This window comes from Garra rufa, chromosome 24, assembly GCF_049309525.1.
Source record: "Garra rufa chromosome 24, GarRuf1.0, whole genome shotgun sequence".
In the NCBI taxonomy this organism is placed as follows: Eukaryota; Metazoa; Chordata; class Actinopteri; order Cypriniformes; family Cyprinidae; genus Garra; species Garra rufa.
The window spans coordinates 10,619,426-10,763,604 of record NC_133384.1 but is presented as its reverse complement, the minus strand read 5'-3'; the positions used below and the strand labels follow the sequence as shown (position 1 = coordinate 10,763,604).

General features: G+C 35.7%; 1 protein-coding gene across 1 annotated transcript; it reads left to right on the top strand.

Moving 5' to 3' along the window:
* The first annotated feature begins 55,853 nt into the window (after positions 1-55,853).
* Positions 55,854-134,920, top strand: tgfbr1b (transforming growth factor, beta receptor 1 b). The gene is made up of 9 exons (XM_073830351.1): positions 55,854-55,987; positions 87,659-87,904; positions 92,514-92,750; positions 103,259-103,489; positions 105,063-105,230; positions 111,730-111,886; positions 115,688-115,812; positions 116,037-116,167; positions 128,340-134,920. Exons 1-9 carry the CDS (start codon positions 55,888-55,890, stop codon positions 128,463-128,465), a joined length of 1,521 nt encoding a protein of 506 aa, XP_073686452.1. The 5' UTR covers positions 55,854-55,887; the 3' UTR covers positions 128,466-134,920.
* The last annotated feature ends 9,259 nt before the right edge of the window (positions 134,921-144,179 follow it).

Below are 144,179 nucleotides of genomic sequence, written 5' to 3'. Positions count from 1 at the left end.
TATTTCTCTATTTGTTTCTCTGTCTCTGCCACGGGATTTCCATCCCGTGGTAACTAGGATTTACACAAGATTCAGTCTGGATTCAGAAGAAGAGATGATGCCAACCCCTCAGAGGACCGCAGATGATGCCAGCCTTGAAACAACATTCAGCACTACACAATTTTCCTACAAGTTTGATTACAGCACATAATCATTGCAATTAGTGTTCATCATCTGTTTGATTACACAGTTACTGATTTTAACATTTATATCATATGTACATCGACTTAACATACAGTATTCACCACTAATAAGCTACTAAATATATTGTAGTAGCCTAAACTTTTGTACAGCTGCTTTGCAACGATTTGTATTGTAAAAAGCGCTATACAAATAAACTTGAATTGAATTGATTTGATATTATGTCTAGCAGGTAAGTTAAACAATATTTTGTTTATTGAACTGTTGTTTTAAAGCAGTGGCGTCTTTAGTGGTTTAAAAGTCTGAAGTACAGCTCATTACTTTTGGTTAATAACATAGGACTGTTCAGCTGACAAAACGTCTTTCTGAAAAACACTTTCAGTACACAAAAAAGCCATAAAACTGTTTTGAATGTTATGAGTTGTGAAAATTATGTGATTAAGTCTATCCCTCAGTTTTTTGTCTGTGTTGTTAAATTCAATATGGCGTCTAAGTTAACCCAGGGCTGCCAACTTTTGAGTTCAGCTTGGAGTGAGAATTCCCAGAGCAGTCTCTGTTGGGGTCCGGGGGCATGACCCCCATGAGAATATTTAGTACATTTTACAGTTAAAATCTGGTTCACTTCAAGAGTTCACAATTAAGAGCTCCAATACAGTTTCAGTGTGCAAACTAAACAAAGAAAAAAGCTGGTCAATTGACTTGATCTTGAGATTTTAAGGGGACTCAATCCTCTTTTTAGTTGTGATATGGTGTCTCGAGTCTAAATTACTCTCACACTGGTATATTCAGAAACCAGACAAATTAGAATATAATGATAATAATAATTTTATATTATTATCCTTACAACAGTAATATTGAAAAACAATTCTGTAAAATAAATGAAAATGAGAATTTCACAGGTATGTAATTTTACCTTATTTTACAGTAGGGAAATTACAATACTTTTGTTTAATTCCTACATTTGCAAGCAGAACCTAAAACTGTCATTTTAATCTTGATACAAACTAAATTGACATTAACATGAAACTGTTTTTGCAGTTGCTGCTATTACAACAACTAAACATTTTTAATTAAAAAAAGAAATAATAATAAATTGAAAATTACACTAAACACTGCATTTTAATCATGGTACAAACACATGTTTTTTTATTTGATTTTATCATTTAAACATTTGAAGCAAAAACAGAATGGTTGTCTGACTTCAGCATTGTGAAATTTAGTTATATACGGTATGATATAATGTCTTACTGTGTTAAGTAACTGTTGCAGTGCTGCAAAACTATTATCTTTTTACCACAACAAGAATAGCAATGTAAAGTGAAAGAATTGCAAGATTTAGTCATTATTCTTTTATAAATAATTGCAACCGCATTAAAAAATATTTTTCTGTTAATCTATTAGTCTGCTGTTCTGAGAAATTATATTTTTCTCCCATTCAATAATGAATCCTTCATTCATGAGGAATTTATCACTCCCTGCTTCTTGTAAAGGGTGTATGGCCGTTAGCAAGACGAAAAACAAAACTATTATTCAAATTCTGAATGATTATATGTGGCCTAGGAGTGCGCAATAGCACTTCCTTGATAATCACTAAAAGCGTGTCGCTTCAGTTAATCGCAAAAGTCCCTTAATAATCAATGAACCGCTTATTTGCAGTGAGAGGACTGGCAAGTGTACAGAGAAACAATCTGGCGTTTAGAGGTGAGTGAATTGAGAATGCAATGGCCAATCACAGGCGTTCAAGATCAACAGAAATGTCTGTGATTGGCTACATTGCTCAGCGCTACGAAAACGCGTTGTCTTTTGGCGATTTCCAGAGCACAACCACAAATACGCCCTGGAGCCTTTACCAAATCTGTTTAGCCAATATCTTATTATTACAGTTTTAACTAAGGGGGCTGTTTTTTTCAGCAGGGCAACAGGGTCCTTAAGAGTTTCCATTAAAACCAGAACAATTCCCATTATAATCACATCATTCTGTGATCATTTCTATTGTTTTTTTAGCCACACTAGGTCCTGGCCACTTTTGAGTAAGACTGTCCTTGGTCTGAAAAATAGCAAAGCTTGTTTGTTTGTTTGTTTGTTTTTTAACTGTACACTAAATTCTCACTCATACAGTAAAAGCTTTCCGCCAGATTAAACTTAAAAATCAAAGTTCAGCAGCTGCCTTAAAATTTTAAGTAAAATCCGCTAAAACTACAAGTCATTTTAACTTATTGCAATCAAAATTAGTTGATTTAACTTGTGAGTTGAAATGACTTAATTTGATTTAACTTGACATTTTAAGGCAGCTGCTTAACTTAAGTTTTTAAGTTGAAACTGGTAAAAACTTTTTACAGTGCAAGGGTCTGTCCAAATACCCACACTTGATCATCTACTTGTCATGATCTGGGCTGTGGGGTTCCCCTCAGCCACCTGAGAGCGCTGTTCCCTTCCCTTGCACTGCACTTCCCTAATCGTTCACTCATTAGCAGCTCATCATCTCACACCTGTTCACAATTACTCAGACTATAAGAAACTCTCATTTCCCACAATCATCGTGTCTGCATTGTCTCCTGTACTGTCGGCGTATTTCTGTCTCTGTGTTCCTGAACCCGTGCTCTAGATCGTGTTTCTTGTTTTGTTCAGTTTTTGTGTTTAAGTCGTGTTGTGCCGTCTTGGCCTTTGGTTTTGGTTTTGTTTGTGTTATTGTTTATAGTTCATTAAAAACCACTCACCTGGGGTCCGTTCTTCGTACCTCGCTAACTAAGTTAGCTGGATTTGATTGTTGACGATTTGGCATGATCTTGGATTGTTTGGTTCTTCGAAGCTCATCCTGGACTTGCTGTCATAGCAACAGCTCTGCAAGCTTAAACCTCTGGAGCAGGTTTATTTCATGTAAACAGGATTTAGGCTGCGCTCCTGGCGGGTTATGATTGGTTGAAATGGCGAGGTCACATCTGATTGGTTAAAGAGCACGACTGACGCGGACTGACTCACGTGGGAAAAGAAAAGTATCTTGCAAGAAAGTGTATATATATGATAGGTTCCAAAAAATATTTGGTTGATATTATGATAATCCAACATTGATCATTCTAATAATAAATCAGCATATTAGAATGATTCCTGAAGGATCGTGTGACACTTAAGACTGGAGTAACAGCTGATAAAAATTCAGCTTTTCATCACAGGAATAAATTCTATTTCAAAGTATGTTAAAATATATTAAAAAAACAAAAACATTGTTTTATTTTGTAAAAACATTTTGCAATATTACTGTTTTTTCTGTATTTTTAATCAAATAAATGCAGTCTTGATGAGCATAAGAGACTTCTTTAAAGACTATTACAAGTCTTACTGACCCCAAACTTTTGAACGGTAGTGTATAAAAAAATAAAAATATGAATAAAATAACATATCAAGGAAAAAACATGTAACATGGGCAGCATTAACGCATTTAATTTGTTCACTACTTTTTGCCAGCCCACTCTCTTTGCTTTTGCAGCCTTTGCAGTGTTCCCTTGCCGTGACACTACTTGCATGATGTATTACCTGTATTTCCTTTACAAACAGTACACATGTTTTTTGGCGTATTGGTTACCATTTGTATTTGTTTTACTACAAATACCATGGTTAAACTATGGTTAGTATAGCAAAGTCATGGTTAATTTGTGGTTGCCATGGGGTAACTGTAGTAATCATGTTTTTGTTTTTGTTTTTTGGGATTTATTTGTAGTAAAATCATGGTATATCTTCATAAGGGTTTGCCCAAAGGAGCATGAAAGCCACAAGGATATGTAAAATATTTCATTACCTGATGGGACACACTTATAGTGTTGTATTTTGATTTTCAATAGCCTACTTTGTATTTTAAAATGCCCTAATATTTTAGGGTAAGTGCATCCCATCATTCATCAGATTCAATTTAATTTAGCGAATCCTGCATATAATATAGTGTTGAGCTCAGAGATTAGTATGTGTAATTTGTAAATGTTTATCACCCAACTAAAAGCATCACAATTAAATTATTATTCATATAAACAACTGAACAAAAAGCTTAGAAGTTTATTTTAAGGTGCATAATTATAGAATTCTGCATTAGTAAAACTGGCAAAATGTGTAAATAAAGCTCTGTGAAAACTTTACTTGCATTTTGACAGCGCTGTGTCATGTATAATCAAAAGTCACACACATTTGTGGTCTTCATGTCCACTTGAGCCAAATACAAGAAATACGTCACGCAAGTGAACTAGCGGTTAAGACCACAAGTGTGAGAACTGGGACGTCACCACATGCTGACAGATTTAGACCAGTTGGCTCTATCAGATCTGGAAAGGAAGTTTTGAGTTGTCGCCTTGTCTAGCCTTTTTAAAAATATAGCAGTAATTCTGTGATCATACAAGAAACAAATGAAATTTCTGTTTTCCCAAAGTCACTGAAAGTCCCCCAGAAGTTGGATAGGTTTATCAGGGTCTGAACCCAGTGATAGCTCTCTTTAGATTGTTCTGACGCACAGAATGAGGAGACCATCGCTTTTAGTAACTGACCTAGAACACAGTGATCGCTCATCAAAGCCTGTGTCTTCTAGAGAACCCATAATTCCACAGCTGCACAAAGACTTTAATGAGATCAGATGAATCTGTCAGATCACTTCCTCTCTCTCTCTCTCTCTCTCTCTCTCTCTCTCTCTCTCTCTCTCTCTCTCTCTCTCTCTCTCTCTCTCTCTCTCAGTGCAACTTTCTCAGTTTTATTACTAAAGGATGCGTAAAGAATGCCTGTAACCCCAAAGAACAAAACAATGACATTCCTAGTAGCACGATTTCAGAATATCTTCTTTTATGTTCCACAGAAGAAAGAAAGCCATACAGGTTTGGATTGATATGAGGGTGAATAATGATGACACAATTTACTGTATGTTTTTAGATTCATTATTTAGTTGTTCTCCTCTTCTTTTGTCACATTGACATTGAACTACTTTTAAATAGTTCTGCTATTTTCTTTTATTGCAGTATGTGATACAACATGGGCTTGCTTGCGCCACCTTGACCAAAACAGGAAGTGTCAATGTCAATTCTTAAGAAAAAGCCAGTTTCCCAGAGCTATCTTAAAAATCTCTTAAGAATCTATATTTTTCTCAATATGTTATTTTCAAAACAAATATCTAAATGTCCTTAAAGGAGAAGTTCACTCCCAGAACAAAAATTTACAGATATTTTACTCACCCTCTTGTCATCCTAGATGTTCATGTCTTTCTTTCTTCAGTCGATAAGAAATTGTTTCTTGAGGAAAACATTTCAGGATTTCTCTCCATATAGTGGACTTCTATGGTGCCCTGAGATTGAACTTCCAAAATGCAGTTGGATTGCAGCTTCAAAGGACTCTAAACGATCCCAGCTGAGGAAGAAGAGTCTTATCTACCAAAATGATCTGTCATTTTCTAAACTAATTCACAATTTATATACTTTTTCATGCAAAGCTATTCATGATGAGTATTTGAGGTTAAATAGTATATAAATTGTCAGTTTGTTTCGAAAATGACAGATCATTTAGCAAATTAAGACCCTTCTTCCTCAGCTGGGATCATTTAGAGTCCTTTGAAGCTGCATTTAAGCTGCATTTTGGAAGTTCAAACTCAGGGCACCATAGAAGTCCACTATATGGAGAACAATCCTGAAATGTTTTCCTCAAGAAACATAATTTCTTTATGACTGAAAAAAGAGAGACATGAACATCTTGGATGACAAGGGGGTGAGTAAATTATCTAATTTTTTTTGTTCTGGAAGTGAACTTCTCCTTTAAAATCGAGATGAATTTACAAACAGATAAATATCTGTCAGTGGGAAATGAAAACCTCAGTTTCCCTTTGAATCAAGCTTTTTAAAGGTATAGTTCACCCAGAAATGAAGATTAGATGATTATCTGCTTACCCCAGCTTCACATGAATGCGCTCCATACAGCTGAACATTCTGATGGATCAAAGGTAAATAATTATATAAATACTCTTCAGTTTTTTGCATAGACCGATCGTTTTGTGTCTTAAGACCTCAATGTATCGTCACAAGCCATAGAGTTTAATTTTGTTTTGTCTGTGTGTGTTTTTTTTTTTACTCTTAAAAGATTTGGTAACCATTGACTGCCATTAAATTCAATTCAATTCAATTCAATTCAAGTTTATTTGTATAGCGCTTTTCACAATACGAATCGTTGCAAAGCGCTGTACAAAAGTTTAGGCTACTACAATATATTTAGTAATTTTAGTATTTAGTGGTGAATACTGTATGTCAAGTCGATGTACATATGATATAAATGTTAAAATCAGTAACTGTGTAATCAAACAGATGATGAACACTAATTGCAATGGTTATGTGCTGTAATCAAACTTGTAAGAAAATTATGTAGTGCTGAATGTTGTTTCAAGGCTGGCATCATCTGCGGTCCTCTGAGGGGTTGGCATCATCTCTTCTTCTGAATCCAGACTGAATCTTGTGTAAATCCTAGTTACCACGGGATGGAAATCCCGTGGCAGAAACAGAGAAACAAATAGAGAAATAATTAGCGTAGCTGCTGTTCCAACTTCCAACCAAACAAAAATGATGTGTTTAGCCCAAGCTGAAGAATATTAATGTGCATTTGATCAGATGTAACTGAAGTATAACGTTATGAGATACATTATGTGAATGCTTGGCTAAAGAGATGAGTCTTTAATCTAGATTTAAACATAGAGAGTGTGTCTGAACCCCGAACGTTATCAGGAAGGCTATTCCAGAGTTTGGGAGCCAAATGTGAAAAGGCTCTCCCTCCTTTAGTGGACTTTGCTATCCTAGGTACTACTAAAAGTCCAGAGTTTTGAGACCTTAGGGAGCGTGAGGGATTGTAGCGTAGTAGGAGACTAGTTAGGTATGCAGGAGCTAAACCATTAAGGGCCTTATAGGTAAGAAGTATTATTTTGTAAGTGATACGGAACCTAATAGGTAGCCAGTGTAGAGACTGTAAAACTGGGGTAATATGATCATATTTTCTTGATCTGGTAAGGACTCTAGCAGCTGCATTTTGGACTACCTGTAGCTTGTTAATTGAAGAAGCAGGACAACCACCTAGTAGTGCATTACAATAGTCCAGTCTAGACGTCATAAATGCATGAACTAACTTTTCTGCATCAGAAACAGGTAACATGTTCCGTAGCTTAGCAATGTTTCTAAGATGGAAGAATGCTGTTTTAGTAACATAGGAAATATGATTTTCAAAAGACAGGTTGCTGTCTAATATAACACCCAGATTTTTGACTGTAGAGGAAACAACAGTACATCCATCTAGTTGCAAGTTGTAGTTTAAGAGATTCTGTGTACTCTTTTTTGGTCCAATAAGTAATATTTCAGTCTTATCTGAATTTAACAGTAGAAAATTATTGGTCATCCAGTCTTTCACATTTTTAACACACTCTGTTAACTTTGCTAAGTTAGAGGTTTCATCTGGTCTTGTTGAAATATATAGTTGAGTATCATCAGCATAACAATGGAAACTAATCCCATATTTCCTAATAATATTACCAAGGGGTAACATGTAAATTGAAAATAGTAGAGGACCTAGGACAGATCCTTGTGGCACTCCATACTTTACTGGTGATAGCTGCGATGACTCCCCGTTTAAATAAACAAAGTGATAGCGATCGGACAGGTATGATCTGAACCATCTTAATGCCTGCCCTTGAATACCTGTATAGTTTTGTAATCGATCTATGAGTATTTCATGATCTATAGTGTCGAACGCAGCACTAAGATCAAGTAAAACTAGCAATGAGACGCAGCCTTGATCTGCCGCAAGTAGCAAGTCGTTTGTGATTTTTACAAGTGCAGTTTCTGTGCTATGATGGGGCCTGAAACCTGACTGAAATTCTTCAAAGAGATTATTATTTTGCAAGAAGGAGCACAATTGAGCAGACACAACTTTTTCTAGAATTTTAGACATAAATGGAAGATTAGAAATAGGTCTGTAATTTGCCAGTTCACTAGGGTCTAGCTGTGGTTTCTTAATAAGAGGTTTAATAACTGCTAGTTTGAATGGTTTTGGGACATGACCTAAAGATAACGATGAGTTAACAATATTAAGAAGCGGTACTTCTGCTACAGGTAACAACTCTTTTAGTAATTTAGTGGGTACAGGATCTAATAGGCATGTTGTTGGTTTAGATGTGGTGATAAGTTTATTTAATTCTTTCTGTTCTATAGTTGTAAAGCACTGCAGTTTTTCTTCCGGTGTAATGACTAATGTTGAAGTATCAGTTGCAGTAGTAACTATATTTGTTATTGTATTTCTGATGTTGTCTATTTTATCAGTAAAGAAATTCATAAAGACATTACTATTAAACTGTGCAGGAATATTCAGGTCAGGAGGTGTTTGGTTATTTGTTAATCTAGCCACTGTGCTAAATAAGAACCTTGGATTGTTTTGGTTTTTTTCTATGAGTTGGTGGATGTACTCGGCTCTAGCAGCTTTTAAAGCCCGTCTATAGCTGGACATACTGTTTTTCCATGCAATTTTAAAAACTTCTAAGTTAGTTTTTCTCCATTTACGCTCAAGATTACGAGTTTCTTTTTTTAGAGAATGGGTATTACTGTTGTACCATGGCGCAGTACGTTTTTCTCTAACCTTTTTTAGCTTGATTGGGGCAACAGCTTCTAATGTATTAGAGAAGATAGTGCCTATGTTACTAGTCATTTTGTCTAGTTCATGTTTATTTATGGGTGCACAGAGCAGTTGAGATAAATCAGGCAGGTTATTTGCGAATCTATCTTTGGTAGCAGGAACAATAGTTCTGCCCAGACGATAGCGCGGAGCTATATAGTTAACATCAGTGATACGCAGCATGCACGATACGAGGAAATGATCGGTAACATCATCGCTTTGAGGTACGATATCTATATCAGTAAGATCAAGTCCGTGCGATATAATTAGATCTAGTGTATGATTAAAACGATGAGTGGGCCCAGTGACGTTTTGTTTGACTCCAAAAGAGTTTAACAGGTCAGTAAACGCAAGTCCTAACGCATCATTTGTATTATCAACATGAATGTTAAAATCTCCAACAATTAATGCTTTATCAAAATTAACCAATAGGTCAGAAAGGAAATCTGCAAATTCTTTTAGGAAATCTGTATACGTCCCTGGAGGTCTATACACAGTAGCCAGAGCAAGTGATAGGAGAGATTTATTTTGCATATCTGACAGAGTAACATTGAGTAGAAGTACTTCAAATGAATTAAACCTGTACCCTGTTTTCTGGGTAACATTGAAAATACCACTATAAATTGTTGCTACACCACCGCCACGACCGATCTGACGAGGCTCATGCTTATAACAGTAGTTTGGTGGAGTAGACTCATTCAGACCAATAAAATCGTTTGGTTTTAGCCAAGTTTCAGTCAAGCAGAGTACATCAAAACTATTATCTGTGATTATTTCATTTACAATAAGTGCTTTGGGTGCGAGTGATCTAATATTTAGGAGCCCAAGCTTTAAAAATTGTTTTTGTTCATTTATTGTGCATTTTTCTGGTTTAATCACGATTAGAATTTTTCTAGATCCTGCATTAAATTTTTGTTTTGACCTCACTATTCGAGGAACAGACACAGTCTTTATAGATTGGACAGCACCAGTACTATCGTTTAAATGTGCATAACAAAAGCCATCATCGCAACTATTTGAAGAATTGCTTACTAGTCAAATGGAGCGCAGCGTCCTGGAGATGTTGTCCGACAGCAGTTCTGACCCCTTTAAATGACTGACAGACTGCAACAGTTTGAGTTAAAAATCTTAGTTTTTGTTCTACTGAAGAAACAAAGTCACCTACATCTTGGATGCCCTGGGGGTAAGCAGATAAACATCACATTTTCATTTTTGGGTGAACTATCTATTTTGAGTTTCTCATAAAACAAGACTTCTTAAATTGACATTTTGCTTCTCATGTAAATTTATCTTGATTTAGGAATCTTAATGCATTAATACTAGAAAACAAGGAACAATGGTAGATTTTGCAGGTACAGTAAAAGTTGTGGTTATTTCCAAATTCTAGTGGTTGGAAGCCCAGTGTTCAATCCTTGAGCTGTGGAGATTTGATGCTAGTTGTATTTTTAGCATTTGAAGTGTTGGTTATACGACTCAATTTATTCCTTAAATTGTCTTTACTCATTCTTAAAAGGTTTTTAAAGGGGTCATTGGATGCGAGACTCATTTTTACATGTTGTTTGAGCATTAATGTGTGTTGGCAGTTTGTGAACCCAACCACCCTACAATGATACAAATACACCCAGTGGTATGTTTTTAATCTTTAAAAGTAATATCCCCTTTTTAAAATCAGCTCATTCTCAGCTTCTTGTGGGTGTGACGACACACAGACAGAGGCCCCTCCCACGATAGTTGATTGACATAAGCGCCTTACCTTAGCCCTGCCCTCACCGAGCTGAAACAGTCCGACTCTGATCGCCATTGTGTGACTCAGGAGCAGAGGAAGACTCTAATTGAGCGATTGAGGTGTTCTGTTGTTGGATGTAATAATGAACATAGCAGTCATTTACTCCCGACATCTGAGACGCTGAAGGTGTAGAGGATAACGTTACTTTCGTTTTTAAAAGGAAATCGCTGATCCTGATCTACATATGTGTCTATGTTCGTGTGAATCATTCCTGATGTAGCTTCATCCACAGCAGAAGTGAGTATAAGAGTTTTTTAAGCATCTTTGCAAACGGCCTTTTTAATACTGTGCTTGTTGGCAAGTTTCACCACTAAATGCGGCTAAAGTAAACATTACGGCTCATCATCCCAGGCAGAGAGGGGCGGGGCAAGCAGAGCTCATTTGCATTTAAAGGGACCATGCAATAAAATGCTGATTTTGACAAGGTAAAAGGGTGTTTTTTACACTACTATTGAGAATTTTTAACCAAAGTATATTATAGACTTTTCATTAAGACCCTAAAGAATCATATAAACTTGTGGAAAATGTGCATCCCATAACCCCTTTAAAAAGTCTGAAGTTTACCTTCCTAAAACCCACAGAAGCCCTGATCTGAGTATTGTCATTTTATGTTTGCCACAGGCCTTGTTTTAGTCATGAATTGAAAAACCCCTATTATTAAAACACATAGGAAATTCTCGAGGGAAGCATTGGTGAATTAGTCTTTGTGTTTTGACATCAGGCTGCAGTGCTCCACACATCAGGAAGAAAGACGGGTCTCTAAAACGAAACAAAAATGTGTGAGGTCTTATTGAGTCTGCAGCTCTGTGTTTCCTTTACTCAGGACTGAATTTCCATCCTTTGCCTGAACACCCGAGATCTTTCATCATCCGCCTGCAGACCTCTCTGGGGAATGTGCACAGGTGCCGAAACACTGGAGGACACGCTGTATGTCTTTAATAAGATGCTGCTCAGTTTCTCTGTGGGTGATTGCTGAAGCTACTGTTCTTTAGAAAAATGTGTTCACATAAGCTTGGCTGCAAATGTGCAATTGAAAATGAGCTAAAATTCTAACATAGTTCTGTCTTTTGGTATCTCAGCATGTTTTGGTAATCCACGTATGATGTGAATCTTATTACTGTGGCCTACACACCACCCACAGCGCCTGAAATGACCCATCTACAGCCCTCAACAGCCTGATATGATTTTCTCTATTAACCTTGACAGGATGAGACAGACTTACATCCTAATGAAATGCATTGAAATTTGAGGATTGCAGAGGAGCGTGCATCATTATCACAATGCATACAACGGTGCATTTGTGTAAAACACATTGTGAAGGAAGCTCAGTGACCACAAGCATTAAGTGGTGAGCTGTGGTAATGTAAACAGTCTATCTGAACGTTCTCACGCTCACACCATGATGACGCCAACTATTACTGATTCGACACCTCACAGACTGTTTACTTCACATCAAAAACTCATATTCACTCTTTATGTCAAGTGTTATTGTTCCCCTTTTGACTAATTTCCTTGTAGATGAATGTGTAGTAATCATGGGAACCACAAATGTCATGTGTCATACCATCAGACATCTATGACACATTCATTTGTTCATAGTTAAAGTGTATGGGTCTAAAGTTGGTGTATTGATTTATATAAGATGCTAGTACATTTTCAATGGTTTAGAGAAAAATTTCAAACCTCCAAAAGGGAAAATGCCGTTATTATTTGCTCTCGTTTGGTTTCAGACCTAACCAGGATTTTCTGGAGACTGTCATCCAAGATGTTCATGTCTTTCTTTCTTCAGTCATAAAGAAATAGTTTTTTGAGGAAAACATTTCAGGAGTGTTCTCCATATAGTGGACTTCTATGGTGCCCTGAGTTTGAACTTCCAAAATGTAGTTTAAATGCAGCTTCAAAGGACTCTAAACGACCCCAGCCGAGGAAGAAGGGTCTTATCTAGCAAAACAATCGGTTATTTTCAAAACAAATTTACAATTGATATACATTTTAACCTTAAATGCTCGTCTTGTTTAGCTCTGCGATGCACATGTGTAGTCTGTATTCTGGGTCAAGACAGTTAGGGAATGTCAACAAACTCCCATCTCGTTTTCATCTTTTCATTCACTCGTTTTCATCACCACTTCAAAGTCGCCCTTTTCCTCAAACAAACAATTTCTCTACGACTGAAGATTGAAAGACATGAACATCTTGGATGACAAGGGGGTGAGTAAATTATCTCTACATTGTTGTTCTGAAAGTGAACTTCTTTAAACTAAAAAATAAAAATATAAATGTATTATAAAAATAGCAATATGTAAAATAGCTCTAAAATAATCAGAAAAATCTTTACATGTGGTTTGAAAATAATTCAGGCTTCCTTCGTCAGAAACGGTGGTGACATTTTCTTTTGTGTCGAAGGAAATGCTAGTGGTAAAACTCGTTTCAGCCTTTGACCTCGTTATATTCGCTCGTCAACAACAATGATTCTTTATGTCTTTGTTTTCATGCTTTTCAACATTTTAGGTGAGTTGATTATGTTTTTCTTTATCTCATTGAATACGAATGGTGTTTGAACCTAAATAACTATGAAATGTAACTTTATCTTTAGTTTTTACAGCTTGAATGATCTGTGTCATATTTATCTCTTAACTTTAGGTGCACAAGATGTCCGCACAATCAGTAAAGTGTCTGTCCAAGAAAGAAAATCTATCATAATCCCTTGTTGGTATAATAATGTTTATGTAAATAGTGTTAAATATCTGAGTTTTGGAGATTACTGGACGACTAGTAAATATGTTGAGTACTCAGATAGAAGAAAGAAACATGAGACAGTTTCTGTTTTAGATAACAAAACAACTAATGTTTTTACTATTGAAATGAGGAATATTCAGCAGAGCCAAAGTGGAAAATACTGGTGTGGGATTAATCGACCTAAATCCCATATTGGAATTGGATTTGACTTAGAGGTCACATCAGGTGAAATTGACCAGATATAATAAATCTTTTTAATAATTGTCAATTGCTTTTTTTTTAAACACAAAATAATATAGTTTTGTTTGTTCTTTCTCTTATCTAGGTATTGCTGGTCTCTATGTTCAAGATCAGATGTTGGCTGGTTTTGAGGCCAGTAGTGTTACCATATCCTGCAATTATCATTTGCCCAAGAAAACTGGTATACAATGGTGTAAACTTGTGGGGGGCTGTGTGTTAGGGTCAGGCGGGCTCTTAGATGGGGCGTTAGTTGAGATTAGTAACAATAATGGAGTGGTGAGTGTGACAATGAGCAGATTGAAGAAGGAGAACACAGGATGGTACTGGTGCTCAGTGAAGGATCTACAAATGCCTGTTTATATCACTGTATCTACAAAAGAACAAACCACCAGCGTCACCAGCACACCTACGACAATCTCCAGCCAGTCCACGTAAGATTACTTCACATTTGCAATGAAATTATAGTCGTTGTTGGCTTTATTTCATCTCTGATTAATCCCTCAGGTCAATTAGCTCTATGAAAACCACAGGAAGCTTTACTTCTGCTCAAACGCCTCGGTAAGAATCTGTTCATTTACTTTTGGAGTCATGAAAGGAGTAGTTCACTTCCAGAACAAAAATGTACAGGTAATGTACTCACCCTCTTGTCATCCAAGATGTTCATGTCTTTCTTTCTTCAGTCATAAAGAAATAGTTTTTTTGAGGAAACATTTCAGGATTTCTCTTCATATAGTGGATTTCTATGGTGCCCCATTGGTTTGAACTTCCAAAATGCAGTTTAAATGCAGCTTCAAATGATCCGAGCCGTCAAAAACTCCCATCTCATTTCCGTCCTACATCGCCGTTTTACATTTTTTGTAAAGAGTGTTTGTTCTTCTTTGTATGTTTACTTTGTATACACTGGGTTGGTACTTCTGCAGCGATGTAGAGGGAAGAAAAGTTGGGGAAGAAAACGAGATGGGAGTTGTTGTTTTTTTAACATACCCTAACTGTCTTGAACTGGATTACACAGAGTATGCATGCGCATCGCAGAGACAAGACAAGCATTTGAGGTTAAAAAGTATATAAATTGTCAATTTGTTTAGAAAATAACTGATCGTTTCTCTAGATAAGACCCTTCTTCCTCAGCTGGGATCGTTAAGAGACCTTTGAAGCTGCATTTAAACTGCATTTTGGAAGTTCAGACTCATGGGCACCATTGAAGTCCACTATATGGAGAGAAATCCTGAAAGTGTTTTCCTCAAAAAACACAATTTCTTTTACGACTCAAGAAAGAAAGACATGAACGTTTTGGGTGACAAGGGGGTGAGTACATTATCTGTGCGTTTTTGTTCTGGAAGTGAACTACTCCTTGAATGCATTTGAAAAGACTTACGATATAGTTTGCCCAGTAAAATAGTTTCTGACCATCAACCAACAACTCAAATGCTGAAGTTAAGCTACTGTTGAACTTTGAATGGTTGTTTTTCAAACTCCTAAATCAAGATCAAAAAATTCTGTTGACCTAGTTTTAATCTACATCAGTCAAAATCTATATATCTGTCTCGCTCTATAACCCTCAAATTATACAGTTTAAGCATTTAAAAAAAAAGTATAATATAAATATTATAATTCATTGTATTTTAACACATTAATGTGCAATATTAATAATTTGTAGTATAGTACAATACATACAGAAATAACTGTATGAGAAATATAAATTAAAACTACATTTGTATGATTTCTCATTGGTGTTTGTAGCCGTTCCAGTGAGAGACAGCCGTTATTGTGGTTAATCATTCTGGTGATTGTGTTAACTGTGATATTGAGCTGTGGAGCAGTGATTGTGATCAGGCTGTGCAAAATCAGTGAGTCATTCAGTCAATTAACAAGTATACAGTACTTAATACAATTCAACTGTGAAATTATTATTTCATAATCTTGCTTTTTTCATTTTTATTAACAACAACAAATAAACAGAGCGAGTGCTGCCAAGAAGTACCAGCCTAAGGAATCTCCAAGTAAATTAATTTTTATTATCTCTCACCATTACTTATTTAAATAATTTATTGCCTTTTATTTGTCCTAAAGAGTGACACCTGGCTTATATCAGTACTGATTAAGGATTCCTGCATAATATTGAATATATTGCATCTTTATTATGAGATATTGTTGTTCAGTGTGTCTGACCGGGGTTGTGTTTAATGTTTGCTAAAGGCAGCGTCCAGAGATGATGAAGTGATCTACTCCACAGTCTCAGTGGGAAACCTTTATCAGGTAAACACACTATTTGCTCTTGCAACTTTAAAATCAATAACCTTTAGTCAGGTTTGAGACTGTATTGAATCTTATATAGATGAAAGTGAGGCTGTGAGAGACAGACTGCAGTACAGTGAGGAAAAAAAATTATTTGATCCCCTGCTGATTTTGTATGTTTGCCCTCTGACAAAGAAATGATCAGTCTATAATTTTAATGGTAGGTTTATTTGAACAGTGAGAGACAGAATAACAACAAAGAAATCCAGAAAAATGCATTTCAAAAAAGTTATAAATTAATTTGCATTTTAATGAGTGAAATAAGTATTAGAAGTATCGCAAAACATGACTTAGTACTTGGTGGCAAAACCCTTGTTGGCAATCACAGAGGTCAGACGTTTCTTGTAGTTATCCACCAGGTTCGCACACATCTCAGGAGGGATTTTGCTGATTTTTTTGCAGATCCTCTTAAAGTCATTAAGGTTTCGGGGATGACATTTGGCAATTCGAACCTTCAGCTCCCTCCACAGATTTTCTATGTGATTAAGGTCTGGAGACTGGCTAGACCACTCCAGGACCTTCATGTGCTTCTTCTTGAGTCACTCCTTTGTTGCCTTGGCCGTGTGTTTTGGCTCATTGTCATGCTGGAATACCCATCCACAACCCATTATCAGTGAGGGAAGGAGGTTCTCACCTAAGATTTGATGGTACATGGCCCTGTCCATCGTCCCTTTGATGCGGTGCAGTTGTTCTGTCCCCTTAGCAGAAAGACACCCCCAAAGCATAATGTTTCCAGCTCCATGTTTGCCGGTGGGGATGGTGTTCTTGGGGTCATAGGCAGCATTCCTCCTCCTCCAAACACGGCGAGTTGAGTTGATGCCAAAGAGCTGGATTTTAGCCTCATCTGACCACAACACTTTCACCCAGTTCTCCTCTGAATCATTCAGATGTTGATTGACAAACTTCAGACGGCTGTACATGTGATTTCTGGAGCAGGATTTCAGTCATTCACGGTGTAGAGTGTTACCAATTGTTTTCTTGGTGACTATGGTCCCAGCTGCCTTGAGATCATTGACGAGATCCTCTCGTGTAGTTCTGGGCTGATTCCTCACTGTTCTCCTGATCATTGAAACTCCACGAGGTGAGATCTTACATGGAGCCCCAGACCGAGGGAGATCGACAGTTATTTAGTGTTTCTTCCATTTGTGAATAATCACACCAACTGTTGTCTCCTTCTCACCAAGCTGCTTGATGATGGTCTTGTAGCCCATTCCAGTCTTGTGTAGGTCTACAATCTTGTCCCTGACATCCTTGGACAGCTCTGTGGTCTTGGCCATGGTGGAGAGTTTGGAATCTGATTGATTGATTCTTTTATACACCTATCCTTTAGGACAGTGCTCCTAATCTCAGCTTGTTAACTGTATAAAAGACACCTGGGAGCCAAAATCTTGCTGATTGATGGGGGATAAAATACTTATTTTATTTCACTCAATAAAATGCAAATCAGTTTATAACTTTTTTGGATATGTGTTTTCTGGATTTTTGTTGTTGTTGTTATTCTGTCTCTCACTGTTAAAATAAAACTACCATTAAAATTATAGACTGATCATTTCTTTGTGAGTAGGCAAATGTAAAAATTCCCTCTCTGTATTTACACTAGTCTATAATGCATAATTCTCCTAACAGCCTTGTTTTTATTCCTGTTAAACATTAAATATAGTGTTACCCTGATTTAAGTCTGTATCATGCAACCACCACCGACATATCACTATTTTGTCTCTCCTTTTCTAGATTGACTCGTCATTGGACTCATCGTTGAACTGAAATAATAATGAGATGAAGAGAAATTAAAGTGTTCACTAAACATTCACAAACACCACAGCCTTTATTTTACACCATTATAAAATCTCACAGATAAAAAAGTGTGTGTTTGATTGTAGAATTATAAATGTACAGGTCTGTCTGAAACATATATGTCTTAAAAAAACACTATGAGATTAATAAATTGATACAAAAATATTCTAATTGTGGTGTCTGTTAAATATGGCATTTTAAATGTTGATAAACAAAAATCTTTCTTTCATGTAACTGTGCTGTTTAAGGTGGTTATTTCTCTTGTTCGGTCTAAATATAGTGAACTTATGAGTGAGTTAGGAAAAAAGAAAATGTGGGAATAAGAGTTTAGATGAATGGTGTGTGAAACATGTTAAAGATTTTTTAAATGTTAAAAGTGTTGTGGCTAATCGTTTCAACTAGGGCTGCTCGATTATGGCAAAAATCATAATCGCGATTATTTTGGTCAATATTGTAATCACAATTATTTTACATGATTATGAGTGGGTCCAGAAATGTATATATGATTGATTAATGTAAAGGTAGAAATACAATTTAAAAAAAGAAACTGTTTTTTTTTTTTTTTTTTTTTTTTTTTTACTGTTACACACGGATTTTCATTCTCAAATGTTTATGTTCATTTGAGACATAACTGAGGAAGGTTTACATGAATAATCAACAAATGCTGCATTTTGACATATATTTGCATGTATTTGATGTTCAGGTACGCATCTTAAGCTAAACGTTCACTTGTCTGCGTTCTGTTCCGTCTCTGAGCGCATACACAGAACAGCGCAAAATCTATTTTATGCTTTTACAAACACTACATCAAACATTAATAAGTCAAGCACGTCTCATTTTATGCAAGTTAAGTCAAGGAGTGAAAGCGCACAAAGGGGGTGGAATCGGGAGCGATGAAAGCCGGGGCTCTTCTACGGCGAGTAGCAGGCTTCCAACTTCTTGCTTCTGCACCGTTTTTCCTGGAAGTTTATGATGAATGCCAGGATGTGGAGTGCCCCCTATTCGGCACACGTTCATTCCTCCACTTCTGCCACCCTCACCTTCATTGACTCCTCTGGAAGAGGTGGTCACAACTATCTCTGCTGTCCACTGGCCCTGGGATTGAAGGCCCATGCGGTTCATCCATCCAAGCCCTGCAAGACCACCTTTGTTCTATTGGGCAGGGCTTATTCAGTGGCTGGCCAGGCTGGCTCAGCACCTCATTCAATGGTGGTGCTCCAGGTTTTTCAGGCCAGACTTCTTTGTACAATGGTCGACTTCTGATGCCTTTTAGGAGCACACGGTGACTGTCCTGGCTCTGCACTCTACGAAGGCCACTGTGTAGGCAATCAGCAAAGCCATGGCTAACTTGGTGGTGCTGGAGTGCCAACTCTGGTTGAACTTATCCGTTCAGTGTGCATTGAAGTGCATTACCACTGTGATAGCGGACCCACATACTCAAAGAAAGCACTTCTGTAATTTTCAGTGCGAGACAGAATAACAACAAAAAAAATCCAGAAAAACACATTTAAAAAAAGTTGAGCCCCAGAGACAGATCGTCAGTGAAGACCTCATCACCTACACAGCCATCGACGCAAGACCACGAGAACCAGATGAGTCCTCTCCAATAGGACTTTATGGCAACATGGAACTTTTGCATCTACATTAATATTAGTGTGGGTTTTTTTTCTTCGATACCATGTCAACTAGATGAGCCCCAGAGACAGATCATCAGTAAAGAACTCCTAACCTAGACAGCCGCTGCTGCAAGGCCATGGGAACCAGATAGTCCTCTGCAACTTGACTTTGATGCAACATGGAATTTTTGCATTATTGACACACTATTGTGCTATTTTAATACTGTAAGGTTCCTTTGACACAACTATTGTAAAAAGTGCTGTATAAATAATCTTGACTTGACTTGACTTAAGTGAAATAAGTATTTGCAGTATTGTACCTTGAATGTTGGTATCATTGGCATTGAGATATGAAAAATAATGTAAAGCAGTTTAACATTAGGCAGCAACAAAAAATGTGAATCTATTTATTCTTCTACTCGGCTGTTTCAGAAATGTTTATATCACGTAAATGTTCTGTTTAAAGTGGTTAGTTTTCTCATCTGGTCTAAAGCACTGATTAATAGTCATCTTCCTGTTTGGTTGACAGTATTTCATTTTTAGATCTGTTTCTCCGATCGCTTCGTGAACACACCGTAAGTGGGTTAACTGTAGTGAGATGTCATAGCCAAAACAGGAAGTGAACATTAGTTCTCAAGAAACGTTGGCCACCACAGGCGGCAATAGAGCAACCAGTAGAGAGGCTAGTCGAGCTTTGGGCCTTAGAGGTGAAACCAATTAATACAGTCCAGAAAATACCAAGACTTAATTGTAAACTCCATTGAGTATGAGGTAAAGGGCCAGTTTTGAAGATTTTGAGTTAGTTATAAAATTACACTGCAAAAAATGCTGTTCTTACTTAGATGTTTTGTCTCATTTCCAGCCAAAATATCGAAAAATTCTTAAATCAAGTAGGATTTTCTAGACGAGTAAAAATTATTTTCTTGTTTTCAGAAAAAACAAGTCAAAATTAGGTGCATTTTTGATGGAAACAAGCTAAATAATTGGCCAATGGGGTAAGCAAAATAATCTTGTTTTCTGTTTGAAATAAGATTTTTTTTTTCTTACCCCATTGGCAGATTATTTTGCTTGTTTTAAGCAAAAATTCACTTCGTTTTGGCTTGTTTTTTTCTGAAAACAAGACAATTTTTACTCGTCTAGAAAATTCTTCTTGATTTAAGAATTGTTAGATATTTTGGCTGGAAACAAGACAAAACATCTAAGTAAGAAAAGCATTTTTTTTGCAGGGTATGAGTTCGTTATGAAAGAGTTCAGATGAATGGTGTGCAAAACTAAAAAGAGCAGCTTTAGGTCATTTTATGGCTGAAACCTGATGCGGGATTGAAAGTTGCATGAGGAACAATAACGGGATGGGAAACTGCATTTGTGCCAGAGTTTATGGCTATACATCATTAAAGGCTTTCAGTAACTGGAATGAATTTAAAAATATATTTCCCCCTCTAGCTAATTGTTTCAAGCTCATGGAAAGGCAGTTTCACCTTCAGATGTGCTTGATCTATATTCAGTATGCTGTGAACTTTGGTCAGGTCTGCAGGAGGTCTCACCATGTTTCCATTCTTACAGACGCAGCTTTATCAGCAGCATCTTCACTGTGACACAGCAGGAAAGAGGTACAGAGACAGCAGCACATGCAAATCTCACATACAACAATATAGTCTTGAATTATAGATTTGTTTTCTATCATTCTAACATTCAGCATTAAAATTTGAACTATTATAATGTGCATTGTAGAGATAATGTGAAGTGCATGATATAGTTAATGCTGTGTCCTCAAATGTGGTGAAATATATATAGTCATACTACGGTCAGCTCATTCTCACTCTGCCACAATGATGATGGAGACTCTACTGCTGCTGTTCCTTTTCACACACGCTTCAGGTATGAAAAACACTAAATTCTGCTGTTTTTTCACATTTTGAGTAAATTTAAGAACATGCAAGTACTGATATTTCAAAAATATTGAACAGATTGTTCTATAATTAAGCTGTTGTGCAACTGAAATACAAATAAATATTCATCAACTTTGCATAGAACTAGCAGTGTTAATATTTAATGGTCACCGTATCTCTTTATCTACTGTAATTGAGTTTTCAGCTGAAACCGAACAGGTGCATCTTAACTATGATGTCAAGGCACATGAGGTTCTATTTTGGTTATTTCATCTCTGTATGATTCATCAGCATGTATATATTCTGTTCAATGATGTGTGTGATAGACCACAGATGTGTATTTCTTTGGAAACATTTCAGCAATATGGTTGCTTAAAATGGCATAATGCCAGTTTGTTCATGAGTGGATTTTCAGTAAAACAGCATCTGGATGTTTTCACAAGGGGAAAAACAGCACAGGATCTGTAGTTAATTTAAATTATATTTAGTCATGTAATGCTTCAGCACAGATGACATTTCCATATTATGGGGATCATTATGGATGGCAATGCTCTTGTAAATGGTTTGGGGATCATGTTCAGCAGACTGGGATTTTTGCATTTTTAAGTAGATTGTCAAAAGACAAGGTTAGCTATCCGAAACACTTTCAAAACCGATTCAAAATGGATCACTTAAACGTCACTATCCACCTTTTTTCCAGGTAAGAGTGGACATGGTCATTTGTAAATATAATGTTTGAGTCTTCCGGACCACTTCCAGCTAATTCATCTGTACAAAATAGCTTGTTTTGCTGCTTGATATTGCAAACTGGTGTCCTACACTCTTAAAAAATAAAGGTGCTTCACAATGCCATTTTGTCTAAATGCTTCCATAAAGAACCTTAAACATCTGAAGAACCTTTCTGTTTCACAAAAGGTTCTTTGTGGCAAATAAGGTTCTTCAGATTATAAAAAGGTGAGCAAGAGATGGTTCTTTGACTGAATGGTTCTTTATGGAACCAAAAATGGTTCTTCTGTGGCATCACACCTTTATTTTTAAGAGTGTGCCATATTATTTTAATGTTATTAGCCTGATTATGAACACAGTGGTTTATAGTGCAAACAGTTTTACTTGTTATTCTTTTCACTGTTTCCCTTCAGCGGTTAATGAACTTTACAGAAAATGGCTTACTTCCACCTTGAAAAATAAGGTGGATAGCATGTGGTCTGGGATGCATTTCAGACAAAACTAGACTACAGTGTAAATGCAAACAAAATGCTAAAGAAATAAATGTGTGAGAGTGTCTTTTAGGCCAACACATTTCAAACTCCAACTTTCAAAACTCCCACAATCTCTTGAGACTCAATCAAACCCCTGCTGAAAAAAACAGCATATGCTGGTTAGGAATGTTTTGGTGCTGGGATGCTGGTCCTTAGCTGGTTAATGCTGCCAGTATAAACCAGCAAAGGCCCAGCATAAACCAGCGAAGGACCAGCATAAACCAGCAAAGGACTAGCATAAACCAGCGAAGGGCCAGCATAAACCAGCGAAGGACCAGCATAAACCAGCGAAGGACTAGCATAAACCAGCGAAGGGCCAGCATAAACCAGCGAAGGACTAGCATAAACCAGCGAAGGACCAGCATAAACCAGCGAAGGGCCAGCATAAACCAGCGAAGGACCAGCATAAACCAGCTAAGGACCAGCATAAACCAGCAAAGGCCCAGCATAAACCAGCGAAGGACCAGCAAAAACCAGCTAAGGACCAGCATAAACCAGCAAAGGCCCAGCATAAACCAGCGAAGGACCAGCATAAACCAGCAAAGGCCCAGCATAAACCAGCAAAGGACCAGCATAAACCAGCAAAGGCCCAGCATAAACCAGCGAAGGACCAGCAAAAACCAGCTAAGGACCAGCATAAACCAGCAAAGGCCCAGTATAAACCAGCGAAGGACCAGCATAAACCAGCAAAGGCCCAGCATAAACCAGCGAAGGGCCAGAATAAACCAGCAAAGGGCCAGATTAAACCAGCGAAGGGCCAGAATAAACCAGCGAAGGGCCAACATAAACCAGCGAAGGGCCAGAATAAACCAGCGAAGGACCAGCAAAAACCAGCTAAGGACCAGCATAAACCAGCAAAGGCCCAGTATAAACCAGCGAAGGACCAGCATAAACCAGCAAAGGCCCAGCATAAACCAGCAAAGGACCAGCATAAACCAGCAAAGGCCCAGCATAAACCAGCGAAGGACCAGCATAAACCAGCAAAGGACTAGCATAAACCAGCGAAGGGCCAGCATAAACCAGCGAAGGACCAGCATAAACCAGCGAAGGACTAGCATAAACCAGCGAAGGGCCAGCATAAACCAGCGAAGGACTAGCATAAACCAGCGAAGGACTAGCATAAACCAGCGAAGGACCAGCATAAACCAGCGAAGGGCCAGCATAAACCAGCGAAGGACCAGCATAAACCAGCTAAGGACCAGTATAAACCAGCGAAGGACCAGCATAAACCAGCAAAGGCCCAGCATAAACCAGCAAAGGACCAGTATAAACCAGCAAAGGCCCAGCATAAACCAGCGAAGGACCAGCATAAACCAGCAAAGGACTAGCATAAACCAGCGAAGGGCCAGCATAAACCAGCGAAGGACCAGCATAAACCAGCGAAGGACTAGCATAAACCAGCGAAGGGCCAGCATAAACCAGCGAAGGACTAGCATAAACCAGCGAAGGACTAGCATAAACCAGCGAAGGACCAGCATAAACCAGCGAAGGGCCAGCATAAACCAGCTAAGGACCAGCATAAACCAGCAAAGGCCCAGCATAAACCAGCGAAGGACCAGCAAAAACCAGCTAAGGACCAGCATAAACCAGCAAAGGCCCAGCATAAACCAGCAAAGGCCCAGCATAAACCAGCAAAGGCCCAGCATAAACCAGCGAAGGACCAGCAAAAACCAGCTAAGGACCAGCATAAACCAGCGAAGGACCAGCATAAACCAGCTAAGGACCAGCATAAACCAGCGAAGGCCCAGCATAAACCAGCGAAGGACCAGCATAAACCAGCAAAGGCCCAGCATAAACCAGCAAAGGCCCAGCATAAACCAGCAAAGGCCCAGCATAAACCAGCAAAGGCCCAGCATAAACCAGCTAAGGACCAGCATAAACCAGCAAAGGCCCAGCATAAACCAGCGAAGGACCAGCAAAAACCAGCTAAGGACCAGCATAAACCAGCAAAGGCCCAGCATAAACCAGCGAAGGACCAGCATAAACCAGCAAAGGCCCAGTATAAACCAGCGAAGGACCAGCATAAACCAGCAAAGGCCCAGCATAAACCAGCGAAGGGCCAGAATAAACCAGCAAAGGGCCAGATTAAACCAGCGAAGGGCCAGAATAAACCAGCGAAGGGCCAACATAAACCAGCGAAGGGCCAGAATAAACCAGCGAAGGACCAGCAAAAACCAGCTAAGGACCAGCATAAACCAGCAAAGGCCCAGCATAAACCAGCAAAGGCCCAGCATAAACCAGCAAAGGCCCAGCATAAACCAGCAAAGGCCCAGCATAAACCAGCTAAGGACCAGCATAAACCAGCAAAGGCCCAGCATAAACCAGCGAAGGACCAGCAAAAACCAGCTAAGGACCAGCATAAACCAGCAAAGGCCCAGCATAAACCAGCGAAGGACCAGCATAAACCAGCAAAGGCCCAGTATAAACCAGCGAAGGACCAGCATAAACCAGCAAAGGCCCAGCATAAACCAGCGAAGGGCCAGAATAAACCAGCAAAGGGCCAGATTAAACCAGCGAAGGGCCAGAATAAACCAGTGAAGGGCCAACATAAACCAGCGAAGGGCCAGAATAAACCAGCGAAGGACCAGCAAAAACCAGCTAAGGACCAGCATAAACCAGCAAAGGCCCAGTATAAACCAGCGAAGGACCAGCATAAACCAGCAAAGGCCCAGCATAAACCAGCAAAGGACCAGCATAAACCAGCGAAGGCCCAGCATAAACCAGCGAAGGGCCAGAATAAACCAGCGAAGGGCCAGATTAAACCAGCGAAGGGCCAGAATAAACCAGCGAAGGGCCAACATAAACCAGCGAAGGGCCAACATAAACCAGCAAAGGCCCAGCATAAACCAGCGAAGGACCAGCATAAACCAGCAAAGGACCAGCATAAACCAGCAAAGGCCCAGCATAAACCAGCGAAGGGCCAGAATAAACCAGCGAAGGGCCAGATTAAACCAGCGAAGGGCCAGAATAAACCAGCGAAGGGCCAACATAAACCAGCGAAGGGCCAACATAAACCAGCGAAGGACCAGCATAAACCAGCTAAGGACCAGCATAAACCAGCAAAGGCCCAGCATAAACCAGCGAAGGACCAGCAAAAACCAGCTAAGGACCAGCATAAACCAGCAAAGGCCCAGCATAAACCAGCGAAGGCCCAGCATAAACCAGCAAAGGACCAGCATAAACCAGCAAAGGACCAGCATAAACCAGCAAAGGCCCAGCATAAACCAGCAAAGGCCCAGCATAAACCAGCGAAGGGCCAACATAAACCAGCAAAGGGCCAGCATAAACCAGCAAAGGCCCAGCATAAACCAGCAAAGGACCAGCATAAACCAGCAAAGGCCCAGCATAAACCAGCGAAGGACCAGCATAAACCAGCGAAGGGCCAGCATAAACCAGCAAAGGGCCAGCATAAACCAGCAAAGGCCCAGCATAAACCAGCAAAGGCCCAGCATAAACCAGCGAAGGACCAGCATAAACCAGCGAAGGACCAGCATAAACCAGCGAAGGGCCAACATAAACCAGCAAAGGGCCAACATAAACCAGCAAAGGACCAGCATAAACCAGCAAAGGCCCAGCATAAACCAGCGAAGGACCAGCATAAACCAGCGAAGGGCCAACATAAACCAGCAAAGGGCCAGCATAAACCAGCAAAGGCCCAGCATAAACCAGCAAAGGACCAGCATAAACCAGCGAAGGGCCAGTATAAACCAGCGAAGGACCAGTATAAACCAGCAAAGGCCCAGCATAAACCAGCGAAGGACCAGCATAAACCAGCGAAGGGCCAACATAAACCAGCAAAGGGCCAACATAAACCAGCGAAGGGCCAACATAAACCAGCAAAGGGCCAGCATAAACCAGCGAAGGGCCAGCATAAACCAGCTAAAACCAGCATCCCAGCACCAAAAAATACCTTACCAGCATATGCTGCTTTTTCAGCAGGGACTGCCCTTCTATTAACTATATTTATAATCCATTCCAACTCATTTAATCAGTCTATCACTAGCCAAGCTTAGCAACTAGAATCATGCTAGTAGTTTGCTAATCATGCTAGAAACATGCTAACAACATGCTAGTAACATGTAAAACGATAACATGCTAATAACATGCTAATCCTGATAAAATCATGTTAACAACATGTTGATAATGTGACAATCATGCTAACAACATGCTAGTAACATGTTAACATGCTAGTGACATGATTATCATGATAAAATCAGGTTAACAACATGTTGATAATGTGACAATCATGCTAACAACATGCTAGTAACATGTTAACATGCTAGTGACATGATTATCATGATAAAATCAGGTTAACAACATGTTGATAATGTGACAATCATGCTAGAATCATACTAACAACATGCTAGTGACATGCTAATAAAATGCTAGTAACTGGCTAATCATGCTAGAAACATGCTAATAACTTTCTAATCATTATAACAAAATGCTAGTTACTAGTTAATCATGTTAGTAACATGCTGTATAATCTTTAAACCCTACTTAAAACTTCAAACTACTTCAAACTGAAAACCTTCAAAGTTCTAGCTTTTAAAATGTTTGAAACTTCCTGTTTTAGCTTTCTCAAGCCAACCTCAAAGTTTATCTTGATGGACGTTTTTATCTAGGGATTTAACTTCTCTTTCACAGGAACTGATGACATCCACACAGTCAGTAAAATATCTGTCCAAAAACAATAGATGATCACAATCCCATGTTTATATGATCAGAAATACATCAATTACCCAAAGTACATGGCTTCTGGAGCTGTTTTGCTGTTCAGTCGTTACGTGTCACACAGCAGACTGTCTGTTGTGGATAATCAGGAAGAACATTATTTCACGGCGACACTCAGAGAAGCTAAAGTGAGTGACTCTGGCACATACTGGTGTGCTGTTACCTTGCCAGGATATGATGAGGGCACACACCTTTACCTGCAGGTCACCGAAGGTATCATTTATTCTGTACAACATTTCCTCTTTATATTCCAGAATGTGCAAATGACTTTGTCTCTGACCTTTTCTCTCCAATGTCTAGCTGAAGCAGGTCTCCGTGTCTCCAGTCAGAATGTGTCCGGTTATGAGGGTGGGAACGTCACCATCCGCTGTTATGGAGCGTCACGCTGGTGTAAGATCAGGGGATCTTGTGTTGGGAGAGATGGAATATCTCTAGAGAGAGCGGGAGAAAAGGAGGAACTCCAAAACAGAACTGCAGTGAGTGATGATGGTGATGTTCTGATTGTGACGCTGTGGCAGCTCCAGAAAGTGGACAGTGGATGGTATTACTGCTCTAATGAGGATTCACAGATGCCTGTTTACGTTACTATAATGGAAGCCCATGATTACACACAGTTTACAACTACAAGCTCTGAAAGCATCGTACTACAGCATGCAGACAGGTCAGATAATGCTCTCATTTAAAGGCAAGACACTGCAGGTGAATAGGGTAAAATAAATAACTAATAGTTATAATCTTACTTACTCAGTCGATTGATTACATTGATAATTGCAAACATTTTTTGTATTACAAGTTTTCTAAAATATTAGGTTCAAATATGCAAATGATCATTATTTGATGAAATATGCGGTAATTTGCATACATTTCTAGTACAAAATTCTAAACACTGGATTCGTTTAAATTTGTTGAGATATTTGAGTCAAAAGGGAATTTTGGGTATCTCACTTCGTCACAACGTAATTCAGAAAAAACTTAGAACAGGCAGGAAACACATTTTTTTTTATTTACCATTTTTTGGGGGAATCAAATGTTGTATAAAATCAAGCAAATTATATATGAACAGATCCCTCTGTTAAAACCTTCAGGATATAGACAGGAATATCCAAATGCTCAGTGTGGTGTGTGTAAGTGCTGCTGAAGAGGAGATTTATGGCTCAGTGTAGGAGAAAAAACTCTTGGCCTTTAAAAATATGGATTGTAATTGAAATCTATTGACACAAATAGATAAAGTGCTATAAAAGAAAGACTTGACAGTGTCTTTTGGGTGTTTTCTTTCCACTAGTCTGAAAAAAAAAAAAAAAAAACACTTTATGAAACACCACAAAGCCCAAAATCTCAATCTTGATAGGTGCATGACAAAACAGTGTCTTGCCTGCAGTGTCTCTTAATCAAAGCACTCATCAGCGCTGGACTGACCTGGTCTGATCAAGCTTTCATTGGTTCTTGATTTCAGCTGGTTCCTGTGGTTGCTCATTGCGGGTGCGATGCTGCCCATTATAGTCTGCGGAGCTGTGACGCTGATCAAAGCAAAGAACAAAAGAAGTGAGTGATTTAATTATTTGATTAGTAAGACAAAGCAATGACAGAGTTTGTACAGTATTACATGTGTGTGTGTGTGTGTGTGTGTGTGTGTGTGTGTGTGTGTGTGTGTGTGTGTGTGTGTGTGTGTGTGTGTGTGTGTGTGTGTGTGTGTGCAGAACAAAGAGCTGAAAGCTCCAATCTTTATGAAGGCATGAACAAACAGCAACTGCCCAAAGTAGGTGAAACACAGCTTTTATGTGCGAACATGAACCACAAAACCAGTCATAAGGTTTTTTTTATCCATCTAAAATAAGCTTTTCCATAAATAAGCTTTCCATTGATGTATGGTTTGTTAGGATAGAATATTTGGCTGAGATACAACTATTTAAATATTTGCAATCAGATGGTGCAAAAGAAACAAAATACTGAGAAAATCGCCTAAGGTTGTCCAAATTACGTTTTTAGCAATGCATATTACTAATCAAAAATTAAGTATTGATATACAGTGCCTTGCGAAATTACTCATACCCCTTCATTTTTTTCACGTTTTGTTATGTTGCTGCCTTATGTTAAACTACTTTAAATGACTTATTTCCCACATCAATCTACACTCCCTACTCCATAATGGCAAAGCAAAAAATAGGTTTTTAACATTTGTAAAAATTTATTAAAAATTAAAAAACTGAAAAGATCCCGTTGCATAAGTACTGAGTTAAGGGTATGAATACTTATGCAATGTACTTATTTCAGTGTTTTATTTTTAATAAATTTGTAAAATTTGCAAATCTGGTTTTTGCTTTGTCAATGTTATGGTGTATGGAGTGTAAATGTTACCAATTTATTAAAAATAAAAGACTGAAATAAGTAGATTGCATAAGTATTCATACCCTTAACTCAGTCCATAGTTGAAGCAGCTTTACAGCCTCAAGTGTTTTTGGGTCTGATGTGAGCATCTTTGCACATCTGCATTTGGCAATTATCTGCCATTCTTTGCCTCACCTTTTCACCTCTCCATCTCTGTCAGCTTGGACATTTTCTAGAGTCCTAGTTGTTCCAATGGTCTTCCATTATGGAGAATGCTTCTGTCAACCTTCAATGCAGCAGATTTGTTTCTGAACTCTTCTCTAGATCATCGCCTTAACGCAAGTCTGTCACTGAGCTCTACAGGCAGTTATCTTGGTTTTTGCTCTGATCTGCATTTTCAGCTGTTAGACCTTTTCTGAGAGGTGTGTGTCTTTCTAAATCAGACTCATTCAAATGAATTTGCCACAGTTTAACTCCACTCCAAGTGTAGGAACATCTAGAAGCAATATGATGCTCCTGAGATACATTTACAGTGTCCCAGAAAAGGGTGTGAATACTTATGCAACGGGATCTTTTCAGTTTTTTATTTTTAATAAATTTGCACAAATGTTAAAAACCTATTTTTTGCTTTGCCATTATGGAGTAGGGAGTGTAGATTGATGTGGGAAAAAAGTAATTTAAAGTAGTTTAACATAAGGCAGCAACATAACAAAATGTGAAAAAAATGAAGGGGTATGAATAATTTCGCAAGACACTGTATTTATGATAGGACATTTACAAAATGTCTTCATGGAAGATGATCTTAATATCCTAATGATTTTTGGCATAAAGGAAAAATCGATAATTGTGACTCATATGCATTTTTGGCTGTTGCTACAAATAGTGCTACTTAAGACTGGTTTTGTGCTCCAGGGTCACATACTTACAACACTGTTAGCTTGTGATCACTATTATTATTACTACTAATATTATAAATTGTATTTTAGGGAACTGAGAAAAACAATGAGGTTACGTGTGAGAATCTCTATGAGCTCATGAGTGGAAGTAATAAACAAAACACTCAGGTGCTTTTTGTTACACTTGTAGCATTCACAAACTTGCACAATAAACTGTTGTTGTTATTATTCATTTACTCTTATATTCATTTAATTTTTATTTGTTTTTTAGGAAAATGTTAAAAATGTTGAGGTTGCATGTGAAGATCTTTATGAATCCATGACTGCAAATAGGCAAAACACTCAGGTACTTTAACTTATGCATTTATTTTTATATAAGTTTTATATCTCTCTAAATGTGTTAATATGGCTTCATGTCAGTCTAACTGTATTTTTATGTTTTGTTTTGTCTGTGTTCTTGTGTTAGCTGACTGCAACAGATGATAAAAGCATGTATGCAGCTATGGTCAGAAAAGTGAAAACGTAAACAGACAAACAGGATCAGGCTTTTTCTAATGTTTATGCTCTATGTTAATGCAATTTTATCAAATCAGGGGTCCGTTCTTCTTACGTCTCTAACTCAGTGAGCTGGATTTGATTGTTGTGGGTTTGTCCTGATCTTGGATTGTTTTGTTCTTCGATGTGCATCTCGGACTTGGTGTCATAGCAACAGGCTGCGCTCCTGGCGGGTTATGATTGGTTGAAATGGCGAGGTCACATCTGATTGGTTAAAGAGCACGACTGACACAGACTGACTCACGTGGGAAAAGAAAAGTATCTATCTATCTATCTATCTATATACACACTACCGTTCAAAAGTTTGGGGTCAGTACATTTTTATTGTTTTTTTTTTTTTAAAGAAGTTCATACTTTTATTCACCAAGGATGGATTAAGTTAAAGTTAATAATAAAAAATGTATTAAAAGTTAATAATAAATAATTTACATTGTTATGAAAAAAATATATATTTTGAATAAACACTGTAAACACTGTTATTCATGAAAGAATCCTGGGAGAAAAAAATCACAGGTTCCCAAAAATATTTGTCAGCACAACTGTTGATATTCTCCAACATTGATCATTCTAATAATAAATCAGTATATTAGAATGATTTCTGGAGGATCATGTGACACTTAAGACTGCAGTAACAGCTGATGAAAATTCAGCGTTTCATCACAGGAATAAATTCTATTTTAAAGTAGGTTAAAATAAAAAACAGTATTTTATATTGTAAAAACATTTTGCAATATTACTGTTTTTTTCTGTATTTTTAATCAAATAAATGCAGCCTTGATGAGCAGAAGAGACTTCTTTAAAGACTGTTACAAGTCTTACTGACCCCAAACTTTTGAACGGTAGTGTATAAAAAAATAAAAATATAAATAAAATAACATATCAAGGAAAAAACATGTAACATGGGCAGCATTAACGCATTTAATTTGTTCACTACTTTTTGCCAGCCCTCTCTCCTTGTTTTGCAGCCTTTGCAGTTTTCCCTTGCGTTTTAATTAAACTCTGAAACTCCTGAAATCCCTCAATCAAGAGTTCTTGCTCTGCTGCAGAAAAATACTGAGTGCGCTCCTTCGACATGTTCGCCCACCAATCACAGAGTTGCCGATCAATGTTTCTACTATCGATACGTAGCCCCTTTTAAGCCACCCAGTGATCTCAAATAACTTCATCCAGCTAAACTAATCATCAACAACAGGTGCGTTCGGAGAACCGGAATAGCCAGCTCATAGTTAGCGCGATGATTTGATCTTGGATGTAGTAAGCCAGGTACGAAGAACGGACCCCAGATGTGTATAAAGTAAACCAGTTGCATTATTTACACTTTATTTGAAGTAGTGTGCAAAGTAATGTGAGGAATCTTATTTTTTTAACCTTTTTTACATAAGTCAGTTTGACCCGAATGCATTAGCTGAGTCATGGTTAACCTCGAATGTTTTATTTGACTGTTTCTCATTTACGGCCATGAACAAAGTTTCAGCCCTCTGAAGTGTGTGTACAAACTAGATATTACTGTTGTGATGTTCATTTCATTGCATTTTTTGTCACTTTAAAGAACCTTTTTTGGAATGGAAAGTTTTCATGGATGTTACAGTTTCTTCATGGAAACATTGATGCCAATAAAGAAGCTTTTTTTTTTTTTTTTTTTTTTTAAGAAGCATTTTTTAAAAGTGTTGTGTTGCTAGTGCCATGCTCAGTTATTTGAGCTTCTGGAAAGCACACAACTACAAAAAAAAAAAATATATATATATAATTTTTTTAAGTATCTAAAATAAAAGAAAGAGACATATTTTGTGAAAACAAAAGTTCTAGTGTTAAAAAATACTTTTTTTGTAATATATGAGAAGTTATGTTGAAACACTGCAAAAAATGTGTTTCTTACTTAGGTTTTTTATCTTGTTTCCAGTCAAAATATCAAAAAAAATTTCAAGAAGGATTTTCTAGACAAGTAAAAATGGTCTTGTTTTCAGAAAAAACAAGTCGAAAATTAAGTGAGTTTTTGCTTAGAACAAAAATAATAATAATCTGCCAATGGGGTAAGCAAAAAAATCTTATTTCAAACAAAAAACAAGATTATTTCTCTGACTCCATTGGCAGATTATTTAGCTTGTTTCAAGCAAAAACACTTAATTTTGACTTGTTTTGTCGAAAACAAGAAAATAATTTGTACTTGTCTAGAAAATCCTTTTTGATTTAAGAATGTTCATATATTTTGGCTGGAATCAAGACAAAAAAAGTAAGAAAAGCTTTTTTGCAATGAAGGTTTTGTTTTGTTTTAATTGTATCAAATCTAATTAGGGATCTGTGAAATAATGATTTCATCTAGAATTTTAACATGAAGGTATTGTGTTGTACATGCAAATATGATAGCACACATACAGGCATGAGTAATAATGGCAGAAGATTTATTTTTGGGTGAGTGATCGCTTCTTTGAACTGTACCCCAGTCTGTCTGTCTGTGTTGATTTGTCGGTCTCATGATGAGAGTCGTCCATTGCTGGAGATCTGAACGTTTGTTTTCACGAAGTGGAAAACTGTGGGTGTAAACATAGTGCTTATTTCTTGTTCTTTTTTTAATTCCTGGAAAGGCTTTGTGGGGAAAAAGCCACTGGTCTGTTTGTCTCTGTCAGAGTTAATGCTGTTTTCATGATTGTTTCGGACGGAATCTGTCATGTTGGTTTCACCTGACTTGAATATCTGTTATAAATAAATGAGCCGTTTTGTCACACTATGCACAAATACTCTTGCAAAATCGCGGTGCTTCGTGCGGGAGGGTGAGTCAGGCCGGAGCTGCTAAAAAACAGGAACTAGAGATGAGAAAAAGCAGATTTCACATGCACTCCCGTCAGACGTCTTCACAATGACACAGACATGGATCTGAACTGTCTTCTCTTTATCTTCAGCTTCATCAGAATCTCAGGTGAGACAAACTACACAAGCATCTGTTTACAATTACACTTGCTTTATTATCCTGAATCATTTCCATGTTTATGCAAAGATGTAAAACTGCTACATTTATGAAGCCAACAATATTATGATATTGACTTCCACTCTTAAAAATAAAGGTGCTTCAAACGTTTATAGAAGAACCATTTTTGGTTCCACAAAGAACCATTCAGTCAAAAGTTTTTTAAAGAACCATGTCTTTCTTACCTTTTTATAATCCGAAGAATCTTCTTTCACCACAAAGAACCTTTTGTGAAACAAAAAGATTCTCCAGATGTTAAAGGTTCCTTATGGAAGCATTTAGACAAAAGAGGTTCTTCTATGGCATCGTGAAGCACCTTTATTTTTAAGAGTGTACAGAGTAAACAGGGTACGAAAGTCTGAGAATTTAGAGAAAATCTGGGATTTAAAAAAAAAGTTTTTGTATTTTACAAAAGTAACATATTTATAAAATATTTGACACTATTTTTGGTAAAATTGTTATTTTAATATGTTTGTATTAATATTTTTATATAAACATTAAGTTCAATATTTGAGTATAAAAGCATAAAAAGCAGATATTTGGATTAATTTAGTATTTTAATACACAGTATTTTTTCTGCAGGTGCTCAGGACGTCACTACGGTCAGGCAGATATCTGTTCGGAGAGGGCAGTCTGTTATAATTCCTTGTTTATATCATCAGAAATATGCATTTTCATGCAAATACTTGAGTGCTGGATATTTTTGGCTGTTGAGTGATAATGTGGAGGTCTCTGACCAGAGATGTCACGGCAAAACAGTATTGATCTCAGACGACACGTCGCGTCACATCTTCAGCGTCCGCATGGATAACGTCCAGAAGTCTGGCTATTACTGGTGTGCCATTCATGTTCCTTCGGCTTTTGATAAACGGGCACAGTTTTTCTTGAACGTCACAGCAGGTGAGACCATCTTACAGTTCTAATAAAGGAATAGTTCATCCAAAAATGAAAATTTGCTAAATTTGCTTAGGCCACCTGAGATGTAGATGAGTTTGTTTCCTCATCAGATTTGTCATTCCATCACTGTCTCACCAATGGATCCTCTGGAGTGAATGGGTGCCGTCAGAATGAGAGTTCAAACAGCTGATAAAAACATCACAATAATACACACCAATCCAGTCCCTCAGTTAACATCTTGAGAAGACAAAAGCTCAAACAAATCCATTGTGTTTAACTAAAATACAAGTCCTCCTCCCAGTGAAAAAAGTGGTCTGGTCTGAATCAGGAGAGAAATCTGCACAGATTAAGCATTGTTTAAAAGCCAAATCAGCTGGATTTTGATGTGAGAGAAAACAGGAGATGGACTTTTTCCACTTCAGGGTGCGTTATTTTGGATTATAGACTCATATTTTAGAGAAAATCCTCTTATTGATGGATTTGTTTGAGCTTTTGTCTTCTCCAGATGTGAACTGATGGACTGGAGTGGTGAGGATTATTGTGATGTTTTTATCAGCTGTTTGGACTCTCATTCTGACGGCACCCATTCACTGCATTGGTGATCCATTGGTGAGCATGTGATTAAATAAACAAATCAAATCAAAGTATTTTGGCTTAAATTTGTCTGTTACTTGATAGAATGTTGATGAAATTCTCAAAACAATGACTCAAAGGAATAGTTTGCCCAAAAATGAACATTAGCTGAAAATGTGCTTATCCAAGATTAGGATGAGTTTGTTTCTTTATCAGATTTGTATAAATGTGTGATTCCATCACTGTCTCACCAATGGATCCTCTGGAGCGAATGGGTGCCGTCAGAATGAGAGTCCAAACAGCTGATAAAAACATCACAATAATCCACACCACTCCAGTCCATCAGTTCACATCTGGAGAAAAGCTGAAACAAATCCATCACAGATGTTTTTAATGAAAATACTAGTGAAAAGGTGGTCTTGTCTGAAAAAGGAGAGAAATCTGCACAGATCAAGCATGTTTACAAGCCAAAACAGCTCTGAACTTGAACACTTTTGTCTTCTCAAGATGTTAACTGATGAATTGGAGTGGTGTGGATTACTTGTGGAATATTGTGACTCTTATTCTGACGGCACCCATTCACTCCAGAGGAACTGTTGGTGAGATAGTGATGGAATCACACATTTATACAAATCTGATCAACAAACAAACTTATCCTAATCTTGGATGACCTGAGGGTGAGGATATATTTAGAAAATTTTCTTTTTTTTCTGAACTATTTCTTTAACACACTGCTAACCGAGTGTCAACTCATTTTTCCGTGCAATTTCTAGAGTCTCCTAGACTTCACGTGAGCTCTCAGAATGTGACGGGATCTGAGAACGGCGTTACCATCATCTGCTACCATCAGGGCCAAAGTGATGTAAAATGGTGTAGGTTTGGAGGTCAGTGCGTTACAGGAGCGTCTGGGATGTTAGACGGCGCCTCGGTGGAGATCAGATATGGTCTGAGGAGCATGACTGTGAGGATGAGCGGACTGAAGAAGGAGAACACGGGCTGGTACTGGTGCTCCACAGAAGATCTGCAGATGCCTGTTTACATCACTGTAGATGAGAATAAGACCAATGAGAGTCTGGTTATGGCAGAGTCTGTTCAGATCTCAACCAGCCCTCGCAAAAGGTGATGATGTTTTAATATTACGACTTGTTTATTCACAATCATGCAACTATCCTTCCTCAGAGCAAAAACAAAAAAATCAGCCTAAAATGCTTACTTAAAGTCCCTCTGAGATGGTTCTCTATTTTTTTTCTAGTGAATGTTTTATTTGGTTTTTATTTGTTTTGATTATGCATTATATAATTTAGCTTTTAATCAACTTGCAAACCATGGTTAAAAATGTGTCAAACACAAAAGCAGGTATAGTTATTTTAGATATTGCTGATAATGTCCAGGCTGCTCTTTTCCAAATGTGCACTGCAAAAAATGCTTTTCTTACTTAGATTTTTTTTGCTTTGTTTCCAGCCAAAATATCTAAAAATTCTTAAATCAAGAAGGATTTTCTAAACGAGTAAAAGTTGTTTGTTGTTTGCTTAGAACAAGCTAAATAATTTACCAGTGGGGTGAGAAAAATAATCTTATTTCAAACAGAAAACAAGATTATTTTTCTTACCCCGTTGGCAGATTATTTTGCTTGTTTCAATCAAAAATGCACTTAATTTGGACTTGTTTTTCTGAAAACAAGACAATCATTTTTACTCATCTAGAAAATGCTTCTTGATTTAAGAATCTTTTGATACTTTGGCTGGAAACAAGACAACAAACCTAAGTAAGAAAAGCATGTTTTGCAGTGAATGTGCTGTGCTGCTTTTATGATTTCTTTTTTGATGCTTCTTTCCTTTAATGCCTTTTTAAAGGAAATGAGCAGCTTGAACATTTGTGAAAATATCTGCTTTTGTGTTCTTCAGAAGAAATGGCATCATGCATGTTCAGAACGACAAGAGAGAGAGTAAATGATGACAGAATGATCATTTTATGTCCATTTGAATTTGATGACTTGTAGCTTTTTTCTGTTTTGCAAAACTTTGACATGACACTGTGTTTGAAATATTAGGCAGTTATTTGACAGTTAAACTCTTTTGTTGTTCTTTTGTATTTTAGGACGGCTATTTTATTTCTGTTGCCTGTGATTTTGGAAATTCTCCTGATCATAGTCATTTACTCAGCACTGAGACTGTTTAAGTTTTGCAAAAAAAGTAAGTTGTTTTCTTGCATTCCATTTTAAAGCCACAGTATTATTTAGACAGTATGATGATGGTTTACATGAACCTGTTCTTTAGGATTGGTCCAGTCAGTGAATGAAGCTGAGGAGGGTCAGTATGTGACGATGCACAGGAAGCAGTCATCGCGTGTGAGTTCAGCAGCACAGCATCATCAGTGATTCAGCAATAGTGCTGTAATAGTTCAGTGGAAAACCTCTGCTCGATTACATTCAGAGAAACCACAGATTGAACTTATTCAAAGAAACTCTCTGTGTTTTGTGTGTTTTCTGTCAGTCATACGGCTGTGCCGCTGGAGAAGGAGTGTATGAAAATATGGCTCGACTCAAAACAAACAGCGAGGTCTGGATATTACCATTTCCCTTTATCCTTTACCTTTCATACCATAGTAAAACACTGCTAAAAGGAAACAATCTCTGTGTGTTTGTGTGTGTGACAGATACCTGCTTCCAGTCAGAAATCCGGACCGGCTTTGTTCAAAAAAAGTGATTTAACAAATGCGGTGAATACTTACATTTTCTTCATGTTTGTTTGGTTAATAGTTATTATTGTAGTGCAGAGAAAATACCATGCTTTTTTTTTTTTTTTTTTTTTTTTGCCGATCTACAGTGTAATAATTTTGTCTTGTTTTTCTCTTCTAGTCACTGAGAGAACCGGAATATGTGAACATTCTGAAGATGTGATTGTGAGTCTGAATGTTTTGTCAAATATTGTCCATTAGTTATAAATCTAATTGTTACAACACAGAAAATCATCCTATAATTAATACGAGATTATTCAAAGCTGTATTCATGAAACATCCTAAATATCCTGCTCTGGTGAATTATTAGGAAGCTGATGAACTTCCATATTTAACTTTCTCAAGTTTAGGGTCAGTAGGATTTGTTAATGTTTTTGAAAGAAGTCTCTTTTATTTGATCAAATTACTATAAAATCGTGAAATATTTTTACAGTTTAAAACAGCAGTTTTCTATGTGAATATCTGTTAAACTGTAATTTATTCCTGTGATGCGCAGCTGAATTTTCAACATCATTACTGCAGTCTTCAGTGTCACATGATCCTTCAGAAATCATTCTAATATGCTGATTTGTTGCTCAACCAACATTTCGCATTATTAGCAATGTTGAAAACAGTTGTTTTGCCCAATATTTTTGTAGAGACAAATTGTATTTTTTCCAGATTTTTTAAAAATCCTCAAGGAAAGCATCCTAAATTGGTCATATAGGCAGTAGTGCACACAGTATGAATGATCAGCACTGATCTACAGTATGAGGATGATTTGACAGTTGATTGGAGTTGGTTACTATGTTCAGATTGTGTTTGATTTGTGTTTTGATTTTGACTCTCATCAGGAATGAAGGAGTGAATCCGTTCACTGGAGTTTCTCCAATCTCAACCAAACCTGAGCGCTGTGTTAAAGAGACTGTATGACGCACACAGGGGCATTTTATTTATATTTATTACTGTTTAAAGGAGTAGTTCACGCTCAGAACAAACATTTTTTTCTTCAATCATAAAGAAATTCTGTTTTTTGAGGAAAACATTTAAGGAGTGTTCTCCATATAGTGGACTTGAACTTCCAAAATGCAGTTTAAATGCAGCTTCAAAGGACTCCGAGAAATAAGGGTCTTATCTAGCCAAATTATCAGTTATTTTCTAAAAACGTTTGAAATTTTTATACTTTTTAACCTCAAATGCTCGTCTTGTCTAGCTCTGTGTGAACAGACAGTTAGGGTATGTCAACAAACGCCCACTTAATTTTCTCCTCCAACTTCAAAATCGTCCTACATCGCTGAAATAAATTCTAGGAAATAAAAAATTAGGAAAATTTTGAAGTTGAAGGAGACAATTAAATGGGAGTTTTTTTGACACACACAACTGTCTTGAACTGGAATACACAGAGTTCACACAGAGCTAGACAAGACGAGCATTTGAGGTTAAAAAGTGTACACATTTTTTTTTAATAGCCGATTGTTTCACATGGTAAGACCCTTCTTCCTCGGCTTGGATTGTTTAGAGTCCTTTAAAGCCGCATTTAAACTGCATTTTGGACGCTCAAACTTGGGGCACCATAGAAGTCCACAGAATGTTTGTCTCTAAAAAACATAATTTCTGTACAACTGAAGAAAGAAAGACATGTATCTTGGATGACAAGGGGGTGAGTACATTATCTGTAAATTTTTGTTCAAGATGTGAACTACTCCCTGTTTTAATGTGCCCTATTCAGGGTTTTCGAAGCCACTTGTAACTCAAGGTCATTGGTTTAAACCCCAGGGAATGCATGAACTGAAAAACTGTGAACATGCACCTTGAATGCATTGTAAGTCATATTCCATAAATGTATCTGCCAAATGCAAATGTGAATGTGAATGCAGTGTGAGAATCAGAGGTTTCACTCATCCAGTGTTTACTTCAATTCCAGCATCAGTGAAATACACTCATGAAAACTAGAATATCATAGTCTGCAGTCATAATCTTCATGTTCTGTTTGGTCTGAGAGACACTGAGACTCTAAAGATCAGAGCCGTATTCACGAAACATCTTAAGGCTAAAAGTAGCTCATAACATGCCGATTTAGGAGAAAATCTTAAAAATTATAGGCATGTCAATCCTAAATTTAGGACTCAGACTTAGTATTTCACAAAGCATTTTAGCGCTAAAACGATCTCCTAAATCTGTGAAACATTAGGAGTAGTGAAGAGGACTCTTAAGTCACTAAGACCAAATCACAAACTAGGCCTGTCCTCTCTGCTGAAAAAAAAAAAACAATCACAGGAATTCTAATTGTTTCCACTATTACAAATATTACAAACCATAAACTTTTAACCATTAAAATCATTAATAAACAGTTTCCTGTACTATTTTTTGGACATATTCCATTAGGATTTAGTGTTTTTAACGAGCCACCAATAGAAGGTGACCAATTATCAGTAGAGATTAACAGAAACCATTACAGTTACCATTAAAACCAATACTATTTCTATTTTAACCTCTAAAAACATTTTTAAAAAATTCGTAATGGTTTCCAATTATTTTTTTAGCAGGGCTAAAATGTAATGTAAACATTTTAGGAACACGATGCATTTATTGGCACACATATGTTTTCCCACGCATCTTTTTTGGTTTTAGAGGTTATCCATACTCCAAATTTTCCTTTGATTATATCCTAGTTTTCATTAAAAGTTTGGGTAAGAAGCTGTTCTTGAGTCCAGTTCGGTTTTATTTTTAAAATGTTGTTTATATGCATATCTTCTAATTGTTTATGAGACGCCCACATGTAAGAGGCTGACAATTAGATAATTGAACATTTACTTGTTTAATTAGTGAGACTAATTGACATTAATGGCAACATCTTTATTTTTAAACCTCTATTTGAATATGGCAACATAATATCACCCTCTACAATATTTTATGAATAAATCTCTGACAGAGACTCCTCCCCTATCAGCCAATCACTGTGTGCATAGTTAATGAGCATGCTGACATCATCCATAACAATGAGCTAAACCCCGCCCTCACTCTTAGCTTAAGACTTCTCTATTTCTTAGTAAAAGTTTGTCTCAGCAGCTTTGTGAATAGGTTTTAAGAGAAAACTCTACACTTTTACTGCTATTTAGGAGAACTCTTAGTGCTAAGATCAAATGTTTTGTAAATAGCCCAGGTTGATACTTCACAATTTTTCCTAGTATTATGAAAACTGATAATGGACAAAATTAACATTTAATAACATGCATCAAACGTCCAAATGTTACAATAAATATGAGCTCATAGAGTTATTACGAAACAGGATTAAATGTTAATTTTTCAATTGCGGTTGACATCACTGTGATGTGTTTCATGTGAAACAGACCCAAACAGAAGCAACTTTATTATATAGTCATATTTCTGCATTGAAACTTTAATAATATCTGTCTTTTAGGCCAGAATAAAATATTTATAGAAGAAGAAGTAAAAAATACTAAGTTTAAAATTCATGTCATTAATTTTACAGATACTACCCCAAAACTAGCCATTGCATCAGTCTGTGCCGAACATGACGGTAAACAGAAATGTAATGTAATGTAAACACAAATAAGACTCTGAAATCATGTGTTATTAATGAAACTCAAAATAGCTGAAAATATCTGCATGTTTACTGAAACCTGGGCCCGTATTCACAAAACATTTGATCTTAGCGCCAAGAGTTCTCCTAAACAGCAGTAAAAGTTTTTAGCTAAAAGTTTTCTCTTAAAACCTATTCACAAAGATGCTGAGACAAACTTTTACTAAGAAATAGAGAGAAGTCTTAAGCTGAGAGTAAGGGGCGGGGTTGAGCTCATTGCTATGGATGATGTCAGCATGCTCATTAACTATGCACTCAGTGATTGGCTGATAGGGAAATTGAAATATTGTAGAGGGTGATATAATGTTGCCATATTCACATAAAGTTTTAAAAATAAAGATGTTGCCACTAATGTCAATTAGTGTCGCTAATTAAACAAGTATATGTTCAGTTAATCGTCAGCCTCTTACATGTGTGCTTCTCATAAACAATTAGCAGATACGCATATAAACAACGTTTTAATTGATGGACTAGAATAATCATGGCTGATAGGCAGACATGCAAACATAAAAAAAAAAAAAAACTGGACTCAAGAACAGCTGTTAACCCAAACTGTTAATGAAAACAAGGATATAATCAAAGGAAAATTTGGAGTATGGATAACCTCCAAAGCCAATAAAGATGTGTGGGAAAACATAAGCGTGCCAATAAATGCATCATGTTCCTAAAACTCTTAAGTTCCGAGGCAGATTGCTGACAACAGCAAAAAAAAAAAAAGGAAACCATTACAAAAAAATTGTTTTTACAGGTTATAATAGAAATTGTATTGGTTTTAATGTTAACTGTAATTGTGCCTGTTAATCTCTACTGATAATTGGTCACCTTCTATTGGTGGCTCGTTAAAAACACTACATCTTAATGGAATATGTCCCAAAAAACAGTAGAGGAAACCATTTATTAATGATTTTAATGGTTAAAAGTAGATGGTTTGTAATATTTGTAATAGTGGAAACAATTATAATTTCTGTGATGATTGTTTTTTTTTGTTTTCTTTTCTTTTTTTTTTCTCAGCAGAGAGGATAGACCTAGTTTGTGATTTGGTCTTACTCTTCACTACTCCTAATGTTTCACAGATTTAGGAGATCAAAATGCTTTGTAAATAAGTTCTAAAGTCCTAAATTTAGGACTGACACCCTTCTATTTTTAAGATTTTCTTCTGTTTATGAGCTACTTTTAGCCTTAAGATGTTTTGTGAATACGGGAGTAAATATGAATGTCAAACAACACTGAAAAAAGGAAGTACGTTTAACAAATAATTGCAAAAAAATTTCAAGTGACACATTCTGCTACAAAGTGGAAAACCCAAATTAGTATTTTCTTGTAAAATGTACTCTTTGTTTGATCCACAATGTCAAAAATCCTGTTGTTCATGTGTTTGTGTGTGTAATGACAGACTGATTCCTCAAGGGGGCCTCAGAGACATTCATCACCAGAGACACAATGACGCTGTCTGCATTCATCAATACATGTGTGTGTGCTTCAACATGACTCTGTTTATAGATATTGTACAATAATGTAATTAAACACAAGACAAAGACTCTCAGTTATCTGTGTTCTGCTGTGGAGCAATTTATAGATCTGTCCTCCTGATGGATTTAATTTTTGCTTCAGTCTGGTTCAAGAGGGTTTTGTGCTGGACCAGAGATCTCCATAAGACCAGCGAACCAGCTTTAGTTGATTTAAGAGGCTCTTTGTTTGTTTGTCAGAAGCTTATGATTAAGTCATGACCGCTGTGATAAATAATGAAGAGTTTAATGTCATTGACAGTCATGCTAATCCATGGGTGATTAAGCGTGTTTCACAGCCAGATCTCTCCTTCATGTGATAATCCTGCATACAGCACTGAATGATCTAGAATGAGTTTGACTGAACTTAACACTGGAGAAAGTGTGGCTGACGATTATGATTTTCCCATTGTTGTGAAAAAGAAGTGTGCTTAATTGTACTGAATGTGCACTTGTAGTGTACTTTAGATCTTAAAGGGATAGTTCTTCAAAAAAGGACAATTCTTTCAGTTACTCAGCCTCATGTCGTTCCAAACCTGTAAGACCTTCGTTCATCTTCAGAACACAAATTAAGATATTTTTGGTGAAATCCGTGAGCTTTCTGACCCTTCATAGACAGCAAGGGTACTTAGTTCACCCAAAAATGAGAATTCTGTCATTATCTCTTTAAAAACATAAAAAGTATATAACCTTAATGAAAAAACAAACACTTTATGACCTAAAGAGAGACACTTTCATGACTGTTTCTTAACACACTTAAGTACACTTTTAAATCCTTATATTTGACTCATCTTTTGTCATGCTATCATAGACTTCTTTTGATGTGTTGCTAACATGCTAAACCACATGTAGAGTACTTCATCATTTTAACTGTATTGTGTTATTTGATATCACTTGCAGATTTTCAAATAGTTGTATCTTGGACAGATATTGACATTATTTCCAAATATTACTGTCATTTATTTATGGAAAAAATTATTTTAGATGATGGATAAATCAAACAATTGACCCTAAAAACATGCTAGTAACATGCTAATAACTTGCTAATCATGCTTGAAACATGTTAGCAACATGCTAATCATGCTAATAACATGCTAATTATGCTAGAAACAGACTAGCAACATGTTACACGTTAATCATGTTAACATGCTAATCATGTTAGAAACATGCTAGTGACTTTCAAGCTATGCTAGAAACATACTAACATGCTAGTAACTTTGCTAATTATGCTAGAAACAGGTTAGCAACATGCTAATAATGCTATAAACATACTAGCAACATACTACTAACATGCTAATTATGTTAGAAACAGACTAACAAATGCTAGTCATGTTAGAAACATACTAACAACATTCTAGTAACTTTGCTAATTATGCTAGAAACAGACTAGCAACATGTTAGTAACTTGCTAATCATGCTAGAAACAGGTTAGTAACCTGCTAATAATATGTTAATCATGTTATATACATGCTAATCATGCTAGAAACAGGTTAGCAACCTGCTAATAATATGTTAATCATGTTATATACATGCTAATCATGCTAGAAACAGGTTAGTAACCTGCTAATAATATGTTAATCATGTTATATACATGCTAATCATGCTAGAAACAGGTTAGCAACCTGCTAATAATATGTTAATCATGTTATATACATGCTAATCATGCTAGAAACAGGTAGCAACCTGCTAATAATATGTTAATCATGTTATATACATGCTAATCATGCTTGAAACATGCTAATAAATTGTCAATCATACTAGAAATGTTAACATGTTAATGCTAGTAACATGCTATTGACTTGCAAATCATGCTAGAAACAGACTAACAACATGCTAATAACTTGTTAGTCATGTTAAAAACATACTAGAAACATGTTAATCATGTTAGAAACATACTAACAACATGCTAATAACTAGTTAATCATGCTAGTAACATGCTAATCATGCTAGAAACATGCTAGTGACTTGCAAGCCATGCTAGAAACATACTAGTAACTTTGCTAATTAAGCTAGAAACAGACTAGCAACATGCAAATAATATGTTAATCATGTTACATACATGCTAATTATGTTGGAAACATGCTAATAACTTGTTAATCATACTAGAAACATGTTGACATGTTAATAATGCTAGTAACATGCTAATAATGCTAGCAACATGCTATTGACTTGCAAATCATGCTATAAACATGCTAGCAACATGCTACTAAAATGCTAATTATGCTAGAAACAGATTAGCAACATGTTAATAACTTGCTAATCATGCTAGTAACACGTTAATCATGCTAGAAGCATTCTAGTAACTTGCTAGTAACATGCTAATCCTGCTAGAAACGGGTTAGCAACATGCTAGTAACTTGCTAATCATGCTAGTAACACATTAATCATGCTAATCATGCTAGTAACACATTAATCATGCTAGAAGCATGCTAGTAACTTGCTAGTAACATGCTGATCCTGCTAGAAACAGACTAGCAACATGCTAGTAACTTGCTAATCATGCTAATTCTAGGTGATTGCTAGGGCATCACTAGAGTGTTCTAGGTGGTTGCTAGGGCATCACTAGAGTATTCTAGGTGGTTGCTAGGGCATCACTAGAGTGTTCTAGGTGGTTGCTAGGGCGTCACTAGAGTATTATAGGTGGTTGCTAGGGCATCACTAGAGTGTTCTATGTGGGCATCACTAGAGTGTTCTAGGTGGTTGCTAGGGCATCACTAGAGTATTCTAGGTGGTTGCTAGGGCATCACTAGAGTGTTCTAGGTGGTTGCTAGGGCATCACTAGAGTATTCTAGGTGGTTGCTAGGGCATCACTAGAGTATTCTAGGTGGTTGCTAGGGCATCACTAGAGTGTTCTATGTGGGCATCACTAGAGTGTTCTAGGTGGTTGCTAGGGCATCACTAGAGTGTTCTAAATTGTTGCTAGGGCATCACTAGAGTGTTCTATGTGGGCATCACTAGAGTGTTCTAGGTGGTTGCTAGGGCATCACTAGAGTGTTCTAGGTGGTTGCTAGGGCATCACTAGAGTGTTCTATGTGGGCATCACTAGAGTGTTCTAGGTGGTTGCTAGGGCATCACTAGAGTGTTCTATGTGGGCGTCACTAGAGTATTCTAGGTGGTTGCTAGGGCATCACTAGAGTATTCTAGGTGGTTGCTAGGGCATCACTAGAGTATTCTAGGTGGTTGCTAGGGCGTCACTAGAGTATTCTAGGTGGTTGCTAGGGCGTCACTAGAGTATTCTAGGTGGTTGCTAGGGCATCACTAGAGTATTCTAGGTGGTTGCTAGGGCGTCACTGGAGTATTCTAGGTGATTGCTAGGGTGTCACTAGAGTGTTCTAAATGGTTGCTAGGGCATCACTAGAGTGTTCTAGGTGGTTGCTAGGGTGTAACTAAGTGATTACTCAGGTGTTTTGTGTGGTAGCAGCTTTTCATGATTTGTAAATGCACCATAAAATTATAATTCAAATCTGTAGTCATCTCATCAAGAGTACAGCAGTTCAGTTATAAAAACTGATCCTGGTTCAGTCTATGAATGAGACGTGTGTTGCGTCACATGATTGAGCGCTGAGAGGCCGCTCCAGTGTGTTGGGTGAGTGTGGGAATCGGGTCCAGGTGGCCGGTGGGGTTTGTGAGTGACAGCTGGCCGTATTCCTCCGGGAGATCCCAGCGCTTCTCATTATCCCGCTCTCTGTTCAATCCCTCCTTCCGCTCGTGTCTTCTGAGCTCTGGCCACCACTATCTCTCTCTCTCTCTGTTCTGTGTTCAGAGGCGGTAATGATGGAGGATGCACAGATGGTTCGGGGCAGGGCTCTGGATCTACCTGTGCGGACAGCTGGTGACGTCCCATTAACACTTAAAGAGAGGTCTGCTACTGTCACCTGAGCACCGGGAGGGCCCTGGCAGCCCGCATCAAAACAACAATCAGGAAAACGAGAGCCAGAGAAAAGAATGTGCGACACGCTCTGTTTGCACACAGTGACTGGACCGCAGGAGCAACACAGATCTTTTCTTCAGTATAGAGACAGAGCGACACGCGTCACAATCTGAAAACCACGCCCACCGGGGGGGAAACAATACAACTCTCTATTGCATTTGTATTGCAGGGAGCTGCCTCCTTGTCATTTCTGACTTATAACAAAAAACACAACAATGTCTAAAAGCTGCTATGAGACAAGGTGTACAGTAAACAAGCTAACACTATGTTTTTATAAGCTGTCGACCCAAAAAACTAGCGTTTAAGGACACAAAAGTAAAGTGCAATGTGTCTTATTACTCTGAGAAAAAACAGCATATGCTGGATAGGTAGGTTTTGATGCTGGTTTAAGCTGGTCCTATGCTGCTTTAAGATGGAAACTTAATCAGTGACAGGAAACATTAATAATTTTTTAACCATGTTAAAGGATGTTATTTCACCACCCTACGTGAACCAGAGAGGAGATATATTGAAAAACTAAATTTTATTGGTCTGTGTCAGTGCTCCTTTTCGTTACCTTCCTTTTGTTGGAGAAATGATCCAAATGAATGGCCCAAAGGTCTGTTTTTTGTATTTAATCAGAAAAGACAAGGAGGCAGCTTCCCGCAATACAAAGTCAATGGAAAGCGTTAGATGTTGAGGTGTGGGCGTGGCACTCAGTGCTTGAAGGGGCGGGGTTTAAGATGATTGGAGAAGTCCTGCACACATCACCAGAGAGAAGACTGACGCATCACTGGAAGATCTAGTTACCTAAAACAATCAAGTGCTTAAAGTACTTGAATTTGACTTTTTGAAATTTAAGGCCTGGAAAGTCCTTGAAAATAGCAATATTTCTGAAGAGGTACTTGAAAAGTGCTTGAGTTATTAAAAGACAATGTAGGCCTATCTATGAAATAAGTGTTTAACTTTGTCAATAAGTGCATCTTTTCTTGCAAAATTCACACAATTCAAAAATCATTTTTCACTTATTTCAGCTAATGTAGTACTGACAAGGTGGTGTAAACATGGCTGAAGACACCAAAAGAGGAACAGGTGAACCGAATCAATTGAGTCACTTTTTAAACTCATTGACTGATTGAATCAAACTAGTGACTTCTGAGTCTTTTCATGTGATTTACTAGCAGAAGCCAGATTGAATTAAAAGAACCATTCATTTTCGAATTTCAGCATCACTTGTAGTGATTTTAAAAAGCACATAGTGATAGATTAAACTGAGCTCTGAAACTCTGAATCAGTTATAACACTGACTCGCAAAATGATTCACTTTTTCGAAGCATTCCAATCAGATCTTGTATCACAAAACATTTGTTTTAGATCGGCACTTCAAATCACGTATCACAAATCATCTCAGATTGGGACTTCTGAGCGTGTATCAGCAGATTGGAATGAATTTGTGAATCGTTTTGCAAATTGAATGATTCAAATCAAATGAATTTCCGATACGCAAAGTTAAAATCTAAGTCAAATGGTTTGTGATCCGTGCTCCAAGTCCTGATCTAAAATGATGGTTCGCAAATATTTAGTGTGGATCGTGAATCATTTAATTTAGATTGGAACCTTGGAGCGTGTTTGCAAATCTTTTATTTTAGATTTGGATCACAAATCATTTGATTCAGATCAGCATTTCGGAGCGATTTTGTGAATCAGTCTTTTTTTTAGTAAAATAATAAACAGTAGAAAACATCAAACCATTAGGGCAGTACAGTTATAAAAACAAAACAAAGAGAAAATAAAGAAAGTATACACAAATACAAATCCCTAAGAAAATTAACTGTGGCTTTATTATAGTAAAAGTGTACTATACTTTGTAATACTTAAGTAGTAATACTTTGCATGTGCTTCACTTTATTTTTGCCATTTTGTATTAGTATATTTTTATCTGTTTCTCTTTTGTTTAGAATTTGAAATAGAAGATATTGTTCGATAAGTGAGATCTCTAATTGAATTCCCTGAAAAAAAAAGTCCTTGAAAGCCCTGAAATTTCATTTTACAGTATTTGTACGAACCATGAAACATTTCCATGTTGAAACTTTTTTTTTTATGACACATACATGGATGAATTGTTCAATAGATTACTTAAAGAAATAGTTAACCTGAAAGTGAAAATGGTCTGAAATATGCTCACCCTCAGGCCATGCAAGATTAGGATGAGTTTGTTTCTTCATCAGGTTTGTATAAATGTGTGATTCCATCACTGTCTCACCAATGGATCCTCTGCAGTGAATGGGTGCCGTCAGAATGAGAGTCCAAACAGCTGATAAAAACATCACAATAATCCACACCACTCCAGTCCATCAGTTCACATCTTGAGAAGACAAAAGCTCAAACAAATCCATCCACAATTTTAACTAAATACATTAAGTCTGTAATCCATAATAACTCTTCCTCCAGTGAAAAAGTCAGATCAAAATCCAGCCACATATTTGTTCAGAGCTGTTTTGGCTTGTAAACGGTGCTTGATCTGTGCAGATTTCTCTTCTGATTCAGACTATACCAGGAAGTGCTATTATGGATAATGGATGGATTTGATCTTATTCACGACTGTAGCATGATTAGTGCTGAAAGTGCTACACGTAACAGTTTGATACTTTCATCCTTGGCAAACTGTAAAAATAATTAAAAGTCTAAGTCTACCCAGGAGCGGTGTGAATGTGTTCATCTCTCTCGTCTCAACGCTGCTCTCCTCCCTTCCAGACACGAATGCCCCGATGAGAGCGTGATTTAGAAAGTCTTAAATAACACTAATTAAGGATAAATGGTGTGTGACCCTCAGCAACCCGTGAGACGCGAGGGAGCGTGAGTGTGTTTGCCAGCAGACGGGCGAGACGTGTGTGACGACAGTCCTGATTCATTTGCCAGTCTAGCTGGAGTCAAACTGTCCTCATTTACACGTCTCCAACGAAATCACAAGCTCCTCCGCTGAGGATAAAGAGACCACAAGAGACTGAATGTGAGGTTTCTCTGTAACTCATCTGACCGCTGTGTCTCATATCTGTGAGGAAGTGTTCTGTCTGGTCGCTGGTGTGTGAGTGAAGTCATCCAGACGTTTCCTCAGGACTGCTCATTAACCACAAGCTAGATATCCCATAATAAGCAGAGCGAACGCCATTGGAGACACTTAGGAAACAGGAAATATGTTTTCAGCATCTGCACGGCTAAATCGGGAAAGAACCGGTGCTTCTGCCGTGATCAAAACAACAAGTGTTTCTCCTGAACTCTTCAAGGAAGTTTGGTTATCAAGATTTGACCAGACACTTTTTCAAGTTTAATGCAGCACATGTCTGTTTTATGAACTAAATAACATGGGAATTCAGATCACAGGTGAATAAAGTTAAGACTTTAATCTCATAATTAGAGACTTTTCACTTTTCAAAGTGATTACACTATTTTTTTTTTTAATTTTTTTTTTTTTTTTAAAAACTGTCAGAATTCTAAGATAAAAAGTCATGGTTACCTTTTTGTTTTTTTATTGTGTGGTGGGTGAGAACTACAAAACTGGACAAAAATTGCAAGTTGTAAAGTCAGAATTGCAAGGTATAAATGCGAAATTGTAAGAAATAAAGTCAGAATTGTGAGATAAAAATTTACAATTAAAGAGTTGTAAAGTCACAATTGTGAGATATAAACAATTCTGTGAACATATCAGTCTTTTTTTCTTCTTAGAGCTGCAATTGTAAGTTTATATCATACAATTCTGAGGAAAAATAGTCAGAATTACGAGTTAGAATTGTGAGAAACAAAGTTGCAATTGCGAGAAAAAAGTCAGAATTATGAGAAAAAGTCAGAATTGCGAGAAAAAATCTGAATTGTGAGAAAAAAAGTCAGAATTGTGAGATAAAAAGTTGCAATTGTGAGAGAGAAAAAATCTGAATTGTGAGATACAGTTGCAATTGTGAGAAAAAAGTTAGAATTGTGAGATAAAAATTCGCAATTGCAAGTTATAAAGTCAGAATAGTGAGATATAAACAATTCTGTGAACATATCAGTCTTTTTTTCTTCTCAGAACTGGACTTTATAACTTGCACCTGCAAGTTTATATCTCACAATTCTGAGGAAAAAAGTCTGACTTACAAGATAAAAACTGAATTGCGAGAAACAAAGTTGCAATTGTGAGAAAAAGTAAGAATTGCGAGATAAAAAGTCAGAACTGCAAGATACAAAGATGCAATTGCGAGTTAAAAGTCAGAATTACATTTGCTATGTTTTATTCAGTGGCCGAAACAGGCTTCCGTGGAGAACAGAACTATACGATTTCAGAATTCACGCATGTCTGCAATCACTTAGAAACCACACAGGAGCACCCTAGCAACCACAGATACATTGTGGCAGAGTTTCACAAGCAGCACTCACATTTCCTTCAGATTTTAAGGTTGTATATCGATGAAAATCCAATTTTTTTGATCTGTGTAGATTAAAAAGGCTGTGTTTTGACACATATATGAATTATGTATTAGATGCTACAGCTGCCACTTCTTAAAGTCTCTGGCTCTACTTAAACCCAACAGAGCTCAATCTCAGCACTGCTGTTCATAATGTCACACGTTGTACCTCTCTTATTTGGCCAATTAGCACAAAAGTGGCGTTATCTTCTTTTGAACATGTACTTTGTTGAAGAATTACTCTGTGGACCAAAATACTCCCTTAAGTGAAGAGATTTTTTGTTTGCCCTACTTATGGTTAACCCCATTACTGCTTAATAGCGTACAAAGTTTTTTTTTAGCAGAACACTGTTGCGGCGTGAATTAATGAGTGTTTCTGCGTTTTGGGCTCTAAATGAGGTGTGCGCCAGACGGGCCGCTTCTAACACGTCTCAAGGTTAAACACCACACCCATCCTTTGCCAAAACCAGGTCAGGTTAATACATATCTGATGCAAATCACTTCTTATGCTTTAGAATTCATGTATGTCTGTAATTGCTGCCGTATTGCATATTTTAACACTGCAAAAAGAAAATTGACATTTTTTTTTCGTTTAAGAGTCACACTTAGCTCCTTTACGGCCAAAAGTAACCGAAGCCTTTTTTTTTTCAGGAAAACCAATTAAATACATGTTTGTTCAATAATATTTTGTGATTATTATTTAGAATTTTGAGGAGTTTTTAAGATACTATGCAATATTTACACAGTTTTAATGAACACTTTTTCCCCATTAGAATTAATATTTTGTATTTAATTATTTATTTATTATTTTTCAATAAATGCAAGATTTTACATTCAAACACTTTTTTTTTCAGCACAGTGGCTGATTTGTAGCTTGGACCACCAAAAGTTTCTCTGAATTATTGTAGTTTTTCGTATTTCCTATTCATTTCCTATGTCGGTCATTTTTGATCGTGAAGGAGCCAAGTGTGACTTTTTTTTTTTTTTTGACCCTTTAACATATCCAAATCATGTCAGTGATTTTTTGTGTGCTCACATAGCTAATGCAACAAAAGTCACCAAGTGTCATTTCCTCATTTCGATGAAGCTACAATTTTTAAAATTTCAAAACATGCCATTTTTTGAAGGGGAATGACCCATTCAGCAGCCCTTCTGTGATGGAGGAGGATGACTTGCACAGGGTTAAATCACATTAGTTTCTGAGGAATCGGACCCTCAGAAAGAGGGCCGCAGGGGGAAGGGCCCTTAAATCTGGACCTACAAACACTGATTCAACAATGGACCCTCATCAATCTCTGGCTCTGGGGGGATGGAGGATTGAGGAGGTCAGATGTTTTGTCTCCTCAGATGAATATATGCATAAGGGACAGCAGAGGAGACACAAAGGCGATCTGGACAGAGAGATATGCGCTGTATTTAGTATATTTAGATGCTGTCCTTTAGATGAAAAGTGATTGTGAAGTCGATTGTTGCTCTTCTGTAACTTGCTAAACAATGATGATTCAGAGTTGAAGATCAAGCATGTTTGTGTTATCAGACTGGATTTTATTCACTGTTAAAACACTTCAAATAAAAATCCTTGTAAATCTTATTTTTATTTATAGGAAATAGTGCATTTGATCCACCCATAATCCTATAATAATAATCCTTAAACCCATCTACAGTGCCTTGCGAAATTATTCATACCCCTTCATTTTTTTTCCACATTTTGTTATGTTGCTGCCTTATGTTAAACTACTTTAAATTACTTTTTTCCACATCAATCTACACTCCCTACTCCATAATGGCGAAGCAAAAAATTGTTTTTTAACATTTGTGCAAATTTATTAAAAATAAAAAATGAAAAGATCCCGTTGCATAAGTATTCATACCCTTTTCTTTTTAAAGTGAAGTTAAAATATATGTATTTATTTTATATTTTCATTGTAAATTATGTATGTGTGCCCAGCATTTTTATTTCACTACCGAAAATGTTTAAGTCCATTGGCTAAGACTGATTTTAACTACAGCCCTACATTTATGATCAGGAAATATTCCTGTGTGCTGAGTAGACAGGCCCCATCATATTGAGGTAAATGTGTTCAAACATGAAAATCGTGAACTTTAAACTTTAAAGAATGTCACTACCAAACACCATTTTTCTATAATTAAACACATTTTTGGGAGTTATTTCATAATATTTAGTTTTTATATGTGTACAACTGTTCAAAACTGTACTAGTATCTAAAATTGACATCTTTGTTGTTTTGGGTGTTCTTTCATAAAATTGTCACTTTACCGTAACAGTCACAACCCAAACATGTCATCATTGTTTCGGTAGTGACAAAAGGGAACGCATAATCGTCATATTTGAGGGAAGCTAACTAAATTTTAGTACAGTTATGTAAATTTTTTGTGTGTTTTAGTATGTGGTTAAAATTCTGCAATGTGGTCGCTATATCAAAACATTACTGTCTTTACCAAAACATGAGATGTTTTGTCAAAAAAAAAAAAAGTATACTGAATTATCAACTAAGATGTTATGATAGTGTTTGGTACAATGTAGATTAAAACTAATAAATCCTTAACCTTAACGTTTAACCTTTTACAAAGTAAAATTAGATTCAAAATACAACAAATCTCATAAATCAAATTTGAAATAGTGTTAAAATTGTAATTGTTATGGATTTACCTCTGAAAACTTTTTTATTAAAATAGAAAAAAAATAAAAATAAAATCAATATTTACAAGGAAGATGTAAGCAAAATCTTAATAGGTCAATATAACCCTTCTAATTAAATTATATATTTTAATTAGCCCCCAAATCCCCAAAATCACCTATAAAGTTGTTAGCGATACATATTACTAAGCAAAAATTAAGTTTTGATATATTTAAAGTAGGAAATATACAAAATGTGTTTATGGAACATGATTTTAATTTCTTAATAATTTTTGGCATAAAAGAAAGATTTCGATAATTTGGACCCATACAATGTATTTTTGGCTATTGCTACAAATATACACGTGCTACTTAAGACTTTAGGGCCATATTTGCTAATAACACAATAAGGCTAGTTAACTGGTAATGAATGTCAATATATATATTATATATATATATATATATATATATATATATATATATATATATATATATATATCAATATATAAGTTATAATATAACTCTTCTAATTAAATGATATTTTACTGTGTTTAGTAAGAAATTTGGGGAGAGAACAAATATTTCAAAACTTTCTGAAAATACAATATGAAAATTAGCTGCGCAATTACTAGAAATACTATATTATATGATTTGTGGAAAATTTGTCCCCAGTGTTGGGGGAAGTTACTTTTACAATATTGAGTTACTTCCTAAAAAAGTAACAAATTACGTTACATAGTTACTTTTTATGGAAAGTAATGCGTTACGTTACTTTTGTGTTACTTTTTAAAATCTGAGCAGGGGTTTCTTCTTTGTTTTTAATATAAAAAGTTCTATTTTTGGCAAAAATAAAAGCCCTTTCACATCAAATCGCATCTGTACAGTAGACCGCAGAAGAAAAAGTTAAACAAAGAAAAACAAATGTTAATTTTTATTTATTTTTGCTTATTAATATGGATGCATTGGATCATAAAGGTCAGAAGCAAAAGCACTGATTAATAAAATTGAAGATATTTGTATTATTTAACATATTTAATTATTGCAGGAGTTCCATTTCGCAGTTTTTATTAATTTTAATGAATTCTGTATCTGTTTTTTTTTTTTTTGTGTGTGTGAGTGAGAAGAATTAACACGTTCGCATTTATTCTAGAACTAAAGTAACATCTTGCTCCCGATTTCTTTCAACATGGGGACATGAGAGCTTTTAATCAATAAATGGGGAAAACAGTAACTGGCGTTACTTTACTAGTTACTAGTTACTTGAAAAGTAATCCGAATACGTAACTTGTAAGGCGTTACCCCCAACACATTATGAAGTTTAGTCAGTGATTATTACTCCAGCCAGGAGTTTTGGTGAATGTCCAGCTGCCATAACCAGACATGTTTACACTATTGGAAAGAGCAAAGAGAAGCGGGCACGGCCAAAAGCAGTCAGACAGAAGAGGATAGGAATGTGTTCTTATGCAATGAGCGCGTGTTGTTCTCCAGCTGAGCTCCAGACAGGCGGAGAGAGCGAGGGTTTTACTCCGCTGGGCGGGGATCGCTGTCGCTGCGTCCAGCCAATGATCGAGCCGCTCCTCTTCCCTTTTCTCTCAGTGTGTTGCTCTCAGTCCTCCGGCGCTCGGTCCGCCTCACACTCAACTACTGGAGTCTCGCACAAGAAGCGTGAGCGAGGAGGATGAGGATGATGATGATAATGATGAGAATGATGGATGCAATACCGTGTCGTCTCGTGTTTTTAGCCCTGTTCTTTGGAGCCAGGATCCAACACACAGAAGGTACGAACAGCGGCGCGTGCGTTTTTGTGCAGAGAATGCCGTTCGTCCGGGGGCCATCGGAGGGTTGCTCTTTGTTTGCAAGCGACTGCAGCCCCAAAGAGAGAGTCTTTCTGCAAAGATGGCGCAGGTCAGAGCGCGACAGACAGACAGCCAGAGAGAAAGATAGATAGAGAGATGCTGCGGGATCATTCATTTATTTAATCTATGAGGAGAAAGCGCTGAAAAGTCCTTTATATCACACCTGATTGCGTTAGGAAGCGAAGCGGAGTCGATCCGTTCACATGTGTTTGTGTGTGTTTAACGTGTGGTTAATGCTGGAGGTGTTTACACTCTGATTGTTTGCTTATCAGATTTTATGATCATAAGCTTGTCTGACAGGACACACACACACACACACACACACACACACACACACACACACACACTCTCTCTCTCATCCTGCCTCGAGGCGTTGTATTTTCAGTCGAAACTGGCTTATCTACCTGTTAAACTCATTTCGTGTATATCTATAAAGTATTCGTAAATCAGTTTGTTCTGAACGCTAACGTTACTCTCTCCTGAAACGCTAACTTTATTTCTTTATCAAGTCTTGAATAACAATCGTCAGTTTGACAAACCGCGTATATAAGCCTTTTTATTTATTGTTAAATAAATTAAGCAGTTGTTTTACTAATTTAGTCTGTTTTGATTTAATAAACAGTCGTAAAGTACGACATATAGGGAGTTTTTCTTTGTGTTTAGCTAGCTGGATTTGGCTAACGAACTAACGTAAGTTACTAACGTTAGTAAACTGCGGTTTAACTCTTGCTAGCGCTTTAGAAGGTATACCAAAGTCGATTTTTGTTATGAGAATGTAATTGTGTTGGATTCTGTTTCACGTTTGTTCTGTTTAAAAGCTATTTCGTCACCTCGATTGACTTTTGTATAACAGTTACGCTATTAGCTGTTAGCTGTTTGGCTAACTTGTTTCCACTTAGTTCTGCTTAGTTTGAAAACCGAATTAATGTGATCCGAAACTACAAAACCAGTCGTAATGGTTAGTTTTTTACTAAAAAGATTTGCGATTTATACATCATCCGAGATGAATGAATAAATACGCTTTTCAGTGATGTATTGTTTGTTATTGGATGTGAGATACAACTATTTGGAAATCTCCAATCTGAGGGAGGAAAAATCTCAATATTGGGGCAGTCGCCTTTAAAGATGTCTAAATTAAGTTTTTAGCGATGCATGTTACTAATCTAAAATACGTTTGGTATATTTACGGTAGGAAATGTACAAAATATCTTCATAAAACACTATTTTAATATCTATATCGATCATTTTGACCCTAACAATGTATTTTTGGCTATTGCTATAAACATACAACTGGTTTTGTGGTCCAGGGTCACATATTCTAATAACACAATAAGGCTAGTTAACTGATAATGACTGTTGGATGTCTCTCCATTTGTGTTTATTATATTGCATATAAACATACTTTTATGGAATAGTGATTTATGTTGCTGTTTATTAACCATACAAACATGTTTAGTGTGTGAGAAATTGATTAATTGCAGTAGTATTAATGATAATAATAGTAATGTGACGTTAAACACACAGAATTACGTCAGATGTGTTTGTGTATATAAACTGAAGAATGTCTCAAATCCTTGTGTGCTGACTATCTAGACAGCATGAGTAGGTATCACACTACATTTTGCCATTTGCACAGTTTTGTACAAGTATTTTTAGATAAATGTACCTGTGATGCCCTGTGGCTTTGTTCTGCTTAATCTGTTTTGTCACATGCACTTTGCAGACTTGAGCATGTCACATTGGCTTGAATAATTCTGCGTTGTCTGAGGCACAGTTATTGTCACATGCTTTTATGACCAGGTGACTTGCATTTGTGTCACCTTCATTAAATCAGGGAGTGCTGCCTTATTGGCACCGTATGAATCATGAATGTCAGGAGAGCAGTGCTGCTTAAAGTCGACATGAAATGGTGTTGGCAGTCCATTTTGTGGTTAGTAGATGCATATTAACTGTATGTTCACAGTAAATGCATGAATTGCAAAGCACCTTAAATCATTCAGTAGAATCAAACTCTTAACATCAGTGGCAAAATGTCACTAAAGTGGCAAAAATGGAGGTGGTGAAGGCCTGTCCTCTCTAAGGATGTTAACTAAAGATAGCGATAATTGCTGTATTCAAGTTCTCCTGAGAAGTTAGTATTTATGAGTTGGAAGTTGTAATTACGACTTCATGTGTGTTCATGTCACTTTGGTTGGTGTAAGATGCTGACGCACCTTTTTGGACAAAAAAATCAGTAACACTTTCCAATAAGGTGTCATTTGTTAACATTAATGTATTAAATAACATTTATTAATGTTGTTAGTTAATAAAAACGTAGTTTGTTGATGTTAGTTCACAGTGCATTGAACTAATGTTAACAAACAACTTGTGATTTTAATCATGCATTAGTAAATGCACAATAAATGCTGTGGAAGTGTAGTTGATGTTAACTAAAATAGTTAACTAATGAACCTTATTTTAAAGTGTTACTAAATATAAAATGATGTGTAAACTGTGCGTCCATCTGCTTTTTATGGATTGATTAAATTTCATTATACTACTGAAATTGTACAAAATTATTATTTTTATTGCATCTTTATTCATTTTGTTGTATGCCGCTTTAAATGCTCAAACTCTTTAAAGCAGGATGGATTCCGATCAGCTGTAAATGTTTTATTGCTCTTAAGCCGGAAAAAAAAATATTCTGAAAAGTGACTCTTATCATTATAATTGTGGTTTGAACTTCACTGTCCGTAATAGAATTAGAACAATTCTTACTTTATAGTTATTAAAATAGTTCCTGTCCTTTTTATGCATGGATAAAATTTTATTTGCATCTTTATTCTTCATTTTGTCGTATGCCGCTTTAAATGTTCAAGCTCTTTAAAGCAGGATGGATCTTATTATTAAAGTTGTGGTTTGAACTTCAATTCTTACATTATAGTTATTAATATAGTTCCTGTCCTTGGTATTTTGTATCTGTGACCCTGGACCACAAAATCAGTCACAATATTTCTAAATTGAATTATATACATTATCTGAAAGCTGAGTAAATAAGCTTTCCATTGATGTTTGCTTTGTTAGGACAGGGCAATATTTGGCTCTTTGAAAATCTGGAATCTGAGGGTGCAAAAATATTGAGAAAATCACCTTTAAAGTTGTTCAATGTACTTCTTATCAATGTGTATTACTAATCAAAAATTAGGTTTTGATATATTTACGGCAGGAAATTTACAAAATATCTTCATGGAACATGACCTTTACTTAATATCCTAATGATTTTTGACATTAGAAGAAAAATCGATCATTTTGACCCATGCAATGTATCGTTGGTTATTGCTACAAATATACTAGTGCTACTTAAGACTGGTTTTGTGCTCCAGGGTCACATTTGAGCTGTAAAAGTTGTTCTCGTAATTTTTACAGTAGGGTTTTGGGATTATAATGAATATTGCATATTGTTGACATCTTGTGTATTTACTTTTAAAAAAGTATTTTTAAATTTAAAGTGCTTTAAAGTGCTTCATTGTAACTCAGGTTTGTGGGGTTTTTTTTGCCACTAGTGCGAATGTTTGAACTTGTGTTGAACCCAAATCGTATAAAATGGATGGGATTGTATCCTACTAATGTACAGTGGAGTAAAAGCATTGTTTAAAAGCACATCACCTGAGCGTCTCTCAGCGGTTTGTCTGGCAGATGCATGACTAATACATAATGAGGCCTCATCTAGAGACGCTGATTTAAAGCCCAGCTCAGAGAGTGAGCGTCTGATGCATGCTTTCTGTAATAATTTTGCCTTTGGGATGGGAATCTAAAGTATTTTTGTGACCCTGAACCGCCTGTTGTCCCGGTTTAAAGAACCAAAACTAATTTGAGAAGTTGCATTAGTGCCAGCTGTGAGCAAATGGAGAGGTAGCGATGCGTTCAGAAGGCCTTGCCTTTGGCAAAACCGGTATTTTGCAGCGACGCTGGCTTTTAGAGGTATAGCTGGCTCAGGGAAATAAATAAAGCTCTGCGAGGCTTCGGTATATCTAGAGCGTTTTATGTTAGACTTGACTTTCGGCTCTTAAAGTCTCAAAGTAATAGAGTTTTCAGGCTTTCATTTTAAAGTAATAGACTAGAGTTACGGGTGACGATTTATTTTTAAGCAGCGCTGCTTTTGTCTGTCTCTGAGAGGTGAATTTGCCATTATTCACATTTTGCTCTTAATAACGGCCACATTTGCATCTTGTGAATAGCTCGTCTCAATCTGGTTTTATTAAAGCGCTGCTCTACTGACACCCTAAGAGCGGCTCTCATGCCGTCCATTTGTTGTCTGTGTTTACTGAAGTAATTTGGGTTAAGTGTCCTCCATGGGTTCCCGTGTTTCAGCCATCTCAAGTCGTTTATCTCAAAGTCAGCTATGACTGTTCAAAACCAGCTTCCTCTGGGATGAAACGGAGGCCTTGTGGAGCTCTTCCCCGCAGACCGCAGCGCTCTCAGCTTCCCGGGTTCGATCGGCCAGCCGTACCTGTCGGAGGAATCCCGTATCGCTTTACAGCGTGTTATGATACGGACGTTCAGACTGTGGGATTTGTGGTTTGGATGCAATTGGAGATAGTGGCATGATTAATGGCCTCTGTCAAAGCACATAAATCAAGCATTTCTGCAACTTGCACTGTCAACATATCAACATCGCATGAAGAAAATCATGCATACGCAACACTTTACGCACAATTCATCCAAAAAACAACATTTAATCATTCTCATGTCATTCCAAATCTCTTTAATTTCTGCAAATGCTGAAATTAGGCAAATACGCTGCCTTTTTGTTTAAGCATGCATTGATCAAAGATGACAATAAAGACATAATGCTTTGTATTTCAAATGTTCTTTTGAACTTTCTGGAATCTGTAAATCCCTAAAAATTTAATAAATGACAGTTTCCACAAAAATATTGGCCGGCACAACTGTTAAACATTGCTAATAATCAGAAATGTTTCTTGAAAATTATCCGTTTGTCTATTATGCCAAAAATCATTAGGATATTAAGTAAAGATCATGATCCATGAAGATATTTTGCACATTTCCTATTCCTACCACAAAACTTAATTTGTGATTAGTAATATGCATTGCTAAAAACTTCATTTGGACAACTTTAAAGGTGATTTTCTCAATATTTAGATTTGTTTGCACCCTCAGGTTTTAGATCTTCAAATAGTTGTATCTCAGCCAGATATTGTCCAATCCTAACAAACCTTACATCAGTGGAAAGCTTATTTATTTAGATGATAAATCTCTTTTTCAAAAAATGTACCCTTATGACTGGTTTTGTGGTCCAGGGTCACATAGAATGATTTCTGAAGGATCATGTGACACTGAAGACTGCAGTAATTCAGCTGCGCATCACAGAAATAAATTAGAGTTTATCATAGATTCACATAGAAAACAGCTGTTTTAAATTATAAAAATATTTCATTATTTTTACACTAGTTTTCATCAAATAAATGCTGCCTTGTTAAACATAAAAGACTTCTTTTTAAAACATTAAATTCTTTTATCAACCACAAACTTTTGAACAAAGTGTATTGGACCAGATGCTGTTGTTGTTTATAAATCACCAGGCAGAGTAACTATTATAAAAGTGGTTCATGTGACTCATGGAATAAATATTCAGCCTTTCCCCGAAGTCATACAGTGGCTTTATGTGAGGAAAAGACCAAAATTAAAGTCATTGTTCCACTAAAAAGCTTCACAAATCACACGATTGGTCAAGAGACACGCCACAACCAGTTGCATTTGGAGTTATTAACATCAAAACTGGTAAATAAAGACTTGAATTATTGTGTGTTCCCAATGCAAGCCCAAAGATGACAATCATTCACAAATCTGCTGCCGTCAGCAAAGAGTAGTACTGAGGTCTTCTTTCGGGTTTACCACAAAATAAAAGTCAAAATTCAGAAATGTTAGTATTGTCATTTTACTGTTGTTCTGTAAAATACAATAAAAAAGTAAGACAAAAATAATAACAATCATTCCAACAGCTCTATTAATACATTTATTCTAACATTCTCCTTTGCTCAGCTTGTAGGTTAAAAACACATGCCTGATTCAAGAAGGGGCTCTTAAAAATGGCCAAAGAATATTATTTTACTAACTTATTCATTTTAAGTTAATTGTGGTTTGTTGGTAGGCTATAATGTCTACTAGAATGTTAAAAATGTTCAGTGTTAAGTAAATATATTTAAATTGTTGTTTTGTAAATGATTTTTTAATTTTTTTTTTGAAAAGCAAGACAAAACTGTAAAAAGCACATGGGGAAAAAACACCTTCGGCCCAGTGTTTAATTTTGTTCGGCTTTGGCTTCAGCCAAGAATGATCATTTCAGTGCATCCCTAATTTATACATAATCTGAAAGCTGAATAAATGTGACCCTGGACCACAAAACCAGTCATAAGGTTAAATTTTACAAAACTGAGATATATACATCATATGAAAGCTCAATAAATAAGCTTTCTATTGATGTATGGTTTGTTAGGATAGGACAATATTTGGCCGAGATACATCTATTTGAAAATCTGGAATCTGAGGGTGCAAAAAAATCAAAATAACTGAGAAAATCACCTTTAAAGTTGTTCAAATTATGTTCTTAACAATGCATATTACTAATCAAAAATTACATTTTGATACATTTACAGTAGGAATTGTACAAAAAATCTTCATGGAACATGATCTTTACTTAATTTCCTAATGATTTTTGGCATAAAAGAAAAATCAATAATTTTGACCCATGCAATGTATTTTTGGCTATTGCTACAAACATACCCCAGCGACTTAAGACTGGTTTTGTGCTCCAGGGTCACAAATAAGATTTCCATTGATGTATTGTTTCTTAGGTTTGTTAATATTTGGCCGAGATACAACTATTTGAAAATCTGCAATCTGACGATGCAAAAAAAGTCTAAATATTGAGAAAAGTTGTCCAAAATGAAGTTGTTAGCAGTGCATATTACTAATCAAAAATTAAGTTTTGACACATTTACAGTTGGAAATGTACAAAATATCTTCATGGAACACGATCTTAATATCCTAATGATTTTTGGCGCAAAAGAAAAATGTATAATTTTGCCCCACACAGTGTATTTTTGGCTATTTAACTGCTGCTCGAGACCGGTTTTGTGCTCCAGGGTCACAAATGAATCTGTATCTGTGAAACTGAACAAGTGTCTGTCCAGTGAGTTACAGAATCTGACGTTCCTCTCCGGATGCTTTTGGACACCAGTCCTGTCCTCGATTCCACTCATTAGTTTTACTGTCTGATCTGAAAGGGAGTTCTGCCGGTTTTACAGCGTTCTCCTCCTTCCTCTTACAGCTCGTTTCCCCGAACGGAGACGCCGCCTGTCCAGCGGCAGGTTTATGATCCCCGTGTTCCTCCGAGGAGCCTGGAGCGCCGGGTATTTCTAAAGAACGGTCCGTCCTGTGCTCTGACACGCCAGCAATTAGCAGAGCCTCGGGCACAGAGAAAGCCTGCCTGAAAAGTTGGTGTTTAAGCGTCGTCTTTGACGGTTTACTGGCCTTTCTCTCTGAAGGCTTATTAGCACGTCAGCCTCAGTCAGGTTCTGGAGTGTCCTAGAAAACCGTCTCCAGCGAACTCTTACTCCGGAGCGATACGCCCACAGACGTCCCCGGAAAATTCAGACGTTCCTCTGTGATCGCCAGATGCTCACAACTGGGTCACTGTCAGTGAAACACCAGTTTGGTCCGTCTTCCAAACCTCTCTTGGCAGGCTCACGCTCAAGTCATTGTAATCTTTCTATTCATGTAATATCCACCTTTTCACATGCACTTTGCTCAAATTATAGGAGTAACTTCTGTTCAACTTTAAAGATCTTCGCTCTGGGAGCACAATAATGACATTTTTGAAACAACGAGGTCTTATTATTGACTCGCTCTTCGAACATCCAACATTAAAAGGACATTTAACAGCAGTATTAAAAATTACTAAACACAAAAGCTCAATTATTTCCGCAGCAATACGTGTTAAACATCACTTTATGAGGCATATGTTGCCTTAATCAAAAAAGCTTATTAGTGATTATATTTTAATGATCTCCATCATTTTGACAGATAAGACATATTACATTTTCCTGCTTTAGAAATATTCCAGTAAACACTGCTAATGAGGAGCAGAAGTGATAAGATAATTACTTTTTAAGACAAACCTGAAAAGAGACGTGAGGATTTGAGAGTAAAAAAAACACTGATTGCACTGCAAAAAATGCTTTTCTTATTTAGATTTTTTTGTTTTGTTTCCAGCCAAAATATCCAAAAAAATTGTAGTTTTGTAGCGACTGAAAAGAGTAAATAGTAACGTTACATTAATAAATAGTAGCGTTAAGTTATTGTCCTCACGTCTGAAATAAATCATGAAGAAACGTTTACAACTCATTCAGTCAAACTGACAGATGAGGATTATTTGTGAACAACCTCTTGATCTGAAATGATTAGTTTTAGGGTTTTTTTAAATGGAAGGTCTCCAATCATAGTCTAAAACACAGTAGACTTGTTAGGAAAACGGTGGACACTTTGCTAATGATCTGTCAGTTAATTATATATTTACAGCAGCATCTGTCGGAGCCGTGTGTTTCTTCACAAGATGCATCTTTTAAATAAACCTGATAATGTATTCATACAGAGGACTTGTTTATCCATCTCGCTGCTGCTCATTTGGGAGGGTTTCTTTGTTTAGCTGTGCAAGTTAAGCTGCTTCACAGTGAGTTTGCTCCAACTTTCTGCAGCCTGTGTCAAATATACAGTTGGAGTCAAAAGTTTACATACACCTTGCAGAATCTACAAAATGTTAATTAGCCTTTTTAACCAAAATAAGAGGGATCATACAAAATGCATGTTATTTTTTATTTACTACTGACCTGGATAAGATATTTCACTTAAAATATGGTTACATATAGTCCACATGAGAAAATAATAGTTGAATTTATAAAAATTACCCTGTTCAAAAGTTTACATCCCCTTGATTCTTTATGCTGAGTTGTTACCTGAATGATCCACAGCTGTGTGTTTTTTTTGTTTACTGATAGTTGTTCATGAGTCCCTTGTTTGTCCTCAACAGTTAAACTGCCTGCTGTTCTTCAGAAAAATCAATTCTTTGGTTTTCCAGCATTTTTGTGTATTTGAACCCTTTCCAACAATGACTGTGATTTTGAGATCCATCTTTTCACACTGAGGACAACTGAGGAAAACATGCATCAAGAGCTGGGGGTGAAAACTTTTGAACAGAATGAAGATGTGTACATTTCTTATTTTGCCTAAATAACATTTTTTTTTTCCATTTAGTACTGCCCTTCAGAGGCTATAGAAGATACTTACATGTTTCCCAGAAGACGAAATAAGTTAAAGGTGCCATAGAATGCATTGAGAGAAATTTTTTAAATGTTCTCTGATATCTACATAGAAGGTATATGGCATAGGAAAGGACAAAAAATGTCCAGAAATGGTTTTACAAGTCCATTTACAACCCTAGGATTTGACCCTAGAATGAAATGCTCTGTTATTGCCTTATTTGGAAGCTTCGTGAAAATTAATGAGCTCTGCTCTGATTGGCTGTTTCACAGAGCTGCTCATCTCTATAGCTGGCACATGGATAAAAATATATTTAATTACTGAGCTCTCGCCGCTTTTAATATGCGGTTTGTTGAATCTGTAAAGTTATAATGCAGAGGGAGTGCTTACTTACCACACAAGTTCAGCTGTTTGTCAGTGATTCTCAAGATCTGTAAATCATTCACCATCATCAGTGCAGTCATCTCTCTGTTTATGTGGGAAGTAAAATCTTATGTACTGCAATGTAACAGGCTAGCGCTAGCATTAAGCTAACCGTGTCCCTTCAGTGGCTCGCTTCATTGTACTGATGTACAGACGTTAGTGATGATTGGGCGATGCAGATGTTGAAGGCGTAACTATTAACGATCTCAGGGATGTTGCGTAACAGTCGGTGTTGTGTTGGAATTGACCTATTTTTCGGTGGTCTTTTGCAAACACTAGATTTATATAAGAAGGAGGAAACAATGGTGTTTGAGACTCATGGTATGTCATGTCCATGTACTGAACTGATATTATTCAACTATGCCAAGGTAAACACAGTTTTCCATTCTATGGCACCTTTAAAGTTACCTGATCTTCAAATTCCAAAAGTTTTCACCCCCGGCTCTTAACGCATGTTCTTTCCTTCTGGAGCATCAGTGAGTGTTTGAACCTTCTGTAATAGTTGCATATGAGTCCCTCAGTTGTCCTCAGTGTGAAAAGATGCATCTCAAAATCATACAGTCATTGTTGGAAAGGGTTCAAAAATGCTGGAAAAACAAAAAAACTGATATTTCTGAAGAACAGCAGGCAGTTTAACTGTTCAGAACAAACAAGAGACTCATGAACAACTATCACTAAACAAAAAAACAGCTGTGGATCATTCAGGAAACAACACAGTATTAAGAATCAAGGGCATGTAAACTTTTAAACAGTCATTTTTATAAATTCAACTATTTTCTCTTGTGGACTATATGTAAATCTTTTAAGTGAAATATCTTATTCAGGTCAGTACTTCATAAAAATAACATGCATTTTGTATGATCCCTCTTATTTTGCTAAAATAATTAACTATTGCAGATTCTGTGAGGTGTATGTAAACGTTTGACTTCAACTGTACATGCCCTAAATAGTGCGCTTACGTTTATAGAGAGCATTCATGCATGTTTTTAAAGGAGCAGTTCACCCAAAATTGAACAATTTGTCTTCATTTACTCAACCACATGTGATTTCAAACTTGTATGAGTTTCTTTCTTCTGTCAAGCACAAAAGAAGATATTTTAAAGAATGTTTGGAGCCAAATAGCTCATAAAAGCATGATCGGACAACAAAAACGGAGTTGTATTTTTTCTCTCACTAATTTAGATCAACAGAAATGTTTATGATTAATGATTAGAGTAACTCAAACAGATTGCAGTTCCATTTGGCACTGCTAATGGTTCAGAAATTATGAATTGCACAGCTTTAAATATGTCTGCTAGTTAACGCTTTGTGCTAATAATATTCTAGCATTTTCAGCTCGGTTTAACATACTCGCTTCCATCCTCCATGTGAACCTACTATAAAATGCAAGCGTTTTTTGTATTTGGGTGTGAATGAACACATATATGGGATTGCAGTCAGATCTGTCCCGACTAAGAGTGCGATTCTTCATCGTGTGCAGACAAAGACGCGTATAGCAGAAGGCATTGTGGGGGAGGTGGAGGTTGACGGGGTCCATCTGAGATCCTCACACCCAAACCCCAATCTGTTGGGGACAAAAGCCTGGCAATAATGGGTGGATAGGGGTCAGGGGCCGAGCGCTGACCTATGGAAATGACTCTGGGATCCCGTGTGCGCTGAGAAAAGCGTGCGCTCCTGGACTGGAGTGAAGTGAAGGGGGAAGGGTGCGTCTGGATGCTAGCATGCTCTCAGTGTGTGTGTGTGTGTGTGTGTGTGTGTGTGTGTGACGCTCACGCTCCTCCCCGCGAGCCGCCGGCTGCAGGATTGCGTTGCCAGGAAACGCGGCGTAATTAATTCCGCTGCACGCGGAAGGTGAGCGCGAGGAGCCTTTCTTTGATGAGGAACCCACATGATGCACAGCTCACCTTCCGCCTCTTTCCTGTGTTAAATCACTCCGGACGGCTCTGGAGCGCTTCCCTTGTGCTGTTTGGAGTCTGGGCACACACTGTTAGCTTTGGATAGACTCAGCATTTTCAACCTTCACTTTAAAGGCAGATTTATGAGCTGTCTGTCTGTTTACTCCTAGATGCTGACAAAAGTCATCTTAAATGGTTTTTAACATTTCAGTCGTTCTCTTCCAGCAGAAATATTGATAAGGCCTCCTACACGACATTGTTTTTTTATATATATATATTTTTTTGTCTAATTAGATGTTTTCTACACTGGAAACGTCCCGCCCACATATTTTGTTGTCCAATCAGGTGCTTTCTACTAGGGCTGGGCGATTAATCGAAAAGTAATCGAAATCGACATTCAGAACCTATAATCGATCAAATTTTTCCAGGTCAATTATTTCAATTACTTTCCCTTTAAAAACACTACTGCGTGTGGAGTCACATGACCCTGCTCCGTTACGTTACGTTATTCCTCCGACATGTCGATGGACAGCTTAAGCAGTATTTATACAGTAAAAAGTATTTACAGGATATACAAGAGTAATTTTAGAAGAGATACTGCTTATTTTCTACTTTTAATATTTATTATTAATTTACTAAATAATTTATTTTGTTTCCAAACGTGCAAGTTATTTATTTTCGCTAGTTTAAGAAAAATGTGACTTTTCGTTTTAAGCAATGTGTGCTTTTATTTCAGTTGTTCAACACTGATGTTCAATAAATAATCATAGATAGTAGATAGTGTGTGCACCCTTCATTCAAAAATCTCTCACTTGTAATATGTGAGCATATTTACTGTACAAAACGTGTCAGTGAACTATGAGGGCAAAAAAAAAAAATTATTTAAATATAATTAAATATAAGTTTATTAATGAATAAAATAATTGTTCATTAATCGTAATCGGGTTAATATGTTCAATTAATCGAGATTTTGATTTTAGGCCAAATCGCCCAGCCCTACTTTCTACACTAAAATGTCCATCTCTCTTATTTTGTTGTCCAGTCAGATGCTTTCTACGCTGGAAATGTCCCGTTGTGTATGTTTAGCATTTGAAACACGACTGTATACTGCTGTGAATGAGTCACTAGCTCCAAACTCTGGTGTTTTCTACAGCTGTGATTTGAGTCTGCAGCTTCATTGTGTGTTTATTTGCACACAGTCTGATCTGGTGTTTAACCTACAACAGTCTGTCTTCATGATAGGCTTTGAAATATTAAGATGGATTATGGGCTTTGCAGAAACAGCTGTGCCTAGTACCTGCATGAGTGTTTCACCATCACTTAGAACTAAATATTAGCAAGAGAAATCAGTCTGAACTTGCACCACAAAATTAATGAGACCAATGTCTCCATGTTTTTTTGGATTTGTAGCAGGTAAATATGGTTTGTAGAGTTGTACCACAGTAATGCTGTAGTATTCTTTCTGTTCTTTGGACTGTCTGTAATACATGGGGTGATAATCAATCACTCATTACTGTGGCGAATATCAAAGTAGAACAGATGACAGTTTCATGTTTGTTTATTGGTGACTTTAATAGGGGATTAGTCCATTTAAATACAGCATACAATTTAATCAATGGGGAAATTTAATCTTCATATTGTGCATGATTAAGAAATTGTTCCCAAGGTTCCAATATTTTTTTTTTTTTTGATTTGGTTAAAACAGATTCTTAATTTGTCACCATAAACTGATTTTATTTCTTATGTGACCCAGGGCCCGTATTCATAAAGAATCTTAGTGCAAAGAGTTGCTCCTAGTGACAAAATTCTAAGAGAATTCTTAGAAAAGTGGGCGTTTTCCCTTAAAATTAAAGAAAAGATCCTAGTAAAGAAAAAAGTAATTCAGAAAGAATCTTAACCCTTAAAAGAGGTCTTAAGGTCCAAATTGTTAGGAGTAGGGAAGAGGACTTTTAAGAGGCTTAAGAGTTTCTTTAGCAGTGGATAACACTGACAAAACATGAGGAGGGCAATGCAATATTTGCACACAATGCATGACAGTGATTTCACTGATGCTACACATGAGATTGTGCAGAGATAATGTTTGAGACTTATTTTGTTAGAGACATGCTAACATCTCTGACAGTGCAGAAATGGAAGAAATCACTACATTTATTACATAAACTTATTTGGCAACTGGAAACAATGCAACTATGCAGCAGTAATAATTTGGGTATGTTCTATAAGCAAAGAGATCACAGAAACAATTACAGCACTTTCACAACCTTAATGTGCTGCTGTTCATTACCTATCAAATACATTAAATACAACATTAACAGCGTGGTAAACAAAAATATATATAAACATATAAAATATATAAACTTACATAATATGTGTGTTGCGGTAAAACAGGAAAAATGATGCCTATAATTTCAAAGTGAAGGCTTAAACTAGACCCTACACTTAAAAGTACTCTTTTATTTCCTTCTTGGACAACCAACCAATCACAGTCTTTAAAATGCTGTGTCATCGCTAGCAACGGGGTTAACCCCGCCTCCACACTAAGATAAAAGTTTTTGTCTTTTCTTTGCTCAGAGTTGCTCTTAGATTGATCCTGAATCACTCTTAAGCTAAAACTCCTACGTAGGAGTTTTTAAGCTAAAATAAAAGCTTTCTGAGAGGATTCTTAGAATCTTTATGAATACGGACCCTGGACTACAAAACTAGTCTTAAGTAGCACAGGTATTTTTGTAGCAATGGCCAAAAATGCATTGTATGGGTCAAAATGATTGATTTTATGCCAAAAATCATTAGGATATTAAGTAAAGATCATGTTTCATGAAGATATTTAGTAAATTTTCTACCATAAATATATCAAAACTTAATTTTTGATTAGTAATATGCATTGCTAAGAACTTCATTTGGACAACTTTAAAGACGATTTTTTGGAGGTTTTTTTGGGCGCCCTCAGATTTCAGATATTTTTCTAATGTATAAATCTAAATTTGAAAAAATCTACCTTTATAACTGGTTTTGTGCAGTGTTGTTTTTGACAATCATCTTAGATTTAGTCTTAGTCTTAGTCTTTTGGACTAAAATGCTTCTTAGTTTTAGTCACTTCTATATGTGATATTTTTAGTCCAATTTTAGTCGACAAAAAGTCAAAAAGGTTTTAGTCTAGTTTTAGTCAAAAAAAGGAAAAAAAGAAGCCTTTTAACAAATTAATGTAGGTCAGTAAGTATTTTGCTGTTGGGTAGTGTCACTTATAAGTTGTGAAAATAGCAGATCTATAGTTTAACACAATGTGAGCCTCCGGATCGACTATTTTCACCAATAATTACAATAATGAAGGAATGTTTTAGAACATAAAAGACAAACAAGGATGGAATGCTAAAACGGCTTGCAATACTAGTATAGCAAAGAGTATTTAATGCTAAAACGGCTTTCCATAGCGGCAGATACTTTTTAAGTTTTAATTGGCATGCACAATAAGCGGAAATGTCATGCATTTTAAACGTCTGACAGACCACCCGCTAACACTTTCGTCTATTCTTGTCTCGTCAACGAAAACTCACACACGTCTCGTCATGTTTTAGTCAACGAGCCATTTCTATCTCGTCATCGTCTCGTTATCGTCATGAAAAAAAGTGGAGTCAACGAAATGATTTTGTCATCGTCATCGTTGACGAAAACAACACTGGTTTTGTGGTCCAGGCTCACATATAATGTGTGAGGCTTAGTGTGAGTATTTTGGCAAAAACATCCAATCTAACTCCAGTTTAATGATTGTGCCAAATTACGGATGTAAAATGGATGCTGTTTGATTCTGACATTCATATTCAGTCTTTTTTTCCCCGTTTGGTAGAGTCTTGGCTCAGATTCTGTGTTTCAAGCTTAATCGAGTGAGATTTGTTGTCAGGAATGCTAACCAACCCACCCAACCACTTTACCAATTTACATCCAGATGAAGATTAATTATCTTGGCTCTGAAAACTCGACACGCTCTTCAATCGATCCCCTGTCTGCCGTTGAGAGAACTAAAGGGACGGTGAACAAACAGCACACCGATTCATTGAACTCTCGGCTGCGTGCTTGGATTACACCAATGAATTGCCTTGGCGGCCGAGAACACGCGGGCGCTTTCTCTGGCTTTCTCCCTCTCTGCCGAAGAGACATTGAATAGCACTTGGCTTTCAATGCCGGATCATTCAATTACTGCATTAGAGCTTTAAGCCAAAGGCTCCAAAGATGCGAAATCCAATTGCCATTGATTCTCAAAATCACTAGTCATTGTCTTGAGTTTTTTTTCTTCTTCCTTGCTTTGTGTTTGGCATTAGATGAAACCGCTTCCATCCTTTTGATTTCTGAGACTGAAATCCTGCAGACATTTGAGTCGGCCCCGTTCCCGTCCATTTATAAATGGCTTAGATGCTCCTAATCAGATAGAATTGGGTTAATTGAAAGCATTATTGAGTTGAGTGACTCAAAATTGCGTGCTTTTCATGAATGGCAAAGTAATGAAATGATCTGTTTTATTCCGTAACATAATTAAAGTATTCCTCTCAGGCTGTTTCAGCGGGCGCTCTTAAAGGGCTCGAGAAATGGAGATTCAAAATGTTCTTGATATTTAGACATATGAGAGGTTACTCCACAATAACTGAAAACATACTGCAAGTTTCTGAACTCACGACTATCTTCCCAGTTTAAAATATGAATTGTTGTTTTCTACTTTTCTGAAACGCTAGGGTTTGCAACTCGGTGCACTCTTAACAGCCAATCACATCAGTGGGCGTTTCCACTGAGTCTGACAGCGGATATGCCCATTCAAACTCAGCTTTGAAATCGGAGACTAAAATCAGGCGAGAAAATTACCCTTCATATATAAATTATGATCATTTGCAATGGAAAAATAAAGGCTTATAAGTGCACCTCAGGAAACATTATAAATTGTTCAAACGCACTGGAAGTAATACTGGCAACAATGTGCTAGAGTAATACTCTGTAGCAATGCGTTGTAGCAATACTCTGGAAAGTAATGTTCTGAAGTACACTAAAGCAATGCGCTGCAGTAACACTCTGGAGCTATGCATGCGAGTAATGCGCTGGAGCAATGTACTGCAGCAATATTCTGGAGTAATGCATTAGAGCAATACTCTGAAGGTAATGTTCTGGAGTAAAACTGTAGAATAATGCATTGGATCAATTCTCTGGAGTAATGCACCGGAGTAATACTCTGCTTCAGCATATTACTCCAGCACATTACTTCAATGCACTGGAGTAATATTGTGGAGTTATACCCTGGAGCAATGCACTGAAGCAGTACTCTGAAAGAATGTGTTGGAGAAATACCCTGAAAGTAATGTGCTGGATCAATTTTCTGGAGTAATACTCTGGAATAATGTCCTTGAGTAATACTGTGCATTCTGATTCCACATTCCCTGGTTGATTTTGGCTGTAGGTTTTGTTTTGGTCGTGTGTGAGTCATTGTCCCGCTCCTCCTCACGGCAGCGCCCATCTCAGTTTGCGGACCCTTCCCAAAATAGCCCTGCCTTTGGAGCAGCGGCGTCCTCCAGACCAAGAGCTCACCAGAGCCAAACTCTGAGTCAGTGTTTACACACGTCTGTGAACGTGCGAGATCCATTCAGGCCGATAGCGCTGATACTGGATGACGGATCAGAGACATTACAGTGATACTTCTGCTCAAATACATCTAATACATTCATATTGAAAACATTGTTCATTATTAGTAAAGTCAACATGAAATCATAATTGACCAATTTACCTTCCTAAAACACTAACAATATTTGCATCAGTTTTTGCTGTGCAAACTGTGTTTAACAGCACATGAGTTAAGACAGCAGCACTAAATATGGAAACTAAGCATGCAAACACTAGTCCGCCTCACTACTGCTAATGTTCGGCTTGATTTAGGCAGATTGTAGCTCTACTAGACTGTTTTTCCCCTCCCATATGCAATCAAGACATTCATTCAGACTGGGCTTCCTTGTGTCAGTGTATTTCCACCAGACAAAATATCCTGTCTGTGTCATGGGCACTGGATCGTGTTTGATATTGGTGTGCGAGCACACGCTGTCCTCCGTCTGTAAAGCACACGTGAAGAGCAAACGGCAGAATCCGCTCAGCGCTGTTGGCAGAGCCTTGAGACGATCTCCTCCTCCGAGAATCACCCACCTGTGTCCTCGTAAATAAACGCGGCTCGTGAATAAGGCCACGTCTTTGCTACAGTGACAGCCCTGTTGCTGGGGATGTATAAATACATATGAATATGTGAGGGCTGCACTCGTTGACTCGGCTGTGTTTACCTGCGGATGCTGACAGACTCGCTGAAACAAAAGAGAGCCGGCGCAGACAAAGAGAAACGCTCGCCGCCACCGGACTCCATTTTGAGAGGTTTTACTGTAGAAATCAGCAAATTCCCAATCAGACATTAGGATTACGCTTCATAATCAACACTATCCTAAAGCTGTGGTTATTTCTCTATGGGTATTCCTTCATCGTAAGCTTTATAGCACCAAACAGACCACAAAGGATCATTTGTGCTGAGATTGTGTAAAGGAAATGTGTTTCCCTTGTTTGTCAGATGTAGAGTTAACAAATAATCAAAGCTTACGGATGTGTTTTTTGTTTCTCTTTGTTACCCGCTGCTGCTCAAAAACAACACTTATTTAGATTTAGTTTTTGGGTTTTAGTTTATTTTGTGCTGGAATTGTTTTTGTTTTGGTTTGCATTTTTTGTTATTTGTTTGGGCTTGTTTAGTTTTTAGGTTGTATTTCTTTTATTTTGTGCTATTTTTGGTTTGTTTTGCTGTATTTTCATGTTTTATGCTGGATTTATTTTGTGTTTGGCTTGTTTTTAGTTTTTTTTTAGTTTTTTTTATTTGATCTGTTTTTGGTTTGGTTTGTTTGGTTCTTGTTTTAGTTTGGTGTGTTTCTTGCTTCAGTTGTTTTTTTGGTTGTTTTGTTTTTATTCATTTTGTACATATTACAGGTTGTTTTTTTTTTGTTTATTTTGTCTGGTATTGTTTTTGGTTTGGTTTGCATTTTTGTTTTTTATTTGTTTAGGCTTGTTTTAGGTTGTTTTTTGTTCATGTTGTGCTTATTTAGGTTTGTTTTTCTTTTTTATTTGTTTGGGCTTGTTTAGTTTTTAGGTTGTATTTGGTTTGTTTTGTGCTTATTTTGGTTTGGTTTGTGCTTGAATTGTATTTGGTTTGTTTTTGTTTTTTATTTATTTTTAGGTTGTTTTGTTTTTTCATTCATTTTGTGCATATTTCAGGTTGTTTTTTGCTTGTTCATTTTTATTAGGGCTGGGTATTGTGACCGATTCTTCGATTCGATTCTTATTTTTATGATTTCGATTTTGATTCGATTCAATTCAATATCGATTAGCTATCTATGTTTAATTTAAAATGTTAGTTTTGCAGACATGGGATCCATATTTTGATATAAATGCTGGTAACTGAAACTCTGCACTTAAGTTTATTACTGAAATACACATCTACATTAATAATAGGGTGCACACAGTTGTTTATTTTAAACAACTTTTATTTTAAATGAACACTGTAACAAGAAGTCATAAATATGTGCGTCCATTGTACACCATGTAAACAAACTGCAAAATGCACATTACTGTAAAAAAATCAAAAGACTGTAAATGTGCAACAGTGAAATCTATTAAGATCTTCAAACATGTTTAAGCAATAAAATTTTTTTCTAAATTCAAAACGTTCAAAACAGGCCCATCATAAAGCCCTTGTCTGCGTATACAAAACATTCTAACTGTCAATAAAACTAACAGTTCTTAACAACAGCCGAATCATTTTTGATCACCAGATTTTTGTTCAAAAAAAGCAGCTGATGGTGACACCTTCAGGAGGAGAGGTGAATATTCATATCCTCTTACGTGAAGCACGCGCATTAAGAATCGATTCGGGGATTTCCCGAATTGATATCATTGCGTTAAACTGAAGATCGATTAAAATCGGAGAAACGATTTTTTTTTTTACCCAGCCCAAATTTTTATGCTTGTTTTGTTTTGGTTTATTTTGTGCTGGTATTGGTTTTGGTTTTGTTTCATGCTTAAATTTTTTTTTTATTTTTTTTTTTAGGTTTGTATTTTTATGGTTTATTTTGTATTTATTTCAGTTAGTTTTTTGCCTGTTTATTTATTATGCTTGTGTTTTGTTTCATTTGTACTTGTATTGTTTTTGTTTTGGTTTCTGTTCAGTCAAAGCATGTGTTCAATAAAGGAGCAGAAATGTCAGACCACCATTAAAAGCATTGCATTTAGCGGCGATATCCTAGGGATTGTTTAGCCAGCGGGAAGCACACACTTACGGCTCCATTGCCTTTCTTGTTCTATCAAACCCACGTCGCTTATTTTTCAAATCCAAAGGTGTCTGAATGACTATAATTGCTCTCAGTGTTCAAGGCTGTTTGAGAGAATAGAGAAACCTTGAGAAACACATGGAATTCAAACAGCTCAAGTCCTGCTGCCCTTGACTGTCATACAGGTCCTCAGCTTTTTCAAGGTTTCTTCTTTTCTTAAGTAAGTAGCGGAGGATAACCCCAGCGCTCTGCATCGCAAATGGAAGCGAATGCACCGAGAACGCAGCTGTTCAGTCGACACACCTCACCTTTGCTCAACGCCGTCTCCTCCTCGTGCTCGTGTTTGTTCGCATTCCCCATTGGCGTGTGTGTTTGTGGCGGTGATCCGACAGAAAGCCCTCATTGGCCCGTGTGTTGTTTGGCTGTGTCCTGGCAGCGGCGGTGAGGCTGTAGATGGTTGTTTGTCAGGGTGGAGCTCATTCAGTCTCCATCTCTTTCTCATCCATCAGTCCTGTCCCTCTGTATCAGCCTCTTCACCTCCAGCGCTCCTCACAGCCGCGTTCACCTCTGACGGCTGGACAATTATATATTTTCTGGTGTTCCCCTGAGATTTCCTGCAGCATGGGCTTTTATAAAGACGTCTGAGAACCTTCTGAAGGATTCTTGCACTTGTGAACATTGATGCCTGATAAGTCTTGCACATGAGCTCAGATATCCACATAAATGTCAAGATTCAGCCACAAAACCATTTTATTAGTGTGTCTTGTCATATCCCAGCAGGCACAGGACGTCAACGTGACGTCAGATTGACATTGTACTCTTGGTTGCCATACCTGATGAATAAAGGCCAGTATTTGACATCAATATTGGCTCGACGTTGGATTTTGGTCACTTTCCAAACACAACCTAAAATCAACCAGATATCAACGTCATTTGACGTCTTTATTGGACGACAAAATAACGTTGTCCTTAGACGTTGGCTAGACATTGAATTTTGATCACCTGACGTCACAACCTAAATCTAACCTAATATTAACGTCTTATGACATTGTGTGCCTGCTGGGATAGTTCAGGCTCTAGTAGAGATGAGAAAGCCATATTGATCTTGAATCTTTAAGTGGTACTTAAATGAACATGTTGATGACATGTAGTGCTTTTAAAAATGAACTGATTGACACTTGAAAATAAGATATGTCCCCGATATAATAAAACCCTGCAATTGTACTTTTAATATACTATACTGGTATATTTAAAGTCTGCTAACTTGGAACAACTAATTTTGTGCTTAATGCACTTTAATTGTGTGGAAGTAGTGCTGAAATTCAACTAAAGACATACTTGAGTATATTTGATTGGTTTATACTTGAGGTACACCTTAAATATTTAGCATTTAAATGAATTTTTTTTTTAAAGATCATACAATCCATTAAAACATTATAAAAACATTTTAGACTTAATATTAAGAAATGTGCATTATGTTAAAGTTTCATTCCAATTTTTCTGTTAGTAAGTCTCAAGCAGTTTAAGGAAATATGTTAATAGACTTGAACTATACTTAGTGCAAAATAAATGCATTTTATATCTATTACTTTTTAAAATTATTAGTGTGTTATTTAAAAGATGAGAATATAAATAAACCACTGTCTAAATAGATGCACTTTAAATTCATGCTTAATTTGTTAAACGTAACAATGAAATACTTTATTTTTATAATTTGTAGAATTTAAAATTTATTAAGCTACTCTTTACAAATGAGTAACTACTTTGTTACATTTATCTGTAAATGGAAAAATAAAAAAGGTAAACTGTGAATTTTTATCTTCAATTCAGATGTTTTTCTTGCAATTTTCCTGAGTTTATATTGAACAGGTCTGTTTTTTGTTTCTGCCACAGAATAAGAAATGTTTCTAAAAATTCTGACTTTGGATGTTGCTCTTTTCAGAATGACAAGAACGCATCTAAATTCAGATATATAATTGCACCTTAGCCTATATTGCGAGATAAAGCTGCAATTTACCTTTTTATATTTATTTTTGTCCTGTGGCTTTCATATTTGTGATATACACTGCCGCTTCACGTTTTATTCATCAAAGAATCCAACACTGATAATAAAAGTAATCAGGATATTAGAATGATTTCTGAAGGATGATGTGACACTGAAGCCTGGAGTAATGATGCTGGAAATACAGCTTTGATCACAGGAATAAATTACATTTTAAAGTATATTAAACTAGAAAACCCCCGTTTTAAATTGCATTAACATTTCAGTTTTTTTTCTGTATTTTTAATTAAATAAACACACACTTTTTGAATACAAAATATTATTTCTGAGTGTGAGCACCACGTCAGTGGTGCATTAAAAGAAACTTTTTTACATGCTGCTGTTTACAGGAGATGCAATTTATTATTTTCTATTTTTTTACATTGCATCATTTAAAATAATAGTAATTTAAATAAGATACACACTGTTTTTCTAGTTTTTACATGAAAACAATTAAAATGTATTTTGCTTGCAAAAAAATGAAAGCTGAAAACTTAAATGTCACTTTTGTGCATAAGTCGTCTTCATTTTAAGCAAGCTTTGTTTTTAATTGTCTGAAATATTCAACAAATAACCATAAATAGTTGGTTTTCTTCAATTATTTTAAAATCACAAAGAAATGCACTCTTTCATTTGAAAAAAATAATAATAGTTGAGTGTACAGTACAAACCATTAATGAACTATGAGAGCAAAAATAAATCAATAAATGCAAAAATAAAATAATCATAATCAAGGTAAAGTTTTCAATAAATCAAGGTTTTGATTTTAGGTTCATATCGCCCAGCCCTAATGTAAACAAGACAAGGTTAAAAAGTGTGTATATATATATATATATATTTTATTTTTATTTTTTAAATAGAAAACCACCATTTTAAATTGCATTAACATTTTTTTTTTGTTTTTTTGGTATTTTTAATTAAATGAACGCAGTCTTGACGAGCAGAAAAGTCACCTTTAAAAAGCATTGCAAATCTTACTGATCCCAAACATTTGAGCAGCAGTGTATATTGTACTAATTGTATTTTTCCTTTGGCTGTTGCTTCCAGACTTTTTGAATTAAAAAAAAAAAGTTTTTCCATGAAGCTGTTGGAATAACTCTGTGTTTTGAGGGTCAGATGAACTCAAAAGCAGTCTAGTGGTTATATAGGATGTCCTTCATGCTGAACAGTCATTCACGTAAGCCTTTGACCAATCGGTTTGTAAGATGTTTTTTGCACATCTCTTCATTCTGGATGCATTTGAGGGGTTTGACTGAGTTACAGCAGCTGGGTGATTTCCTCATGCTCAAAACCTGCTTGTGTTTTCCTCTTTAGAGCTGTAATGAAATGATCAGATATCAGTGTGATATTACTTTGGCCGGATTGGAGTCCTGTAATCTGATTTGTTCTCTGGTGACTGTATGTGTGTCTAATATTGTGCTGCTGAGGAGGATGAGGAGTGCAGTGATGATGAAGAGCACTGCCATTAAGGCTCACTCAGCTGAGCTCCAGATGCTCCAGTGAAGCCGTTTGTGAACAACTCTGTGCTGGAGTGCATTCCTGCGGCTCTAACACTTCACATCACGGATTCAGTCACTCTCAGTGTTTTCACACACAAACGTTCAGCTGGTGTGGGAATCTACTAGTCATATCTGAACACTAGACTAGACTAAACAGTCTTTTTGTGCAGCGTTTGTGTCGTCATGTGCTAAAGGCAGCAGAGCTCGTGTGAACTTCCTGATTGTTCAGAGAGACGTGATACTGAAAGTGGGCAGCGTGTGCAGCTCTCGCAGGCGTCTAGACGCTCAGAAATGCTGTGCTGCTGCTTTTACTGTAGTTTGTGGTTTTGCTCAGTCGTGCTCCACCCGGACTCACGTCACGCCTCTAATTTTCCTCTTTCCTCTCCGTCTGTCTCGTCTGTAGCACACCAGAGCGACAAACGCTCACACCACTTATGCTTCACATTCACAGAGGTTCGGGGAAAGAGCTCTTCCTCCACTGTGATGCTGGTCTTAGATGAATTTACAATTTATGGAGGTTACCGTGTCCTTCTCGTGACAGGACTGTGAGGATATCCTGACCGCAGACACAGACTTAGATTATAATGTCAGTAAAACTAGTTTGACATGTTTCTTTTATTGTTTCTTTTCAAATTTAAGAATTAAAGGAATGCACAGATCAAGTACTCGCCCCCTTTGTCATCCACGATGTTTATGCCTTTCTTTCTTCAGTCGTAAAGAAATAGTTTTTAGAGGAAAACATTTGTCCATATAGTGGACTGCTATGGTGCCCTGAGTTTGAACTTCCAAAATGCAGTTTAAATGCAGCTTCAAAGGACTCTAAACGATCCCAGATGAGGAAGAAGGGTCTAGAATCTAGAGAAACGATCAGTTATTTTCTAAAGAAAATTAAAAATTGTATACTTTTGAACCTAAAATGCTCATCTTGTCTAGCTCTGTGTGTACTCTGTGTATTCCAGTTCAAGACGGTGAGGGGATGTTGAAATACTCCCATCTCATTTTCTCCTCCAACTTTAAAATCGTCCTACATCACTGTTTTACCTTTTTTTGTAAGAGGCATTTGACCTTTTTTGCCTGTTTCCATACATGTAAAGTAGGGCTGGATGATTAATTGAAAAGAAATTATAACTGAAAGTCAGAACCTCCTACCGATGTAATTTTCCCATGTTGGTTATTTAGTTTTTTTTTTTTTTGTTAAAGAGTGGAGTGTTAAAATATTTATTTATTTATTTGCTTCAGATCAGATTCTTTTCGATTTCCAGTTTCGATTCCAATTTAGTAAACAACAACAACAACAAAAGTCAAACATTAATATATCAAACATGTCTATTTTCAGTGCCATTAGTTTCAGCTCAAATAACAAGCAAAAATGATTTTCTTTTATTTCGACGTGGTGAACCAACTGCAGATGTTTAGACATGTTGCTCATGACACCTTACATGCAACATATTAGTTTATTACAGGGGTTCTCAACCTTTTTTACACCAGCGCCCCCTCTTTCTCTGGTAAACTTTGCAAGCCCCCCCTATGCCTGACATTTCCTCTATTAAAAATATAAAAAAATGTATTTTGTTTGCAAGAGATGCTGGTTGCTTTCTACTTTTGTCATGGCAATATTCATTAATTTTTTTTAAATAAGAAAGCTGTTTTCAGTTATTTAGGAAAACCTGCTTTTTACAATAAAACTGAAATGTCACTTTTGTTCATAAGTCGTCTTCATTTTAAGCAAGCTTTGATTCTAATTGTCTGAAATGTTCAACAAATAACCATAAATGGTGGGTTTTCTTCAATTATTGAAAATCACAAAGAAATGCACTCTTTCATTAGAAAAAAGCCTACTTTTAATAGTTGAGTGTACAGTACAAACCATTAATGAACTATGAGAGCAAAAATAAATAAATAAATGCAAAAAAATAAAATTATAATCGATTTAAAGTTTTCAATAAATAGAGGTTTTGATTTTAGGTTCATATCTCCCAGCCCTAATGTAAACAAGACGAGGTTAAAAATTATATATTTTTTTAGAAAATGGCCAATTGTTTCTGTAGATAAGACACATCTTCCTCAGCTGGGATCGTTGAAGCTCTGTCCTCCAAAGGCAAAGTGCAGTAACTACGCCATCACTGAAACTGAGAAAAATGCCTTTACATTTTTTACATCAGTTAGTCAAACATGTTGACGCTGTCGTTTCTCTGAAACGGGACAAAACTTAACCAAGAGACTTTGCCACAAGACAAAACACTTGTCACAAAGTCCATTTTAAGCCTTAATTAAATGTTGACCAAATGTGTAGTTACTGCGCTTTACCTTTGGAGGGCAGAGCTGCATTTAAACTGCATTTTGGAAGTTCAAACTCGGGGCACCATAGAAGTCCACTATATGGAGAACACTCCTGAAAGGTTTTCCTCAAAAAACACAATTTCTGTACGACTGAAGAGAGAAAGGCATGAATATATTGGATGACATTGGGGTGAGAACATTATCTGTACATTTAGAGGAAATAGAGGTTAGGGTTAGACACCCGTCTCACACATTTTCATTGTGAAACATTTGAGTTGTTTTCTTCAGCTCTTGTCTTGAGTGTGTTTCCATACAGTGATCTGTGAGTGGGCTGAGACTGTAAGTGTGGTGTCTGATGGTCTGTGTGTGGATCCTCATGAGCAAACACTGCTGTCACAGACTGGGGTTTTCAGTCGGGGTCGATATGACAGAACAGGACAGAAACACTCACCATCATCAGCAGCAGCAGGAATCACCTGACCTGAACCCGTCTGTGCCTCATGCAAATCACACACACATGCAGAGCGCATCCGTGTTTGTGTCTCATGTCAGTGAGAGCAGCGCTATGACACACACACACACACACACACACACACACACACACACACACACACACACACACACATCTGTTACAGACAGTCATGATGCTTGAATATTCCGTTTGTGAGATCAACTATTTTTGTTTGTTCTTCAAGTTTCGATATTTTTAGCTGCAGCTGTTTAATTAGTGTGCTGCACTTCAGCTGTTTGACAGTTTGCAGAATTACCACTGAGAGAGAGACGGCTGTGCTCAAGTTTCTGAAATACAGTTGAGCTCAAAATAATTTTTACCAAAATAAGCAAATCATACAAAATGCAAAAACAATGTTATTGTTTATTTAGTACTGACCCGAGCTAAAACAACCTAGAAGATGTTTACATATAGTCCACGAGAGAAAATAATAGTTGAATTTTACATAAGTTTATTTACACTTGATTCTACTGAGTTGTCACCTGAATGATCCACAGCTGTGTGTTTTGTTTAGTGATAGTTGTTCATGAGTCCCTTGTTTGTCCTGAACAGTTAAACTGCCTGCTGTTCATCAGAAATATCTGTTTTTTTGGTTTTCCAGCATTTTTGTGTATTTGAACCCTTTCCAACAATGACTGTATGATTTTGAGATGCATCTTTTCACACTGAGGACAACTGAGGGACTCATATGCAACTATTACAGAAGGTTCAAACACTCACTGATGCTCCAGAAGGAAAAAACATGCATTAAGAGCCGGGGGTGAAAACTTTTGAAAAGAATGAAGATGTGTACATTTTTCTTATTTTGCCTAAATATCATGTTTTTTTCATTTAGTACTGCCATTTCCCAGAAGACAAAATAAGCTTCAAATGATCTTCAAATTCCAAAAGTTTTCACCCCCGGCTCTTAATGCATGGTGTTTCCTTCTGGAGCATCAGTGAGTGTTTGAACCTTCTGTAATAGTTGCATATGAGTCCCTCAGTTGTCCTCAGTGTGAAAAGATGGATCTCAAAATCATACAGTCATTGTTGGAAAGGGTTCAAATACACAAAAATGCTGGAAAACCAAGGAATCTGTGGGAGCTGAAGGATTTTTCTGAAGAACAGCAGGCAGTTTAACTGTTCAGGACAAACAAGGGACTCATGAACAACTATCACTAAATTCAACTATTATTTTCTCTTGTGGACTATATGTAAACATGTAAATAAACAATAACATGCATTTTGTATGATCCCTCTTATTTTGGTAAAATAATGAGCATTTTGCAGATTCTGAAAGGAGGGATGTAAATTTTAGACCTCTCTTTTTTTTTTAAATAACCAGTGCAATGGTCCTCTGTTTACACTGTAACAGACGGATAAGGTTTTACAGTGGAGAGTAGGTCAAGAATTGTATTTTGCAAAAATAATAATAATAATAATAATAATGAACAATGCATTGAAAATTTAGCACATTTTCAGACAGATGCATCCAATGCTGGACTGTGTGGTTTGGTTTTAGATAAACCTCCTGATCCTGGTGTGGTCTAGAAGGGCCGTGGGTGACCCCTGTGTACAGATGGGTTGTTTTCTGGACGCCGGCCATCATATGTTTGTTGATGAGGAGACGGCGGTCTGAACGCTGCTGATGCTAATGACAGTCTGTCAGGACCAGAAGGTTTGATTTCTCTTGTGAAAAGACAGATTTTGGCCAATCAGCAGAAAATCTGTGCTGCTGTTTCAGGACAATTCAATCTGAACACTGCTGACTGCACACTAGAGCACCATCTCATGTGTTCCATTGGAAACATTTATCAGAATGACAATGATTGTGTTCAGACTGAGTTCCTCTGAGGTTTTATATATATATATATATAATTATTACATGATGTGCCAATTAATTAATCTCATATCTATTTAAGAGTGAGAAATTACCTCCCGGAAGATGATTTAAAGTCATTATTGTGTTAAATGAGAAAAGCATTGAACAAACTGTATTCTTCAACATCGCTTCAAAAATGATAATAAATGGGTATTAATTTTGTTTTGAAATAAATATTTAAATATTAAATACTCTAAATATAATATTAAAGTGCCAGTAGGTTGTGGTGAGTCATTGTCTTAATGAGTCATTGAATCATTCATTCAACTGATTTGTTCAAACCACTGATTCATTCAGTAACAGCGACTGTCTTTATGAATGAGTCACTGAATCACTGACTCACTTGATTCAGTCCAAACTCTAGATTCATTCAGTAACAGTGACTGTCTTTATGAATGAGTCACTGAATCACTGACTCACTTGATTCAATCCAAACTCTAGATTCATTCAGTAACAGTGACTGTCTTTATGAATGAGTCATTGAATCACTGACTCACTTGATTCAATCCAAACTGTAGATTCATTCAGTAACAGCAACTGTCTTTATGAATGAGTCATTGAATCACTGACTCACTTGATTCAGTCCAAACTCTAGATTCATTCAGTAACAGTGACTGTCTTTATGAATGAGTCATTGAATCACTGACTCACTTGATTCAATCCAAACTGTAGATTCATTCAGTAACAGCAACTGTCTTTATGAATGAGTCATTGAATCACTGACTCACTTGATTCAATCCAAACTGTAGATTCATTCAGTAACAGCAACTGTCTTTATGAATGAGTCACTGAATCACTGACTCACTTGATTCAATCCAAACTGTAGATCCATTCAGTAACAGTGACTGTCTTTATGAATGAGTCATTGAATCACTGACTCACTTGATTCAATCCAAACTGTAGATTCATTCAGTAACAGCAACTGTCTTTATGAATGAGTCATTGAATCACTGACTCACTTGATTCAATCCAAACTGTAGATTCATTCAGTAACAGCAACTGTCTTTATGAATGAGTCACTGAATCACTGACTCACTTGATTCAATCCAAACTGTAGATCCATTCAGTAACAGTGACTGTCTTTATGAATGAGTCACTGAATCACTGACTCACTTGATTCAATCCAAACTGTAGATTCATTCAGTAACAGCAACTGTCTTTATGAATGAGTCACTGAATCACTGACTCACTTGATTCAATCCAAACTGTAGATCCATTCAGTAACAGCAACTGTCTTTATGAATGAGTCACTGAATCACTGACTCACTTGATTCAATCCAAACTCTAGATTCATTCAGTAACAGTGACTGTCTTTATGAATGAGTCATTGAATCACTGACTCACTTGATTCAGTCCAAACTCTAGATTCATTCAGTAACAGTGACTGTCTTTATGAATGAGTCATTGAATCACTGACTCACTTGATTCAATCCAAACTGTAGATTCATTCAGTAACAGCAACTGTCTTTATGAATGAGTCATTGAATCACTGACTCACTTGATTCAATCCAAACTGTAGATTCATTCAGTAACAGCAACTGTCTTTATGAATGAGTCATTGAATCACTGACTCACTTGATTCAATCCAAACTGTAGATTCATTCAGTAACAGCAACTGTCTTTATGAATGAGTCACTGAATCACTGACTCACTTGATTCAATCCAAACTGTAGATCCATTCAGTAACAGTGACTGTCTTTATGAATGAGTCACTGAATCACTGACTCACTTGATTCAATCCAAACTGTAGATTCATTCAGTAACAGCAACTGTCTTTATGAATGAGTCACTGAATCACTGACTCACTTGATTCAATCCAAACTGTAGATCCATTCAGTAACAGCAACTGTCTTTATGAATGAGTCACTGAATCACTGACTCACTTGATTCAATCCAAACTGTAGATTCATTCAGTAACAGTGACTGTCTTTATGAATGAGTCATTGAATCACTGACTCACTTGATTCAGTCCAAACTCTAGATTCATTCAGTAACAGTGACTGTCTTTATGAATGAGTCATTGAATCACTGACTCACTTGATTCAATCCAAACTGTAGATTCATTCAGTAACAGCAACTGTCTTTATGAATGAGTCATTGAATCACTGACTCACTTGATTCAATCCAAACTGTAGATTCATTCAGTAACAGCAACTGTCTTTATGAATGAGTCACTGAATCACTGACTCACTTGATTCAATCCAAACTGTAGATCCATTCAGTAACAGCGACTGTCTTTATGAATGAGTCACTGAATCACTGATTCACTTGATTCATCCAAACTGTAGATTCATTCAATAACAGTAACTGTCTTTATGAATGAGTCACTGAATCACTGACTCACTTGATTCATCCAAACTGTAGATTCATTCAATAACAGTAACTGTCTTTATGAATGAGTCACTGAATCACTGATTCACTTGATTCATCCAAACTGTAGATTCATTCAATAACAGTAACTGTCTTTATGAATGAGTCACTGAATCACTGACTCACTTGATTCATCCAAACTGTAGATTCATTCAGTAACAGTAACTGTCTTTATGAATGAGTCACTGAATCACTGACTCACTTGATTCATTTAAAACTAGATTCTTTCAGTAACAATAATTGTCTTTATGAATGAGTCACTGAATCATCTGATTAATTCAAAACTCTAGATTCATTCAGTAACGAATCATCACTGTATGTTGATCTGAAACAAACAAGAGTTCTGCTTTGCTTTAGTTGGAACTGTTTTGATTTGTGAAATTGATCAAAAATAGACCATATTAACAATATTCTGACTCAATTGCAACACAAAATGAACTTCTGGTTTCTAGAGCTGTTGTATAAAATCACATTTGCAGTGGTGCAGATATTGGAAAAAACAGCACTCTTGCTGGTGTGATATAAATACAGTTGAGGTCAAAAGTTTACATCCCCCTTTCAGAATCTGCAAAATGTTAATTATTTCACCAAAACAAGAGGGATCATACAAAATGCATTTTATTTTATATTTAGTGCTGACCTGAATAAGATATCAGATTCACATAAAAGACGTTTACGTATAGTTCAAACACTCACTGATGCTCAGAACGGAAAAAACATGCATTAGGAGCTGAATTTGAAGATCAGAGTAATGTCTTCTGTAGCTTCTGAAGGGCAGCACTAAATGGGAAAAAAAAGATATTTAGGCAAAATAATTAATTCTGTTCAAAGGTTTACACCCCTGCCTCTTTTAACGCATTGTGTTTCCATCGTTTAAGAGGGTGAATTGCGTTTTGTTTTTTTTGTCCTTCAATTTTTGGCTCAAATAACTGCATTCTGCATCATGTTCCTATCAGACACTGCATCCGTGTGAGATGATGAACAGATACATTAATTTCGCAAACATAATGCATTAAATCAGCAGGTCTAATTTTAATGGTGAGATGCTGATGTGATGTTTGTGTGTGTTTGCAGCCTTACAATGCTACTGTCACCGGTGCCCGAACCACACGTGTGCCACGGACGGCCTGTGTTACGTGTCCATCACTAAATCGGGCAGCGTCACCACGCAGCAGAGCTGGTGCATCAGCGAGAACGAGCTGATCCCACGCGACCGGCCCTTCGTCTGCGCGCCCTCCGCCAAACACGACACCGGCATCTACCCCATGTGCTGCGACACGGACTGGTGCAACAAGAACCCTGACCTCTCCTCATTCCCAGGTCAGTATGTGCCCCTGCATGTGTGTGTGTTCAATAAAGACGCTTCACGCCGCGCCTCGTCTGGTTCAAAAGTGTGAGGTTGCAATATCAGCTCATGAGTGTTTTCAGAGTCTCAAAGTGGCTCGTTTGTTTCTCCACATGAACTCATCTCAGTTCCTGCTTTAAAATGTGCATTTATTTGAGAACACAACACACAGCAGCCTTCATCACAAACACTATGAGAAGAATTTATAAACCAGTTCGTAAACCAGACGCTTTAAGAGCTCCTGTAGCTTTCTTCAAAATAAAAATATGATGGTTTACTGTTTGAGAACAAAGAAATTAAGAATTATAATACACTGTAAAAAAAAAAAAATCCGTAAAATTTATGGTAAAAAACTGGCAGCTGTGGTTGCCAGAATTTTACCATAAAAATACGGTAGCAATGTTTTACATTTTAAGGTTTTCACTTAAATTTACAGGTAAATGCCGTAATTTCACACTAAAAACCATAACTCATATAATGTTAATGTACCAACTTTTTGAAGCACTGACATCTGTTTTGTACCTTTGTAATACAATGATAACCACCAAAAGCAGGTAGAGATGATGACAACATCACATGATGAACCAAAGCCCATCGTATGGAGGTTTTAAATAATAAGGTATATAGAAGGTGCACAGTGTCATTCACACAAACACTAAACACCATCATGGTAACACACATAAAACTGAAATAATGCAAAAACATTAATTTAACAATATTAGATATAACATACAACACTAATGTACAAAACTGGCAAGAAAAAAAACTAAGATGAAGTTATTTTAACAAAAAAACATCAAATAAAAAAATGAAATACAGGGAATTCTGGGAATGTCTACGGTTATTCACTGTAAATTCTATGTTCTTTTTCACTTCCAAAAACGGTATACTACCGTAAAATTAAATGCAATGTCCAACACAGTTTTTTACCGTATATAGAAGGGGAACTTACCGTTAACCTTTTCACAGGTTTTTACCGTAGCATTTTTACAATTTTTTACCGTTAAATTCACTGTCATTTTTTACAGTGTATTAGTATTGTCATTTTACTGTTGTATTGTAAAGTAAAATTAATTCGTTTTTCTATGTTGTTGTTTTTTTGTGACTCTGGACCACAAAACCAGTCATAAGGGTCCATTTTTTGAAATTGAGATTTATAGATCATCTGAAAGCTTAAAAATTAAGTTAGGATAGGATCATATTTGGTTTGAGATTTGAACAATCTGAGGGTGCAAAAAAATCTAAATATTGAGAAAATCATCTCTAAAGTTGTCCAAATGAAATTCTTGGCAATGCATATTACTAAAAAAGTTTTGATATATTTACAATAATAATCCACTCTATATATATTTATGGAACATGATCTTAATATCCTAAAGATTTCTGTCATAAAAGAAAATCGATAATTTTGACCCATACAATGTATGTTTGGATATCGCTACAAATATACCTGAGCTTCTTAAGAATAGTAACATTTTTTATTTAGTAGTGATAATAGCAATAACAATGAATAACTACTGTTATTAATATTTTATTATTATTAGTTTTTGTTGTTACTTAATAAAAACCCAACTATGGAATAATAATAATAATACATAATAATACAAATAGATAAAATAAAACAACAATAATACGAATTACTATTTTATAGTCTGACTGATAGAATTTAGCCAGATGATGTGCATTTTTAAAAAAATATTGCATTTTAATTTGTAAATTTTATCTGAAATGCACATTACTAATAAAAAATGAAGTTTTGATATATTTACAGTAGGAAATTTACAAAATACTTTCATGGAACATGATCTTTACTTAATATCCTAATGATTTTTGGCATAAAAGAAAAATCTATCATTGTGACCCACACGATGTATTGTTGGCTATTGCTACAAATATACCCCAGTGACTTAAGACTGGTTTTGTGCTCTAATAAAATAAAAAAACAAACAGATAAACTAAACAACAACAATAATAATTATCATTTATTAGTCAGACTGAAAATTTTGCCAGGTTGTGCATTTTTTGTATATTGCGTTTAAATTCGTAAATTTCCATCAGAATTTTTTTTTTTTTTATTCTAGTCAAACATTCCTAATATTCATTAGTATCGTTCCTGAAACAGCTTTAAAAACTTGTGTTTCAGACTAAAGGTTTTCAAGCATTAGTTCATCTAGTAGTGCTCATTTTGTCATCAGATGTGTGCAACTAAAAAACGAGTTTAGTGTCCAGACTCATACTGCAGATCAGTTTTTTAAATGTATAGAATTAACATGTTAATGTTCACATCCCCAATGACTGTCTTTTTCTAGAATGAGTAGCTTGAAGATGCTGTCATCAGATGTGCTTTGAACATGACTCTCCTGCTGGACTGTGAAAGCCTGCAGTGCATCTGTTATTAAACCGTGATGTTGACGTCTCGCATAAACCCCGGAGAAAAGAAGCAGAGCCACAGGACTCACAAATGTGCTCCGGATGATCGTAATCTGAAGAAGCGCTGCTCTAAACACAGGAGCGCAGATGCCGTCTCTCATAACCTCTGCTTACTGTCCTCCGCCTTCATTCTGCTCGCAGATTTTTGGGTTTTCATCTAATTGTTGTCTTATGCTGGATGTAATGGAAATCCGCTGGAGATGACTCAGACTGTGCGTGTTTGCTGTTTTCAGGAACGCCGTGTCCTGGAATGCGTCTAGACGCTGGTCTATGGGATCGTCTAAACTGAAAAATGAAATGATAGGGTTATGAGGCTTCAGAGGAAATGCTCAGCACTGACTCGTGTGTTTCAGTGAAACCAAACGCGCTGGGATCTTAGTCAAAAAACTGCATAAGAAAGATCTGTTGTGTGTCTTCAGTTGAAATGTCACCTGAGCCGCTGAATGATTGACACACAGCGACTCAGACACAGAACGTGTTTGTTAGATTGACTGCAGTTCACTCTTCTCTCTGAACACACTTCCTCCATCTGCAGATCTCTCATCTAGAATAAACATTGGTATTCATTTGTTGATAAGAGCAGGCCTCAGTCAACTGTCTGCACTGCAAAAAATGCTTTTCTTAGATTTTTTTGTCTTGTTTCCAGCTAGAATATAAAAAATTCTCAAATCAAGAAGGACGAGTAAAAATTTTCAGAAAAAAACACATCAAAATTAAGTGTGTTTTTGCTCGGAACAAGTAAAATAATCTGCCAATGGGGTCAGAAAAATAATCTTGTTTTGTTTAAAATTTAGATTTTTTTTTTTACCCGCATTGGCAGATTATTTGGCTTGTTCTAAGCAAAAACTCACTTCATTTTGACTTTTTTTTTTTTCCCTTAAAGCAAGGAAATAATTTTTATTTAGAAAATCCTTGATTTAAGATTTTTTTGATATTTTGGCTGGAAACAAGGCAAGAAAATCATAAGAAAAGCATTTTGTTTTCTCAAAATGAGTTTTTTTCTCCTACACTGAGCCATAAATCTCCACTTCAGTAGCACTTACACACACCACACTGAGCATTTTTATTCCTGTCTATATCCTGGAGATTTTTACTGAGGGATTTGTTTGTGTATATACAGTAATTAGCTTGATTTTATAAGACATTTTATTTTCCCAAAAATTAAAAAATATTTATTGTTTTCTGTCTGTTTTAATTTTTTTCTTAATTTTGAAGTGACAAAATGAGATCCTCTGTAAAAACATTTGAATCTAACATCAAAAACAAATTAAACAAGAAATATGAAATGGATTTCATCCAGTTTTTAGATTTTTGTTCTAGAGATGTATGCAAAGTAGCTCATATTTCATTAAATAATGGATCATTTTAGAAAAAATACCAAAAATGTCTGCAATTATTAATGTAATCAATCCTATGGATAATGGATAACTATTAGTTAATTTGTTTACCCTATTCACCTGCAGTGTCTCACCTTAAAGGAGCAAAGGACATTTATACCTGGTGAACAGATGAATTTAACGGCTAAATATCACATATGTTTCACAGTCAGCTGAATTGAGACAAATATAGTGTTTATATGAAAATACTGATCTTTTTTGACCTTCTGTGCATCTGGTGTTCATACTGTAGTTCGTCTGAAATATACACTGCAAAAAATGCTTTTCTTACTTAAATAGCCAAAATATCTAAAAATTCTCAAAAAAAAAAATATTAATTTCAAACAGAAAACAAGCTTCTTACCCCATTGGCAGATTTATGGCTTGTTTCAAGCAAAAACACACTTAATTCTGACCATTTTTTTTTTCTTTCTGAAAACAAGACATTTTTTACTCGTCTAGAAAATCCTTCTTGATTTTAAGAATTTTTAGATATTTTGGCTGGAAACAAGACTAAGAATATAAGAAAAGCATTTTTTTGCAGCGTAAGACACTTACACTCAGAAAGCATATTGACATATTGTGTTCCCTTCAGTTTATTCCTTAAAGTTTGTTTATTTGGTCTTAAAAAGGTCTTTAAAAGTCATGCATTTACCTTCATGAAGCCTGTAGTAAAAGCAACATTATTTAATCAATTTTCAGTGCACCGCTGAAGTTTTTTGTAATGCACTCTTCAGGCAAGCGTCTAAAGTGTTCCTGGTGTTTTGTTCCGGTTCAGTGCCGACGCAGAAGCCGCCGGTGTTGGGGCCCGTAGCGTTCGCGGCCCTGATCGCGGGGCCCGTGTGTGTGGTGTGCTTCCTGATGGTCACCGTCTTCTACATCTGCCACAGCCGCTCCGTCATCCACCACCGCGTGCCTAATGAGGAAGACCCGTCCATGGACCACCCCTTCATCACGGTGGGAACCACGCTCAAAGACCTGATCTACGACATGACCACCTCCGGCTCCGGCTCCGGTACGACGCACACATCCGTCTATATATCTATCTGTCAAACTTTCAGCTTTTAATACTAAACTATTTCAGATTGAAACTGTTCATCTCTTTAACCCCTTAACTGTCCCCGCTCCCTCTGATGCCCAAGTTCACCATTTTACAAATAAATCCTAGTCTAATCATGACAAACTAGAGATCGTTGGAAAGGTCTACGTCTCCTAAATTTTTTTTGTGTGTTACAAATTATGTAGGAAAAATAATAGATACATTTATGACAAGAGAGCACTTCAAAAATCGACTTCATAACAGGATTTCTGACCTTTGTCACACTTTAGAAATCATAAGAAATGATATATCAGTCAAAAACTTAAATGACTTAAATGGCAAAATTCATCCTTTGAAAGCCATTTTAAAATCAGACATTGCATTAACATGGACAATGTACAGTACTTCAAAATCTCATTACTAAATGTTTTTGTTTTTGTTCATCAATTATAAAAATTTAAGTTTGAATTCTTCATTTTCACGTCTATAAGTTAAAACTTTTTATACGTTCTGGTTCCGCTTTCTTAAGCCAACTTAAAGTTTGTCTTGACAACCTTTTTTTAATCTAGTTAGCTTTTAATGTTTTTAGTTTAGGTTTTCAATTAGTTTAAGTCATGTTTTTTCACCTTAAACATTTCCATTTAGTTTTTTCTTCAATTTTAATAGATTCTTACTTAAAATGAGTAGTTTTAGTCCATCATGTGAATGTTTATCTTTTTTAAATATTTCTGTTTATCTTTTAAGTTAAAATTTTAGTTTTAGTACTTTTAGATTTGCATGTAGTCAGTTAACTAAAAGGGTGTTTAAGTTTTATTTTTTTATCTAAGATTTATTTTATTTTATTCAACTTTTCAGCTTTTAGTTTAATATTTTGAAAAAGATTTTATTTTTGTTTTTGCTGCATTTTTTCAGCACTTGATGTGCCACTGCTAATGTAACAATCTAAAACTAAAATGAATAAAAAATATTTTACAACAACAAAAACTAATAAAAATGACAAAAAACTAAATTACTGCAACTTCAAAAATAACATTATTTTTTGTAATTTTTAAAAAAATAATTTGTATTAATTTTAGCTTTAGTTTGTTACCAAGTTACATAAATAAAAGCAAAAAAATTTGCCTAGATGAAATAAAATGAGTTTTAAGTTTGTATTATTTCATTTAATTTTTTCCCCATATTTTTTTAGTTGTATTTAGCTGTAATAAACCTGAACATGAATGCTGTAAATGTGACTTTTCATCTTGTAGTCGGTGTATAGTTGGCGTGATCTGTGTTTCAGGTTCGGAGTCGCGTCTGATTGACGAGAAACGTTTCAGGAGATTCCTGTTATTCTTGCTTTATTTACACGCTTTTCATTTCATATAATGATGTGTTTGTCTTTGTCTCTATTATGCGAGTGTTTGTGTTTGCGTCTGCGTGTCTGCTCTTCTCTTTGTCTGTGTGTGTTTGTGTTTCGGCATCGTGGCACGACAGGCTGCCGGTGTAAAGTGCCACTTATCCTACTGGCACGTCTGCAAGACGTTACAAATACAGGGTGTGTGTGCACCAACACCAATGTTTGGCACGAAAATTTGGTTTGATTTTACATGCAAAAAAAAAAAAACAGCAGTGAGGCTTACTGAAAATATAAAAGTCACTGTTAAAGCTGATATTGCCCAATAGAAGATTAATAGTTTAAAAGTTTAATAGTTTTGCTTTTTGGCAACACTTTACAATAAAGGTTCCGTTTGTTAACTATATTTAACGTATTAACTTACAGTGAACAGTATGCTTGTTACTGCATTTAGAAAACCTTTAGTTAATAAAACAGCAGTTCATCAGCAGTTCATATCAACTAAGATTCATTAAATTACATCAAAAGCTGACTTTAAGCTGTGTGTGACAGAACTAGCTGATCTGCACTAACATCAGTCCTAAAGTCCGAATCAGACGCATGTGAACTAAAGCCAGAGCCAAACAAAGACGTGAAGGTCACACACTCCAGATATCTTGAGTGTGTCTTGTGTCTGATGAAGGATGAGTTCACTTCCAGAACTAAAATGTACAGATAATTTACCCCCTTGTCATCCAAGATGTTCATGTCTTTCTTTCTTCAGTCGTAAATAAATAGTTTTTTGAGGAAAACATTTCAAGAATGTTCTCCATATAGTGGACTTCTATGGTGCCCTGAGTCTTCCAGCCGAGGAAGAAGAGTCTTATCTAGCCAAAAAAAACTCAACATTTTTATACTTTTTAACCTCAAACGCTCATCTTGTCTAGCTCTGTGTGAACTGTGTATTCTGGTTCAAGACAGGGTTAGGGTATGTCCAAAAACATCTTATTTTCTCCTCCAACTTTAAAATCCTCCTACATCGCTGCAGAAGTACCGACCCAGTGTTTACAAATTAAACATGCAAAGAAGATCAAATGCCCTTTTCAAAAAAAAAAATGAAAGAGAAAAAAAGAGAAAACAGTAATGTAGGACGATTTTGAAGTTGAAGAAGAAAATGAGATGTTTTTCTATATACCCTAACTGTCTTGAACTGGAGTACACAGAGTTCACATGTGCATCACAGAGCTAGACCAGATGAACATTTGAGGGTAACAAGTATATAAATTGTAAACGTTTTTAGAAGATAACCAATCGTTTCGCTAGATAAGACTCTTCTTCCTCGGCTGGGATCGTTTAGAGTCCTTTGAAGCTGCATTTAAACTGCATTTTGGAAGTTCAAACTCAGGGCACCATAGAAGTCCACTATATGGAGAACATTCCTGAAATGTTCTATGTTTTATGACTGAAGAAAGAAAGACATGAACATCTTGGATGATAAATTATCTGTTAATTTTTGTTCTAGAAGTGAACTTCTCCTTTAAACATGGCCAACATTAGAAATCTCTGAATATCAGCCTTCCAGTTTTAAGTTGTTTCTCTTTTTTAAAGGTGGTTTTGCGCCTCTAGCAGTGCAGAGACATTGTGCCGAACAAACAGAGCTGTGGTTGAATCACAGTGTTTACACGCTTTGAAGTCGACCTGTGAATGACGTGTTTCTGCATGTTACCTGCGAAACGTGACGCAGTTCTGATAGAAACAAGAATGCATGCAGTTATTTACTTTGTACATCAAAGTTTTGTTTGTATTATATTTTGATCATTAAACAAACAAAAAAAACTGAAAAAGTACATTTATATTAGTGTACTTTGTGTTAAAGGTGACCCTGGAGCACTAAACCAGTCTTAAGTAGGACAGGTATATTTGTAGCAATAGCCAAAAATACATTGTATGGATCAAAATGATCAATTTTATGCAAAAATCATTAGGATATTAAGTATCATGTTCTATGAAGATATTTTGTAAATTACTGTAAATATATATTATATTATATTATTTGTATATATAAATAATATGCTAAACTTAATTCTTGATTAGTAATATGCATTGCAAAGAACTTTAAAGGCGATTTTCTCAATATTTAGATTTTTTTGCATCCTCAGATTCCAGATTTTCAAATAGTTGTATCTCGGCCATATATTGTCCGATCCTAACAAACCATACATCAAGGGAAAGCTTATTTACTTATTAGTTTCACAAATGTGTTTGTTTGACATTTGAGAACTGATGCTGAATTTTAAAAATCTTTGAGTGGAGAAATAGAAATCTTCCAGGTTTCATGAAAATATCTTGATTTGTGTTCCAGAGATGAAAGAAAGTCACAGGTGTGGAACGACGTCAGAAGAGTCGTAGATGGCAGAATTTTTATTTAGGGGTAAACAAGCCTTTTTAATAAATTGGCAAGACATTTCACTGGCAGAGATGAAAGATTACTTATATATTTACAATCGAAAAGGTGAACTTTATTTTAATATTATTTTTGATTCATTATCAAATCCCTCTTATGATCAGTGTTGGGGAAAGTTACTTTTAAAAGTAATGCGTTACAATATTGAGATACTCCATAATAAAGTAACTAATTATGTTACTTAGTTACTTTTTATGGAAAGTAATGCGTTACGTTACTTTAGCGTTACTTTTTAAATCTGAGCTGGGCTTGATTGTTTGTTTTTAATATAAAAAGTTGTATTTTTGTCAAATGTAAAAGCCTTTTCACAGCAAAAGCCTCAGGTTTAGAGAAAAGTAGATTGACGTCTGTACAGTAGACCACAGAAGAACAAATCTCAACTCTTCAGTGATAAAAAAGGAGTAATTTCTGCTTATTAGTATGGAAGAATTGGATCATCGAAGGTTGGCAGCAAAGACATCGGTTAATAAAATGGGATTAAATGCATAAAGTATATTTGTATTATTTCACATATTTAATTATTGCAGGTTTGCGTTGAATTTGACTGTTTTTATTCATTTTGAGGAACACTGGATCTGTTTTTTAGTGAGTGAGATGAATTAATGCATGTTCACATTTATTCTAGAACTAAAGGAACATCTTACTCTCAATTTCAATAAATGGAGAAAAGTAACTGGCGTTACTTATTTGAGAAAATAACTCAGATATTCTTTTGTCAATTAAGAAGTAATGCGTTACTAGTTACTTGAAAAAAGTAATATTATTACGTAACTTGCTTTGCTTGTAATGCATTATCCTGTTCAAATGTTCATAATCAATACATTTGTGAGATTGTCAGGTTTCCGATGCGTTTGACCCTGATTGAACACGTTTCTTCAGAGGCTTTTGCAGACTTTAAAAGCTGGACTAGTTTAACTTGACGTGACATTTAGGGGAAAAGATTACCGTTGCAGGGCCCTTCAGAAACGGCGGAGCTTTAACCTCTGAAGCGTCACATAAATGACACGCTTCGCATTTGAAGGAGGCTTTTTCTTTTCCATTAGAGAGCCTATTTCCTCCTGGTTCTGCTGTTTCTTGATGCGTTTTGTCTGTCTGGTGTCTTCTAGATGTGTTCGTCTGCAGGAGTGAGTCACGGATCGCATCTCTCTGCTGGTTTGGTCTCATGTCTGTCTCTGTCGTTCTGTCTCTCTGCTTGACCTTGTGTCTCTGTCTTGAGCAAATTGAATCAGTGGTTGGAAGCATATATATATATATATATATATATAAGTGAGAAGGTCAGATGATGTTGGGCCCACACATTCTCCCTCCGCTCCCATGTTTTCATTATTTCCAGAGCGTTTGGAGGATGTGAATGTTAGATATGATAGTACAGACTCTCAGACTTCTGTATGTCCACAATCCTACAATTGTGTGACTCTTCATTTTTTTGTGACTTAGTTTGAGATTTTTACAAATATTTTTCTACCCCAAAAAATTTTTTAAAGCTTGACATAATTAAAAAAAATTATGTTCTTTAGAAAATAGCCACAGATTTGTAAGATTTCATTCATTTACATGACTATTCCTGGTCTAGAAATCACAGGTTTTCACTTTTTAATTTGATTTGTAAAAATGGTCACAGTACTTCCTTAGGCCATTAATCACAGTACATAGTAATTTAGTTGTGTTTTATGTGTTGAATCAACTTAAAATAATTTGTAATATATATACAATTATTATTTTAAGTTCAGTCAACTCAAAAAAAAAGTTTAGTCAACTTAAAATGTTAAGATGTACTAAGTGACAAATTATTGTAAGTTTACTCAACAGATTTTTTTTTTTTTTTTACAGTGTAGGTCTGTATGTGGTTATTTCATTTTTGTTATCTACTGTTATTTGTTATTCTGTTCATTATTCATATTTGTTAGATATTTTATATCTAAATCAATATTTGGTAACTAGCTGATATATATAGACTACTGCTCAAAAGTTTGTGAACAGTACATGTCTTATGCTCATTAAGGCTGCGTTTATTTGATCAAAAATATAGGGGAAAAATTATATTGTGAAAAAATTATTAAGATGTAAAACAACGTTCTTCTATTCTAATATACATTTAAAAATCTAATTTATTTTTTGTGATCAAAGCTGAATTTTTCAGCATCATTACATCATTCTAATATGCTGATTTATTATCAGTGTTGGAAACAGTTGTGCTGCTTAATATTTGTTTGGAACCTGTGATACTTTTTTCAGGATCCTTTGATCAATAAAAAGTTAAAAAGAACAGTATTTATTGATAATATAAATGTTTTCTAACAATGTACAATGTCTTTTTTTGAAAGATATTAATACTTTTACTCAACAAGGATGTGCTAAATTGATGAAAAGTGAAAATTGATGAAAAGATTTGCATTGTTAGGAAATTATTATATTTTGAATAAATACTGTACTTTTAAACTTTTCATTCATCAAATAATCCTGGAAAAAGTTTCACAGGTTCCAAAAAAATATTTGGCAGCACAACTGTTTTCAACATTGATAATTCTAATGATAAATCAGTATATTAGAATGATTTCTGAAGGATCATGTGATTCTGAAAAATTCAGCTTTGCATCACAGAAATTATATTTTAAAGTATATTAAAATAAAAATAAAAATAAAAAAATTATATTGTAATAAAATTTTACAGTATTATTTCTTTTTTCTTCCCCAAATAAATGCAGTCTTGATGAAAAAAAAAAAAAGAGACTTCTTTAAAAACATTACAAGTGTTACTGATCCCAAACTGTGTGTGTTTGTGTATGTGTGTATATATATATATATATATATATATATATATATATATATATATATATATATATATTAGATTTTAGTTATCATTTTACAATAATAACCCTGGATAAAGTCATATTCATAATTAATTTTGTAGACATACTAAACATTTTCCCAGAGAGGATTTTGGATTTCTTCTTTTTTTTTTTTTTTATCCCTCCATAAATACATAAAAAACACTGCCAGCAGACTAAAAACAAACACATTTTCACCTTGTTTTTTAGGTAAAATGTTATATAAACCAGTGTGAATAATATATGATCAAACCTTCAGAATATAGAGAGGAATAAAACTAAAGTTTGTTGTATGTAAGAGAACAAACTCCTTATAGATATGGATTGGAATTGAAATCTACAGACGCAAATAGACTAAAATAACCGTTTCTGTCAACAAAATGAAGTTCTTCTGAGTCAAGACAGCTTGCAAACACATCATGTACTCCAGTGCAAATGTATTGTGAAAGTTACAGTCTTTACAGGCTTTACCACGGTTATGTTGTCATTTCATATAAAGTTAAATAAAACTTGGATGTGACTTATAACGCAGACAGGTTAGTCTATATATTAGTGGCTATAAAGAGTTAATCAGCATTTTGTCCGATAGAGACTGAATCTGAAAGCCACGTCCACCGGAGGAAAACAATCCAACGCTCTTCATTGACTTTGTATTGCGGGAAGCTGTCTCCTTGTCATTTCTGACTTATAACAAAAAAACAGAACAATGTCTACAAGCTGCTATGTGACAAAGTGAACAGTCAGCAAGCTAAAAAACACACAATTACATTTTTATAAGCTGTCGACCTAAAAAAACAAGCATTTAAAGACACAAAAATAGAGCTTAATGTGTCATATTACTCTGAAAACTACGCCCGCTGGAGGGAAACTTAACGGCGACCGTGAACATTCATTATTTAAACATGTCAATGGATTATTTCACCACCCTGAAAGGAGGAGATATATTGAGAAACTAACTTTATTGGTCTATGTCAGTGCCCCTTTTCCTTACCTTCCTTCTGTTGCAGAAATCATCCATCTGAATGGCCCAATGTGAAAACCCCTGACATCTACAACTATTTGTGTCCTTAAACACTCGTTTTTAGGTCGACGGCTTATAAAAATGTAGTTGTGTGTTTTTTAGCTTTTTGAATGTACACCTTGTCACATAGCAGCTTTTAGACCTTGTTCTGCTTTTTGTACTTAAGCAGAAATGACAAGGAGGCAGCTTCCCGCAATACAAAGTCAATGGAGAGCGCTGGATTGTTTTCCCCTCATTTTGGGCTTAAATGTGCTCTGTCTCTATTGATTTAACTGCTGTATTCATGAGCTTCCATTGGTGTGTCTGCTGTGAGCTGCACTCTGATTGGCTCTCGCTGACCTATCCGCTGTCTCCAAGGCTTCCCATCATTCTCACACAGAAAACACCCTGCGTTTGGCTCCTAATGACTGTGTGTCTGTTTCTGATGTGTCTCTGGAGCGTCGGGTCCCTGAAGGGCTTTAGTGTAAAATGACTCACTGTAACAGCGTTTCCGCGAGTCATTAAAAATTCAAATTTAAGGCCATAAAAAGGCTTAAATGGTACAAGAAAATCTTATGATGAATTATTGCAGTTACCCAAAAAACACACCCTTTCTGCCGTTCCATAAGCGCCACCTGCTGGCAGAGAATGACTTTGCATGTCCAATAAGGCTGTCTGCTGTTTTTGTTTTGTTTTGTGAACTGGGGAATTGTTAAGAAGATAATGCATTATAGAAATCTAAACGAGACCAAATAACAAAATATATGTATATGTTATTTAAAAATATAATAATTGATTGATCATTTTTTTAATTAATGTAAATAATATTTTTGACATAATTTAATAAAAAAAAAATGTTTTTGTAAAAGCCTATATCTGAACTGTAAATCATGCCTTTTACAGTCATTTTACAGTTTAATATGCTACCATAGATATTGCCCTGCCCTGTTATGGTATTAATTTTAAATATTCTTAAATTTGAGCTTTAAAATCCTGCAGATACCCTGTGTAATGTTACTAGAGAACATAAAGCTGTGGACATAGAGGTTAACCGCTCTTGATTTATTACTCCACACACTCACACACCAGATTTATCTTACCTGTGTCTGTGATTGTTTTACTGTACCAAATGATCTCTGATTGACATGCAGCTCTCAGTAATCGTGTGTGATGTGTTAGTCTTGACCTGGGCTGTGTTTCACTCCGCTTGATTGTTGTTGTAAGCCGTTCTATCGCACACATGAGTCGAGTTATCCACTGAACATCAGGACACCGAGGAGTCGATCAGCTCATGATGGTGGATTGAGATCCACTCGTTCTGATGTGAGATTGCCTCTCAGAGCCGTCTGAGTTTGCTGTACGGATATGATGAGTCTCCCGATGGGAAATATCCTGCTCTTCTGAGAGCTCTTCTCATCATTCAGTGCTGGGAATGAAATCATTCTTCAACATTAATTCATTTGATTTCCTCCCATGACATCTGATCTAAGCTTGTAACATACTTCAAACCATTTTCCCACCGAGCTGTAGATTCAGCCGTTAGAACTGGCATTATGTTTCAGCTTTTTATAAAATAATCTATTACTGTTCAAACGTTTGAGGTCAGTAAGATTTTTTTGTTGGATACTTTCCTTCATCAAGGACACATTAAATTGATCAAAAGTGCTAGTAAAGTCATTTATAATGTTACAAAAAACATTTGAACTTTTTATCATCTTTGAATCCTGAAAAATAAAATGTGTAACAGTTTCCACAAAAGATTGTGCAGCACAACTGTTTTCAACGCTAGTAATAATCAGAAATGTTTGTTGAGAAGCAAATCAGGATATTAGAATGATTTCTGAAGGATCATGTGACACTGAAGACTGCAGTAATGATGCTGAAAATGCAGCTGCGCATCACAGAAATAAATAACAGATAGATAGATATTCACATAGAAAACAGCTGTTTGAAATCATAATAATATTTCAGCATTTTTACAGTATTTTTGATCAAATAAATGCAGACTTGACGAGCAGAAGAGACTTCTTTCAGAAACATTAAATATTCTAACAGACTCAAAACTTGAGCCGAAAGCTGAATAAAAAGATTAAAAAAGGTTATTGTGACCTTTTATCTTACAGTTCTGACTTGTTTTCTCATAATTGTGAGTTATAAAGTCAGATTTGTGAGATATGAAGTGAGTCTTCCATTATATAAACTCGCAATTGCGAGAAAAAAGTTAGAATTGTGAGATAAAGGCAAATTTCGTGCAAATAAACTTGCAAATTCCATGAACATATCAGTATTTATTTTACTCCTCAGTACTGGACGTTATAACTCGCAATTGCGAGAAAAAAATTCTGAATTTCGAACTTATATTTCACAATTTTGACTTTATTTCTCCCAGTTCTAAGATTATATCCCACAAAAGACTTTCTAACTTGCAACTGTGAGTTTATATGACACAATTCTGAGAAAAAAGTCAAAACTGTGAGTTTATGTGATGCAATTCTGAGAAGAGCAGTCAGAATTGATAGATAAAAAGTTGCAATTACCTTTTTATTTTTTTTATCCAGTGGTGGAAATGGGCTTTCATACAAAACACGGATATTTTAAACTGTAATAATATTTCAGTGTTTTAACTGAATTTTTGATCAAATAAATTCAGCCTTGCTGAGCAGAAGAGGTTTTAACCTTTTTTTTTTTTTTCACCAATTAAAAATAAACCAACCTGCTTAGCAAAGTAATCACACACTATGCTTTTGATATCAATGATGTCTTTAGCGCAAACTGTGTGGAACCAAAGTTGACTTATTTCCACTGTAATCACAGTTTAATTTCTAAACAAAAGCTGTCAGGCCGTTGTGTAACTCCTTTCTCTTGTCTGTGGTTCAGGTCTTCCTCTGCTGGTGCAGCGGACCATCGCCAGGACCATCATCCTGCAGGAGAGCATCGGGAAGGGCCGCTTCGGGGAGGTGTGGAGGGGCAAGTGGAGAGGAGAGGAGGTGGCCGTCAAGATCTTCTCCTCCAGAGAGGAGCGCTCTTGGTTTCGGGAGGCTGAGATCTACCAGACCGTCATGCTCCGGCACGAGAACATCCTCGGCTTCATCGCCGCAGACAACAAAGGTCAGCGCCGCTGCTTTGCGCAATATATCAGCTCTATTAAAGCTGAATCCAGTCATTTTCGGTGTTGCACACGGGTAAAGCTTAAGCAGCAGGGTATGCATACATGCACAGATATATATTTAGATCTACTTTAGTGTTGCATGATATACCACTACTAAAAAGGTATTGCTTGATTGAGCCTGATTTAAAAAAGGTAGGATTCTGCATTTTTGTAGAACTGGTAGAAGTCATCTTGATAAGAGCCATATCAGCACTGTTTATTTCTGGTCCTATGATTAAAGCAAAGCGGAAAACATGGATGGAATCAGAGAATCAATCATAAAAACTGAATTTACTGTATAACACAGAATATCATGTATTTTGCCTATTTAAATATGATAATAATGATTGAATGATTGAATAATGATAATGAATGAATGATAATATTCTGTGCATGAATACTATCTAGAACCGCATTTTAATATTATTTTTGAGAAAAATCATTGTCATATCATATACAAACAGAAAAAGACAGCAAGCTGTCCAATAAAAGTTCAGTTTTACTTGACAGAAATATTGCTTAGTGTAATGATAGTACTACTTCGACTAATAAAAATACCAGTAAGATTATTTACCAGAATTTATTTGCAAGAAAATTGTAAATACACAAGAGAGTACTTCTGGAAAAAAAGGAAATAAATAGTAAATTATTCTTTATAAAATCTTATTAACCTTTATAAATTAATTAGATGTGCTTTTGATTATTGCAATTCTATAAAACTATTAAAATGGAATGCAGAAAAGTAATCAAAATTGATCAAAATGAAACTAATAAAATTTTTTAAAGGACCTTAAAATATATATTTTTGTTAAGCTTTTAAGACATTGCTGTCAAATCGTGTACGTTTCATGATTTAAATGAATTAGACATGCTTTTTAATTAATATTTTTTTTAAGTAATCATTAAAATAGCAGTTAGACAATTAAGAATCCAGAAAAATTTTAATCAATTTGGAAAAAATAAAACAAATTTCATAAGGCCCTATTTTGTTAGTGTAACTATTACTTAGTTACTTTTTATGGAAAGTAATGCGTTACGTTGCTTTTGTGTTACTTTTTAAATCTGGGCAGGGTTTGCTTGTTTGTTTTTAATATAAAAAGTGTTATTTTTGTCAAATGTAAAAGCCTCAGGTTTAGAGTAAAGTAAATTGACGTCTGTACAGTAGAGAAGAACAAATGTCAACTCTTCAGCAATAAAAAAAAAAGAAAACAAATGTTCGATTATCTTGAGTAATTTGTGCTTCTTATTATGGAGGAATTAGAATTTGAAAAAGTAACTCCGATATTTTCTCGTCAATTAAAAAGTAATGTGTTACTTTACTAGTAACTTGGAAAAATCGTGTTATTACGTAACTTACTTGTAATGTTACCCCCAGCATTGATAATGACCAAGAAAGTGAACTAAATCAGAATCAAATCCAAATGAATAAGTAAATGGCCATAAAACATATCCATTTCCCAGCTGACAGAGTAAATTGAGAGAGAGTGAGTGATAGTGAGTGTGTGTGATGATCAGTGTTGTGTTTGCTGTCAGATAACGGCACGTGGACGCAGCTGTGGCTGGTGTCGGACTACCACGAGCACGGCTCTCTGTTCGACTATCTGAACCGCTACACGGTGACGGTGGAGGGCATGATCAAGCTGTCTCTGTCCACCGCCAGCGGTCTGGCTCACCTGCACATGGAGATCGTGGGAACTCAAGGTACGTGTTTGTTCAGCTGACACACTAACATACATCTGGGAAATCCATCTTTCAGACACTAAAAAGCTACCAGAAAGTACTCGTATTTGTCTGAATCTGCTCATTTAATATAAACATAAACAGAAAACGCTGTTCATGCACCTGTCAAATTTGACATTTTAGCTTTTTGGTGTTTCATAAAGTGTTTTTTCAGACTAGTGGAAAGAAAACACCCAAAAGACACTGTTAAGTCTTTCTTTTATAGCACTTTATCTATTTGTGTCAACAGATTTCAATCACAATACAGATTTTTAAATGTTTTCACACACACCAAACTTTACATTTGTATTCCTGGCTATATCCTGAAGGTTTTTACAGAGGGATTTGTTCATATAGAATTTGCTTGATTTTATACATTTTTTTTTCTGATGAAATTAGGTGCCAAAAATCCTCTCTGTAAAAACATTTGACTATGTCAAAAAAATTAAACAAGAATTTTGAAACTCCAGCATTTCGATTTTTGTACTAGAGATGTTTGCAAATTAGTGCATATTTCATTAAATATTGGATCATTTGCATATATAATTCTAACATTTTAGAAAACTTGTAATGCAAAAAAGTTTGCCGTTATCAGTGTAATCAATCAACTGGGTAAGCAAGGTCATAAATAATAGTTATTATTTTTTACTCTATTCACCTGCAGTGTCTCGCCTTAAATGTAATATATATATTTTTTATATTGACCCAATGACTGTATATCAAAGTATTTCAAATTCTAAAAATACCAAATAATTCTACCTTTTATGACATGGCAAGTTTAATTCAAACCTCAATCCTCAAATTTAAAAAGATATAAATATATATACAATTAAAAATGCTTTTTACCTTGAAGTCTTTTAAATCGTTTTTCAAAACGTATTAAATCAACATATACAAGGGTTAAGTTTGTAAAGAATTACATCTAGATTTTACTTGTTCATCATATCAGATATTTCTCTGTATATTGACCCGTATGCAATTGTTTTCAAAATATTTCAGCAGTTTTCAACATTGATAATAATGATGAATGTTTCTCGAGCAGCAAATCAGTATATTAGAATGATTTCTGAAGGATCATGTGACTCTGAAGGCGAGTAATGATGCTGAAAATTCATCTGCGCATCACAGAAATAAATTACAGTTGAATATGTATTCACTTAGAAAACAGCTTTTTCATTTCTAATAATATTTCACAATTTTTACTGTATTTACTGCATTTTTAGTCAAGTAAATAAAGCCTTTGTGAGCAGAAGAGACTTAAATACTTCAAGTTAAAAAGTTTTTTAAAACATATTAAATCAACATATACAGGGATTAAGTTTTTAAAAATGCATTACATCTTTTAATCTTGACTTTTCATCATATTGGATATTTCTCTGTATATTAACCTGTATGTCAAATTTTCTTAAAAGTACCTCAGATTATAAAGTACACTACTGTTCAAAAGTTCGGAGTAAGTTATATATTTTTATATAAAATGTAAGATGGTTTCCACAAAAATATTCAGCTGTTTTCAACATTGCTAATAATGATAAATGTTTGTTGAGCAGTAAATCAGTATATTAGACTGATATTGAGCTATAATGATTTCTGGAGGATCATGTGACACTGAAGACTGCAGTAATGATGCTGAAAATACAGCTTTGATCACAGAAATAAATTAGAGTTGAATAGATAATCACTTAGAAAACAGTGTTTTAAATTATAATAATATTTCAAAATTTTTACTGTATTTACTGCATTTTTAATCAAATAAATAAAGCCTTTGTGAGCAGAAGAGACTTCTATATGAGTATGGTAATAATGTAGTATCAAGGTGTGCTGGAGATCAGCAGCTGCGCTGAATCCTAACAGAAACTCTGAGGATGCTGCTGGAGAAAGTAAAGCCGAATCTGATGAGCAGGGCGCGAGCGGGCCGCTGTTGGCTGACGGAGGGCTCCCCGCGGGCCTCAGCCGGCGTCTGTGTGGGATGTTTTCTCCACGCGAGTCGTAGCAGATGTTCGTTCGGTTGCTCATTTACAGAGAGCCGTTGATTCATCTTCACACAGACTGTGCTGTTTTTGCCTTCAGCTTATTCAGCCACCGATGAAAGTGTTTATTCATTTAAAAGATGCATAAAAATACTACTTTGAGTCACTGTTTGCCTCTTGAAGTCCAAAACCGGAGCATTATTGCTTGACGTTGATGGGGTTTTGTGAGTAATTCTCATCAGCTTGTTGTTTGTTGTTAAAGTGAGCTTCATTTACTGCTACGGCAGCTTTATTCCATTGCTATAATTGAGATGCAATGCCTCATTACACCGTGAGAATGTTACAATCAAGCTCTGAAGATCAATTCAGCACGCTCTCTTGTAGTATCCAAGCTATAATAAAGCTTTCATTTGTTGACTGAACAACTGAAGTAATGCATTATAGTGGTGTGTGATTATTATGCTTATTTTGAAACATTCATTATGCGCAGTACATTTCTGAATGTAGTCACTATTTGTGCTGCAAAGATTATTAATATCAAAATCATAAAGTTAACTTGTGAAAAAAATCAAGTTTGGGGTCCGTAGGAATATTTAATGTTTCTGAAAGACGTCTCTTCTGCTCAGCAAAGCTGCATTTAATTGAACAAAAAAACTGTAAAAATTATGAAATGTTTTTACAATTTCAAACTGCTGCTTTCTGTGTTAATGCGTGTTCAAATGTAATTTATTTCTGGGATCAAAGCTGAATTTTTAGTGTCTTCAGTGTCACATGATCCTTCAGAAATCATTCTAATATGCTGATTTGCTTATTATCAGTGTTGAAAACAAATGTGCTGCACAATATTTTAATGGAAACTGTCATGCACTTTATTTTTTGTGATTCACAGATAAATAGAAAGTTCAAAAGAGAAGTATTTATTTGAAACCGAAGTCTTTTGCGACATTATAAATGTCTTTACGAGCACTTTTGATCAATTTAATGCATCATTATTGAATTAAGAAATATCAAAATGTACCAGAATGAAGGCAATTTAAACCAACAGCACTATATTCAATCATTTTAAATGTAATTATGTATTGAAAAACTTACTAAAATATGATTTTAGTTAAAATACACTACTGCTAAAAATGTTTGGGGTTGGTTAAATTTGTAAATGTTTTTAAAAAAGTCTTTTCTGCACAATAGAGCTGCATTCATTTGACTAAAAATAATGTAAAAATGTGAAATATTATTATAAGTTTAAAAAAAGTGTTTTCTGTGTGAATATCTGTTAAACTGTAATTTATTTCTGTGATGCACAGCTGAATTTTCAGCATCATTATTTCAGTCTTCAGTGTCACATGATCCTCCAGAAATCCTTCTAATATACTGATTTGCTTATCATCCGTGTTGAAAACACTTGTGCTGTACAGTATTTTTGTGGAAACTGTCATGCATTCAATTTTTTGAGATTCACAGATTATAAGAAAGCTCAAAAGAACAGCATTTATTTGAAATGGAAATCTTTTGTGACATTGCAAATGTCTTTACTGGCACTTTTGATCAATTTAATGCATCATTATTGAATAAAGAAATATCCAAAATGCACCGAAATGAAGGCAAGTTTAAACCAACAGCACTATATTGAAATTTAAATATAATTATGAATTGAAAAACTTACTAAAATATGATTACACTACTGCTAAAAAAGGTTTGGGGTTGGTAAAATTTGTAAATGTTTTTAAAAAAAGTCTTTTCTGCACAATAGAGCTGCATTTATTTGACTAAAAATAATGTAAAAATGTGAAATATTATTATAATTAAAAAAAAGTGTTTTCTGTGTGAATATCTGTTAAACTGTAATTTATTTCTGTGATGCGCAGCTGAATTTTCAGCATCATTACTGCAGTCTTCAGTGTCACATGATCCTCCAGAAATCATTCTAATATGCTGATTTGATTATTATCAGTGTTGAAAACACTTGTGCTGCTCAATATTTTTGTGGAAACTGTCATGCATTTATTTTTCGGGATTGACAGATGAATAGAAAGTTCAAAAGAACAGCATTTATTTAAAATAGAAATCTTTTTTGACATTATAAATGTTTTTACTGTCACTTTCGATCAGTTTAATGCGATCAAACGTGATATTTTGATTGTAAGTAATCTAAAAACCTCAGCAGCCGCTGTGTGTCAGATGATGGTGCAGGTGTGTCTGGTGTCCTGTCAGGTGACTGTGTGTGTGTCAGGTTGGTGCTGAGGCAGCATGGAGTAATGAAAGCGCTTATGCAGCTGATGGAGCCGCTGTGAAACACTCCCCATGGGAACACCAGGCTGCTGTGTGTGCGTTTACATGCATTATGCATTATTATACGGTCGTGACATGAGCGCGTCTCACTGTACTGTAAGCTGTTGGACGTTTCCCGCTGCTGTCAGTGTCTCAAATCGATGCAGCCGCTCGCACACGCCGCTTACGAACAAATCATCTGCGAGTGCGCTAATACTGTCAGATTATCTGGATGTAAAACCTTTAATGGTGCATCATTTTTTAGACACACCGTGGTGTTTTTTGACATGCTTTAACATTCAAATTAATGTTTTTTTTTTTCATTAAGGATGCATTAAATTGATCAAAAATGACAAAGACATTTAAAATATTACAGAAGATTTCTATTTCACAGGATATCCGTGGGCCCTTAAAGTCTTAAAGTGTCTTAAATAAAGTTTTCCTAATGAAAGGCCTTACAAAGTCTTAAAATTGACAATAGAACAAAACAGTAAATATTGTGTCTAAAATGTAACGTAATAACTTTATTAGTTTATTGGACTAAGTCAGTGTGGGGATATTTTTGTGTGGAATATTGTCTTCTGATGTGAAAAGTATCATAGTAATAAATATCATTTATGACAGCGATGAAATTTTGTTTTCTTTTTTACATTGAACACATTAAATATTACATATATATTACAGGTTTAGGTCTTAAAGTTCATATATGGCAGTAAAAAGTCTGCAGAAACCCAGACTTCAAGTAAATGCTGTTCTTTTGAACTTTCAGCCCAGCTGTTTTCTACATTGATAATAATCAGAAATGTTTGTTGAGCAGTAAATCAGTATATTAGAATGATTTCTGGAGGATCATGTGACACTGAAGACTGCAGTAATGATGCTGAAAATTCTGCTTTCATCACAGAAATAAATTACAGTTTAACAGATATTCACTTAGAAAACAGCTGTTTAAAATAATAGTATAAACATTAATAGTATGATTTAATAGCTTTGTGAGTTGATCAAAACTGTTCAACAGTTTGGGATCGGTAAGATGTGTAATGTTTTTTTAAATAAATTACAGTTAAAAATTGTTTTTACAGTTTAAAAACGTTGTTTTTTTATGTGAATATTTGTTCAAATGTAATTGATTGCTGTAATGCGCAGCTGAAATTTCACTTTTTTTGTAATAAATGTCAACTTTGATCAATTTAATGCAGCCTTGGTGAATCAAAGTATTAATTTCTTAGTATTAACAACTGCGTTCAACATTGATAATAATCAGAAATATTTCTTGAGCAGCAGATTACACTGAAGACTGCAGTAATGATGCTGAAAATTCAGCTGCGCATCACAGAAATAAATTACATTTTAACTGATATTCACATAGAAAACAGCTGTTTTACATAATAATAATAATAATAATTTTGACTGTATTTTTGATCAAATAAATGCAGCCTTGGTGGGCAGAAGAGACTTGTATTTAAAACATATCAACACCAGTGTATACATATGGGGGGAAAAAACATGCTAGGACCATGGTACTTCTCCCCCCCCAAAAAAACAAAATAAATCATTGCATTAAAAGGATACATTTTAAACAACATGGTTTTATAACAATCCATGTCTACAGAATTTTTTTTACCAAGGTACAGTTAAAAAAAAAAAAGTGTTTTTGTCCAGAAAAGCCCCGGTTTATATCTGTTGTGTTTACAAGGGTCTATTTTTGAAATGCAACACTAGAACCAACATGTCCACAAAAGCAATGCTTGACCTCACGACATGTGCACTTGTGTGATACTGAACCAGAGCAAACCTTCTTTTGGTCTCATTTAAAGGGATAATTCACCATAAAATTGCCTTTCTGCCATATCTACTCACTCTTATGGCATAGAAGAGTCCTTAAAATTGGTGAACAGAAGCTCAGATGTGGTTATTGTGCGTCAAGCAAATGAATTTTTAACACAAACAAACTTCTGTTGACCCAATGCAGTAAATATACAATAAATTAAATGTAAAAATGATAATTAATTGGTTCAGCGTCTTCATGTGGAGTCAGGAATCTCTCAGCTTTCATGAAACATTGTGTTTTGATAAAGGATAGTCTCAGTGATGAGTGTGAATAAGTGATGACAGACTGAGTATTTCTGAGTGAACAATGGTTTATCTGCTCGTTGTTCTTCTGCTCTTCTTGAGGAAGTGAACTCTTTCTGCTCAGATCGTCAGCTCTTCCTCTAATCTGGTGTTCCTCTGTTTGATTCCAGGCAAGCCAGCTATTGCCCACAGGGATCTGAAATCAAAGAACATCCTGGTCAAGAAGAACGGCACGTGCTGTATCGCGGACCTGGGTTTGGCCGTACGCCACGACTCCGCCACGGACACCATCGACATCGCACCCAACCACAGAGTGGGCACCAAACGGTACCGTCTTCCTGTTCTTTAGCTCTTTAGAGACGATTAGTTTAGCCTTATGGGAAGTTTGTAGGGGTTTATCTGCATTTTTGTTTTTTTGGGGTTGCATTTGTTTGGGTGAGGTTTTTTATTTATTTTTTCTTCTACACTGCAAAAAAAAAATGCTTTTCTTACTTAGATTTTTTTATTTATTTTTTTACTTAGACGAGTAAAAATTATTGTCTTGTTTACAGAAAAAACAAGTCAGAATTAAGTGCATTTTTGCTTGAAACAAGTAAAATAATCTGCCAATGGGCTAAGAAATTATTATTTTTTTTCTTACCCCATTGGCAGATTATTTTACTTGTTCTAAGCAAAAACTCACTTCATTTTGACTTCTGTAAACAAGACAATAACTTTTACTCATTTAGAAAATCTTTCTTGATTTAAGAATTTGTAGATATTTTGGCTGGAAACAAGACAAAATATCTAAGTAAGAAAAGCATTTTTTGCAGTATATCAGTGTTTTTTTTTTAAGAGAACATGTAACATTTGTGTCATGTTGTCCCATAAAATACACATTTATATGGCCCATATGTCTTAAAATGTATTTATTTACTTTTGCAGATATGCAAAACATGAATGTACAGGGTTTCTTTGGATCTTACGGCGAGACACTGCGGGTGCATAGGCTAAAAAATTAGCTAATAGTTGTCATCTTATTTACCCAGTTGATTGATTACATTGATAATTGCGAAAAATTTTCATATTACAAGTTTTTTTCAAATCAAGTTTAAATATGCAAATGAGCCATTATTTAATGAAATATGTGCCGATTTGCATACATTTCTAGAACAAAAATCTAAACACTGGATGAAGTCAGTTTCAAAATTCTTGTTTAATTTTTTTGACATATTAGAGTCAAATGCTTTTACTGAGGGGATTTTTGATATCTCTTTTTTTCACAACATAATTCAGAAAAAACCTAAAACCAGAAAACAATTAATTTTCCATTTTTGGTGGAAGCAAATCATATACGAACAAATCCATCTGTAAAAACCTTCAGGATATAGACAGGAATAAAAATGTAAAGTGTGGTGTGTAAGTCTGAACAAAAACACTTTATAAAACACCCAAAAGCCCAAAATCTCGAACTGGACAGGAGCATGAAAACAGTGTTTGTGCCTGCAGTGTCTCCCCTTCAAATGTCTTCATTTAACTTCACAAAAAGTAAGGCCATAAATAAATCTTAAATTGTGGCATCAAATGTTGCATGCACTGAAAAAAAAATTAAGTTGTTGTTGTTGTGTATTTTTATGTTTTCTAATACAAACATTTAAACATCCATAAATTAAGACAGATTTACTGGAGAATCAAATGAAGATATGAAATCTTGTTTCATTAGAAACTAAAACCAAAAAAAGTCATTAAACTTACTTTAACTTGAACTAAAAAAAAAAATAATAATAAAAAGTATATAGATATAAAAAATAACAAAACTTATAAAAGTAGACAAATTACTAACATTTTAAAATTAAAATAATAATTAGTTAAATCTAATAAAAGCTAGTATCTCTGTAATACTAAAATAAGACTTCACTGCAAAAAATGCTTTTCTTACTTAGATTTTGTTGCTTGTTTTAAGCAAAAATATCTATAAAATCTTAAATCAAGGAGGATTTTCTAGACCAGTAAAAACATTTTTTTTGTTTTCAGAAAAAATCAGAAATAATCTGCCAATGGGGTAAGCAAAAAAATCTTATTTCAAACAGAAAAAAAGATTATTTTTCTTACCCCACTGGCAGATTGTTACTCGTTTCAACCAAAAACACACATAATTTTGACTTTTTGTGCTTTTTTCTTTTTTTTTTTTTTTTTTTTTTCTTCTTTTTTTTCTTTCCAAATTCACTGAGGTTTTCAAGTTCTCCCTCAGGCTTCATTTTCTGCATATATTGTATTTGGACATGGACTCATTCTCTGCTGTATCTCCCACATGATTCATTTGGTGTTTTCCTGCACTGGGTTGTGGAATGGAGTGATTCAGAGGAACAGTCTTGCTCCACTTTTAGCTTGTCCATTACTCAGTTCAGATGGAGGTGTCCTCCCGTTCTCATTATTCTGACAGAGCGTGCAGACTTTTCGTGACTAATCCTCTGTAATTTGCATGCTGTAGATGAAATTGCATCAAATTGAATTAACGTGTTGGAAAGGAACGATTTCTCGGTTTACTTGAAGGATTAGTTCACTTTTATAACAACAATCCACAGATAATGTACTCACCCCCTTGTCATCCAAGATGTTCATGTCTTTCTTTCCTCAGTCGTAAAGAAATTATGTTTTTTGAGGAAAACATTTCAGGATTTCTCTCTTTATAATGGATATGAATGGAGCCCCGAAGTTTGAACTTCCAAAATGCAGTTTAAATGCAGCTTCAAAAGTCTCTAAATGATCCCAGTCGAGGAGGAAGGGTCTTATCTAGCGAAACGATTGGTTCTTTTCGAAACAAATTGACAATTTATATACTTTTTAACCTCAGAAGTCTGTGTGATTGGGGTAAATACAGTTAGGGTACGTCTAAAAACTCCCATCTCCTTTTCTTCCCTAACTTCAAAATCGCTTTAGATCGCTGCAAAAGTACCGACATAGTGTTTATAAAGTGAACATACAAAAACACCATTATAGGACGATTTTGACATTGAAGACACAAATGAGATGGGAGTTTTTAGACGTTCCCTAACTGCATTGGCCCGGATTCTACTGACTACACATGCACTGCGCAGAGACCAGACAAGATGAGCATTTGAGGTTAAAAAGTAGATAAATTGTCAATTTGTTTTGAAAATAACTGATCGTTTCGCTAGATAAGACCCTTCCTCCTCGACTGGGATCGTTTAGAGCATTTTGAAGCTGCATTTAAACTGCATTTTGGAAGTTCAAACTTCGAGGCGCCATCCATATCCATTATAAAGAAAGAAATCCTGAAATGTTTTCCTCAAAAAAACATATTTTCTTTACGACTGAAGAAAGAAAGACATGAACATCTTGGATGACAAGGGGGTGAGTACATTATCTGTACATTGTTGTTATGAAAGTGAACTAATCCTTTAAGGCCATATCATTTAGTCAGCAGACCAGCATGAAACGAGTGTCTCAGAGGTCAGTGGCGGTGTGCTGGAGGATCTTAGATAACTCAGCTGCTCTTCAGCTACTCATCCAAATAAATCTCCTGAATTTTAGTGTGCAGATGAGTCTTTTAATAGCTTTACTTCTTTTGAAAGATGTGAGAGCAGTACACCAACCTTTAACATATTTGATTTCAGCTAGTTGCCAATGCAACATTTACCATTTTTATTTAAACTTGGATGTACTGAAAATGTACTAAAACTGAAACAAATTAAAAAAAAAAAATACTAGTTCAAAATATTATCGAAACTTTCTTAAGGATACTAAAGTAACACTTGTATGTGCTTGTTTTTGTAGTAAAAATACATAATATTTATGATTTAAAGCTACATTTTTAAAACTTTTTCTTTTGTACATACCAAAAATACAAAACACAGTGAAATATTTTGTGGTTGTGAAGTTTTATTGTGAAATTCAGGACTCAGTTTTAATTACATATTGATTTATATCCATGCCTCTAAACCGGCTGATTTTCCTTCTTTTTCCAGGGGCATATTTTGTCCCTTGGTGAAACTGCCTTTAGTTTTGGTTGTGCTGAATGACAATAAAGTCAACCTTGAGAAAGACCTTGCTTTGGATCAAGTGTGCATATCTCTGGATTGCTGTATCAGATATAATAACTCTCTATTCGCTCGTATCCTTGAACAGGTATATGGCCCCAGAAGTGCTTGACGACTCAATAAACATGAAGCATTTTGAGTCTTTCAAGAGGGCAGACATCTATGCCATGGGGCTGGTCTTCTGGGAAATTGCCAGCAGATGTTCTATTGGAGGTATAATAAGGACTCTTCATGTGAAACTAGCTCTAGTTTATTAACTGTTGTTTTTTTGCCAGACACGTTTGCGTTTTGCTGCTGCCTAGATACATGCTTTTCTTTCATTCTATTTTTCAAGAATTTTAGTCAAGTTTGTCTTATTTTTTTGATCAGCAGCTGCATCTGTCGTTGTTTGAGTTGTTAGACTCGGCATACCTTAAATGAAAGATGTTTTTGCGCAGGCATTCATGAAGACTACCAGCTGCCGTACTATGACCTGGTGCAGTCCGACCCGTCGGTGGAGGAGATGAGGAGAGTCGTGTGCGAACAGAAACTACGGCCCAACATTCCAAACAGATGGCAAAGCTGTGAGGTGAGAACTCTAGACTTGTGCTCAAACAGATGAATGAAAACCTGATCTGTAAATATATCTGTCTTTGAGTGGACAAATGGACATCAATATATATACTAGTAACAGTTACAGTGTTACAAGTCACTAGTTACATTGTTACTGCTGTAGTCATTAGTTACATTGTTACTGCTGTAGTCATTAGTTACATTGTTACTGCTGTAGTCACTAGTTACATTGTTACTGCTGTAGTCATTAGTTACATTGTTACTGCTGTAGTCATTAGTTACATTGTTACTGCTGTAGTCATTAGTTACATTGTTACTGCTGTATTCACTAGTTACATTGTTACTGCTGTAGTCATTAGTTACATTGTTACTGCTGTAGTCATTAGTTACATTGTTACTGCTGTAGTCATTAGTTACATTGTTACTGCTGTAGTCACTAGTTACATTGTTACTGCTGTAGTCACTAGTTACATTGTTACTGCTGTAGTCATTAGTTACATTGTTACTGCTGTAGTCACTAGTTACATTGTTACTGCTGTAGTCATTAGTTACATTGTTACTGCTGTATTCACTAGTTACATTGTTACTGCTGTAGTCACTAGTTACATTGTTACTGCTGTAGTCACTAGTTACATTGTTACTGCTGTAGTCACTAGTTACATTGTTACTGCTGTAGTCACTAGTTACATTGTTACTGCTGTAGTCACTAGTTACATTGTTACTGCTGTAGTCACTAGTTACATTGTTACTGCTGTAGTCACTAGTTACATTGTTACTGCTGTAGTCACTAGTTACATTGTTACTGCTGTAGTCACTAGTTACATTGTTACTGCTGTAGTCACTAGTTACATTGTTACTGCTGTAGTCACTAGTTACATTGTTACTGCTGTAGTCATTAGTTACATTGTTACTGCTGTAGTCATTAGTTACATTGTTACTGCTGTAGTCATTAGTTACATTGTTACTGCTGTATTCACTAGTTACATTGTTACTGCTGTAGTCATTAGTTACATTGTTACTGCTGTAGTCATTAGTTACATTGTTACTGCTGTAGTCATTAGTTACATTGTTACTGCTGTAGTCACTAGTTACATTGTTACTGCTGTAGTCATTAGTTACATTGTTACTGCTGTAGTCACTAGTTACATTGTTACTGCTGTAGTCACTAGTTACATTGTTACTGCTGTAGTCACTAGTTACATTGTTACTGCTGTATTCACTAGTTACATTGTTACTGCTGTAGTCACTAGTTACATTGTTACTGCTGTAGTCACTAGTTACATTGTTACTGCTGTAGTCACTAGTTACATTGTTACTGCTGTAGTCATTAGTTACATTGTTACTGCTGTAGTCATTAGTTACATTGTTACTGCTGTAGTCATTAGTTACATTGTTACTGCTGTAGTCACTAGTTACATTGTTACTGCTGTAGTCATTAGTTACATTGTTACTGCTGTAGTCATTAGTTACATTGTTACTGCTGTAGTCATTAGTTACATTGTTACTGCTGTATTCACTAGTTACATTGTTACTGCTGTAGTCATTAGTTACATTGTTACTGCTGTAGTCATTAGTTACATTGTTACTGCTGTAGTCATTAGTTACATTGTTACTGCTGTAGTCACTAGTTACATTGTTACTGCTGTAGTCACTAGTTACATTGTTACTGCTGTAGTCATTAGTTACATTGTTACTGCTGTAGTCACTAGTTACATTGTTACTGCTGTAGTCATTAGTTACATTGTTACTGCTGTATTCACTAGTTACATTGTTACTGCTGTAGTCACTAGTTACATTGTTACTGCTGTAGTCACTAGTTACATTGTTACTGCTGTAGTCACTAGTTACATTGTTACTGCTGTAGTCACTAGTTACATTGTTACTGCTGTAGTCACTAGTTACATTGTTACTGCTGTAGTCACTAGTTACATTGTTACTGCTGTAGTCATTAGTTACATTGTTACTGCTGTAGTCACTAGTTACATTGTTACTGCTGTAGTCACTAGTTACATTGTTACTGCTGTAGTCACTAGTTACATTGTTACTGCTGTAGTCACTAGTTACATTGTTACTGCTGTAGTCACTAGTTACATTGTTACTGCTGTAGTCACTAGTTACATTGTTACTGCTGTAGTCACTAGTTACATTGTTACTGCTGTAGTCACTAGTTACATTGTTACTGCTGTAGTCACTAGTTACATTGTTACTGCTGTAGTCATTAGTTACATTGTTACTGCTGTAGTCATTAGTTACATTGTTACTGCTGTAGTCATTAGTTACATTGTTACTGCTGTATTCACTAGTTACATTGTTACTGCTGTAGTCATTAGTTACATTGTTACTGCTGTAGTCATTAGTTACATTGTTACTGCTGTAGTCATTAGTTACATTGTTACTGCTGTAGTCACTAGTTACATTGTTACTGCTGTAGTCATTAGTTACATTGTTACTGCTGTAGTCACTAGTTACATTGTTACTGCTGTAGTCACTAGTTACATTGTTACTGCTGTAGTCACTAGTTACATTGTTACTGCTGTATTCACTAGTTACATTGTTACTGCTGTAGTCACTAGTTACATTGTTACTGCTGTAGTCACTAGTTACATTGTTACTGCTGTAGTCACTAGTTACATTGTTACTGCTGTAGTCATTAGTTACATTGTTACTGCTGTAGTCATTAGTTACATTGTTACTGCTGTAGTCATTAGTTACATTGTTACTGCTGTAGTCACTAGTTACATTGTTACTGCTGTAGTCATTAGTTACATTGTTACTGCTGTAGTCATTAGTTACATTGTTACTGCTGTAGTCATTAGTTACATTGTTACTGCTGTAGTCACTAGTTACATTGTTACTGCTGTAGTCACTAGTTACATTGTTACTGCTGTAGTCATTAGTTACATTGTTACTGCTGTAGTCACTAGTTACATTGTTACTGCTGTAGTCATTAGTTACATTGTTACTGCTGTAGTCATTAGTTACATTGTTACTGCTGTAGTCATTAGTTACATTGTTACTGCTGTAGTCATTAGTTACATTGTTACTGCTGTAGTCACTAGTTACATTGTTACTGCTGTAGTCATTAGTTACATTGTTACTGCTGTAGTCATTAGTTACATTGTTACTGCTGTAGTCATTAGTTACATTGTTACTGCTGTAGTCACTAGTTACATTGTTACTGCTGTAGTCACTAGTTACATTGTTACTGCTGTAGTCATTAGTTACATTGTTACTGCTGTAGTCACTAGTTACATTGTTACTGCTGTAGTCATTAGTTACATTGTTACTGCTGTATTCACTAGTTACATTGTTACTGCTGTAGTCACTAGTTACATTGTTACTGCTGTAGTCACTAGTTACATTGTTACTGCTGTAGTCACTAGTTACATTGTTACTGCTGTAGTCACTAGTTACATTGTTACTGCTGTAGTCACTAGTTACATTGTTACTGCTGTAGTCATTAGTTACATTGTTACTGCTGTAGTCACTAGTTACATTGTTACTGCTGTAGTCACTAGTTACATTGTTACTGCTGTAGTCACTAGTTACATTGTTACTGCTGTAGTCACTAGTTACATTGTTACTGCTGTAGTCACTAGTTACATTGTTACTGCTGTAGTCACTAGTTACATTGTTACTGCTGTAGACACTAGTTACATTGTTACTGCTGTAGTCACTAGTTACATTGTTACTGTTTTGGTCACTAGTTAGTGTTTTACATTACTATAGTGTAGTCACTAGTTCCAGTGTACAGTCACTGGTTACTAGTACTAGTCAGTGTTACCATTCTAGTCACTAGCTTCAGTATTGCAGTTCAAATCACTAATTAATTACAGTGTACAAGTCACTACATAAATTGTTACTGCTCTAGTCACTAGTCACAGTGTTACAGTTCAAATGGTTAATTACACTAGCACAGAACTAGTCACAGCTAGATTTATAGTACTACAGTTCTAGTCAGTAAAGTACTAGTCACTGTTTACAATGTTACTAGTTGTTACTGATGTAGTCACTACAGCACTAGTCACTTTTTCTGGACACTGTGTTATCATTCTAGTCAGTAGCTACCGTGTTGCAGTTCAGATCACTAATTACAGTGTTCCAGTACTAGTCACTATTTACATTGTTACCAGTGGTACTGCTGTAGTTAGTGTTACTGTTCTAGTCCCTAGTTAGTGTTTTACAGTACTACTTTTTGTTTTACAGTGACTTGTTCTAGTCACTGTGTTACGTTCAAGTCACTACTACAGGGTTGCAGTTCAAATAATTAACTAATATTAACTAATAACAACTAATTACAGTGTTAGTTAGTGTTAGTGTTACAGTTCTAGTCAATAGCTACATTGTAACACTACTAGTCACCAGTTACAATCTTATTGTTCTAGTCACTAGTTACAGTGTTACAGTCCATGTCACTAGCTACAATGGTGCAGTTCAAATCAATGATTTCAGTGTTACAGTACTAGTCACTAGTTTCAGTGTTACTGCTCTAGTCAGTTACTGTGCTACTAGGCCTGCATGATTAATCGTTTGTAAACCGAAATTGCAATTTGAAAGGGTACGATTTTCAAATCACAAAAGCTGTGATTATTTTGATTGATTATCAAATGTGGTAACAAGCATATAAGTTGTTTTTGACAGGTCGCTTCAAGTGCATATTACATCTTCATGCTTATATTACATTTGATGCAGAGTTTAACCAACAGGGGGCATTTTAACACTGCATGTAGAGAAATGCACAGGATGGATTTGTCCTGCATCCGCAGAAATATCTTATCTCGTTCCGTTCCTGCCTCGCATTCATGTTTTGTCCTGCTCCTGCCCGCAAAAGCCTGCATAAAAGTAGGGCTGCAACAACTAATCGATAAAATCGATTATTATCGATAATGAAATTTGTCGACGATTCTCATTATCGATGAATCGGGTCCGCCCACAGTGCACGTACAACTTCAGAGGATCACGCAAATAACAGCACTGAATGACGCATTTCTATAGACAAAGTGCATCTAAAAATAGTGGAGGAAACAGACTGAGATGCTGCAGGAGAGTTACGTGATCCAAGCTGCTCAAAACACGAGAATTCCTTATTTAAAACTAATAGAGTGATGGCTTGCCCTGTGAGGCGCTTTGAGATCCGTTTGCGTCCTCAGCATGAAAACTTTCAGTTTGCGGTCATATCCTTATCTGTAAATGTCACAAATTCACTCGAGATTTTCCATTTAAAAATCCATTCTGGCAGTCTGTAAGTTTAAATCTTTACTGAATGAGCGTGTCAGACACCCGGAACACAGAACACAGAAAGGGAGACAATTAATACTCAACTCAGTGCAAAAACATTCATTGTGCTGAAACATCTGTCGTTGAATGTTAAATTTAGATTTAAATACAACATGTAGTGCGCGTATTTATGGAGGGTATGAACAGTAGGGCTGTGACGGTGGCAGATTTTAACCACCGCCGGTGGTGCGGTGTTTTATAAATAAATGAGGCTTAAACATTATTCACGAATGTGCGTGTTTTGCAATTTCTGTCGGTGAACAAGCAGTCTACAAAACACTAAAATAAATCAACGAAATAATACATTTAAATAAGAAAGTAGCCTAAATAAGTGTTAAATAGGCTATTAAACAAACATTCGTTGCAAAAATTCCTACAACCTCTAACGTTACAGCTCATCAGAATTACTGGCCGAGTTCTCTTTCTCTTCCCCATTGCACAGCTGCTGTTTTTAATAGCAAAGTAATTACATTTATTTTCGTTTCTTTAGTTTATAAAGTTAATTTAGAAATATATTTGGAACATGTTTTATTTGTGAAATTCAAGTTTTTGTTTTTTAAAGTAACGACAAAGCGGCCGGCGGCAGATAGATCAGTTTAGCCTTCTCAAATCATCACGATTTAAATTAAAATCCTTAGATTAAAAAAAAAAAATTAAGCATATCACAATATTAGTTTAATCGTTTAACCTAGATAAATGTGTAGGCTACTAATAGGCACATATCCAATAGTTTGTGCGGAGATTAAAAGCTTTGTAGGACATGGAGGTGCAAGTGCTATGTGAAACTTAATTTTTGCTCATAAATGTAAGAGTAATAAATTTACTTTAAATTATTACTTCACTACTATAAAACGAAATAATTCAAATCGAAAACAAAACTCTTTTATTAGCTATATGCCTAATCCATAAAGATGCACTCAGAAAATACTAGTTTATTAATAAATAATATGAATATCTCCTTACTTTTCCCCTCCACATTCATGGTAGGCCTAAGTACTTTAGCTGGGGCTTTGGGCCAGCTTCAGCTTACTGCGTGCATTTGAACGCGGAACTCGCTGCTGTTGGTGGGACACTAAACACCGCCACGGCAGAATAAATAGCAGAAAAACTGTATTTTATGCTTGTTAGTGTGTTTTTCTTCAGATATTTGTCCTTTCTCTTTATTACAACAGGTGAATTGTTGTAAATGGTTAAGCACTGTGTTTTCATAGCATTCAGAATGTAGAATAGTGTGATTTAAAAAATAAATAAATAATTGGAATTTTTAAGCCAACGAATCGATTAATCGAAAAATTAATCGGCGAACTAATCGATTATCAAAATAATCGTTAGTTGCAGCCCTACATAAAAGTAACCTGTATAGATTTTTTTTCAGTACATCAATTGAATTTACATGAAACAGTTCTGTAACATCTCGTAAGTTTCACAAAACCCCAGCATAAACGTTCCCGATAAAATATTTGTTATATAGGCTAAGCATCAGCGTTCACAAACCACTGTTATTCTAAACAGAAAAGCATGAGCTACTGCGTGCATCCAGAGCAGAATGCAAGCAGACAAAGCTCCCTTAAAGCTGACATCTCAGTTCATACGCCATCTCATAAAGCTCTAACACAATGAATATTATGCACAATGAATCTTTCCCAATGTCTACACTTTGTGTGTTTTAATTCGTGAGCACGCAATATTCATCACTGTGCAAGAATGTTTGAGCAGTGAGTGGATTCTAACTTAAACAGCTCTGATGACTGCCTATCCTTGTGCTTACTAATCATAGTTGTCAGTTGTTAGATATTTTATGTTTAGATATTTCTATTTTGCGGAAGTCAAAAAAAAAACAAAAAAACAAGCCAAAATTAAGTGATTTTTTTCTTAGAACAAGCAAAATAATCTGCCAGTGGGGTAAGAAAAAATATATATATTTCAAACTGAAAACAAGATTATTTTTCTTACCCCATTGGCAGATTATTTAGCTTGTTTCAAGCACTTAATTTTGACTAATAAGATATTAATTTTTACTCGTCTAGAAAATCCTTCTTGATTTAAGAATTTGTAGATATTTTGGCTGGAAACAAGACATTTTTTGCAGTGCACTCACTGGAAGAAATGCCACCAGTCACTTTAAACATAGACAAATCCAAATAGACATTTTTTTAATGTGCATGATAAAGATCAAACCACAACATTTTGAACAATCCGATTCATTTCAATTACTTTAAATGAAAAATACTGAGCAGATATTTGAAGTTTAAAATCATAAATCATATAAAAATAAAAGTGACTTTTAATATGAGGACAGTAAAATCAGATGTCGATGGTAATATGTGTACAGATGCGTACTTGTTCATCTATTTAAATATATTGTCTTGCTCTTGAAAGAACAAGTTTGATTTCCCCATGTAGATCAATAAAGTTAATTCTCGCAGCATTTCATTACGGCGTACGCAGATCTGGGTAATGGCATCAGTGCGGCCGGCGGAGCGTAACTGATCCTGACGGCTGCTCTCTCCCGCTGACAGACCGCAGTCCTCACGAGAGCCGCATCCACCCCTCACTCGCCTCAGCAGAACAGCGCTGGCCTCTTTATTACTGGGGAAGTGACACAGCTTGATTCGATTTGATCCGCGATAACACCGCTGTGAAATCTAATCCACCTCCAGCATATGAGAGCTGCCAAACACTCTGTGAAATAGAGACGTGTCTCTGCTGCTTACCTCCGTTCTCATGACAGACACGTCGTCTTTGTTTGTGCGTGATTCAGTCGCGGCGGTGCTGACATTTACTGTCTGGCGTGGCATTTTCAGCAGATGCTGTTCTGCATTGGGCTCTGGCTCTGGCTCTTCACAGGTGAGTCTGAGGAGGAGATCTGTGTCTCTGGAAGTGCTCTGTTCCCCAGGGCAGTGTAAAACCTGAGATTGTATCCGCAGACACCGGCTTGAATGGCCTCAGAGGAGGTGAAAAAATGAACCGTTAATGGAGTCACAAGCTTGAGAAAGCCAGCTCGCTGATCTACTGTTTATTACCCACAGCTTTCAAGCTAGAACCACCAATCTGTATCTTTTCAGACTGATCCGACTTACGGTTTTTGTAAACCAGACTATCAAAACCACCAAAAATGTTCAAATGAGCCAACACTCATCAAACTCCACTGTCAAAATTCAACTGTAAACTCCCAGTTTCTATGTGTTACATCTAATATTTCTAATCTATTGAAATGATGTTAGCAATATGCTAATCATGCTAGCCTCATGCTAGTAACTTTCTGATTAGGGTTAACATGCTAATCATGATAGCAACATGCTAGTAACATGCTAATCATGCTAGTAACTTGTTAACTTGCTAATCATGCTAATAACTTGCTAACATGCTAATCATGCTAGAAACATGCTAGCAACTTGCTAATCATGCTAGAAACATGCTAGCAACTTGCTAATCATGCTAGTAACTTGTTAACTTGCTAATCATGCTAATAACTTGCTAACATGTTAATCATGCTAGAAACATGCTAGCAACTTGCTAATCATGTTAGAAACATGTTAGCAACTTGCTAATCATGCTAGAAAGATGCTAGTAACTTGCTAATCATGCTAGAAAGATGCTAGTAACTTGCTAATCATGCTAGAAAGATGCTAGTAACTTGTTAATCATGTTAGTAACTTGCTAATCATGCTAGAAACATGCTAGCAACTTGCTAATCATGCTAGAAACATGCTAGTAACTTGTTAATCATGCTAGAAACATGTTAATAACTTGCTGATCATGCTAGTAGCTTGTTATTTATGCAAGAACTTGATCATATTGATTTATTGTAATCAGCCTATAAAAATGCAACAAGCTAATAATGTTAAAACATGCTAACAACATGCTAAATCATGGCAGCAACATCATCTTTTGTACTTTTACAGCTGCTTTAAACTGTCAGGCTAGGCTTTCTCAAGCTGACTTAGTTTGTTACTCATCTAGTTCTACATGTAACACTTTTAAGCACCTTTCAGACGTTTCAGCCATGTGTAGGACATATATAGTTTCTGTTTTCATCTTCCACAGATAGCTGCACACAAGAGTCGTATTTGTCTGAAACTCTTGGTCAGTTGATGTGGAGCGAACCTCACAATGGGGTGGAAATCTTCAGAGGAAGTTCTAGTGTGTCCTCCACTTTCTGGATGTTGGCAATCTCAGTGGTGTTTTTATCAGGCTGTGTTGTATTCCTCACAGAGCGGCTGAATGAGCTCAAGTGTGTTTGTGTGTCTGCAGCAGAAACTGAACTGATTAGATTTGCATTGGCTGTAAATCTTTCACCCTGAGAGCTGAATGTGGGTGTCCGTAATTACCCTCAGAGAGCTCAGATCTCCACAGAGACCGTTGAGCATTTATACGCCGCTAACAGCGTGCCAAGTCTACAACGCTGCGGCTCTTTGCTCTTTCACTTGCTTCGTCTGATTTGTATCTAATAACAATCCCAGCGCTCAGTAAAGCGGCGAGGCCGCGCTCCATCAGACGCTCCTGCGAGCTTCACTTTATTAAAGGCACTTAGATCCAGTCATTAGGAGACGATGATGTGCAAATAATGGCAAGAGGGCAATAAATGTCTGAAGCAGTGCGTTTGTTTCTGTTCTAGCGTTTCTTAGATGGCATGAACCCAAACACTGATCTGACAAGAAACTGCTTGCGGAAAAAAAGTGAATTAAACTTCAGAGTACAAAATACAAATGGAACTACTTGAAATTTGTCTGGACACACTTCAGAGAGTTTGTTTCTCATTACCTAAAACACTGGCACATCGCTGTTCCTCATTCTACTGACACTGTGTGTGTGTGTGTGTGTGTGTGTGTGTGTGTGTGTGTGTGTGTGTGTGACTGTGTGTGTGTGTGTGTGTGTGTGTGTGTGTGTGTGTGTGTGTGTGTGTGTGTGTGTGTGTGTGTGTGTGTGTGTGTGTGTGTGACTGTGTGTGTGTGTGTGTGTGTGTGTGTGTGTGTGTGTGTGTGTGAGAGTGTGTGTGTGTTAGTACACTGCAAAAAATGCTTTTCTAGATTTTTTTTGTCTTGATTCCAGCCAAAATATCTAAAAATTCTTGAATCAGGAAGGACTTTCTAGCCAAGTAAAATTTTTTTGTCTTGTTTTCAGTAAAAACAAGTCAAAATTAAGTGAGTTTTTGCTTAAAACAAGCAAAATAATCTGCCAATGGGGTAAGAAAAAAACCTTATTTCAAGCAGACAACTAGATTATTTTTCTTACCCATTGGCTGATTATTTTGCTTGTTTTAAGCAAAAACTCACTTAATTTTGACTTGTTTTTACTAAAAACAAGGCAATAATTTTTACTTGGCTAGAAAATCTTTCCTGATTCAAGACTTTTTAGATATTTTGGCTGGAAACAGGAAAAAAAAACTAAGTAAGAAAAGCATTTTTTGCAGTGTGAAAGTGAAGTCTTTTAAACAATGACTAGTTTTTTGTTTTTTTTTTACATTGTGCAAGAGTGTACTTCAGAAATTCAGATTGAAAAAAAAAATATATATATATATAATATATATGGAATAAAATGGCTGACGCCTTTATCTACCAAGGTTAATTACACTAATAACATGTCTTAAATACACAATTAAATTATGTTTTAAAGCTTTTTTTCATATATTTTCAAATTTACATACAGTCAGGTCCATAAATATTGGGACATCGACACAGTTCTAACATTTTTGGCTCTGTCCACCACCACAATGGATTTAAAATGAAACGAACAAGATGTGCTTTAACTGCAGACTGTCAGCTTTGATTTGAGGGTATTTACATCCAAATCAGGTGAACGGTGTAGGAATTATAACAGTTTGCATACTTTTGGTCCCTTAACAACTGGGAGGCACATATGCAAACTGTTGTAATCATATTTTCACCTTTCATAATTATGACTTTTAAAGTAATAATTTAGATTTTTAATGTCATAATTATGACTTAAATTCATATTTTCAAATGAATCTCAGAATTTTGACTTTTTCGACAATCTTAAAATTATGACTTTGCCATAATTTTGACTTTACCTCATATTTATGACTTTTAAATTCCTAATTTCAGGTTTAGTAAGTCATAATTTTGACTTTCGATTTCATAATTATGACTTTTGTTATAATTTCGATTTAGTAAATCATAATTTTGACTTTTTATCTCATGATTTAGATTTTTTTCAACATAATTAGGACTTGAGTATGTAATAATTTTGACTTTTTAATGTCATATTTATGACTTTTTAATGTCATATTTATGACTTTTAAAGTCAATTTCGGTTTAGTAAGTCATAATTTCGGATTTTTAATGTCATTTATGACTTTTAAATTCATAAGTTCGACTTAGTAAGTCATAATTTAGATTTTTTTTATGTCATTTCGACAATCTCATAACTGACTTGAGAGTGTCATAATTTCGACTTTTATGTCATAATACTGATGTTTTAATGTCATGATTTAGATTTTTTGACAATCTCATAATTATTTAGTAAATCATAATTTTGACTTTTTATCTCATGATTTAGATTTTTTATTAAATATTTATAGTCAATTTTTACAAATTATTATTATTATTTTCTATTTTTATTTTTTCTTATTCTCTTATTTTTATTGTCTGTGCATCTTTGTGGACTGGAAGCTAATAAGACTGAAACAAATTCCTTTTATGTGCAAGCATAGCTGCCAATAAAGCTCTTTCTGATTCTAATTCTGATTATGACTTGAGTGTGTCATAATTTCAACTTTTTAATGGTATAATTTGGACTTTTTATCTCACAATTAAAATTTTTAAATGTCATGTTTCTGACTTGTAAAGTCATAATTTCCACTTTTTAAAGGCATGAATGTTTCTTACCTGGTGGCTTCCATATTCCTGTGTGTCCATGTGTATTAATGGTGTGTTTCCCGCTGTGTCCAGGCTCTGCGTGTGATGGCCAAGATCATGAGGGAGTGCTGGTACGCCAACGGAGCGGCTCGTCTGACGGCGCTGCGCATCAAGAAGACTCTGTCGCAGCTCAGCCAGCAGGAGGGCATCAAGATGTAGGCCAGCGGCCGTCAGACCGCCACCCTTAGCATTACCTTTCCCATCATCCTTTACCATCGCACCACACTCTCTGTCCTCCGGAGAGGACGCAGCACTTTCACCCACGCATCCTTAATCGCGCCCGGTTTCGTGGCGTCTCGAGAACACGGACTCCAGAGCGCGCCGAACGCGGGCTTCGACGAAAGAAGGATTCCTTTATTATTTATACGAGTTTGGTTTTTCTCCCATGGAGGTTTGACTGTTTCTGTGGGACCTCGATTTGCACCTTTTACGTTGGATTTCCGCTCATCGCTGCAGTTCTTCAGGTCGGTGTGACTTAATGTTTTTTCTGTTTTTGCAAAAACTAAACTGGACACGACCTCATTCAGTCTTGGCGAACATGCTGTGACATATGCAATACAGATGAAACCTAGCGACTTTATATTTTTACTGCTCTGCTACGACGACTACGACGACAACCATGCCTTCCAAGCCAGGTGTTACCAGAAAGTGCCACTGCTTCGAACCAACCGACCCACCCTCACGGTGCGCTCCGATCCGCTCCGCTGGTGCCATTCTTCATCCTCATTCTCTCCACTGATGCAGCACTGAGGATGTAACAACAATCCAGACCTCTTCATCTACAGCTGGTTTCATGGGACTTCTCTGCACACCGGCGCTCTGGCTGCCGCGTGAAGACGAGCTACGTTAATATAGAATATTTACTAAGCCATAGGTTTTCCAACATTTTGTGGCGACTTTTTCTAATCGAATGTAAATGAGACACAATATCGAGGACCGCTTTGAATCTCTTTGGAGCGAGCCTCAAGGGACCAAGAGGAGCTGGTGTGTGTTTGTGTTTGTGTTTGTGTTTGTGTGTGCTGGAGCTGAGCATGATAACAGTGCCCAATGTGAGCCGGTGCACAGATGTAGCAGCGGACGGACGTGAAGCGCTCTGGAGATCCGATAGCCGTCGCGCTCCTGAATGAAGAGCGAAACCAGACGCTCCGCAGCTTTCTGGTGACTTGATTTTCTCAAGGTATCAGTTTCTGGTGCTTATTTAGGCATGCAACTTGAGATTCTTATTTATGTACATCTATACGTTTGACACCGTTTCCCCCGATGAGTTTTCACTGATCTTTAGAGTCAGATTAGACGCCCTTCATCAGAGGAACGAGATCGAAGCTCAGTCGACACACTGCAAAAAATGCTTTTTGTCTTGTTTCCAGCAAAAATATCTAAGAATTCGTAAATAAAGAAGAATTTTCTAGATGAGTGATAATTGTTGTTTTCAGAATTACAATTAAGTGCATTTTAGCCAAAAAAATCTGCCAATGGGGTTAAAAAAATAATCTTTCTGTTTGAAATAAGATTCTTTTTTTTCTCTCACCACATTGGTGAATTATTTTGCTTGCTCTAAGCAAAAAATCACTATATTTTGACTTTTTTTCTGACGACAAGAAAATAATTCTGACTCGTCTAGAAAAACCTTCTTGATTTGAGAATGTTTAGATATTTTGGCTGGAAACGAGACGACAAAATCTAAGCAAGAAAAGCCGTTTTTGCAGTGCAGCATTTGTGTTGTAATGTTGATTAGCACAAAATAAAATAAATTGGTAAAAATGGAGGCAGATTTGTTATGATGAGGCACTTACAATGGAAATGAATGGGGCAAGTTTTGGAGGATTTAAAATAAAATGATACAAAATGTACAAATTTAGCAAAATCATTTATAGTAATACTGCCATTATCTGAGCTGTAAAAGATGGTTTTAGCTTTGCTAATGACAACAAAGCTGTACAATTTGACAAAATGTTAGTGATTTTGTTTGTTTCATACAAAAAAAAAGTTTATGTATGTATATTTTCATCTTGTGGCAACACATTTAAAAAAGAGATGGTCCCTATTGACTTCCATTGTAAGCACCTGGAAGACAGATTAAAAAGAAAAAAAAATATATATATCTATCAGTAAGGTTTGTAATGTTTTTATGCTCAGCAAGGCTGATCAAAAATACAGAAAAAAATGTAATATTGTACAATGTTATTTCAATTTAATGAGTAGTGAAATATTAATAAATATTATTACTAATAATACTAATAAATATTATTTAGTGAAATATTATTAGAAATTAAAAAACTGTTTTCTATGTGAATATCTATTCAACTATAATTTATTTCTGTGATTCACAGCTGAATTTTCAGCATCATTACTGCAGTCTTCAGCGTCACATGATCGTTCAGAAATCATTCTAATATCCTGATTTATTATCAATGTTGAAAACAGTTTTCAACTTAATATTTAAAACTTTTTTTTTTTCTTTACAGGATTCTGTAACAAAAAAAAAATGTTGAAAAGAACAGCTTTATTTAAAATAGAAATCTTTTGTAACAAAATAAACTCTCAAAGTTTAGGGTCAGTAATTTTTTTTCTTCATTTGTACAAAGAAATTAATACTTTTTTTCACCAATGATCTGTTAAATCAATGAAAAGCGATGTTTACATTGTTAGAAAAGATTTATATTTTGAATAAATGCGGTTCTTTTTAACTTGTTATTCATCAAAGAATCCTAAAAAAAAATCACAGGTTCTTACATTGATAATTCTAATAATAAATCAGAATATTACAATGATTTCTGAAGGGTCGTGCGACACTGAAGAATGGAGTAACAGCTGATGAAAATTCAGCTTTGCATCACAGAAATAAATTACATTTTAAAGCATATTAAAATAAAAACCATCATTTTAAATTGTAATAACATTTTACAATATTACAGTTTTCCCTGGTATTTTTGATCAAATAAAAACAGCCTTGATGAGCAGAAGAGACTTCCGTTAAAAGCATTAAAAGTCTTACTGATTTCAAACTTTTGAGCGTAGTGTATAAATCATTTTTTTGTGCTGCCACAAATGCTGTCAGTTTCGCCCAAATAGTTTTAGATGCATAAAATCCTAATGTCACGTGTTGAGCGATAACGGCATTTCTAGCGTGTTGATGCTCAAACCAGGGTCTGTGCTCTTCTGATGGTCAAACTTCACTGCTATGCATCTCGAGTCTCTGCTGGAGCACATGAACCACACGGGAACTCTTCGCGTCTCATGCCGTTTACATTCTCTACATTCACACGACTGTTTTATTTGTTTGAAATGAGCTGGAGATGCTGAAAGGAAGGCCTTTGCAGTGCATTTCCTATAAAGAGAGTTTGTTTGAGAAGTTAGCTGTCGCTCAGATGGTCAGAAGTGTTATGGTTGATTATTGATGCCGTCTCACGCGTACACTGAGTGAATGAATGAATGAATGAACGAATGACTCCTGCCACACATTCAAATGCACAATTCCTGAATGAAGTACTTTTTAATGTGTGGGTAGGACGTCGTGTCTATAAATAATGTGTACATGTATGTAAATATGTGTAATGTTGGTCAGGCTGTGACTGTGTGCCGTGTACAGTTCGTTAACGGAGGGAAGGAGGAAGTGTAAATGAAAGCGTTTCAAACTAAAGCAGAGGCCAGTGCTGTCAGAGGAGGAAAAGGGAACGATTAGGAATCCATCGTTAAGCTTCCTTCAACAAACTCTAATCGTTCAGACAGACATGAAAATCATCATTTGGTCATTTCTATACCATTCCAAACCTGTCGGATGAATTTGGGGAATGAGAAAAGTTGCTCTTTTACATGCAATTTAAAATAGCCAGTATTGGGGTTATTAAAATCGACTAAAACTTGAACTTAAAACTAAAGTTGCTCGAAATAAAATAAACGCTGTCTGATATATAATAAATGGAAAACGTAAACTTGTTTTATTTCATCAAGTAACATTTCTCATTTGATTTACTTAAATTCCATGTACTAAAATAACTCAAACACATTTGATCTACAAAAATTTTGGGATTTGTAAGATTTTTCTGCTCATCAAGACTGTATTTATTTGATCAAAAATACAGAAAAAAAAACATAATATAATATAAATGTTATTACTATGTAAAATAATTGTTTTTATTTTAATATGCTTTAAAATATAATTTATTTCTGTGATGCAAAGCTGAATTTTCATCAGCTGTTACTCCAGTCTTCAGTGTCACATGACCCTTCAGAAATCATTCTAATATGCTGATTTATTATTAGAATGATCAATGTTGGAAACAGTTATTTTTCAGGAATCTGTGATTATTTTTTTAGGATTCTTTGATGAATAACAAGTTAAAAAAAACAGCATTTATTCGGAATATAAATCTACACCATCACTTTTTATCAATTTAACACATCCTTGATGAATAAAAGAAATAATTTCTTTCAAAAAAAAAAAAAAAATTATTTTATTTTACCAACTCCAAACTTTTGAACAGTAGTGTATATTGTTAGAGAACATTTCTATTTTAAACAAATGCTGTCCTTTTTAACCTTTTATTAATCAAGGAATCCTGACAATCTGTTTCCAACACTGATAATAAATCAGAATATTAGAATGATAATGTGACACTGAAGACTGGAATAATGATTCTGAAAGTATAACTTTAATTACTAAGAAATTAAGTGTTTATGCATATTAAAACAGAAAAACATTACATGGTAATATTGCAGAATTTTCCCCTGTATTTTTGATCAAATGAACAGCCTTGATGAGCAGAAGAAACTTCTTTAAAAAGCAAAAATCTTTAAAAAAAAATCTAAATATAAAAAGACACTAAAACTTGCATCATAAAAGCAGTCTGACTCATTATTTTGAGTGCTCGAGTATGAAATTAGTTTTTACCACTGAAAATCAACATAAACACTAGCTTGAAGCAATTGTGTGAACTCTATTTGTTCCATTTGACAAAACTGAAGGAAATAGTTTAGTTTTTGCAAAGAAGTTGGAAAGAAAAGAGCAGCCGGAACATTCTTCGAAATCTCTCTTTTTGTGTTTTCTGTGTTAAAAAGTAAAAAGGTGACGGTTTGGAATGGCACGAGGACAGACCCTGATGACTTTCACTCTCAGCTGAACGGTGTTTCCGCTCATGTCCTTTTAGTCATTACTTTCTCATCCTCCATCACCAGCATGTAGTTTCAGACTGAAGCGCGGTAACATTTTCATCCAGGGATCCTTTAGCGACTGCGGGTAGGTGTTGGCCGCGAGCGCCGCGCCACACCGGCTATAACTTGACAGAAAACCCCACACCGCTGCACCTCCAGACGCCGCTCTCTGCTAGTGTAGCTTCAGATGACGAGCTCCTGCCTTCTCCAGACTCATCTGCGGCGGAGAAGCTCCTTCAAGGAGACAGCGGCCATATATCCGGGAGAAAGCTGGAGTCGGACGCCCTTACGTGACCCAGACTTCAACACCGCCGGCTTTAATGAATAATTCTCGAAAGGTAAATTATGCAGTTTCACACTATAATGCACAAACACGTCAGAACATTTCACAGGGCGTCGGATGGACTACTTAAGGAGTCTGCGACAGGCGTGGATGCTCATATTGCGGACTACTTGCATAAATTGGCTAAAGGTCATTTTTCAAGCGGTGGCATGAAAACACACGGGTCTTTCACTCATTTATGCAAAAAGCATTTGGTCTGACAGACCTCAGGCTCTCCGCTAGCAATCGTCATGCTGTTTGTCAGAGTTTAATTACACCGCTATCATTACACGGACACTGTGAATAAGACCGTTCGGAGGAGCGCAGGAGAATTCTGGGTCATCTAAGGGCGGCTGACGAGTTTCCCATGGTGCATTTCACCGCGGCTGCTGATTGGACGGTAGCGGAAAGCTTTATCGTGTTTTATTTGGTGCCTATGTTTTTTTTTTTTTAATTCCACTAAGAATGATGCACTGCATGGGACTTCTTTCTAATGTATTGCATCACTTGCTTTTTTTAAAATATATATATATTATAAAGAATAATAAAAAAAATAATAATTTCAGTAGGTTTTAAAAGGTCAAAAAGTCATGAGAAAATACCTCCTCTGAAGACCAATGTGTTTATACCTCAGTGTATATATATATATTTGATTTGTTTACTCCGAGTTTGTTTCTTTTTTTGAAATGCTAAAATGACATTTTATGCTGGTGGTACGTGTCGATGGCATTGTGTTATTGTATTATTGTCCAAACAGTATATTCCTCCTCCTTTAAAGCATTATTTGGTTTTGTTACGTTCTTTCTTTTTTTTGTGTTCTGTATGAATTACAAGTGCTTTACTGATGTCATACTGTCCTTTAATGCCTCCTCAGCTGTATAGAAATGCCTTGTACTGTTTCTTTTTACTAAAAAAAGAAAGAAAAAAAAAAACAGAAAAAGAATGAAACTGGTGGCTGAAGTGAGCTGTGTGGCTCTGAGCGGAGCCCATCTGGTTTCTAAAGCGTTATGTATTGACTTTTTTCTAGTGTGTACAGATGAACTGCATAGGACCGTAGCAGAGTGAAGATCATGTTGCTTTCTAACATAGTGGAGATAGTAGAGATGGGTGTCAATAAAAAAAAAAATACTTCAAACTTTTACACGACGACTTGTTTTATTGCTGACCTGCATGAAAGCCCTTTTCCCGCACTGAATAAAAAATTGACAAAAAGGTTATTGCGACACAATTGCAAGTTATAAAGTCAGGATTGCGAGATATAAACTCATCATTCTGAGAAATAAAGTCAGAATTAGGTGATATAAACCCGCAATTTTTTTTTCCAGAACTGGTCTTTATAACTCGCAGTTGCAGGTTTACATCGCTCAATTCTGAGAAAAAAAGGCTGAATTGAGAGATACAAACTCACAGTTGCGGAAAAAAATGGTGTTGTGAGATACAAACTTACAAATGTGGAAAAAAAGTCATAATTGTCAGATACAAAGTTGCAATTGTGAGAGAAAGTCAGAATTGAGAGATACAAACTCACAATAATGAGAAAAACACAAACTCTTGTGAAAAAAAATTGTGAGAAAAAAAGAAAATTGCAATATAAAAAGTTGCAACTGCGAGGAAAAAAAGCCAGAATTGTGAGATACAAACTCACAATTGCGAGTTGTGAACTTGTAAATGCTAGAGTAAAGTCAGTATTGTGGGATACAAAGATGCGATTGCGAGAGAAAAAAAAATCAGAATTGCAAGATACAAAGTTGCAATTGCGAATCAGAATTCTGAGCTTAATTTTTAGTTTTGAATTGCAAGTGAAAAATCCAAATGACCTTTTTTTAACCCCATGGTGGAAACAAGCCTCTATCAGCAGATCCCATTAAGGGCTTCTATACATTTTCTGATGGCTAATTCTCAGGTTGTAGCTGTTTCAGTCATGTTTCGTACATTTCTCACTCATTTCTTCCCTTTAGAGCTCATGGATGAACTAAGATAGAGGATGGTTAGGATAATCTGCCAAACTCACTCTGTCTCAGAGACAAAGCTACCGCATTCAGAGTTCTAGACTGTGTTCATCATTGCCTGCAGAACTGAGTCAGTAATTGTGCTTTTAAACATGATCACCTTTCACATGTTTAATATTGCTTAAGAAGTAGAATGAAGTCGAGTGAGGACCTCCATGACTGATTCTGTCTCTGAAACTAAATATTCCTGTGTTTTCTAATTGGTTCCTGATCAGAAAGCTCAGTTAGTTCTTTGATATTGACTTCTCAAGCGTAAACTCCTTCCCTCCCTCCAGTTCCTCATTTGCGGGCCGATTGATGGTGAAGTGTTTCAGGAGCGGCTCTGAAAGCATCCATGGCATCAATCGATGAGCGTGACGCTGACAATTACGCCGGCCGATCAGACGGACCTCGGCAAACTCAAACCGACAGTCAAAATGACTTCGTTCTCTCTCCCTCCAGCTCTCAGAGTGTTTTCCTTGTAGACGCTGATATCCGCTTCCTTCGTTTAGAGACAATTAGACACACTTCAGTCTCTCACACTAGTCTGTGTGTCTGTGGTCACATCACGGACGCTGGAGACGGACTGGAAATGCGTTCTGCTTTCTTCAAATGAACTGCTCTCGAGTCGGTCCGCGAGAACCGACAGTTCCTCAAATCGGTGTGTAATGACTTCATGCAAACCCTGTTTCATCTCACAAAAATGTCTTTTACTGATGTTTGACACCCGTCTACCCTGACAGCATCTCAGAGAACTCATATTCATACCAAAATATAAAAGATATGAAAAGTTTGTCACATTTGTCACATCTACTTTTCCAAGTAACTAGTAAAGTAACGCATTACTTTTAATTGACAAGAAAATATCTGAGTTACTTTTCCTCCATTTATTGATTAAAAGCTCTCCTGTCCTCATGTTGAGAGAAATTGTGAGTAAGATGTTCCTTTAGTTCTAGAATAAATGTGAACATCCATTAATTCATCTCACTCACTAAAAAACAGATCCAGTGTTCCTCAAAATGAATAAAAACAGTCAAATTCAACGCAAACCTGCAATAATTAAATATGTTCAATAATATAAATATCCTTTATGCCTTTAATTCCATTTTATTAACCGATGTCTTTGCTGCCGCCCTTCGATGATCCAATTCATCCATACTAATAAGCACAAATTACTGAAGATAATCTAACATTTGTTTTATTGCTGAAGAGTTGACATTTGTTCTTCTGCGGTCTACTGTACAGACGTCAATTTACTTTTCTCTAAGTCTGAAGCTTTTGCTGTGAAAAGGCTTTTACATTTGACAAAAATACTACTTTTTATATTAAAAACAAACAAACAAGCCCCGCCCAGATTTAAAAAGTAACGCAAAAGTAACGAAACGCATTACTTTCCATAAAAAGTAACATAATTAGTTACTTTTTTAGGGAGTAACTCTAATATTGTAACGCATCACTTTTTGTAAAAGTAACTTTCCCCAACACTGGTCATAATCACAACTTTCTCACAATGTAACTATTTCTCATAAATAAGACTTTATATCTCACAGTGTGATTTTCTTAGGAGTTCAAACATGTAGCGCTGAAACCCTATTGTAGAATGGTCCCAGATCAGCAATCTCCACATACAACTGATCGCGCAGACCAAACCGTAAGTCATAGAGACTTGAAACTTGGAGGGATGGTAGTACTTGAATCGTCTACAATGTCACCAATTCTCGCCCCAATCGGCCTGACGGGGGCGCTACAGCGAGCAAAAGTACAAAATCGCTCATAACTCCTAAACCATCAGTCATGGACCTTGGCTCAGAATCGATCAAGAGCCTGACATTTTCAGGTATTTTGCATATTTCGATAAACCTACTATTTTTCCAAACTAGTCCTAGGTTTTTCGCCTGATTGGAACCAAACCAGTGCAGAAAGATTCTCTGGAGAGCGAATATTAATAATTATCCAAAAAAAGTCTTACTTTTGACTCACTCTCGCAAAGAGATGCCAAAACGTTGGAAAGAGACAGGGCCACTTTTAGTAAAATACTTATAACTCCTGAACGGAAAACTCAGAACACTTATTTAGGAGCTCAATCTGAGGCCGCAGGACAAAAATCATAGAAATCAAGAAAAAACTTAGAAATGGCTATAACTAGGTTTCCCTATCAGCATATAAATTGGTGTGCACAATCTTGGTCCAAAGTGCCTCAAATGTCTATAAGGGCATTTGCGGATCTCAAAAAACATTTCCGCCATTGGCCGGAGTTCGCTATAACGGGATTGTTTAGAAAAGGGGCCTGTCTGAATTTACCCAAAATCCTATAAGGTCTAAAGGAAAACTAAAAACTTGGCAACAGCTGATTCAAAACAAGCATGCAAAGTGTTTTAGAAGATCAAACCACAGCTGGCAGTATAACAATCAAAAAGGCTTGCTACATAAAGTCTTTATTTCATATGTGCTTAAATGCTTAAATCGCTTGAACCCCTGTTGCTTGCAACTATATTTTTCTAATAACAACCATATTTCTCACAGTTGCTACCTTCAATCTTTATTTTTTAGAATTGTGACTTTATATCTTACAATGTGACTTTAGTTTTTCATAATTGCAAATATGTATCTCACAATGTGACTTGTTCTCATAAAATTCAAAATATGAATGTATTTATTGCAGTTGCAACAATATCTTACAATGTAACTATTTGTTTTAGTAATGTCAACCTTATATCTCACAATATGACTTTATTTCATGAAATTGCAACTCTGTATCCTGCAATGTAACTTTTAGCCTTAACTGCAACTGTCACAATGTCACTTCTTCTCTATCTGATTCCATATATCTTATATAAGTTTTTTTTTTACTCTGAGGCAGAAACAAGTTTCTAAAGCAACCAAAATGACTTAGATTTTCACTTTTTCCTCAATCAGTTACATTGACGTGTTGATTTCAATCCTTCAGGTATTCTGTGGAAAGTCAACATGACTGAAATCAGTGTTTATATTTCAAAGAGTGTTTTTAATTTAGACTTCATTTCTAGGTCAATCTCAAACAAATCTCTTCTGATCAGAGTGTAATGTGACTCCAGGGAACACCTGATTTATGTTCGACAATGAAAACATAAGGAAATCAACTGATACTTTTTTACCAACTCTTTATATTTCCACTTTGTATCATTTACAAATCATTTCTTTCACAGACTCATTGACCTTAGAAGTGATGGTTTCATCCTCTAAACCTTTTTTGTTTGTATTGATGAATGAACGGCTGAGACTGAGACTGACATCTGACCTGCATTAAGCATATCATATATTAACATTGCTATGGTATAAAATGCATAATTTATTGACTAAAGACAGCTTTGGCTCATCTGTTGTGCTGCATTAGACTCATCTGAGCGAGGTGCTGCAAATGAAAGCAGACAAGCCTTTCAAAGGAAGGAAGTCCTGACCATAAAAGAGCTATATTTCTGAGCTGTAAATGTCAGAAAGCCTGCGGTGAGTGGATGTGATGGACGCTTTCTCTATTTTAACTTTATTTGCCATGTTAGCTGTCAGGCAGGAGCCAAAAATAGCAGCGAGTGAGTCCAGCTGCTGGTGACACTGATGAATCTCTCTGGCTTCACTTTTCCTCCAAACACAGGAGTTTCTTGAGGAAGCTGCTGACCGGGAGAATATGCAGTCGTGTGCAGGAATTGATTTTTGGAGGCTTTTGTGATTTAAAGGTCACTCAGTGAGCTTTCTGTGATTGGTATTTTTGTGAGAGGCTGAGAATGGAAGCAGATCATGTGAGCTGAAGTCTGCTCAGGATATATAGATATATATTCCTCCAGCAGGGGACACTATTGCTTTTCAAATCTCTCTGACTCACACGCTTCATATTTCATGCATTTTGAGTTGTACATTGTGCATTTTCACATGACTTTTTAAGCTGATGGATGTGCTTTGTGAGCTGAGTTACTGCAGCATCCTATCATATCTGCAGTCTGAGAGCATACTGAAAATACAGCATTTCTGAGTCCAGTTTAAATCTAGAAATAATGTTTCAGTGTTTTTATGATCATGCGTTGATTTAAAAAAAAATTATACAGTTTCATTCTAATTTACATTGATTTCATTTATAATAATTGCAACTTCATATCTCACAGAGTGACATTTTTTTTGTAATTGCAATTTTATATCTTAAGTGACTTTTTCATAATTGCAACTTTATATCTCCTCATGACTTTATTTTTTTGTAATTGCAATTATGTCTTTTGCTTTAATTGTTTATAGTTCCTACTTTATATCTATGTGGCTATTTGTATTTATTTATTTTGTAACTGCAACTTTGTACATTGTGACTTTTTTGCAATTGCAACTTTTAATCTTATTATGTGACTTAATTTCTTCATAGTTGCAACTTTATTTGACTTTAGTTTTATTATTATTATTATTATTATTTTATAATGGCAACTTTATATCTTATGTGACTTGTTTTTGTAAATGCAAGTTATTTATTAGTATGTGACCTTATTTTTTCATAATTGCAACATTAAATCTTACAATCGTAATTTTTCTCATAATTGTAACTTTATATCTGTGACTTTATTTTTTGTTATTGCAACTTTATACATTGTCACTTTATTTTTTCAGAATTTCAAATGCATCTCATGTAACATTTTGTAAATGCAAGTTTATATCTTTTTATGTGGCTTTATTTGTTAACTTTATATCCATGTGATTTGATTTTTTCACAGTTGTAATTTTAAATCTTACAATCTTTTATTTTTTCTCATAATTGTAACTTTATATCTGTGACTTTATGTTTTTGTAAATGCAACTTTATACATTATGTAACTTTATTTTTCCCATAATTGCAACTTTATATCTAAATATGTGATTTTATTTTTTAGAATTGTAACTTTAAATCTTATATTTTTACTTATTTTTTTAATAATTGCAACTTTATATCTTTTTGTGACTTCATTTTTTTCATACTTGCTACTTTAAATCTTAATGTGACTTCATTTTTTGTACTTTGCAACTTTAAATCTCTTTAAATGTGATTATTTCTCATGTTTAAGACTTTGTATCCTGCAGTGTGACTTTATTTACACCTTAAAATTTCATTTCTGACCATGTTAAATTAGTATTGCGTCTCTGAAAGCAGTATTTCTTGTGCCTAGAGGCTGTTGATAGAGTGTTAATAGAGAACAGAAGTGTTTTTCCGGTATCTGCAGAAGCCAATAATTGGATGTCTGAAAAGCCACTCCTTAACAAAAGTGGTTTTGTGAGAAGAGATATTGAAAATTAATTTAGAAAGCAATTACCTGCATCTTTATTTATTTCCTTATATTCTTCCAGACATGTGGCATATGACTGATAAAGTACTTGACTTAATTGTTTCTAGGTACTTCATGTTATTTCAGTCCCGTATGACTTTCTCGATTGCGTGGAACACAAAAGGTGATGTTTTGCAGAATGTTCATGCTGCTCTTTTCCAGTGAAAGTTGGAGGCTAGGGACTGTCAAGATGCATAAAGCTAATCAAACCTAGTTAAGTATGATGACTTGTGTGCTGTATGTAGGTCTTCTGAAGCTGTGAGGTCTTTGTGAACAGATTGGTGTCTCCACTATTTAAAGTGACTTTGGTAAACCTGTCATTTTCTCATTTTCTCTTGCTATTTGTGCAGATATGTTTGGATTCATAATCAGCTGTATTATGGGAGATGTCAATGGCCTTGTTTACAGAGTCTTTGAAAGCCTCAGTTTAATAACATTCAGTCTAATAAATGTAATTAGACTTGCTTCTTCACAAAGTGTGCTGAATTAAAGAGAATATATTAAGTCTCCAAAAGCCAGTTAAGATAATGCATGTTTCCCTCTGTGACCCTTCTGCCGTTTTAGATCCTGCTAATTAAAGAAAGACAGAAAAACAAGACGAAGAGCAGGTTTACCATCTGGATGTGAAATTGTATGAATTTGCAATCAGGCACGGATTTGACATATTTTTCCTTTTTTTTAAACTTACTTTTTTATTCAAGCTTTTTATATATACACTACCAGTCAAAAGTTTGGACACACTTGACCTAATTATTTATTTTTTGTCAAATATTAATTATTAAAAAAATAATAATAATACAATATTTATTTATCTATTTATTTTTTTAAGTTTTTAAGAAAAAGTGAAGTTAAGAATTTTTTCCCATAGAAAAAAAAAAACTAATTCTTAATTCATTTCTAAATTGTATTTGAAAATAAAATAAAATAAAAAATAAATAATATTTGACTAAAAAATATATATATATATATATATATATATTTTTTTTTACAAGTTTTTACAAGTATAGATGGGGAAAATATTTTCGATTTTCAGATGTGTTTATTAATTATTAATTAATTTTAGTTTTGTAACTGGAGACCACCAGGGTTTGCAAGGTGTTTCATGAATGCAATTGTAAATTATTTAACATTTTTAGGGTTAAATAAATGAAATATAATTATTAAATAAAATCGAAGTTTTTGTTTTGGTTTGAAAATACTGTATATGAGATTACTTTTCCTCAGAAGTCATTTTATTATTTTATCAACGTTTTTCTCTTTAATATTTGCAATATATGAAATGATTATTGTTATTATTATTTCAGGTCTAATACATGACAATATAAATATATATATATATATATTTCAGGAATGCACATGTGGAAGGTCCATGGCTCAAATGTTTTAAACTAATATGTATATAAACTAATGCCAAAGTCTAAAGCACTTCCTAAGTTGTCAATTTCTATTTGGACCAAAGCCTGAATGAATGAGTGTTCAGGACTCTTGGGTTTGTGCTGCTGATTTGTTCATATGCTGAACGCCGCTCCTTGATAAATGGCTTTTGTTCAGTGTCCAGCCACTGGCTCTGTTCCATAATTCTCTGCTGCAGAATCCATTACACTTCCACTCTGATTCGTTCATCCTAAAGTTCAGTCTGATTCCACAGATCATCTCTCAGCTGTGACTGTTCAAGCTGTCAGACACATTCTGTGTAGATGTAGCCATATTCAAGAACATATGCTGCTTTCCAGTGGATTATTACTGCTGCTTCATCTAAAAATACACATAGACATCTCCCTTTGTTTACTAGAAGGTATTGTGTTTATCATTCCTTGCCACAATTTATATTATAAAATAAAATAAAATAAAATAATGTATTGTTTTTGTTTAATAATTCATATTAGACTACAAATTAAAAATAAATAAAATTATAAATAAATAAGTCAAGTGTGTCCAAACTTTTGTCTGGTAGTGTATATGTTAAAAATTTGGAACAGTTTTTAATAAGTATAGATTTTCAGATATGTTTATTAATACACATAGACATCTCCCTTTGTTTACTAAAAGGTATTGTGTTTATCCTATAAATATAATATTAGAAATAAATAAGTAATATTTGTTTATTTTTGTATTTTTAAGATTTAAAGTAGCAATGATGAAAAAATAAAGTCACAAAAAAGATACAAAGTTGCAATTCTGAGGAAAAGGTCTATTTCTAATATTTAAAGTTTACAATTATAAAAAAGTCAAATCACATATTTAGATATAAAGTTGCTATTATGAGAAAAATAAAGTCACATAAATGATTTAAACTTGCATTTAAAAAAAAAGTTGCATGACATATAATGTTGCAATTTACAAAATACTAAATATTTTTTACAAAATATAATACTTTTACAAAATATTTTGAGGGGCTCTGTAGTGCACAGCGGTTGATCTACAGTTACCAAAACTCATCCACGTATAAACCTCATCGGGCAAAACTACTTTTGTGCTGACAGTCCGTGCTTCACCCAACAGAGAGTCAAAGTTTTGCGATACTCCTCTGAGGACTTTCCACCGATAGCCACCAAACTCATTCAACATGATCTCAAGACATTAGGGATGCTAAATTGCTATCTGGATGGTGATTGCGTTGATGGCTTGGGCCCGTAATCGCTGCTTACAGCTGTATTTTAGTTTAGTGTGGTATAGTGAGATAATCAGACCAAAGTGTTTCACACAGATGTGTTTGATCACAGCAGCTGGCGTACGATATTCGGCTGATCGCTGTGTGTCAATAGCAAACGCTGATCCTGTTTGTGTTGAAAGAAGTCACTGGAAAGACACGAGTAAAGAGGTAATGGGATGAAAGCAGGGACACTTAGAGACTGGTCTTCTGACCCAGTCTGTGTTGGTTAAACCCAGGATTTGTGTCATAAAACATTCTTAATATATATGCTAGCAACTTGTCAGTCATGCTAATGACATGTAAATAGTGTGCTAATAGAAACATGCTAGCAGCTTTGGTAAACATGTTTGAAAATGCTAACAATTTGCCAAGCATACTAGAAATGCTAGAAACATGCTAGCAACTTGCTAACCATGATAGAAACATGTTAGCAGCATGGTAACAACTTGC

Coding starts and splice junctions, on each gene's coding strand:
- tgfbr1b (XM_073830351.1), top strand. CDS start 55,888: ATGAGGATGATGATGATAATGATGAGAATGATGGATGCAATACCGTGT. Junction 92,751..103,258: donor CACCTCCGGCTCCGGCTCCG/GTACGACGCACA, acceptor TCTGTGGTTCAG/GTCTTCCTCTGCTGGTGCAG. Junction 105,231..111,729: donor GGAGATCGTGGGAACTCAAG/GTACGTGTTTGT, acceptor GTTTGATTCCAG/GCAAGCCAGCTATTGCCCAC.